At 40.2% G+C, this 144,179-nt stretch overlaps 1 protein-coding gene across 1 annotated transcript; it reads left to right on the top strand.

The window, feature by feature from the left end:
- Positions 1 to 26,035: 26,035 nt before the first annotated feature.
- LOC126471436 (exostosin-2) lies at positions 26,036 to 134,019 on the top strand. Its single transcript, XM_050099597.1, has 10 exons — positions 26,036 to 26,881; positions 26,969 to 27,193; positions 39,627 to 39,798; positions 83,449 to 83,588; positions 88,921 to 89,146; positions 89,236 to 89,419; positions 90,011 to 90,177; positions 109,399 to 109,542; positions 111,796 to 111,924; positions 133,533 to 134,019. Exons 1-10 carry the CDS (start codon positions 26,292 to 26,294, stop codon positions 133,752 to 133,754), a joined length of 2,199 nt encoding a protein of 732 aa, XP_049955554.1. The 5' UTR covers positions 26,036 to 26,291; the 3' UTR covers positions 133,755 to 134,019.
- The last annotated feature ends 10,160 nt before the right edge of the window (positions 134,020 to 144,179 follow it).

The raw sequence follows: 144,179 nt of genomic DNA, 5'->3' as shown, positions 1-144,179 counted from the left end.
ATTTTTGAAAAAAGCTATACAGCTAACTTTTCAAAAGAAATTTTCAACATTTATAACATTACTGAGTCTATTCCAGTCACATATAAATTTAGAGATATTAATCGAGAATAAGTTATTGAAATACATATCTTGTTGAAAAAGTTTTGAAAAAGGAAAATTATAAAGTTATTGTTAAATGGCTGGTTTTGATAATTCTCGTAGTAGTTGGATATTAAAAAGTAGTGTTGTAATATAATTTTTAATATTTTTTCTTTATAAATGAACTAAATTGAAAGCTATTGCTTTTATTGTTTTCCTTTTAATAAAAAAGGTAAATATATTTTAAATAATCCGAATAGAAATGTAGAAACTGACATAAACATTGGAGATGTTGGGTTCATTCTAATCAGTCTCAATTATACATGAATTTTAAAATCGTTCAAACCAGTGGATCAGTTTAGACTAAAAAACAAAAATTGATAATTATGTTCAACAATTATTTGATTTTGTAGATATGAAACAAAGGAAGTTACATTTTATTAAGAATAGTACATCCTTTTATTACTTATTTCATCAGTTTTATTACATTTAACTTTGTCTCTTTCTGCTAAAATTTATACCCAAGGACATATGGTTAATAATGGTAAACTAAAAAGTGAAGAAAATGAAGTACTTCATCCACTAGAAATGTTTGGTGTTTATTTTAATTATAATGAAATATATGGGATTGGAGATTTAACTATTATTTTTACTTCAAGTTCTAGTGCTGGAGATGCTATTCTTATATTGTCTGATAAAAATGATAGCTGGAGTCAAAATATAAGATACACTACCAAAACAAAGAGACATTGTTATTGAAGCTATGGAAATTAGAGTATATACTGTTAAATACAAACCTGATTATGAAACAATCAGAACAATAAATGTTACAAAATATTAAAATCTTTCTTTGATTTACAAACTATGGAAATTGCTGGACTAACTAATAAAAAATATTTTGAGATATATGTAATTAATCATTATAATTCAGTAAAATTTGATATACCTTATTTTATTTTTGTTGTTTTCCAAACAAAAAGAAAAAATAATCAATCAATTGATATCGTGTTGTTAAATTACACAATATCTATTAAAAAATGGAAGCGAAAAATTTTTCCCCAAGAAATGTGGAATTTAGATCCACAAAATAATTTTTTAAAAGCTTATGATTCATTTCACGATTTTAAACGAGTAACACAATTTAAAGGAGATATTGACATACATTTATATAATTTCATCACAAATTATGGTATTTATGTTATAAACATGCTGGAAGAAAAAATACTGTGGCAAATCCTAAGTCAACTATGAAATTGTGTGCTACTTTTAACAATAACTTTCCTAACAATAGTTTCCCTATATAATTTTTTTTGAAAACAGAATTTACCTTATGTTGCTCAACATAGCATATTAATTGAAAATTTTGATTAAGATTTTTGGTAACTTATAAATTTCATAATTCTACACCATATCTCTTGCAGTCATAGATAAAATATTGAGATTCATATTCTTTGGGGACTGAAAGGGTAATTTGTAAGCCTAATATGTAACCAAAAATGTAATCTATTAATATTTTTAGTGAAATATAAAATTTACAATTCCTTCTTGGGTCTGTTACCTCATAATATGCTATATTTCTTGCAGTCATAGATAAGGGAGGGCTTGATTTTTTAATTTCCTTCAAAATTTCTGTATTTCTTTCTTTATAATAATCTAGTTTTTTACAGTCATATAAATGCTGAAATTCGTATTTTTCAGTTTCTTGCCAAACATCTATATCTGTTTTCTTATAATTATGAAGTTCCCATAGGTAATATTCTTGACAATAAACCCCTATAAAACTTTCAGTTCCATCACTATGTTTTCCACTTTTCAAATGAACTGCACCTAAAGGTGGCTTAAAATAATATTTGCAAACATTACGTTTAACTTGTTGCTGTCTTGGTTTTTGTTTCTTTCAACAAAAATATTTTTGTCAAATATAAAATTGTCCCACATGTTAGTCATATTTTATTTGTTATAATTCACTGAATTTTTAAAAATCGAAAAACAAGTTGAATACAAGATATCTTATAATTTACAATGAAAAGTTTTTATTAGATTTTAAAAGATAAGAGAAATAAAAACAAAAAATTATAAAATTTAACAATGAGGAAATAAAAAAATTTGTTATTAGATTTTTAAAAAAGTATTTCATAAAGCTTTAATTTTTTGTGTGTGAGATATTATTAAATTTTTATTCACTTAAAAATTTATAGTAAGTTTGTTTTTATTTAGTTTTGCTCATTAAATTCAGATAAATTTATTTATTTGATTGATGATGGTTGTGGGGTAAAGCTTTTGGCAGTAGTAGATCGAAATAGCGGGATCCGCTCCCTGTTGGGGCGGTGGTCCCAATTTCCATCTACTTCTGGAGTATTTATTTAAAAACTTATAACATTGAACATTGCTTAAAATGAAGCAGCATCTTGTGTATACATTGAGACATATCTAGCAGCTGCAGTTAGGTCAGACCTGTTGTGTAAACATGGACAGGGGTTAGAGGTGCATTATTTAACGTTGAAACCCCTAAGCCACCACTTTACACACTATAAAAACATGGTGCATGCTCACCAACATTGTTCACAGACATGAGCACACTGCATAGATACCAGACATGTAGCCAGCCGCTGCCAACATGGCAGTGCACACTGTTCGTCTTCCTAAAGCCAACTGCAGGTCCACGGTGCGGGACTTGCACCAACAGATTTCCCAGCCATCACATAGCTTTGATTCCTTACCCTCTCCCCCACCACCAATGAGGCATGCACCTGGCTTCTGGAGCCTTGTCGATGGTCACCAGTGCAGATATTCCTGCTTGGAGAGGATGTTGCAGTGAGAGCTCAGTTCAGATGGTGATGCAGACAAATTTCTTTATACGATAAATTCCCTCAGAAACCTAGAAACTGAAGTCTCCAATTCAAATAATTTTCTATACACAGTATACACAGGTGTCAAAAATTAAATCAGCAGATGCTATTTACCCGATCTGCGTCTAATTCATGATATAAACATAAAAACTGTCAACAGATGTCTGTACGATCGCGTTCTGCACTGAGAGTGCATCCTGGTCAACTGACAACCACGCCAGCGATGCCATCAGGAGGCTTACCAAACGAGACAGCATTTGCCAAGTAGTACCTGAACCACATTTGCTGTGTACACAGTCACAGACAGTACAGTATGACAGAGAGAAGACGCCTACCAGACTCTCTGCAGTGAAGGGCCATAGGAAGAATGGAAACAGGACAGTCACAAACTGATGTGGCCTGATGGCTTAATGTGAATCGTTCTGTTGTTTTTAGAATGTGGCAACAGTTTATATTGACCAAACCTGTATCCCAAAGACCAGGGCAGGGTCGACCATTTGTGGCATCAGAAAGAGACGACCGGCTGTAAGGGCACAACGGTATCGCCTTAGTACTGCATGGCAACTGGAATCTGTCCCCGTAGCATCCACTGGACATGTTGTATCGAGGCAAACGGTGTACAGATCGCTTCAGCAGAGTGGTATTCATTCTCAGAGACCTTCCATATGTTTATCTCTGACGCCTCTTCACAGAAGAGAACGTCTAGAGTGGAGTCATTAACATGTCACCTGGACAATCGAACAGTGAGCCAATGTTCTTTTCACAGATGAGTCCTGATATGGTCTGGAGAGTGATTCTAGATCAATTCGCATATGGAAGGAATGTGGAACTCGATTTCGGGACGCAAACACTATGGAAATGGACCAACATCGAGGAGGATCCCTAATGGTGTGGACAGGCATTATGTTAACCACAATGACACCTCTTCAGGAAGTTGTACAGGTGGCTCAGCAATGTTTAACTGCTGTCAAGTATCGTGATAAGATTTTGGGACCTCATGTGTGGTTGTTGCGAGTTGCTATGCACCCAGACTTCGAACGATAACGGTCGACCTCATAGAGCACGGATCGTTGATGTTTTCTTGGAAATGGAAGCTATGGCACCCATGGTATGGCACGCACACTCTCCCTATTTGAATGCGATAGAGCATGTCTAGAATGCATTGGGAGATGGGATACATCACGTCGGCTTCCACCAACCACTCTCCAAGACTTGCGAGCAGCTGTACAGAAAGAACATGCGTTATTGTATCAACATGAGATTGATGGCGTTATTCACAGCATACCCCAGCGTTATTATGCATGTATTGCTTCCAGAGGTGGTCACACCTTATACTGAGTACATTAACCAGTTGTCAGAATGTGTGTGCAAATCTGTTAAGATGGGAAACATGAAGAACATTTTTGTCTATTTGCATGTTGCAGATGTTTATGTTTCTGTATTCTTTAGATTGTTTCTACTTTACTACCATAGCAACTTATGGTTCTTTGAAATATTGGTACACATCTTAACACTATGGTTCTAGGCGCTACAGTCTGGAACCGCGCGACCACTATGGTAGCGTGTTCGAATCCTGCCTCAGAAAAGGATGTGTGTGATGTTCTTAGGTTAGTTAGGTTTAAGTAGTTCTAAGTTCAAGGGGACTGATGACCTGAGAAGTTAAGTGCTATAGTGCTCAGAGCTATTTGAACCATTTTTTTCTTAACACTACATCACATTCTTTTGAATTATCCAGCCCAACTGCTCTTGTCAAAAAATTGCACTTGACTCCCAGAACTGACTTCCCAATTATGGCAGACATGTGTATATGTGTATTTGTGCTTGTAGTCATGTGACTTTGGAGGTAGCTGAGGAACCTGTAGGTGTGGCTGGTAAACATACTTTGAAGATCCAAGTGTAGGTCAATACTGGTTTACATCTTCATCAGTGTGAGCTAGTGCTGTGTGTCTAACAATGTTGATGTAGCCAGTATCTTAACTCCAGTCATCCTTTTTATAAGCAGGCAGCAATATAATGTTCAGGTCAGCATTTCATCTTTTTGCGGTTCTTCATATAAATTTAAATGAAAGACTAGATTGCTGTCCGAGTAGCTTGCAAGTGTACCATATGTGTGAGAGAAATGATATATTTCACACTTGCTTTAGTGAGGCGATAGGCATATCAGTGCACTTTAAAAAATCAGGAAGATGGTTACCGAATCGTAGGTAGTGTTAGCTACTGTCTTACCGGTTTCAACGTAGGTTACAGGTACGTTTTCCATTTTAGCTAATAAATGGTCATTAAGTATAGTTATTCCTTCAGTTTTAAATGCTGTAAACGTTTTTCCACATGCTCAATGCGGAATACTGTATTATAATCCCAGTGGATGCATCTTAGAAGCCAACACAGTAAATGTTATACAGTTTTCACTGGGCTACATCACAGTCACCACTGATCGTTGAAATGCACACCACACTCACATGTTGACTAACACTTAGTCACAGCCTGTTATGACTATTTCCATAGTCAGGAGTGAGGCAACATTCAAATGCACTAGTTCAGGAGTGTACTGAATCCTATCTCACGGCTGTGGGAGCTAGCTGTCGTATGCTACCATTATAGACATGAGAACAGTTCCCACACATATCAGGAAAATGCGATCTTACCGGGTAAACTTTACGTAAGCCTGAAAAACTGTAATGGGGTTGTCAGAAGCACCCAAATGCTATTGGCCTCATGTGTGCAGTGTGTGGAATGAGTTTGAGTAATTCTAAAACCACCCTGTTTCACATATCTTAAGTCTCTGATCAAGGAATATTTAACTAATGGAACAGAATGTATTTTACTGGATGACAAGTGTCCCACGTATCAGTACATACAAGGGCTATCCACAAAGTACATTACGTTTTGGAATTAAAAATAAATAAAGTATTGGAAATTTTTTTTATTATATACAGATGAAAGCCACACTTAAATACTACTTTTCTACATAGTTGCCATTTAAATTAAGGCACATATCATAGCGATGGACGTGCTTGGAAATTCCTTCGTCGTAAAATTCGGCCGCCTGCGCCTTCAACCACGTGGTTACCTCTTCTTGAAGCTGTGTGTCATCATCAAAACGCTGCATAGCCAACTACTTCTTCATTGCTGGGAATAAATGGAAGTCGCTCGGTGCCAGGTCGAGACTGTACGGCGGATGAGGAAACAACTCCCACTTAAAAGATTCGAGAACTTCACGAGTGGCATTTGCCGTGTGGGCCTGGGTGTTGTCGTGAATCAGCAAGATCTTTGAGCCCAACTTTCCCCTGCGCTTGTTTTGTATTGCTCTTCTGAAGTTGTGCAGAGTTTGGCAATACCTTTGAGAGTTTATTGTAGTGCCTCTTTCCAGAAAATCCACAAAAATCACACCTTTTCTGTCCCAAAAGACAGTCGCCATCACCTTCCTTGCCGACATTGTCTGCATGCATTTCTTGAGTTTTTGGGGGGAATTTGTGTGACCCCACTGCATTGACTGCAATTTTGTGTCGCAGTTCACATGCTTAACCCATGTTTCGTCACCAGTAACGATGCGATCGAGTAATGAGTCGCCATCTTTCTCGTAAGCGTCCAAAAACGTTAACACTGCAGCCATTCGCTGATTTTTGTGAATCTCTGTCAAGATTTTTGGTATCCATCTTGCACAAAACTTGTGGTAACCAAGCTTTTCGGTAATGATTTCGTGCACCAAACTTCGTGAAAGTTGTGGAAAACTCATAGAGAGTTCCGTTATTGTGAAATTACGGTTTTCACGGACCACGACATCGACTTTTTCGACAAGTTTGGCAGTCACTATGCTGAGTCTTCCACTTCGCTCTTCGTCGTGAACGTTAGTTCGGCCATTTTTAAATTTTATGACCCATTGACACACTCCACCTTCAGTGATTATGTTGTCCCCATACACTTCACAAAGCTGCCGATAGATTTCTATTGGTGTACAGTTTTTTGCAGTCAGCAACCTTATTACAGCACGCACTTCACACTTCGCGGCATTTTCAATTAACGCTGACATTTGAAACTGTCACAGTAACTCAACGGAGTACAGCACGAACCTCTCACTAGCACGGCAGGATGCCGGCTGAGCGGCGGAATGCCATGACACCAAGATGGCCGCGCTAGCCCCGCCCCTAACGGACACAAACGAAAACGTAATATACTTTGTGGATAGCCCTCGTATAAATAGTTCAGCAGATAGGATCAGCAGAACTACAGGACTGTTCAGTGATGATGCTGTTGTGTAGACAAAAGTACAAGGGTTATTCAGAATGTAAGGTCCGAATTGCTCAAGCTAATCGAATGCCATGGAAACATTGAAATGTGCATGCACACCGACAGCCAGCATACCTTACTCGTCAAACCAAGCCATTTGCATTGGTGTTGTCGCAGTGTGCTGTGTATAGTGTCATTTCAAAATACTTAAAACAATTAGTTAGCTCACCGACTGTGAAATATTATCTGTCTTCGGTTTTTGACCGCAAGGAATGTTGCAGCAGCGGAAATTCAGCGACAGATATTTGTGGTGTATAGCTTGAATGTGATGAGTGACAGCAAAGTGTGTAAATGGGCAAGAGCTTTCAAGGACAGATGGGAAAATGTCCGTAACGAACCATAACCAGGCCAACCATTAGCGACCTCAAAAATTAGGTCAAAGCCATGAATGAAAATATGGGTGACAACCAGAGATTCATAATTTCATCTTAAACATCGGAATTTCCGAGTGTGGGTAGAACAACCTTGCATGAAATTATCTCTGAAAGAAGCCATTAAAGACTGTTTATCCATAGTGGTGGCAGATATCTATGACTTAGGGATACAACAACTTATAGAATGTTATGGCAAATGTTTAACCAAATATGGCAACTCTGTAGGACAATATAGAAACGTGTGAGGAATTAAATGAAAACAGTTTTTTGAAAAATCGGTGATGGTTTACTTTGTATAACAAATCGCACTGTACTTTGCGAATAACTTTCATATAATCATTGGACAATCATAAGAGACTGAATAAAACTGAACACAAAATTTCCTGTGCAAATATTATGAAAGATGCTATTGTGAACTGTATGAAAATGATTAAAATACAGAAGAAGATCGTGACAGTATCTAATTACAATATTAGCGGTGAGCATAATACAAAATGTATAGGTAATACTATTAAATGGAACGATCATGTAAAATATGTACTATCCACTAATGCCACCAATTCTGGAGTATTTTTCAAGTGTTTGGACCCATTATCAAGAAGGTATTACGATGGGCATCGAATTCACGGATGTACTGCTAGAATCTTAACAGCTTGATAATGCTCCTTCCCCTCACACCAATGTGTAGCAGAAATGCTAGGGGAACATAAATTTGATTCTCTGGAAGAGTAACAACACAGCTCTCACAAAACCATGTTGAGTGAAGGGATGTGAACATCAGAAAGAAAGAAAGATGTTGCGACTGTGTGTGACTCCAAGTTCCAAAATGATTGTACACAGTGTAAGGCACAAATATAGGGAAGTTTACCACAAATTTATGTTGTTTTATTTCTTTTTCTCTGTAATTGCTGTAGTATTTTATATCATTAGACAGAGTACTCACAAAACTATGAATATACACTCCTGGAAATTGAAATAAGAACACCATGAATTCATTGTCCCAGGAAGGGGAAACTTTATTGACACATTCCTGGGGTCAGATACATCACATTATCACACTGACAGAACCACAGGCACATAGACACAGGCAACAGAGCATGCACAATGTCGGCAGTAGTACAGTGTATATCCACCTTTCGCAGCAATGCAGGCTGCTATTCTCCCATGGAGACGATCGTAGAGATGCTGGATGTAGTCCTGTGGAACGGCTTGCCATGCCATTTCCACCTGGCGCCTCAGTTGGACCAGCGTTCGTGCTGGACGTGCAGACCGCGTGAGACGACGCTTCATCCAGTCCCAAACATGCTCAATGGGAGACAGATCCGGAGATCTTGCTGGCCAGGGTAGTTGACTTACACCTTCTAGAGCACGTTGGGTGGCACGGGATACTTGCGGACGTGCATTGTCCTGTTGGAACAGCAAGTTCCCTTGCCGGTCTAGGAATGGTAGAACGATGGGTTCGATGACGGTTTGGATGTACCGTGCACTATTCAGTGTCCCCTCGACGATCACCAGTGGTGTACGGCCAGTGTAGGAGATCGCTCCCCACACCATGATGCCGGGTATTGGCCCTGTGTGCCTCGGTCGTATGCAGTCCTGATCGTGGCGCTCACCTGCACGGCACCAAACACGCATACGACCATCATTGGCACCAAGGCAGAAGCGACTCTCATCGCTAAAGACGACACGTCTCCATTCGTCCCTCCATTCACGCCTGTCGCGACACCACTGGAGGCGGGCTGCACGATGTTGGGGCGTGAGCGGAAGACGGCCTAACGGTGTGTGGGACCGTAGCCCAGCTTCATGGAGACGGTTGCGAATGGTCCTCGCCGATACCCCAGGAGCAACAGTGTCCCTAATTTGCTGGGAAGTAGCGGTGCGGTCCCTTACGGCACTGCGTAGGATCCTACGGTCTTGGCGTGCATCCGTGCGTCGCTGCGGTCCGGTCCCAGGTCGACGGGCACGTGCACCTTCCGCCAACCACTGGCGACAACATCGATGTACTGTGGACACCTCACGCCCCACGTGTTGAGCAATTCGGCGGTACGTCCACCCGGCCTCCCGCATGCCCACTATACGCCCTCACTCAAAGTCCGTCAACTGCACATACGGTTCACGTCCACGCTGTCGCGGCATGCTACCAGTGTTAAAGACTGCGATGGAGCTCCGTATGCCACGGCAAACTGGCTGACACTGACGGCGGCGGTGCACAAATGCTGCGCAGCTAGCGCCATTTGACGGCCAACACCGCGGTTCCTGGTGTGTCCGCTGTGCGGTGCGTGTGATCATTGCTTGTACAGCCCTCTCGCAGTGTCCGGAGCAAGTATGGTGGGTCTGACACACCGGTGTCAATGTGTTCTTTTTTCCATTTCCAGGAGTGTATATAGGGTGAATGATAATTAATGGCGTAAAAACAAATAGTTGAAAGTACACAACACTATATGCAAAAAAGTCTCAGTAAATATAGGGTCGAAAATGCGTGCCTTAAGAGCTACGAGCATTTTTTAATCTTCGATACTGTGAAACAAATGTCTTCTACTGCAAGGTCTTTGCTTTCCATATTTTGGGAAGTGGTAGTATGGCCCAAATTAATGTCTAGCAAACATGTGCTCTAAAACGCATACCTCAAAAGTTACGAGCACTTGATTATTATTTTTTGAAGTAGCAAAGATGAACAGGTGCTCATAGCTCTTAAGGAATGCATTTTAGAGCACATTATTACTGGACTTTTTTCTTATTTTGGTCCATACTACCAGTTCCCAAAATATGGAAAGCAAAGAACTTGTAGTAGAAGAGATTCGTTTCACAGTATCGAAGATACTGTAGCTCTTGTAGCTCTTAAGGTATACATTTTCGAGCCTGTGTTTACTGAGACTTTTTTGCTTCTAGTATCATGTACTTTCAACTGTATGCGTTTACTCCATCAATTATGATACACCCTATATACACTGGGTGTAAATTTTAAGCTGGCAAACCAGAATAACTCGAAAAATAAGCTTCACACGAAAAAATATATAGAATCCAAAGTTGATAATTTTCGAGGGAGACATCTGCTGGTGCTAAAATTAGTCCGCCACCCCAGCCCCCTGGGCGTGGGGTGGGAGGCAACTTTAAAATTTCAAATACGAACCCTAATTTTTATTGCAGAATCAGATTCTACATAAAAAGCTATGTACATTTTGCTTAAGCATTTGTTTTGATTCTTGGTAGTTGGCGCTGTAATTCAAGAAAATCCATGTTCTCAATTTTGTGTGGAAAATAGTTATGGACAAAATAAAAAATGCTTATTTACTTCTTAAATGTTGATACGCTAAAACTAAAAACCCTCACTCTCTCCCCATAGGGTGGGGTTTTAGAGAAAGAATTATAGTTTTACAAATGTTGACCCAAATATTAATTTTTTCTGCAGATTCGGATAACCTTTCCTCCAGAGTGTAATTTCTGACTGCCTGTTAGAAAGAAATTTGCTCATGTAGGAGTCAGTGTATATCCTACCAGTATGACAGTGTTAATAATCCGCACTATCGGACCTAACAGACTTTGAATGAAGGCAAATCTACTAGAGGTGTATAGAGATACAGTATTTAGTGTTGTGGCAGCTTATAAGACTGGTGAAACTTCATATGCTAAATGTAATACAGGAAGAATAACTAAATTTAGTTAAAGAAGATCATCAGGTGATGGCTAGACTTAATATATTGCTGTAGAATGGAATTGTGTCAACAAAAACATTGTGACAGGAACTGCATCAAGCATACAACAGCTTTTGGAGCATATTGGTATAACATGGACTAATTTGTTACAATTTCACTGTAACAGGTGCATTTTCTTAGTTTCACTGTTATAGGGACATTCTGTTACAATTTTACTGCAACCAGGCATTTTGCCACAATTTCACTGCAACTTGGGCATTTTATTAGAATTTTTACTGTAACATAGGACAATTTGTTACCATTACACTCTAATAGCAGCATTTGGTTACAATTTTTGCTGTAATATGGGGTATTTTGTTACAATTTTGCTCTAACAAAGGGTAATTTGTCACAATTTTACTGCAACGTGGCAATATATAAGGTAAATTTTTGAAACTTTCCAGTTACATGATGATGCATGAGAAAATTTGTGATAGCATGTATGGGAATTTGATGTCCTGATAATGCAGACATGTAAATGTAAACTGATTGGAATGCCATTAGATACCTTTATTGTACAATTTGAGTGTTGACAGTCACTACCCACCATTTGGAACAAACACTGTGTTCATGAATTGAGTAACTCTTAGTCACACCCTTTGGTTACTCTTTCCATTGCCAGGAATGTGACATTGTAGAAACACACTTTCTCAAGAACAAGATTTATGTTAAGGTTGCAGGACCTGTTAAAAGCTCTCAAGTATAGCTCACATATCCTGCATGTTTCTCAAATTTAATGTGTTCCAAGTTCACAATTTGAGATGACCAAATGTCATATACAAAATGATGGTTCTGAGGATACTGGCCAGCCTGCATGTTTGTCAGACTTGTAATGATGATAGAATCCAAGATGGCAATCAAGATGGCAGATTTGGGGACACATGTGCAGCCTACAATGTTGTCAATCCAAAATAGTTGCTCCAATTTCTGCAGCACTGTTGTCACTTACCCCCACCATTCACAAGCAGTGTTCAGGATCATTAGTCATCAGGTGGACTCAACACTCATGCTGTGCATACCATAGTGAACCCTTCAAAAATTATTACAGGAAATGGTAAATGGTCTGTATTGTTAAGTATGATTACACATGTGTGAAAAGTGAGGCCTAACAAAAAATATGAAACTTATGAATTTTAGGGTTTAAAAGAGTTGCATAACAGCACATAGTTTCTGATCCATAGTAACTACAAGCTTTTTTCATTTATCACCCATTTCTAAAACTTAACTAAACCCCATCCAAACAGGCCTCAGACGGCCCATTGGTACTGACTGACCACTGTGTCATCTTAAGCCTATGGCGTCACTGCCTGTGGATGTGGAGGGTTATGTAGTCAGCACACTGCTCTCCTGGCTGTTGGCAGTTTACGAGACTGGAGCTGCTACTTCTCAGTCAAGTTGCTCCTCAATTTGCCTCACAAAGGATGAGTGCACCCTGCTTGCCAACAGCACTCAGTAGACTAGACACCCATCCAAACAGCTGCTAGCCAAGCCCGACAGGACTTAACTTTGGTGATCTGACAGGAACCAGTGTTACCATTGTGGGGAGGCCATTGGCTTATCACCCTCTTGGACTCTTTAATTAAAACACAAAGGACTGCATAAAACAAAAATTTAACAATAAATGCACTTTGGACATCTGATATACAACTGAAGAAACAAAGGACACAGGTTGCCAATGGAGCTGCTCTCTACATGTTTTCATTGTTGTTAGTGAATGCTGGAAGAGGCTTCCAAGTGTTGTTTGATGAAAAGTGTTTCTGGTAATCTATTCAGTATTAACTATACAGTATGTAGCTTATAATTGTGACTCCAGATGTGCTAGAAGCACAAAAAACACAGTTCGCACTTCCTAAAGCTTTGGAAGAGTACAGTATGTACAATAAATAAGTTCTCACTTTATTACAGAGAAATATTATTATAATATTAATTAAGTAAGCTGGATTAAATGAGCTGGATAGTATGGAAGTAGGATAGTCATGAGCCAGATGGGCAAGAGTCTACTGTACATGCTGAATTTAAGCCACATAAAAACAGTTATTTGGAAAATACTGTAGTTTGATGATTGAGGTTCATGCAGAAATAAAAGAATGACAATGTTTCAATGATGGTGATTTATTTTCAACTATTCAAAAAGTACAAACATGTGTATCAACAATGTATAACAGTTGTACCAAAACCTATAATAATAATAATATTTTTACAAGTTGAAATATATTTCATTCCATCCATATATATTTCCAATGAAACTTGACAGTTCAGTTGTTTCATACCTCCGCAATGTTGAAGAAACCTTACAGTCCATTTGTTGCTATATTGAAGAGACTTAGGATGTTATGTGAGATAAAATATTATAGTTCAAATGTTGCATTGTCACAAAGATTGGAAAACTACACAGTTCATACACTTCACACAAGAGGTAAATATCATTTGGGTGCTTCAGACCACCCCATAAGATTTTTTCAGCCATATGTAAGATTTATCCAATAAGATTAAATTTTACTGACATATATGGCAACAACCTTCCTAGTATATGACAACGAGCTCCCGTAGACGTGACATAAGCTTCATCACATTCTTGAAATAGTGCATTTGAAAGTTGCCTCAATCTTGACAATAGAAATAATCACAGTAGAGTGTAATTAAGTGTTAACCAACCTGTGAATATGTTGTGAATTTCGACTGGTCAGTGTGACTGTCATACACTCCTTGCTATATGCTTCTATGTGGCGAAAATTATAGGGCATTTTCTGTGTTGTGTTTTGCAGTCTTTATACTGAGGTTATAAGAATATGACATTCTGCACTGAGCATATGAAAATTCGCCTGTGGAATTTAAACTGAAGAAAGAACTAGATTTAATGACCATTCGTTTGCTAAAGTGGAAAACCTACCTATAACCTACACTGAAATTGGTAACGCAGTAGGTAACACTAATTACAATTCAGTAACAATTTTCCTAATTTTTTAAAGTGCCCTGATATGTGCATTCTCTGACTAAAGAACATGTGCACTATATCACTTCTCTCTCACATCTTGTGCATTTGCAAGCAACTTGGACGGAAATCTAGTCATTCATTACAATTTATATGAGAAATTGGAAAAGATGCAATGCTGGCCTGAACACAATATTGCTTTCTGCTTATAAGAAGGATGAACGGAGTTTAATCTATTGACTACATCAACGTCTGCACGTCAGGTGTACCTACTACTAGGTTCAAAAAGTATGTAGATGATGTAGTCATAGCCACACAAAGTGCGAACTTTGCCCAAACACAGGATTTTAGTACTGCACATGATGGAAACAGAGATTGTCTTCAACATTCGAAAACATTAGGTAACTTAGTATGAATTATAGGCCAATAGTCATTATTTATTTGTGCTATTCATTTCACAATCTAGGAAATGTAGCAGTGACTGATTCGTTATTTTTACGTCTTGATAGCCCACAAAGAGAGGGAGAGGGAAGTTCAGCAGGCAAACGAGATATCTAACTCTTTCAGTGACACATCACCAAAATAATTATGCAGTGCAGCTGCAGAAAAACTGGCATTTATTCAGTTATTCTAGCATGGATTGCTACGTGAAACTAGTCAAGGAAGTTTTCATTGATTCATGTATTTCAAAAAACGACCTAAGTCTAGTTTATTTTTCTCTGTTTGTACCAGTGCATCTAACACTGAAAACAGGGAAATGTTCCCAGTAGTCTTATGGTATTTTGATCTAGATATTGGAATAAAACATAAACTGGTTGACGTTATAGAACAGAGTGATGAAACGGCTGTAGGCATTCACAACTTGCTGAAAACGTCCCTTGAGTCTCATGGTTTAGATGTAGTCAACTTTAGATCCTTCATTGTTTGCATTTAGACCTTATTTTCACTTCTGTTTTACATTATTATTCCTTATCTTCACTTTAAAGAGATGGCATCCTTGCCCAAGACCTTGAGAACCAGCAGCATCTCTTTAGTCTACTCTGCTGCTGAGAATTTTGCATTTGTTTGGATCAACAGCCACCACACACACCTTAACCCCACTCAGTGGTTACCTGTTCTGAGCAACTTAGTACTGCCCCAGACTAGATATCTGTCTGCTCAAAAGTCTCATCTTCAAAAGTATTCTAATACACCAGCACTGCATATTCACGCTGATTCTATCCAGCTTACCAATGCACATATGAAGGGCTTATTTTAATAATGGTACAAGTACTTTACCTCCACTTTTCTGTCTATAATGCTTCTGACATTAATGGTCCAAAAAAACAGAAAGAAAGGTTCATCTCCAGCAAGAAGCCATATGCTTGAATATTTCTGGTATCTCAACTGCAGATTTGTTAGCACTCATTTAACTTTAGGACTCTATATCTCAAAATGAACAAAAGTGGACTTGTACCACTATTGAATAAGCCCTTCATATGGAACTAAGACTGAAATTTAAAAAAACTGCGAGAAAAGCAACACAACTTCGGAACTTTACTACTGACGAGAACTGGCGATCACAATGGAGACAATAAGTCAGAAACTGTACCCCATGTGAGACCTGTCAATCAAAGTCACCAGTTTCAGCCAGAGTGGAAGGGTATGGCGCCATCTCAACAGAATCCGCACTGGAGAGGGAATATGCAGTTGATCGCTATTCCTTTGGAGAATGGGCAAAAATCCTTCATTTGGAACATGTAAAGTAAAGAACGAACAATCTTCCACATGGCCTTAAAAATCCCAAATACCTGCTTTGAACGGTCGCTGCAAGAGATCAATGACCTTACACTTGCCACACTGGATTTGTGAAAAACTGTAAACCATCTCTGTGACATTTTTGTATCCCTCATTTAAATTTTAAACTCCTCTCTTCATTCACATTTTACCATGGTTGTACAATATCTGTTGGTTTATAAGTCAATACGGAAAAACTATAACCTATGATTATGATACGTTTTTGATAAGTTTTTAAACTTCAAATTTCTCTTTCTGTCAATATTTTACCCTGTTTGTACAGTTACTGTTCGTCTGTATGCTATCTATCTGTTATTCATGAACCAATGTGTGATGTTCATATGAAAAGAGAAAATCTTTAGAGATGCACACACACACACACACACACACACACACACACACCAATATCTGCCATAATTGGGAAGTTGGTTCTGGGTGTCATGAGCAATTGTTTGGCAAGCAGCTGAACTGGATAATTTTCCAGACAATGACGTAATGCTAAGGTGCAGACCAATATTTCACAAAACCATCAGCTACTATGAATTGTCTCCAACAAATAATTGTAGAGGGAAAAGTTAAAGATATGAGAGGAAGAGGTAAGAAAGAGAACTGGACTGATGGATTGCGGTCAAGCATGAGACACATTATATAAATGTCATTTCAGTAGCAATGCTGGAATGGCTATTTGGACTGCTAATGTCATTACATGTAGTTCTAAAACATTCTGAAGTTTGTAAATAATGAAAAAGTCATCATGCAGACTGGAATAATTACATGTTGTTACTTTACAATTACATCTTATGACATAGCAGCAAACAAATTTTCCACATTAGCACTGAATCACCCATGTTTCACTATAAATGCCAGTAATATGATATCATCAAAATGCAATACGAATAAGGAGCTTCAATTTTTAAGTAGCTCAGGTCATTTGTCATATGAAGGAAGTCATTTATATTATAGTCTGAACTGTGCTCTCACTACCATATCGTCTCCAGGTAGCAGTGTTTGCCCTGTTGACTGCTAGCATGGGCACCAGATCCAGGTACATGTCAGTAAATCACCCCTGGTATAACAGGGGTGGGTGGGGAAAGGAGGGTAGAAATGTTGCAACAGCTGGGGTGGGACTAGAGCAATCTGTTGGTGTGATGGCAGTGGATGGTGAAGGGGAGGTGGATGACCATGACCTTGGGAGAAATCTGGTAACAATGCAGCCTGTCCCAGAATGCACCCAACCTTCCTACTAACTGTCACTAATTAGTAGTATAAGACTTAAAACAGTTACATCATTGTACTTTTTTTTATAAACAAATGAATTATCATGTTTGGTCTGATTTTTCACCACAGTCCAAATGTGGGAATTTTTTCTGCTGTGTCCTATAATGTTGTAGCATGATTAAAGTGATACTGATATTTAATAAGAAGTTAATCATTAGGAAGGTACTTAAGTGTTGAATATAAATTCATAACAATTAAACTACAGTCAGTTGCTGTGTTGAAGAGAGGGTCCTTGTGCAAACATAGATATGGAGTGGTTTGATGTCCCACATGATCAGAATTTAGTCAGACCTAGTACTGGACATCAGTGTGAAATTCACGTGCAGGATATGTGATGTCAGTGCAATGGATTGTAAGGGCCATATGTATGGGACACACTATCTGCTAGGTCATGCTGACAATACTGCTGTGGACAAAACTATGTTGATGACTATGGTCTCCATCAATAGTCACAGATTGTAACTATGATCACAAAACAGCACATGTCTCCACTTCAATGCAGGACAGTCTGGACTAGACGATTCATACCACACATGTATTAAGGGAGTCCCTAACTGATAAATGTATTACTGCTCACTGCATATCAATGCATACAGAAATCAGTACTGGTGCATGGACACCACCACTGGATGTTTGAAGCATGGAAAAAGTAACCTGAACTGATTGGCTGTAATACTTATTAGTACATATCTCTGTCAGAATATGGGTACATCGAAGCCACCTGAGGTACTGCATTCCATTTGCCAGCAGGGCAGCACTCAGTCTGATACTTAAAATAATTTCGTCTGCAGTTCATAACATAGAATGAAATAGGGCTCCTGACACATCTACAATCATCTTACATTAGCAAACAATACAGGAATCTTTTGTTCGAGCATGTACAACCGTTTGTTCACCTACCATACCTTGCAGATGACATGTACCTTCGCCAAGACAATGAATGCATCACACCATCACTCCTGAATTGTGTCCAAATGTTTTGAAATACATTCCATAGACTATAAGGTGTCTGTTTAATCATCCCTCCTAGCCGTCCTTCTATCACCTTACCTCAATCCTATGGAGCTAAATGGGATGCTGTTGTGCGAAAAATTTGCGCAGTGGACCCAGCTCAAAACAATGTCTGTAGATTGAGGGAGTGGTGAGTAAGTGGCAATGGATCAGTGATTGCACAGCACTTTCAGTTTCTCATGTTACCCATTCCACAACATGTAATCACCTTCAGTCAGAGAGATTGAGGGAGTGGTGAGTGAGTGGCAATGGATCAGTGATTGCACAGCACTTTCAGTTTCTCATGTTACCCATTCCACAACATGTAATCACCTTCAGTCGGAGGAGGGTATGTCACATGCTACTAGGATCTTTAATGGAATTACTCCGAAGTGCATGTCCTTTGAAACAAAAAGATGCTCTGTGATCCTCACTGAACAGCAAATTTAGTTCTCACAGAGGCTGTTATATCATCTGACTGTATTAATGAGGTGAAAGGAAAGGGAAATGCATTCATAGATACAGGTAGTCAAACAAATACGTTTCAATGCAGACACAGCCTGTAGACTGAAAAAGTGCAGTGTATCTGCTAAGGAAATTTCGTAAAAGACGCTGCTATGAACTATTCAAGAATACTGCTCCGTTTGTAATCCTTCTCCAGTGGACCTTACAACAAGTTTCGTAGAAATTGAGAGATGCACTGCTAGTGTCATAGGCGATTGGTGTAATCCATACACACTATAAGTCAGATGGCTAGGGAATTTAAAACAGGAATGTTTAATAGCAAGACAATGTTGATCTCACAAAATGCATTTGGACACATTTAAAGAACCAGTATTCACAGTAGAGAGAGTAATAATTTTGTTGTCCCCATGGTACATCTTGTTTAAATAGAAGAAAATGCGAGACATTAAAGTGCATACAAAGGCTTTGCAGTATTTTGTTTCCATCATTCCGTTTATAAGTGGGAAATGACAATGTTATTGTACTACTCATGCTGTGCACTGTAGGGTGCCTTGTGGAGTATGCAGGGTGATTTCAAAAGTTGTGCAAAAATTGAAGGAGCTGACAGAGGAGCCGAAATACAGCTTTGGAATGGGAACTTATGGTCTTGGAAGTAATCCTGAACCAGTTGAAGCTTCGGAATATCAGGAACAACAAGGATAATTAATGCACACATGCCATAAATTCACCAAATACAGTATACTGTTTTTGTGTACTTCTTTGTTGGGATATATCAAAACCTCGTGCACATGTACATGACACCAGTTCCTGACGAACAATCATTTTTCGTCAGGATACTTGCAAAGCCTGATGAGGTCCATACTTGATAGAACGTCTGAGAATTTTCTATGAAGACGTTACGCCTGTACTGAATGTGATTGTTAGCAATTTGAACACCTTCTGTAACGTTTAACATTGTTGAGTAAACATTACATTATCTTTCATGAATCTGAGGCACATATGCATATATTGTCTTTGTTGTTCCTGACATTCCAAAGCTGTCGCTGGCTCAGGATTACTTCCAACACCGTAAATTCTTATTTTGACTCTTCTCTCACAAGGGGAAGGCCTCAGACATGGCCAACCGATTCGGCTCAGATTTGGCAAGTCGCTTGTGTACAACTTAAAACTAAGGAATCTAAAATATTTTGGGTCAACACCCCTGCGTTTTTGAGAAAATCGCCCCTAAAGGTTATAAAGAGCAATCGATTCAAAATAGGAGGGATCGATAGATAATTGTAAATAGAGCATTTTTCATCACCAGTAATGGGTCCGCAAACGCATACTTTTCCAGAAATCGAGGTAAGAAACTTTTACAACTGCCGTTCTGTAACCACATGGTTAACACTTCTCATCGACAGCATCGATATCGCCGGCACGGTAGCTCAGCGTGTTCGTTCAGAGGGTTAGCTGCCCTCTGTATTAAAAAAACTGAGTTAATCGATCAACGACGAATTTAAACGGATGTCTTACGACGTCCGCCCCGAGCAGATGCAACGAACGAAAGCGAACAGAATGAGATTTAAAATAAGATATCGCAACGGCCAAGGTAAGTGTCTGGGAATCGGAGAACCCGCGCTCGAATCTCGCAGAAACGTAGCGGATGTTCTTTTCGTTTGTATTTTTCTGTATCTCAATTGATAGGGATAGGAGGGTCAATAAGGTAAGGAAATCAACAAGGAATGATAATAATAAAGTAGGGAAATAAATTTCTCAAACCTCTTGGGATAGTCAACAACTAAAATGTTACTCCAGGTCACTTTACAATGGCTCTTCCAGTCACTATTACGTGTCCTCACTTTTCTTCGATCAACTAGATGCGTGGTACTTGTTATATAAACATACGAAACAAATATACTCACGGCTCCAAGAACATGTAATGAATACAACCTTTCGACAGCTACACTGCCTCCGAAGTGTCGGCGAAAAGCGTTTACCATGTGGGTACAGAAGCGGCAGTTGTAGAAGTTTCTTTCCTCGATTTCTGGAAAAGTTTGGGTTCACGGACCCCATACCAGATGATGAAAAATGCTCTATTTACAATTATCTATCGATCCCTCCAATTTTGAGTCGATTGATCGTCACAACCTTTAGGGGCGATTTTCTCAAAATTGCGGGGGTGTTGACCCAAAATATCTAAGAGTCCTTCGTTTTAGGTTATACACAAGCGACCTGCCAAATTTGAGCCGAATCAGTTGGCCGTGTCTGAGGCCTTCCCCTTGTCAGTTCCTTCAATCTGATGCAGCTTTTTTAATCACCCTCCCTATGCAGATTTTTCCGTAGAACTATTTTCATGGCCATTTCCTGACCATTAACCTTCCCTATCTTACACGAATGTTTTGAATCCAATAGTGATGTGGTAGTCGAATTTCAAGAAGTGATGTCTGCCGAAAAATATGTTGAAGTACATTCAACTTCTGCAGGAGTGGCACTGGTTTCTAAAAATCTACAAGTTAAATATATTAATTAGCAGGCGAGACAAGATAGAATTGTCAGAACTGGACCACAATAAATACTTATGCTTTATTAACACTTTTTTCTCAGAAAAAGAAAAAGTATTATGATGCTCCTTTATGCCAAGTACGTTGTCAATATCTTCAGCATATTCTTTATGCAAAGAATATTGCTTTTCTCCAAGAAGGCAGTCTTTGAAAAGAAGGACAAAGTGAAGGAATGGAATCAGCAATCTTGTTGGAATAATCTTGGCATTCATCTGAAGAAATTTAGGGAAACCATGGGAAATATGCATCAGGATGCCCATATGGGGATCTGATTGGGCTTAAAATATCACTCTTGAAAGTTTATTGCATTTTGTATCTCTTCTCTTTGTCTTACAAGAGGACCACACATACTCATCATGGATTTCGTCCAAATTCATGACATATGAGGGGATTAGCCAGAAATGACATTGACAGAAAGTGGGAGCCCCAGATGGCCAGGCGTTTAGAAAAAAATAGCATTCTTAGTGTGGGTCGGGCAAGGCATGAGCAATTTCTGTCAGTGTATTTTCCAGAAAAGGTTGACACAGTGGAAAGAATAGAGAGCGGGAAGCCGAGGGGAATGGGATCAAGTTCCTATGTCGGAACTCATTTTCTGTTTTCAGGTTTTATATTTCTTACACCGCAGACAACCTAAAATAATGCTCATTATTCTTTATTTGTCTCTACTTTCAAGAAAGGCATGAAAAGAAAAGGCAAAGCAAAATTTGTGATTGCAAATAAATCTCCAAGAAAGGTTTGTACTTATAGCATTGACAAGGACTCTGCAAATAACTTTTCGAGAAAGTATTGTAATTAAAGAATACAGAATATCATATTCCATTAGTTTAGTTTTGACCTTTGAGTAGCCCTTGGCAGCTGCACATGAACAATAGGTTCCTGGTGCAGGTAAAATCAAACCATTGGCCATTGGGGACAACACTAGCATGTTTCAGCCATTAACTGTGCGGTAATAAAAGTATATAATTTTGTATATGAACCTCTCATCTAAGCTTTACGATCCTTACTTGGAATTTTATTTGCAATCCCATATTTTCCTTTTCGTGAATTTTATGAAAATATTAATAAATGCAATGTACTGAGCACTATAGAGGTTTATTTGCAGTGTAAGTAACGTAAAAATTGAAAATAAGGAAAAAGAAAACAGTTTCTACCTATGTACTCGACCTCACAACGCACAGATTACCATTATGTACTCTTTCTGCTGCGCCAACCACTATCTTGAAACTGCACTAACATCAATATTTTATGCCTCACCTGACCTGAGTCAAAATGCCATTTTTTCTAAACGCTTGGCCATTTGCAGCTGTCACTTCTTTCGATTTGATTTCTGGTCAAATCTTACCTATAACATAAATCTGGACAAAATCGGTGATATCGAATAGCTGCTTCCTTTTGTCAGCCTCCTGGCAACCACACGCAAAAAAAGCAGTAGTAGAACATAATAGAATATATCTTATATTTTTCTCTGAAATGCGAGATTTAAGTGTGACAGAATCAGTACTTTTCTGACTATTGAGTGAAATGAGTCAACTGTTTGAGGTTCTGTTCCACAATTTCTACCTAATTGTCAACACTGTTACTCACACACTTATCCTTTCTATTGCACTCAGTTGGAAATACGACATTGCTACAAGAGTGAGAGAACTCAGAACATCTGAATAAGACCATTCACTTTTTATTCTTTCGAAAATTCGATTTGTTATTTTCTGATATGTCTCAAGAATAAAAAGCCCTTGTCAGTGTGCCACTGCAAAGAAGGGGCAGTGCTTTACTTACGAATTTCACAGAACACTGTTTCTCATAACTTTCATCTATGGTATGAGACTGCCCTTTCTTTTATTCATCACTATTCGGATTTATCCACATTTTGACGTCTAGGTAAACTGCCAGAGCAGTGTGTCTGTTGACAAGTAATCTCTTTTAGTTCAATAAAACGGTGCTCAAGAAGGCCAAATCAAAGTTTCGGGCCAGAAATGAGTCAAAAACGGAAAAAAATCAAGAAAAAAACTGGGTTTCTTTGAGAGTTTTTCGCTTATAAGTCGGAAACGACACAATTTCGGCAAATATTATTATTTTTTAAAATAAAGGAGATAAAATTTCACACAATATAGTTCTGTGTGATTTTTTTGTCAGACCAACCGTAAGGCGTGTGCTTCATTGCACATCCATTGCCGAATTCCATTCTTTGGAAAAGTCACATTGTTATTGGAATGGTTGATACTTGATATTTGCCATGATGTAGGGGAAAGAAGTTTCTGAGATGTCAATGATCTTCCCCATACCCTGACAGGGGGAGGGCCAGTCCTTAGTATTGGTCTCCTACACCAGCAATTGTTTATGAGTTCGGCCTCTTATGGTTGCTTCGAATGTATAGTTCAAGTGAGAAATGTGTTCTATATGATGGTCTACTGGATGATGGGAGAGAAGTGTTGTACTAAGACCAAAGTTAACTTGAAGAAAATTCTTGAAGAAAGTAGGAAGAGGAACGTTGGGAAGCTGCCTTTCTAAAGGACAAAACTGTGGTTAAGGTTCGTGTACCATGCAGAAAAAAGTTTACTAACGAGAAATTAATTGTTACGAAGGCTAAGAGAGTTGCGGCCGATGGCAGCTGAAAAGTAACTCGATCTGCTCAATCGGATTTTGATTTCAAAAACAACTATTTTTGGTGTGGGTTGGCATTTGCGCCAATATTTCTGGTTCTGCAAAAGAAGCTCCCAGCTAATCGATGGAGCCTACAGTATTGTGCGCATAACCTGGGTCTGCAAGAAACTGTTGTGAACCTTGCTGAGAGACACAACAATGAATTAGGACGCTCAATTGTATGTCTAATTGGACCAGTTCCTGACTTGGTTACAGCTAATGCCCGGCTCCATATCAAATGCATGAAGGTCCTATATGGCAATCCAAACCATGTGGGAAAAAATGAGGCCCATATGCCACTGAAATTGGTGGAGCTATGCATAAAATTTTCAATAACCTCAGTGAAAATGATGAGGAGTGTCAGTTTTCTCTTCTGCAGTTAACAGACCAAATCCTGGTACCAAGTCTGTAAAAGCTCACCCATTGAAGATGTATGTAAGTGATTTAGTGATCGCCTTATCTGTGAAGAAAAACACTGATACAAAATTCTTTTGGATATTGGCATCAGTCAAAAAGTCATCCCAGAGGGAGACCGTCGACATGTGATTGAAACAACAGAAGATATACTTGTTGAAGATATTCGATTGCAGGCTTACTACACAACGGAATATCCCCTGAAAGACCAGTGTCTCACAGAGAACGACGGCCTCGTCTCTGATACTGTCCAAAATTTCTTTAATGGTGTAGAGATGAAGAAGAAGCGAGGAAACTTGAATAAATGGAAGACTAAACGTATAGCCATAGCACACAACATGGTGGCAGTTGACAGAACCATCTCTTTCTTTACGCTATTTTGTCGAAAACTGACATGTTGAGAATTGTGGTTGTAATACAAGGTGTCCCACGTAAAAACATTATGCCCTACATACCAGTTAATCATCTGTAGTCGAACTGCATGTGAAGTGCCTGGATGCCAATGGCCACCACTTCCAGCGTTTCTTATAATCATGTTTTAACGTTACTATTATGCATTCTTTTTTAGTTAGTTCATTGTTCATCTCGGCAGTGAGGTATACCGGTTTTATATGGGACACCTTGTACTAAAAGGTTTATAACTGGAAAAGCAACCAGCTACAAGTATGGTTTAACAAGGTTTATTTGAATCAAACTATGACCGGTTTTGGAATTTTCACAGATCTATCTTCAGATGGTTGTTCACATTTCGTTTTGTTTCCTTCTGGGTCCTCGTTCTGTATCCGTTATTGGTGTGCTGCACTAGGATAGACGGAAATTTTTTGTTCACTATTTAGTAACGTTTACGATGGATTTATTTCTTATAACTTGTATCAAAACATTTATGAAAAAGTTTTAAATTTATTAAAACGCGAAATGTGATGAAAACTTACGTGCTATCTGCTTTTGGATCACGAAATCACCAAGTGTCTTTGTTGTGAGTTATGAAATTAAGACATTTGTGATCGTGCATTACGCGAGTGCTATTCAATTCCTTGAAAAACACCTTACGCCAAACCATTCTCTGAGCATTTTGCGTAATATACGGCTGGGAAAGATGATCCCTCGATCATCTAGGTAACTGCCAGTGCTATTTTGATTTTACTTTTGATTATAGTTTCCATATTTGTGAAAACTCACATTACAGTGAGATAAACTGTAATAAAACTATTTTTTGCAAAACATATGAGGCGAAACATCGACACAAACAGCGTCCTCCACCTTGTCAAATTTTCGATCAATCAAAATTCCTGGCAAACACGTCAAACACACTCTGCAAAAACATTAAACACGGTCATGTACTTGGCAAACACAGTAAAGTTTGACACATTTTTTGCCGAGGTACAGTGGCCCTTAAGAAAGTGAGAGGTAGTGTAGCCTAGTCTTTCCTTTGTCCATTTGGATCTCATTACCGTTTCTGTTTTACTAATCATAGTGGGTGGCTATCGTTGTTGATTGTTTCCTGAACGACAGTAAATGAAATCACAGAAATTATTTAAAGAACACTAGGTCACATCAGTGTACAATGTTAATATCGAAGTTGAACATTACTTCTTGCATTTTAATAAAGTTGTCCAGAGAAGATTAGAAATTTCATGAAACTATTTTTTTTCCGATGAACCTGTCATCGACAGCCATACCATAGTCACAGATTATAGGCATACGCGTGTTCGTAAATCTATGGATGCAAATGTCAGCTGTGCTGCCTGACAACAGTAAGGGGGAGTGTCATGCATGTTTGTATAACTCCGTTTTTTTTCACAACGTTGTTGAATGTTACCCTTTCCTCCTACGCTTGTTAGAATTATCGCAAATCCGTTAATAATAACTGTGTCACAATGACATGATTTTGTACCTTTTATAAGAAGAGTGTTTGAGGTATGTGAGACGAGCATTTGACAGAGTCAGAAGCGGCGAAGGATATTTTAGTGTGTCGCATGTCGTTGGTGGTGCTATTACGGGAGAGTAGTTGTAGAGAGCGCTTCGTTAGCTCCAAAGTGATGGGAAGCAACAGAGGCTTCTCCAAACAGAAGTCATTCAACAATGGTTTTAGGCAGTTTTTTCTTAGTTTATTTTTGTTTGCTGTCATCTCGGTGGTGTTTCTGCTTACTGTCCATTTTCTACCATCAACACAAGAAGGCACCTCACAGGTTTATGATCGTATCTCCTTAGAAAATTTACATTCCCTTCCAGAAGTATCGCTGTCTTCAAATTCTCGTATTTCGGACGCGAGAAATCCCCGCTGCAGCTATTATGACTGTTTCAATGTGTATCGGTGTGGGCATAAGGGAATTAATCGAATTTTGGTGTACTTGTACCCTGTAAAGAAATACGTGGATTCAAAAGGGATACCGATTGGTAGTCAAATTTCGAGAGAATTTTACTTTATTTTGCAAGCGATTTTAGAAAGCAAATATTATACACCAAATCCAGCAGAAGCATGTATTTTTGTGCCAACCATCGACACACTAAACCAGAATCGCTTTAGAACTGTAGAAACATCACAAGCATTGGCGTCCTTGCCCTAGTAAGTAAAACGAAGTGGCGCACTGATTTATTCTATCTTAACGTCTGTAAAATACTAATTTTGTTTCCATGTGTTTATTTTCTTCAGCTGGTATGATGGAGATTACCCCGGAGAAAATCATCTTATATTTAATATGCTGCCAGGTGCAGTACCTGACTATAGCACAGTTGTAGAACTTGCTCTTGGACATGCCATGGTAGCTGGAGCTGGATTTTCATCATGGACATATCGGCCTGGTTTTGATGTATCACTTCCAGTTTACAGCCCACTTGTTGATAAGCTGCAAGCACCTGATGAGCAGAAACAACCAAGGTTGCACATCTTCTTTGTTTATTTATGTATTTATTATGAGAGAGAGGGAGAGTATATTAGTGCTAGTTATAACTTGTTGAGAGTATATTTTACAGAAGTATCCAATAATAGTTGCTTCTGCCTTTTAATATACAACTTGAGTCATTCCACATTGCTGAAGATGATGAGATTTAAGGAGCACTTTGTGTGACTGAATGAATCAAATGTAAGAGGCTGTGAACTTTGGCTGGTGTTGACTAAGTCATAATAGCTGAATCTTATTGAGATTTACAGAGTGAATTAACATGTATTTCTAGCTGAGAAACATGGGCAAACGTATTGAGAGTAGTATGGTTTAGAATAATTTGTTGTCTTGGTCAGAAATTCCACATGGGTTTTTATTAGACACTGTTAATAAATAGGGGTATACTTCTGAATACCAGTTCACAGGCAGTTACTTTCAGTAGACCTAGTTTCCATTCATACTCTCAGGATCATTTTCTCAACATTGTGATTATGTACCATCAAATGTGACCAAAAGAAAAAAAAATCAATGGAATCATTTCTGCTCGGCAAATCCTAGTCTGTAGAAGAATTTTTAATTAAAAAACTGGAATGTCTGTAGTATAGAGAATAATATTGATCATTCATTTTTGCTAAGTGTATGAATTTGCTGCTTGTGGTATGAGTAGTGCTTGAGACTAATTTGTTTATCTTTTGTGGATTGAAATGTAACCGCGTGCATGAACAAGTCATATATATAATAGCCTGTAAACTAATTTGTTCTACATCATTTTTATAGAAACTGCCCAAACAGTCCATAGATAATGGAATGAACCAGTTGATTCATTCTATCAGAAGTTGTAATAGAACTTAATGTCTCATTCACATATTTACTGAAAGTTTTATGTGGACAAAGAAAATATATTGCCTTCTGGCATAATGCTCTTACTTTTATCATACCAATTATCAGTTAATCACCTGGTTTTCATTCGAGAAGCTGGTTAACTGAAGTGTAAAATTACTGTGGGAATTTTCCCTTTCATGTTATGCCAAATGTGTGCTCTTCATTAGTTAGTTCAGACACTGTTATACTACCTACAACACCAGAACGAAGAAATGATTTTGTATACCAAAGAGGTTTTGCCCAATTTTGTTCATATCATTTCTATTAGATATTTGAAAAACTTTTATCCAATGTACATGATAACTGCATTTAATGTAGTACCAAGTCTGGGGCAGGTAGACAGGTTATATATACTTACCAAGGTTTGATTTATTGGCAGTGATTTCAAGTTTGTGGGGGCCACTGAGATCAGCTTTTACTGGAATTATATAATATGATGGAAAATTTACCAGATCATGAATACTACAGAATGCTACTGCAAAATGGAAGGATTTTTGTTGGATTGCAGGATAAGCAATCTACAGGAAAGAGATGTTCCACTACAAGGAGATGTCATAGTGTTAACTCTTTTCAAAATATTCACCACTGACAACTCCACTCTGCATGGCAGCAGATTTTGCTCTAGTAATCCAAGAAAAGCTCACTCATTCTGCAGAAAATGAGATGATCTAATGGTATATTGACCAAAAGAATAACTTCTGCTGCCACTGATACAGAAAGATTAAAGCATGCGGGAATACGAGGAGTGTGGTACCACATGTTGGATTTGACCCATGACATCATCAAGCAGGCAGGTAACCCTATTTAAAGCTTACACATTACACAGACAAACAGACAAAAACAACATCAAAAATGTTTAATTATAGAAGTAACATGAAACTTATGGGATAAGAATGGGAAGTGGTGGGTTTTGGGCGGAACAAACTAATATGTGACAGTCCTAATAATGAAGACCTAGAAAAACAAATATGCAAGCAAAAATCAACCAAACAAACACCTCAGCAATCAAAAAAACCACAATTAAAAAAAGAAAAGGGGTATCGGAAATATCACATGACCTGTATAACTCTGAGACCCCAAGAGCATGAAACCCAACTCCAAAATTGGTACTGGAACTTTTATTTTGCGTATATAGTTCAAATGATACCACAACCAGCAGAACTATTATCAAAACCTAACCAGATCAAAATAACTAGAACACAGTTGGTGACCCCCTGTGGGCCCGGGGGTTAGAATAGGCTCGAGGTATTCGTGCCTGTTGTAAGAGGCGACTAAAAGGAGTCTCACACCTTTCGGCGTTTATGTGATGGTCCCCTGTAGGGTTTGACCTCCATTTTTCAAAATTTTCCGGAAGAGCGAGTCACCTGGGAAAGGGCGCCTTACATGATGCATTGTGTCCATCGTGCATTGAGATCTTTAGCTTACTTTCTCATCGAGGCATTGCAGTCCCGCTCATCCTCCATCTCTTGGGCAAAGACACCTTACTGGGTGCATTTTCCTCCATCCACTATTCAGTGTCGTTTTCTGCACTGACGATGACCATGGAATTATTTGCACCTCATATCTAGCATGGTAGCCAGTCCACTGTGGTGGGGCTGCCATGTACCCTGTTGGTTGTAGTCCCCTGACTACACAGGGATCGCTCTGCTGATGCCTGTGCTGTCAACTCCACATGTATGCCAAGGAGTAGATGCCCGTCACCCTGGGGGCATCGGAACTCCCGGCAATGGTCATCCTGCCAGGTGGCCTTTGCTGTGGCTTGGTGGGGAGGGCCCCGGGTCGGAATGGGTGGCATCAGGGCGGATGACACGCCATGAAGCGTAGTACGTCATCTCTTGCTGGTGATCCGCTGCCAGCAGTCTAACTTCAGTGCTGAGAAATATGACCCCAAATTGTTCCCCTCCTTAACCACAACATGGGAGGAATGCCAGGTTAAGGATGGCAGTGAAGCTTATTCGCCCCAGTACCTCGTATGTGCAAGAGTTGATGGGGAGTCTTTCATGTCCATGAAGCCTCAGTTTTTTGTGGAGCATGTGGAGGACAAGTTTGGGGAGGTGGAGGGCTTGTCCAAAATGCACTCTGGGTCAGTCTTAATATAAACAGCATCCTCTGCCCAGTCACGGGCATTACTCGCTTGTGACAAGTTGAGGGATGAAACTTCCTGGCAGATTAAAACTGTGTGCAGGACCGAGACTCGAACTCGGGACCTTTGCCTTTCGCGGGCAAGTGCTCTACCAACTGAGCTACCCAAGCACGACTCACACCCCATCCTCACAGCTTTACTTCTGCCAGTACCTCACCTCCTACCTTCCAAACTTTACAGAATCTCTCCTGCGAACCTTGCAGAAGTGAAGCTGTGAGGATGGGGCATGAGTCGTGCTTGGGTAGCTCAGTTGGTAGAGCACTTGCCCGCGAAAGGCAAAGGTCCCGAGTTCGAGTCTCAGTCCGGCACACAGTTTTAAACTGCCAGGAAGTTCCATCAGCGCACACTCTGCTGCGGAGTGAAATTCTCATTCAAGTTGGGGGATGTTTCTGTTACATCACACCCCATAGGAACTTAAATATGGTCCAGGGTATTATATTCCACAGGGACCTTCTCTTGCAGTCTGACAAAGAGCTACGCGCCAATTTAGAGTGGCGAAACATTCATTTCGTCCGGCACGTCCATCGGGGTCCGAGGGATAATCAGGTTGCCACTGGTGCCTTCATCTTGGCCTTCGAGGGTGACACATTGTCCGAGAAGGTCAAGATGATGGTCTACCGCTGTGATGTCAAGCCGTATACCCCTACCCTGATGTGGTGCTTTACGTGCTAGAAGTTCAGCCATATGTCTTCCCGCTGTACTTCCAGTGGCACATGATGAGTTTGCGGAAGTTGATCACAACCCAATACTCTGTGCCCCACCTCCCATCCGTATCAACTGCAGAGAGCATCATTCACCTTGCTTGCCAGACTGCTGGACTTTACAGAAAGAGAGGAAAGTCATGGAATAAAAGACCCAGGACCAACTGACCTACACTGAGGCTAAGAGGAAATATGAGCGCCTATATCCTGTGGCTCTGACCTCCTCTTACGCCGCCGCTACGACAACCATTGTCACCCCATCAGTTCCTTTCATTCCTGTCGCCTCTCAGAACTAGAAGACTACACCTGCCCCCTCGATGGTGGGGGGCGCACTTCCCTCCCTGTTGCTCCCGCACCACCTACTTTGGAAGCAACAACCCCCCAACCATCGGGGATATCAGTCCCCACTTCTGGAAGGGGTCCCTTGGGTCATTCCTTTCACAGGTCTGCTTATGGGAAAGACGACACCCGCCAGTGGCTCAAGAGCCCAAAAGCAGCTGGTGGTAGGGCTTCACACTCATCTTCAGTCCTGGAAACTGAATCAGTGAAGTCCTCCCAGCCAGGGAAACCCAAGGAGCAGCAAGAGAAATCCAAAAAGAAGGTCCCCAAGACGAAGGGAATTGTGGTGACACCCACACCTCTGCTACCTACAAGCTCTGCGTCTGTGGATGAGGTGGAGATTCTGGTGTCTGCTGAGGACCTATATCTCACCAGACCCTCGGACACAATGGATATAGACTGCTCAGCGAAAAGTTGGTGTCAGTATGAGACCCTGAGGCATAAACTGCCTCATTGAATGTTCCAAGCCTTCCCAGTCTCATGATGGCATCATCCTCCAGTGGAATTGCTGTGGTTTTTTCCACCACCTGGCTGAGCTACAGCAGCTGTTAAGCTTTACACCTGCTTTCTGCATTGCCCTCCTGGAAACTTGGTTCCCGGCCATGTGGGCCCCTGCCGTCAGCGGCTATAGGGGATACTACAGGAACTGTAGTGTCTATAATTGAGTGTCAGATGGAGTTTGCATGTATGTCCTAAACTCTTTTAGTAGTGAACCTGTGCCATTTCAAACCCCTCTTGAAGCTGTGGCTGTCAGAATAAGGACAACACAGGAAATAACTGTCTGCAATGTATATCTTCCTCCAGATGGTGCAGTATCCCTGAACGCATTGACTGTACTGATTGATCAACTCCCTAAACCTTTCCTACTTTTGGGAGATTTTAACACCCATAACCCCTTGTGGGGTGGCGCCATGTTTACTGCTGAGGCAGAGATGTCGTAACTTTACTGTCTGAGTTCACCTCTGCCTCTTAAATACTAGGACCACCACACATTTCAGTGTGGCTTATGGCAGTTACTCGGCCATTTATCTATCAATTTTCAGCCCAGGGCTTCTCCCATCTATCCACTAGAGAGCACATGACAACCTGTGTGGTAGTGACCCGTTCCCCATTTTCCTGTCACTGCCGCGGCATCAGTCCCACGAACACCTGCCCAGATGGGCTTTAAACAAGGCAGACTGGGAAACTTTCACCTCTGCTGTCACCGTTGAATCTCCCCCACATGATATCATTGATGTGATGGTTGAGCAGGTGACTACAACAATCGTTTCTGTGGCAGAAAACATGATCCCTCGTTCTGTAGGGTGCCCCCAGCAAAATGCAGTTCCTTGGTGGTCGCCGGAAGCTGCTGAAGCAATTAATGAACGTCAGCGAGCTCTAAAGCGGCATAAGCAACACCCTTCCCTGGAGCACTTCATAGCCTTTAAATGGCTCTGTGCGTTCGTTCACCAACTTACCAAATGACAGAAGCAGGAGTGTTGGGAGAGAGATGTCTCAACCATTGGGTGCCATACATCACCTTCTCAAGTCTGGGCGAAGATCAAACTTGTTTTCGGGTACCAGACCCCAACAGATGTTAACATAAATGGCATGTTATCTACTGACACAAATGCGAATGCTGAGCACTTTGCAGAACACTATGCTCGAGCCTCTGCATCAGAGAATTACCCCCCTACCTTTCACACTCTCAAACGGTGGCTGGAAGGGAAAGTCCTCTTGTTCACTACATGCCACAGTGAATCCTATAACACTCCATTGACAGAGTGGGAGCTCTTCAGTGCCCTTGCACTTGCCCTGACACAGCCCCTGGGCCAGATTGAATTCACAGTCAGATGATTAAACATCTCTCATCTGACTAAAAGTGTTATCTCCTCGTCATCTTCAACCGGATCTGGTGCGATGGCGTCTTTTCATTGCAATGGCGGAAGAGCATCATAATTCCGGTGCTCAAACCCTGTAAAATCCCGCTTGATGTGGATAGCTACTGGCCCATAAGCCTCACCAATGTTGTTTGTAAGCTGCTGTAACGTATGGTGTGTTGGCGGTTGGTTTGGGTTGGGTCCTGGAGTCACATGGCCTACTGGCTCCATGTCAGGGCAGGTTCCACCAGGGTCACTCTACCACTGATAATCTTGTGTCCCTCGAGTCTGCCATCTGAACAGCCTTTTCCAGATGCCAACACCTGGTTGTCGTCTTTTTTGATTTACAAAAAGCATATGACACCACCTGGTGACATCATATCCTTGCCACATTATATGAGTGGGGTCTCTGAGGCCCACTCCCGATTTTAATCCAAAATTTCCTGTTGCTTCATACTTTCCATGTCCAAGTTAGTGCCTCCTATAGTTTCCCCCATATCCAGGAGAATGGGGTCCCGCAGGACTCTGTATTGAGTGTCTCCCTATTTTTAGTTGCCATTAATGGTCTAGCAGCAGCTGTAGGGCCGTTTGTCTCACTTTCTCTGTATTCAGACGATTTCTGCATTTCGTACTTCTCCACCAGTACTGGTGTTGCCGAGCGTCGCCTGCAGGGAGCCATCCACAAGGTGCAGTTGTGGGCTCTAGCACACGGTTTCCAGTTTTCGGCCACAAAGTTGTGTGTTATGCAGTTGTGTTGGCGTCATACCATTAATCCAGAACCAGAACTTTACGTTAATGACAACCCATGCACTGTAGTGGAGACATATCGATTCTTAGGACTGGTTTTCAACACCTGATTGACTTGGCTTCATCAGCTTAAACAGAAGTGCTGGCAGCACTTCAATGCCGTCCACTGCCTGAACAACACCAACTGGTGTGCAGATCACTCTACGCTGCTGCAGCTCTACAGAGCCCTTGTTCAGTCTCACTTTGACTATGGGAGTCTGGTTTATGGTTCGGCTGTGCCCTCTGTTGTGTTTACTCGACCCAGTGCAGCACTGTGGCGTTCGCCTAGTGACAGGTGCTTTTAGGACGAGTCTGGTGACCAGCGTCCTTGTGGAGGCCAGAGTCCCTTCATTGCAGGTGAGGCATGCACAACTGCTGGCCAGTTATGTTGCACACATTCATAGTTCTCCTGCTCATACAAATCACTGTTTCCTTTTCCCACCCACGGCGGTTCATCTCCTGCATCGATGGCCCAGGTCTGGGCTCCCAATTGCAGTTAGTATCCAATCCCTTCTTTCTGAAATGGAGTCCTTGCCTTTACCACCTATACTTGGAGGTCCATTCACATACACTCCCATCATGTACACCTCAGCTACGGCTTCGCCTGGACCCTTCACATGGCCCTAAGGACTCGGTTAACCCCCGGCTCTCCACTGCCACTTCCTCTTGATTCTTGACATTTACTGAGGCCACGAAGTGGTTTTCACCAATGTGTCGATGACTGATGCTCACGTTGGCTTCGTGTATGTGCATGGAGGACATATTGAACAGCATTCCTTGCTCGATGGCTGCAGTGTTTTCACTGCCGAGCTGGTGGCTATATCTTGTGCTCTTGAGCACATCCGTTCATGCCCTGGGGAGTCGTTTCTTCTGTGTACTGACTCCTTGTGCAGCCTACAAGCTATTTACCAGTGCTACCCTCATCATCCTTTGGTAGTGACCATCCAGGGGTCCATCTGTGCCCTGGAAAGGTCCAGGCATTCAGTGGTGTTTGTCTGGACCCCAGGTCATGTTGGAATTCCAGGCAATGAACTTGCTGACAGGCTGGCGAAACAGACTACGTGGAAACTGCTTATGGAGATCAGCTTCTCTGCAACTGACCTGTGTTCAGTCCTATGCCGCAAGGTTTTGCAGCTTTGGGAGATGAAATGGCATAACCTCAGCACACACAACAAACTGCATCCCATTAAGGAGATTACAAATGTGTGGCAGTCCTCCATGCGGGCCTCTCGCAGGGACTCTGTGGTTCTCTGCTGGCTCCGCATTAGCCAGGCTTAGGTGACACACGGCTACCTCCTGCACCGAGATGACCCACCTCAGCATTGGTGCAGCGCTCGGTGAGCTGTCCTTTGGCTGCCCTGCAATGGACTCTTCAGTTACCGGACTCGTTGCCATTAATTTTAGCTGACAACCCCTCATCGGCTAATTTAGTTTTACATTTTATATGTGACGGTGGGTTTTATCATTCTGTATAAGTTTTAGTGCATGTCCTTTGTCCCCTTGTGTTCTCCACAGTAATGCTTTTAATGTGTCGCAGAGTGCCTGGCTTTTTCTTTTTATTCTTGTGGTTGGCCAACCACGGTCATCTGCTCTCTTGTTCTTACTCCTTCTACCTGTTTCTTGTTTCTTTTTGTGGTTTTCTTTTCCTGTTTTGTCCATAGTAGTGTTGGTTGTCCTTCAGTCGTTCTTCTGGTTCTTCCTTGCTCCTGTTATTGTGTTGTACATCTCCTTTTTTTGTCTTTCCCTTGTGTAATTATTTTACCGGGAACAAGGGACCAATGGCCTCATAGTTTGGTCTCTCCCCCACCCCTTTAAACCACCTCTATGAATATTAAATATGAACCTTCACTATCAACTCAAATTACAAAATCATAAAAAACTTCTCTAACATAAATTTTGTTACTCACATCTTAAAGAAAATTACATAAATAAAAAAACACCTTACAGTTCTTAAAATTAAAAAAAAATCTTAATAACATAGTTACCGCCCAAAGTCAGCTGAGCCTCCCCTCCCCCCCCTCCCAAACACACACATACAAACACACACTAAAAAACCAAAGCTAGAATTCTCAAACCAAGAATCTCTCATAATTTTGTTACGATGACACATGTACTTGTCCCAAAGAAGCAGTGGCTATGGTGAATTCCGTAAATTTGCCATACATCAGGAATTTAATTGTAGCAGCCCTATCATTGGCCATAGCAGCAACTAACAAATTACAAGTAAGTTTTGTCGGAAGATCCTTACATAGTACCAAACAGGTGGAAAAAAAAATTTAATCCATTAACAACACAATGAACTAACAATTCAAAAACTGAAAATGTATCAGTAGCCAGTAACTCATGGCATTAGAACAAGTCACTGACAAGCCAATGAAAACAAAAAACAGAGTAACACACAGCATTAAGTTCAATGCCGCAGCACCTTCACTCACAAATAATTTAGAAACAAAAAATATCCCACTCTAGAGCACACCACTGCGTACTCTAACATGGCCTCTGTAAACACAATCAATTTCAAAGATGCTGTGTCACAATGACCTTACACAATAAAACACAGGTACATCACAGGTCATTGCGGACAGGTGGTACTGTAAACTTAGCTTAACTCCTTGTTTACTTGGATTGTTTTTCACCCAATAATGTCATACGGCATCATATTTTGAGACATGTCTGTACATTCAGAAAGAATCTTTTAACTCATAAAAGGGTGATCAAAATTATCTGTGGTGTCAGTTGATAAATACCTTGTAGATAAATATCCATATTTCTCAAGGCTGTCACTCTGCTGTCGCCTAATATATTCTCAATTATGAGATGTGCAGTTAATAAAAATGGATATATGAAGGAACTACTGCATTACTGCAATACTGTGAGAAAAATGGGGATTACACTTAAATAAGGTATTTAATGGTTTCTCAGAAATATGAACATTATTCTGTGTGTTACATTCCCAGTAAGCATCCATCAGAAGAAAAAAAAATTGAGTGAAAACCTTCAGCTTTTAGTTCTACATTTGGAAGCTTCTTTGCGGTACACTGCTTTTAGTTTCTCACAGTAGATTAGAGTCTCTTTCTTTATTGTGATATTGGACCATACCAGAAATCTTGGTTGTAGGGACATGCTGATTTGTAGTGTAACCATAGGTCTAGCTTAGGTTGAAAGGGGCAATTTATTTGAGAGTTGTGAAGCCAACAAATGTTAATACCACATAAAGACTGGTAACATATTGACCTATACAGCAGCCTGATGTTTATGTGCACCCCTCATTGGAAAGCATTGTGCCATATTTAATGCACTTTTCATAATACAAACTAAAACTTGAAGGTAAAATCAGAAAATTTATATGCATGATGCTGAACAAATCTCCAAGTATTTTTGATGTATATTATGTAGATATATCATAAATAAACTACAAAATACGAAAGAGGAGGATCTACTAAGTAAGTTTTCCCCATATGAATATTCTGTTTTTGTATAAATCATCAATACGAGTACCAACTGAATCATTACATGACCATGTATCTTTGGATCAGAAATTCCCTCACATGAGTAAATACACTCAAAGACAAAAAGGGATGCACCATGAAGGAATTACCTGAATTGCATGGAAATCAGTAGATGTTATGTACATTTACAGACAAACAAATCATTGCAATTTTTGAAAAATTGGATGATTTATTCAAGAGAGAGAGCCTTACAAATTGACCAAGCCAGTAATGTGTTGGACCACCTCCGGTTCTTATACGAACAGTTATTCTCCTTAATGTTGATTGATAGTTGTTTCCCTGAGGGGAGCTGTGCCAAGTTCTGTCCAACTGGCATGTTAGATTGTTAAAATCCTGAACTGATCGGAGAGTACTGCCCATAATGCTCCAAATGTTCTCCATTGGGGGGAGATCCAGCGACCTTGCTGGCCATTGTAGGGTTTGGGAAGCATGAAGACAAGCTGTAGAAACTTTTGCCATGTGTGAGCGGGCATTATCGTGCTGAACTGCAAGCCAGGATGACTTGCCATTAAGAGCAACAAAATTGGGCATAGAATATCATTGACGTACTGCTGTGCTGTAAGGGTTTCGCGAATTACATGTAAAAGAGTCCTGTTATGAAATAAAATGATTGCCCAGACCATCGCTCCTTTTTGTCAGATTGTATGGCAGGTGATAGGTTGGTAACCCACCGCTATCAGAGGCATCTCCAGAAACTCCTCCGTCATTCATCGGGGCTCAGTTCAAAGTTGGACTCATCACCCAAGACAGTTCTACTCCAGTCAATGAGATTCCAGGCCAAATGTGTCTGACATCTGTCATCAATCTAGGTCAACCAGTTCCTACTTGACACTGTGTTTCATTCATCCATTCCTGCTAACATGTCGGACAGTGACATGGCTCCTATTCAAACGTTGGGCAATTCACTGATTTCTCCAACTAGCTTCTCTGAGCCCAAATGTCGAACTCTGTGTATATTGCTCATGCATCTGTCTGCAAGGCATACTTACTGTCCAACTGAGTACACAGAATGAAATTCACAAAGACTTTATGCCCTGGTATTGAGATGCCCCTGTTTAGTATCCTTGGCATCTGCAGAGTAAAATTGCACTTCAGCATCACACATTCATCCATTGGCAGCCAAATTTTACAATTTTGCATTTGCTGTTGATACATGTATGAATCTCAATATGTGGCCAATTTGCATAACTCCTTTGTGGTGTGTGTGTGTGTGTGTGTGTGTGTGTGTGTGTTTGGGGGGGGGGGGGGGAGGGATGAAAAAGGGTAAAAGGGTATGCGCAGAAGTACTCTTGTACCCAGATATTTGTCCAGATAATATTGCCAGTCAAGTCTATTATCATTCTGACAAAGTAAAGTTAGATGTACCTATCTTTAAATGAAATGTCTCGTATCATCATAGAGTTTTTGATCTTTGTGCATTCTGTCCAGTACAGTTCCACCCTCAACATATTTACCTACAGGCTGGAGTAGTTAGCACAAACATTCATTTGTTCAAGTAGAGATTTTTGCACGATGAAGATAGGGTGAGAACCCTTGCAACTTGTCAATAAGTGCAGTCTTATTCATTGAAGAACATGTGCTCAAGATACTGCCATGTGGTGTTGTTTTAATATCAGATGATTATATTTCTCTTATTCATGTTTCCTATTGCAGTTGGTTTTTGTTAATTATTTCATCTGTTATAGTTTGTATTGTGAAGTTTGCGACTGATAACCCAAGTGAAAATTTGGAATGTCTGGATCAATTGGAAGCACATTTATCCACTGTGTTCTTTGGTAGTTACACTATCATCATCAGGTGATGCCTGTGAATAATAGGTGGATAAAAATCTAGTGATTCATTCAGAAGTTTGAAGATTTTCATGTTTCCATTGAGACATCTGACAAAAACTAGCAGATAGGTTATCTCTTGCACATTATGTCCTGCATGCAGTATGTATGTGATGTTGAAAGGGGGCTGGGGAGGAGTCACACACTATTTCTAGAGTGGCAGTATGTTAGATTTGTTTAAGATAAGGCAAAATATAGTAATCTGTGCAAGGTTTGAAGAGTTGAGGTTTCATACTGAAACAAAGGTGCATAAGGAGGTATAGAGAACTTGCTTAACTGTGGAGGTACAAAGCACTTGTTTAAATATCAGTATGCAATTTCTTACAGCATGTTCTTTTGACATCAGAAATAAAAAATCGAATTAAGGTTCATTTGCTACAGGTTGTGGTTAGCCATTTCATCTCAAGTCAACTTGCATCCAGAGTATATGAGAGAGTTATGGAACTTATCACAGGACTTACTTCTATTGGAATCTTGTACTGGAGCTCTTCAAGGCAACTACACTGTGAGGTGCCGAGGAGATGAAGTCTACAACTATCCAGATATTTTACAGGTGAGAGTTGAATTGTTTGTATGTACTTTAGAATTATAGACTGTGAATAGTTCTGGAGCCTTCCATGTTGGCTTATATTACTAGGATACTAAAAAAAAGGATGACTGTGTGTGAGTAATAGTCATGTTCATAGAAATGATATGCAGATACGCAAAATTATATTAAAAAAAATTGTTTTTTAAAGGCTGGTCAGAGGTAAGAGAAAAGAAGTCAGAAAATAAGTGTAACAAATTGCAATTTATCATAAGGTATGAGAATTGTTGAAAGTGCAGAGCAATACATGAGGAGGGGATGGGCAAGAGTGTAATAGAAGCCTGCATTTGGTATAGATAACTTTAATTCACTTATATAACTATATTACAACATAATATCCGCCAAACACATAACAATGCATTGATTCTTAAATATGAATAAAAACAATGTAAAACAAACATATTTTCTCTGCAATTCCATCATGTAAAAATGTTAAGACCCTCACAAAATAAATACTGAAGAAAACTGCCATTCTACATGCCATCCAAAAAGCATACATAACTGAATTAATTGCTGCCCCTCCTGACATCCATAACCATCTGTATCTATTTGCCCACTGCTCCCCCCAATGTCCCAAAACCAAATTGGCGCCACACTCACACTCAAAGCAGTACCTCTTTTTCGACCACATCTGCCCTCCAAACTAAAATAAAGCTATGCTGAAAATAAACCACAACAAATAAACAAAAACAACTTGAATACTTAAAATTCCCCCCTCTGTGTGTTGCTGCAGATGGACTGTCAAATATTATCATCTCAGCACTGTCACATAAATCTGTTGCTGGCATGCAAAGGAGCTACTTACACCAATTTTATGGCTTTCCTGCATTTTTGACACTTGCAAAAAATCACTCAAAACACAATTCTTTTGGAGGGAAAATACTCAGCATATCCTGCTTTTCTGCATGTGGGGCCATGGTGAGAAGTAATGAATCTGAATTTATTGTTCAGTTTTCGATATCAGTTGAGGTATTACATGTCACATATTTTGCTTGGTCAACATTCCCAAGTTGCACCCTCTGCTGGTAGAGGGCTCCGAATTGTAGCGTGTAACATGGCGGTGTGTAATGTAACTGTGTCAGCGTGTGAGAAACAGTATGCTGTAAACGAGTTTCTAAGCATAGAAATTATGCCTCCAGTTGAAATCCATAGCAGAATGAAAGCTGTGTATGGTGATGATTGTATCAGCATCAGTAATGAAGGAAGCAGTGTTACTAACTTCAACACATTGACATACCTCAGAGTGGATGACCACATGTGGCAACCGATGAGACTTATCAGAATTGAGTTGATGAAATCATCAGAGAAAATTGTCAGATAACATAGACACAGATGGCATATCACAAGTGTGTGTACAGACCATAATTGCAGAACTCTGGTACAGATAACTGTGTGGATGGTGGGTGTCTCAAATGCTCAGTCCTGATGTGAAACAGAGGAGATTGGACATCTGTCAACAATTGTGTTTGTGTTTTGAGTGTGAACAACAACATTGTGGCAGGTGATGAAAGCTGGGTTCACCATTTTGATCCTGATAATAAGAAAGCATCAATGGATTTCCACCACAGGGGATCACTGACACCAAAAGAGTTCAGGACCGTGCCATCACCAGGCAGAGTCATGCTCACAGTGTTCTGGTATGTTCATGGTATAGTGCATTTGAAATTCATGCCGAAAGGCACCACCATAAACTTTGTAAAGTACCGTTAGATCCTCTGGAAACTGAAAGCAAGAATTTGAAGAGTTCGTCCAAATGTGGTGCACCCTCTCCTTCAGCATGACAACTTAAAAAATAAAAATTCTGTGAGATGGGATGAAATACCTGCCAAAGTCATCAGAACAGCTTCAAATATTATAGTACATCCACTGTCTGAAATAATTAATCAATCACTTGAAGAAGGCTACTTTCCATATGTTCTAATATATGCGGAAGTGAAACTGTCATTTGTAAAAGGCTCTAAAGAAGATATGGGAAATCTACATCTACATGATTACTCTGCAATTCACATTTAAGTGCTTGGCAGAGGGTTCATAGAACCACAATCATACTCTCTCTCTACCATTCCACTTCCGAACAGTGCTCGGGAAAAACGAACACCTAAACCTTTCTGTTCGAGCTCTGATTTCTCTTATTTTATTTTGATGATCATTCCTGCCTATGTAGGTTGGGCTCAACAAAATATTTTCGCATTCGGAAGAGAAAGTTGGTGACTGAAATTTTGTAAATAGATCTCACCTCGACGAAAAACGTCTTTGCTTTAATGACTTCCATCCCAACTCGCGTATCATATCTGCCACACTCTCTCCCCTATTACGTGATAATACAAAACGAGCTGCCCTTTTTTGCACCCTTTCATCATTCAATTTCCCTTCTTCTTGTGTTTTCTAAAATGTTTGAAATGGTTGTTGCAATCGAAATTCAAAATTTGTCACAAATTTAATATAATCTCAAAAAAATCAATTTGGCTTCCAAAAAGGAAAAAGTACAATTTATGCAATTAATGAATTCATAAATGCAGATAAATCACAAGAAGATGCAGGAATCTTCACTGACTTATTCAAAGTGTTAGATTGCATGAATCACTCACTATCAGTATATAAAATGCAAAAATACAGAATTATGGGTAGTGCCTTACAGTATATCGAGACAATGCATCAAAAAAGAATTACACGCAAGAAGCTTGAATGGCTTCCGAACGTCGTATCGATGTCTGTGATGGAAGAAGCAACTGATATCACAAGTGTTCTTCATCAGATAGTTGAGAGAGTAAGTTCAGAAGGTACTTGGATTGCACGACGAGCAAAAAACCAAGACGCTTCAAGAGGTCATAATGGAGGAAGTGGAACAGATTTTAAACCCAGTCTCTCCTCCTTAGTTTCCCTTTAAAACAGTGAAAAGTCAAGACCCAGGCAGAGTTACGTTCCTACAATGCCGCATGAGGGACCTGTTTGGGCACCAAGACAGACCGACGTCTGGAGGACTCAGGATAACCAACCAGTATGTTTCCACTGCAGACGACCAGGACATATGGTGTTCTATTGTCGAGAAAGGCAGTGTATATTTGATGTTACCTGTGCCAGAAGACAGCAGACTGATCTTAGCTTACTCCAACTCTGGGACGGTGAAGATGAACAACAAGATGTGGGTGCATGATGACATAGGTCACCATCGCTGCCAGCTAGCTGCTGGAGAGGATGCTCCCCAACACGCCGATCAAGGTCTCCATCACCATTTAGAAGCTCCAGCTGATCACGTAGCCACCGCAACCTGGAAAACTAAAGGGTGTGACCTTCGTTGGAGGTGAGGCCGCCGAAGAGAAAAATCCTCCGCCGTCGATCACTACAAAAATGATAGGAAACTACGTTGATATCCTCATGGATGGCCAACCAGCTCAAGCTCTTGTGGGCTCTGGAGCATCATGTTCAGTCATTTCAGAGAAGTACCGTCACCAGTTGCAGAAAACTGTATTTGTTGACAACAAAACGTCTCTGCTGAAGGTGGCTAATGGGAAATATGTAAAACCTACAGGAAGATGTACCATTCGTGTGGGTATAAGTGGCCATACACAGCCCTTAGAATTCATCATCTTACAAGAGTGTAGTCATGACATTCTCTGATGGGACTTTCTGAAAGCTTCTCAGGCAAGTATAGATTGTGGTCGCTCGAAGATTATGCTAGACAAGATGAGATACTGTGGACAGGAAGATGCGCATCCGAGTGTGTGGAGACAATGTGTGCAGGATGAACTGATCATTCCTGCAGTCAATGCTAGAAAGGTAACTGTCATGTGTCATGCCATGCATCAACCCATGGATCTTGTAGTGGAATGTAAGAGAAGCATACCACTGGAGAATAAATTGGTCATCCCAGCCTCTGTCGTCGTGTTTAAGGACGGATTCAGTGAATTGCGGATAGTTAACTGTCGCTGAGAATTGCAGATCCTTCCAAGACGCATGTGCATAGCAAATGCTGAGCCGTTAATTGCAGAACAGCTGAGCGTCGTAGAAACCTCCTGTGCCGAGCCTGTTGGTGAAATTAGCGTCACCACTACAAGACAAGATCTTCTAGCTTGACTATTGCCAGATCTCACTCAGGAACAACATAAGAAGCTACTTGCCATTCTTCAAGAGTCCTCTGAATGCTTTAATCCACAGGCGAAGAGAAAATTAGACACATCAGTGGTGAAGCACAGGATTAGCACTAGAGACCATCAACCAATAAGCCAGAGAGCATACCGTGTTTCAGCAATGGAACGTCGAATAATTCGCGACAAGGTAGAGAAAATGATGAAGAATGACATCATTCAGCCTTCGCAGAGCCCATGGTCATCACCAGTGATTCTCGTCAGGAAGAAGGATGTGCTGCGAAAAGCTCTGACGACTGACCCTGTACTTGCTCTGTATGATGAGAGAGCACCTACAGAACTACACACAGATGCCAATGGATATGGGATTGGTGCTGTTCTGATGCAAATTTCGGATGGAAAAGAGAAGGTTATAGCCTATGCTTCTAGGACACTTACAAAAGGCGAGAGAAACTACTTAACTACAGAAAGAGATTGTCTTGCTGTGATCTGGGCCATGTACAAATTGCGACAGTATCTCTATGGAAGGATATTCACAGTTGTTACAGACCATCATTCACTTTGTCGGTTGACAGGTCTTAAGGATCCAACAGGACGACTCGCCAGGTGGGCACTACGTCTTCAAGAGTATGACATTACCATAGTGTACAAAAGTGGAAGAAAACATCAAGATGCTGATTGTCTCTCAAGAAACCCTGTGCAAGACCATCAAGACTTTGATGAAGATAGTGACTGTCTTGCTGCATTCCAGCATCTCTCTGCTGAGCAGGAGGACACCAAGATATCTCAAATTATGCTTGCCTTAAATCGGTCAGAGGATGAGAAAGGACAATTTAAGGTAGTTAATGGATTGCTTTGCAAGAAAATCTTTGATACGTTTGGAAAGAGGTGGCTACCAGTGATTCCTAAACACATGTGCTTAGATGTTCTACAGAAATTCCATCACACACCTGAGGCCAGACATTTAGGATTTATCAAGACATACGATAGAATCCGCAAGAGATTCTTCTGGCCAGGTTTATTTAGGAGTGTCAGTCACTATGTATCGCATTGTTGAGAGTGGCAGAGGAGAAAGGGAGTTCCTCAGAAACCACCTGGCCAACTCATACCAATTCCACCAGCCGAAACGCCTTTCCAGTGTGTTCGGATTGACCATCTCAGACAATTTCCAACGTCTGCTAATGGCAATATATAGATTATTGTTTGCACTGATTATCTGACACTCTATGCCATTACAAAAGCTGTGAAAACAGCCGAAGCATCCAAGGTAGCCAAATTCATAGTGGAAGACATTGTATTAAAACATGGTGCCCCAAGGTCATAAATTATGGATCGAGGGAAAGTTTTTCAGTTGAATCTCGTTACAGAGAGAAACCATTGGTGCTACGTCTCTCATCCCATGACTGCCTACCATCCGCAAACTAATGGGCTTACTGAACACCTTAAGAAGACCTTGGCTGATATGCTGTCAGTTTTCATCACTGTTGAGCAGAGCAACTGGGATGAGGTGGTACCTTTTGTGACGTTTGCCTACAACACCGCCAAACAAGACACCACAGTATTTATGCCACTTTTCTTGGTGCATGGGCATGAGGCAACTATGGCGATGGACACTATGTTTACATTACACACTGATGATGTGGACGATGACTACATCGGCCAGGTGTTAACCAGAGCTGAGGAAGCTCGGCAGTTAGCTCGACTCTGCATGCGGCAGGCTCAAGAAAACGATCGCTGAAGGTAAGACGGGAGCCCAGCCTGGTGACATCATCTGGATCTTCACTCCTGTTTGGAATGTTGGTCTCTCTGAGAAGCTCCTCAGGTGCTACTGTGGACCCTATAAGGTTGTAAAACAGTTGTCAGATGTTACTTATATACAATGGACAAATTATGAAGTTGAAGATTTCGACCCCGTCACAAGACAAAGAAAGATCAGAGATACGGTCCACGTCCTTCTAATGAAGCCCTACAAGGATCCTGCAACCCAGGGTAAATTTGAAGCTCCAGTGACAGGCAACAAGTGGAAAGGTGATGAAGAGCGTAGTGGCAAAAGAAGTTGTAAGAAGATCACCGCCAGGGTGAGCATCAGTCATCGGGAGTCGGAGTATGCAGGACCGACGACTTTTTCCCGGACTAGGAGGACGTAACACTGAGACGCTGTTCTCTTAAGGAGGGAGCAATGTCGCAGAAGAAGCTGAGTAGCACCGTGGTGTAGTGGTTATGATACTAAACTGTTGTATGGAGGGTTGTAGAGTTCAAAACTCACCTGGACTGTACAATTTTAATTTCTATATTTGGTTTGAATACATTCTAGAAGTATCCACAAATGTCAAGAATCATTGTACTGGAATGTTCTGTAGCTGTATATATATTGTGTGTGCGTTTCGGCTGGAGGCAGTTCGCTCCGCGCTCCTGTATGTGCAAGTGCTGAAGAAACCTTTGTTAGGTGACGTTAGTGTTTGGCATTCATCTAATTACACCTTCTTCTATGTCACAATATCAAGTGACCCAACAGGAAAATCCTCTGACATGTCTTGTGATTTTTTGGTTATATATTGTTGAGGTTCCTCTTTGTTACTCACTTCATTGATAAGTACTTCTCTCCTTGTCAATGATGGATTGTTTTGTTGTCATTTGTATTACTTGTTAAGTGATTGAGTGGTGTTCATTAAGTAAAGTGAATTGAGATGTCACTATTAATTTATTATAACTTTTCTCTCAAGATATTATTGAGTTATAACAACAAAATCATTCCAAGAGATTTGAATAAAATTTCAGCTTTCATTTATGTTTCAATCTTGAATGATATTCCCTACTTTCAAATTATTGCTCAATATTCATCTGTCATGACCATAAAATTCAGCACACTGCTTGGATTTCTTTTCAATACTTCCTCTGACTGAGTGTTGACAAACCGCATCTGTAGACTTCACTTTTAATTCTGCCTCACTGGCACATGCTGAAAGACAAGAAATCACAAAACCCTTTGTTGAGCTCAAAGACATTTAACTGCATGTTGTCACACATCAGAGTGGTTATATTTGTTCTTGTAATGATAAACATGCAGTAGTGGTAACTTCACATCCTTGGAACTCTTAAGTTTTTGTCCTTATATTTCTCGCGCAAAAGACAAAAATCCAAGATAAGAAAGCTGCAACAAAACCACAACCAAAAACATCCAAATTGTCCAAGAAATATAAAAAATTGTAATAAAGTTCAGCTAACATTAACATTGTGGTATGTCTATAACTTAATATATTTTGTACCTAACCCAACTAAATCCTCACCTGCGTCTGTCAATTTTATCAGTGTCAGCTAATTTTAGGGTATGGGTGAATGTATCTAGTATTAACAGTAAGTGCCACAGAATGAACCTATCTTTCTAAATGCATTCTACAGTTGTGTGATGCTGAATGTGTTCAGTATTAACGGTGATTCATCACAGAATATCAGCTCAGCCCTACTCACAATCAAATATTGTGTAACAGCTTGGAAAAAAATACAAATAATATCATCAAGCAAAATGATAATTGAACAGTAAACTTATGAAGCTATGTACAATAAAATGAAGGTGAAAAGTGGTGTGAAAACTTTTCATTACATTTTCAGTAGTGCACATAAAATAATGGGCTTATTATCTGTGTTAAAGAAAATTTTAACTGTAAACTTGACAATTTCTCATGAAGAATGAGCTGTTTGAAGCTACTTAAAATAGGTACACCATGATCATAGACACACAAAAGACAGGAAACATTCCCTAATAGACTATCACAAAAGTTAATGTTGTTGTTGTGGTCTTCAGTCCTGAGACTGGTTTGATGCAGCTCTCCATGCTACTCTATCCTGTGCAAGCTTCTTCATCTCTCAGTACCTACTGCAACCTACATCCTTTTGAATCTGCTTAGTGTATTCATCTCTTGGTCTCCCTCTACGATTTTTACCCTCCACAGTGCCCTCCAATACTAAATTGGTGATCCCTTGATGCCTCAGAACATGTCTACCAACCGATCCCTTCTTCTAGTCAAGTTCTGCCACAAACTTCTCTTCTCCCCAATCCTATTCAATACCTCCTCATTAGTTATGTGATCTACCCATCTAATCTTCACATTAATTATATGTGTAAATGTAAATAATTGAATCATAGAAACACACACGTTTTCTTAACCAGATTAAAATGTGTGGTAGGATTTGCAGGCTTTTCTAAACATATTAAAATAGTGTGTCTTTTGGACATTACTAATATACATGTCCTAAAAATATCACACATTCAAAGAACTTGACCACATGAAACACACAGAAATAACATAAACATATAGAATACTTTACAGGTTACATCTGTATCTGGAGCACTCACTTTAAGCACTGTGAAAACGCTAATCACACTGAGCTCTACTTTTAGTGAACCACGACTATTTTTGATATTTGACACCGAGATGTCACACACATACCACGAATGAAGTGTGAGGATTGTTTAGAGTAAAAGGGTCAGATTTGTGGGGGCTGGTGCAGGGCTAGGCCATGCGTACCTGCTTGACATATAGAGAGGTGTGGCTGCGTCCTTGAATTGCACACTGGCAATGGTATGACGTATCTGTATGAACCACTTCAGACAAGGCATAAGTTCAGGTGTGCTCTTGCTGGGTAAGTGATGGGGATGGCCTCTCTGCAACCGGTAGTGATGCAGCAGTCCCAATGCATGTGCAACAGTGACACACAAGTTGCGCTAATTCAGCACAGGTGGTGTTTATGAATCAACAACCACATCATGCCAGCAATCTGACAAAGCCAACCAAAACAGACAAATTTTGACGTTAGATACGTACAAACAAAACACTCGTGCACTGTATGTAGGCAGAGGACACTGTATTCACGTCTCAAGGCAGTTACTAATCGTAACATATGACATGCACACCACACTTAAGAACAGTCTGTGTGATATAACACTTTCCATATTTGAACTCACTGGTAAAATCAGCACCAGTCTTTCCACATTGAAATGAATATAAATACACTACAGCAGTGTGGGAAGTTCTTAAATGTATGATTTTTATGTTTTTTACTCATTGACTCGCTTGTCGTGACGACAATAGGATTTTGCACTCCATATTGTTTGCAAATTCGAATATAATCTGCTCTCGAGAAATTCAGTTGCCCTATCTCTCTAATCCAAAATGGACCAAAGTAATAATGACAACATTTTCAGGTTTCTTTCTTGCCCTTTGACAACTTGGTATGTGACTTAACCAGGATCAAATTTCTGACTGCATATACAGGGTGTTGCAAAAAGGTACTGCCAAACTTTCAGGAAACATTCCTCACACACAAATAAAGAAAATATGTTATGTGGACATGTGTCCGGAAATGCTTAGTTTCCATGTTATAGCTCATTTTAGTTTCGTCAGTATGTACTGCTCAATGGAGCACGTTATCATTATTTCATACGGGATGCTCTACCTGTGCTGCTAGAACATGTGCCTTTACAAGTATGACACAACATGTGGTTCATGCACGATGGAGCTCCTGCACATTTCAGTCGAAGTATTCGTACACTTCTCAACAACAGCTTCGGTGACCGATGGATTGGTAGAGGCGGACCAATTCCATGGCCTCCATGCTCTCCTGACCTCAACCCTCTTGACTTTCATTTATGGGGGCATTTGAAAGCTCTTGTCTACGCAACCCTGGTACCAAATGTAGAGACTCTTCGTGCTCGTATTGTGGACGACTGTGATACAATACGCCATTCTCCAGGGCTGCATCACCGCACCAGGGATTCCATGCGATGGAGGGTGGATGCAAGTATCCTCGCTAATGGAGGACATTTTGAACATTTCCTGTAACAAAGTGATTGAAGTCACGCTGGTACGTTCTGTTGCTGTGTGTTTCCATTCTATGATTAATGTGATTTGAAGAGAAGTAATAAAATGAGCTCTAACATGGAAAGTAAGACACATGTCCACATAACATATTTTCTTTCTTTGTGTGTGAGGAATGTTTCCTGAAAGTTTGGCCATACCTTTTTGTAACACTCTGTATAGTAGGCCACACTAGTATATCCTGGGCATGTTTGTGTTTAGCTGCTTTCTGTTTATAGTATCCAACACTTTTTTCTAAAGTTCTTCTTGTGCAAGTTCTATTGTGTGTGGAAACTGAAGGTGTGTAAAAACTCTGTTTGGTTTTCTTCCAAATAACACAGTGCTTGGTGGCAAACCATTACTAGAATGGTATAGGTTATTGATTACATTTTCAAAATTGGATAATTTTCAGCCTAATTTTTATTTTTTTTTTAAAATTTTTCCACAGTGTGTTGTACAAAGCCATACAAGTACACAAATTGCACACTCAGTTGCATTGGTGCCAGGACAGTAAGCAGAGATTAGAATTTGTTTGACCATATTGCCTTCTAAAGTCATTTTCCATTCATGTGATTGGAACTGTGAGGCATTGTCTATCAAGATACTGTCTGGCGTAATAGTAGGCATGAACTAATCCTCTGTTACTTGTTTTATCATTAGCCAACTGATGGCTTTTCGCAATGGATAGAACTGTACATGCCCCCAGGGGCTCAGCATTCATTTGCTGGGTACGGGCTTGGCGACCCCGGGGTTCCTGAGCTGGGGACTGGTAAGCGCCACCTGTCCCCCGTCACCGTAAGCTCTGAGTACACTTCAGCGACCACCGTGCGGCGCGGCGGTGGAATGTTGTGTGTCTCAGGGAATGGGGATCTTGGCTTGGCCGCCCGGATCGCGAGGATGGAACAAACCTCTATAAAAAACCCCTCAATCTTCCGGTGTGCTCCGCGCCTATGAGATGCATGGCTGTTGAGGTGGAACAGTCGCAAGCGGGCAACCTCTGGGGCACCTGCCACACCCCAGTTGTATAGGGCTTACTCAGGCATGCGGGGCTCTGTCTGAGCGGACCTTTAGTTCCCTAGCTGCTCGTGGGATCGAGATGGAACCCTCGAACTTTTCTTTTCCTCCCAGCGGAAAGGGTGGGCCGCTGGTAGGTTCTAACACCCAATCTAACAAGAGGGCTCGTGTAGCCAGTCCTCCTGATTCAGGTACTAGTAACAGAACGCATTCTGCTTCTCAGAATGTGTTTCTCATAATTAAAAGAAAAGATGGGAGTTTTGAAAAAGTTTCGCCATTTTATATACAGAAGGGCTTAGAGGGTATTGCTGGCACGTTAAAGTCTGTATAGCGCCTGCGCAGTGGCACCTTGCTGGTTGAAACATCTAGCTTCCAGCAAGTCCAGAACCTTCAGAAGGCACACTTTCTTGGGGAGTTTGCGATAGAGACTGACTTTCACAACACCTTGAACTACAGCAAGGGTGTTGTGACTTGCAGAGATCTCGTCGACATTCCCCAAGACGAACTGAAGTCTGAATGGTCCCGGGAAGGAATTGTGGACATGCAACACGTTATGAAACGGGTGGATGGTGCTCTCATAAAAACTGACTCATTTATTCTTACATTTAACAGCACCTAATTGCCAGAGCATGTGAAGGCAGGTTTCCTACGTCTCAGTGTACGGCCTTATTACCCCAACCCCATGCGGTGTTTTAAATACCAACACTTTGGCCACACTACTCTCGGCTGTAAAGGGGAAGCCACTTGTGGGAAATGTGGTAAAGCCGCTCATGAGGGAGTTGATTGCTCCTCTCCTCCCAAGTGTGTGAACTGCTCTGGGGATCACCCTGTGTGGAGTAGGGAATGCAGAGTTTTCCTTGAGGAACGGAAGATCCAGGAACTTAAAACCACTAAACGCATCCCGTATGGTGAGGCAAAGAAAATCTACAAGTCCATGCAGCCGCCCACGTTCGCTGCCTCCTTTTCTTCCGTTCTGAAACAGCCTGTCTTGAAAACCGATGCCGCTACCCAAACGGAGGTTGCTACTGTCAGCACTAGCACCTGCGCTTGTCAATGTACGTGTGCTGCTGCTGTTCCTGTGAAGCCTGCTGCTCCTCCCCGGCCTTCTGACCAGGCTGTGGTAGCTGACATCATGGAACTTCCCGCCCCTTCCCGGGTCCAGTCTTGTGTACTGCCTAGTGCTGGTACACCCCCTACTGCTTCTGAGGTTTTGGCTCCAATGCCACCTCAGGCCAGAAAATCGAAGCCAAAGACAAAGGTGAAGACTCGCCCACTAAAGGAGACTGAAGTTCTACAGTCTGCTGATGTGGATGTCATTCTCTCTGACGTCTCTCTCGACTCCTCTTCTGAGGCGATGGAGGTAGATGTCAGACTGGGGCAATCGTCTCGCCCCAAAACTGAGCCTCCACCTGTTGTGGGCTCTCCTCCCCGACAGAAAGTGCGACTGAAGGTACTCCCGCCCTGATAGATGGCTCCCATTATTCAGTGGAACATGAATGGATTCCGGGCACATGTGGAGGAACTGCACCTCCTAGCACAGCAACGCCCCCTGTGCTTGTGTTTACAGGAAACACATCTCAAACAATCTGATGCTCCTGTACTCAGGGGCTATAGGTTGTATCGCAAAGATGACCTGACTGGAGACAGGGCCAAAGGCGGAGTCGCCGTGTTTGTCGATAATGACCACCACTCCTCTGCTCTCCCCCTGGATACTGACCTGCAAGCAGTTGCAGTTGCAATTTATTCCGGTCGGAGGCTTACCGTTTGCTCCCTTTATTTACCCCCTCTGGATGCAGTGAACTTAGAGGCTCTCACAAACCTTATCGACCAACTCCCCCGCCCATTTCTCCTCCTGGGAGACTTCAATGCCCATCATGTCCTGTGGGGCTCCACTTCTCTTTGTGCTCGAGGTCGAATTTTGGAGGGCCTCCTAACATCTCAAGTGTTGTGCATCCTCAACACAGGTACTCCGACTCATTTCTCTAGTGCTACGGGGTCATTCTCAGCCATTGACCTATCTTTCTGCTCTTCAACCCTCACTGACTCCGTTCACTGGGAGGTCATTGACGACCTACATTCCAGCGATCACTTCCCTATCCGCATTCATCTCCTGGATGGTGTATTGCTGGAGCAGCGGCCACCATCGTGGATGATTGGCAGGGCTCACTGGCCTCTGTTCACTCGGTTGGCTGTCTTTGACCGCCACACCAGCGTACAGGAATGGGTGGATCACATCACGCTTGTGATCCACCATGCTGCTGACCTGTCCATACCACAGTCTTCTGGCACTCTTAAGCGGCGCCTTGTGCCTTGGTGGACAGAAGAGTGCCGTTCAGCCATCCGTGACAGGCGTGCGGCTCTTCGCCGCTTTAAATGCCGCCCAACAACGGTCAATCTTACCGCCTTCCGTATCGCGAGAGCCAGGGCACGCCGTGTCATTAAAGAGAGCAAGAAAAGGTCATGGCAGGAGTTTCTGGACTCCATCAACCGTTCCACTTGTTCCACAAAGGTATGGGAAGCCATCCGGAGGATTTCCGGTAAACGCAGCCGTTTACCAATAGCTGCAGTCCTGAACCAGGGATGCCTCCAAACGACACCCAGCGCCATAGCTCAGTCGCTGGCAGAGCATTTTGCACAAAGTACTGCCACTGCAACCCAGGATCCAGCGTTTCGTCGCTACCGTGCGACTGTCGAAAGAGCGAATTTGAACTTTCGGTCGAACGGTTCTGAGGCCTACAACTCCCCTTTCTCCATGTGGGAACTTGAGTCGGCTCTTACTGAGACTTCTGACACTGCACCAGGTTACGACCGCATCCGGTACTCCATGCTTAGACATCTTCCAGCGGCGTCAAAGGAAATCCTCCTTGAATGTTTTAATCTCATATGGCACACGGGAGTGTTCCCAACCTCGTGGAGGGAGGCAATCCTCATCCCTCTCCTCAAACCAGGAAAGGACCGCACATGTCCCAGTAGTTATCGTAGTATCGCCTTGACAAGCTGTGTCGGAAAGACCCTGGAACGGATGGTTAACCGTCGTCTGGTCTGGCTGCTAGAGACCAGACAGCTCCTTAGCCGCTTTCAGTGTGGATTCCGAAAATTTCGATCCACAGTCGACAACCTGACCCTCCTCGAGGCGGCTATTCAGCAGGCTTTCCTCCGTCAGCATCACTGTATCGGTATCTTCTTTGATATCAGTAAGGCATATGATACTACTTGGAGACACTGTATTCTTGCACAACTGCATCAATGGGGCTTTCGTGGCCGCCTCCCTATTTTCATTCGGTCTTTCCTGTCTCAGCGGTTTTTTCGGACCCGCGTTGGTAACACACTGTCTGATCGCTTTGAGCAAGAGAACGGTGTCCCCCAGGGCAGTGTTTTAAGCGTTACCCTCTTTGCCATAGCAATCAACAGTATAACGTCTACAGTGCGGAGTCCAGTACAGTGCTCCTTGTTTGTGGACGACTTTGCTGTTTTCTGTTCCTCCTCTAGTGTTGCATCCGCGAGCCGTCAATTGCAACTAACGGTGCGGCGGTTAGAGGAGTGGGCTGCAAAGACGGGTTTTAGGTTTTCTGCCGATAAGTGTGTTTGTGTTCATTTTAATCGTTCTCGTCGTCTTTTTACGTTGCCTGCCTTGCATATGGGGGATACTGTCCTACAGTTTGGAGACACAGTGCGGTTTCTAGGCCTAATTTTTGACTACAGGTTGTCATGGTTGCCACACCTACGTGACTTGAAAGCCAGAACGCTGAAGGCACTGAACATCCTCAAGTGCCTCAGCCACAGGTCTTGGGGAGCGGACAGGGCGCGTCTCCTTCAGTTTTATCGAGCTTTCGTGCGCTCACGGCTGGACTATGGCTGCACAGTCTATGGGTCAGCGAGGCCGTCTTATTTGCGGATCCTTGACGCTGTTCACCATGCTGGGATTCGACTGGCTACGGGTGCTTATCGGACCAGTCCCGTACCCAGCCTCTGTGCTGAGGCTGGCGAACCGCCACTTACCATCCGGCGGCAGCTCCTGCTGGTGCGCCAAGCTTGTAAGTTTCTTGCAGCTCCCAGCTCGCCTGCTCACCATCTTGTTGCCCATCCACCTCTGGATCGCCTTTTTTCCCGCCGTCCCCGGGCTACGTTGCCGTTTGGGATCAGAGTGCACCGTGTGCTTGAGTCCCTCGGTGTGGAGTCTGTACAACCCCAAATCCTGGGTTTTAACCGCCTACCACCCTGGTTACTGAAGAGGCCACGTGTGATTTTAGATTTATTGCAGTACAAGAGAGATTGCACTCCTGCCACCGTTTTTAATGCAGCATTTTCTGCTATTTTATCTGAGCACCACGACTATGTAGCTGTTTTTACGGATGGGTCGAAACAAGGGGATTCCGTGGGTTGCTCAGTTGTTTTTCCGGATCGTGTCCTCAAGGTCCGCCTGCCTCAGACTTTTACTGTCTTTGATGCAGAATTGTCTGCGATCTTGCGGGCACTGGAGCCGATGAGACTTTCTTCCTCTCTTAAATTTCTTGTCTGTTCCGATTCACTCAGTGCCCTCCAATCCTTGCACCGTTTGTATCCGGCGGATAAAGTAGTCCAGACCATCCAGGATGCCCTCCTCCGACTACAGCGACTAGGGAAGGTTGTAGCTTTCTGCTGGGTTCCGGGGCATGTCGGCATTGCTGGGAATGAACGGGCAGATCTCGCAGCCAAGGAGGCGTGTCTTGATCCACACGTATCTCAGTGTGCTATCCCGTTGCACGCACTCACCTCGCTGTTGAGCTCCAGAGTCATGTGTCGGTGGGAGGATGAGTGGCTGGAAGTGACTGACAATAAGCTCCGTCTAGTCAAGCCCACAACGCGTGTGTGGTGTACTTCCTTTCAGCCCCATCGACGGGACGAGGTTCTCCTCACTCGGCTTCGAATAGGCCACAGCCCTATGACGCATGGCTTCCTGCTCCGGCGAGAAGACCCTCCATTGTGTGGTGCTTGCGGCGTCCAGGTCACTGTGAGCCACATTTTACTGGATTGTGTTTTATTTTCTGACCAGCGGGCCTCGGCTGATTTGCCAGCGGACCTGCCAACTCTTTTAGGCAACACTCGGACGAATGTGGTTAAAATTTTAAAGTTCTGTGCCTTGTCCAATGTTTTTACAAAGCTTTTAGGGAGCGGATTTTAATTTTCTCACTGTGTGACAAGCTCGCCCATCTTTTCTGTAAGTGGCCAGCCAATGACACATTCCTGTGTCATTCTTGTTGCTCTGTTTTCCCTTCCCTTCGGTTATACTTTCTTATGTAGTAATTTCCCTCTTTTCCTGTTTTCTTTGCATGTGTTTTTCAGTTTTATTAGGTCTCTCCACATTCGTTCCTTTTAATGTGTGTCAGGGCGCTGATGACCTCGATGTTGAGCGCCCATAAACCCCAACACACACACACACAGAACTGTACATATTTTAGAGAACCTCTAAGATTACTAGTACTTGTGTAAAGTTTCCTTTAGCATTTGATAGTGGGCTGAAAAGATGCAATGCTACTAATTGTCCTGATTTATCAGGTCTCTATGATATGTTAATCCCTTGCGTCGCGTAGTTGTGAATTTTGTTTTCTGACAGAATTCATACATTTTCAGCACTGCATGTACCCTATGAGCCATGCTATTAAAGCTCACGTGTTCTTCCCACTTCAGTGTACATTTTTTTGGGTCCAAAGTGTGTGTAAATCATGTTTACATATTTAATCATATCATCCACTGCAGTACTGGGTATATACAACCACCAGTGAATGGAATTCACATGTGCCTTCTAGGACATCGTGATGCTTACAGTAATAGGTTTGGATCGTTACACTTATCTTTGATCATCTCAAAGACCTTGTCTGCTTCCTGTTTGACCATAATGTTGCTCAGTAACTTCTTAATGTCTTTCCCACATGTTACACCCTCCTTTTTTCTCCATCGAGTGTGCTGTATGTTTTTCTCATATTTTTTGGGTAATCGTGACAGCACATCAGGAATAATATTATCTTCCCCTGATATGTATTTAATTTGCAAGTCATATTTTTCAATTGTGATTGCCCACCTTGTGAGACAATTGTTTGTCAGTTTACATTTCATTAAAAATGATAATGCTTTGAGATCTGTGTGCACAGTGACATGTCTTACAAGGAGGCAGAATTGAAACGTATCAATACTGCAAATGATGGTCAGCACTTCTATCTCAGTATTAGTGCATTTTCTTTCCCACTAGGAAATGTTTGCCGGTGAAGGCAGTAATGAGATGCTCACTTAAACCATCAGCCTCATACAGGTAGGTGGGAACGAGTGGCAAACTTGCCACTAGATAAAACTATTGTATTAAATCCGAGTGGTGTAGAATAGGTTCTTATAACAAGTCGAAATTAAGATTTTCAAAAGATTTTGCTGTTGCTCTCCCCAGGTCAATACTGCTTCTTGCAATTAAACGCTGTAGATCACTGGCTCACTGTCTGTTAGTCTAGGGGCAGAATACTACTTCATAATGTTCAGTCACTTAAATCTAATACCTGCTAGGTTGAACATAGGTGCTGCTACAAAATTGTGTATTTAACTACTCACGATTAAGTTTTAATAAAATAATTTATTTTTCCACGAATCTGTCACTAAACTGTTAAGTAATGACCGACACAAGGTGTTATGCTGGATCGATAAAATGCCTCGAGCTCCCAGTAGTGGATAGTAAATAAGTTAATAAATTAACTCGAAAACACCAGACTGTGTTCACAGCTATAACATTACTGAATTATCCTCACCGATAAGTTGACTAATCGACACAATAATACGCCGTCCTAAATACCGATTAGTTAAGAAATTTAATTAAAGTCCCCACAACTCTAACCGAGAAAAAGTCCAACACTGTACAAAAGAATCACAGTCTGAAAAGTGCCGGAATACTTCAAAGACCGAAGGAATGCCAAATATTTCAAAAACCTAATACCTGCCACTGTACCACTGCAAATACCTGTGCAGATGTCCCAAACTGTGTTTGCTGCCTTCCTGTAATAAGTGATCGTGTATCAGTTTTCATTCAAAAGTTATGCTGATTTTAATTAATTTTTCAGTTAAAATGTCTCCCACAGCTTAATTATTAAAATGATTGAACATGTGAGTAGGTCTGTCAATGCTTATTACCTTTGGTTTGATGAATACTTTTAAAAGTTATAAATTACTTAGTGAATTACTGTTATTCAGAGCTATTTGTCTCTTAACTGCTCTCATATAACATTTCCAGATTATACATGTGTACCACTGGATTTGTAATCAAATTCTCTTTCGTCTGACACCGCGTACCCTCCCGTACTCGGCACGGTTCGCACTGCACACACGCAAAAAAGTACAGTGCAATTTGAAAGTCTTAGTGGCTACCAGAGTTTGATGTCACGTGCAGCTCGTGAAAAACCCACAAGGAGCCAGCCCACCTCTGCTGGAAGTGAATCACTTAGCCATGGCACAGCTGCTGGCCAGCCAGTGACATGAACTGTGACTGAACTCTCTGTATGCATGTGACTCAAATACTGCACTCGACCAAACAGGCCATCAGTACACAGATATGACTTGGTGTGTAACAATACCTCTACTTAACTTAGCTCTTCACTCAGTGAATGAGGTAAGTAAAGTAGCACCAATATTGATTATATTCACCAGAGAAGACTTGTGAAATTTCAAAAACTGAAAAAATAAAATTGTAACATTTTGTTTGTTGGCAAGATCAATGTGTGCAGTGCGTGCTTGGTGTCTCGAAACTAACGTATGTAAATTTTGCATGTGTAGCACTTTGTAAACTAACGGAACGACAAGTTCTCGTACCAAAAATAAGATGATAAATAAAAATTGAACCTGAGTGTATCTGTTTGCAAATGGTAATGTAACTTTTGTATGCAAAAATAACACATTTTAATAAATGAACACTGTATTAAATTTAGGACTCGATGCCTGTGCTCCACGTGAGCTGATAAGAAATGTGTTAAATTCATTTTTTTATCACTGTGTGCTCTTTTCAAGTTTTTTTAAAAAATAGTCTTTAGTGTTACTCCTCAACTTGTTTGCAACTGACAATGTATATAATATCAAGAATGAAATTTTCACTCTGCAGCGGAGTGTGCACCGATCTGAAACTTCCGGGCGGATTAAAACTGTGTGCTAGACTGAGACTCGAACACAGGACCTTTGCCTTTTGTGGGCAAGTGCTCTACCATGTATATAATACGATTGGAGCACTTAATACATTTGAAGCATTTGATATCGTGAACAACTCTCTGTGATAAGTGTTCGTGTGATCTTTCTTGCAGTGACGACAGTCTCGGTGCGACCTACGCTGCTGTGATGTTGTCACACTCTGTCAGCCAGACCGTACTCCATCAGACAGACAATTGTTGAAACCCGTTGAGCCGTATTTCCCCTCCCTCCCCTCTCTCCCTACTCCGCGACCTTGCACCTGCTCGCGAGCACGTGCCTGAGCAGACGTGAGTACTCGCGCTCAAAACCAGCCAGTTGTTAAGCCCTGCTGTAGGCTTTTAACATTACACTAGTGTGCTTCCTATCAGTGTTTTGTACTTCATGCCGAGTTCTGTCTCTTTTAGTGTTTGCAAAATAATCTAACCCTGACCCTCGTAGGTGAGGCTATGGAAACCCACTCTAGGCAGTCCGAACTCGTGCAGCAGAAAATTCGTTGCGAGAAAGTAACAGACACTAGTGCAGTTGGATTGCTGAAAACAAGGCACACAATTTTGGTTTTTGTGCTTTCAATGTTGTGATCTGTGTCTTCACTATGAAAGAACACCAACAACAACATTGGTCATGTAAGGAACTTCATTTCACTGTGAATGATGCCCTTGAAATGCAAACAAATGGTTGAAACAGACCATCAGTTGTCCTTTTAGATAAATCAAATAAAACAAATGTAACTAGCACATGATAAAACAGCAAATAAAATTCAAACCCACCTCTGCAAACCAAAATCAATTCAGAAAATTATAAAGAAGTTTACAAACAGTAAATGAACATACAAAAAAATTAAATACAGTCTTCAAAATGTTAATCTCTATCTATACAGAAATAATATAAATGTCCAACAATGGAAAATCCAGGATGGAATGTAACAGTATTATGAGGAGGAAAGTTGCTGCTCACCATATAGCGGAGATGCTGAGTTGCAGACAGGCACAACAAAAAGACTTTTACAAGTAAAGATTTTGGCCATTGGCCTTTGTCAACGATAGACACATACACGCGTGCATGCACTCAGCGCCCCCCCCCCCCCCCCTCCCCCCGCCACACACACATACACACAACTGCCGTCTCAGGCAACTGAAACCACACTGCAAGCAGCAGCACTGGTGCGTGATGAGAGTGGCAACTGGGTGGGGGTAAGGAGTGGACTGGAGTGGGGAGGGGGAGGGATAGTATGGTGGGGGTGGCGGGCAGTGAAGTGCTGCAGGTTAGATGGAGGGCAGGACAGGGGGGGGGGGGGGGAGGCAAAGAAGTGGAAAAGGAGAGAAATAAAGAGACTGGGTGAGGTGGTGGAATGGCGACTGTGGAGTGCTGGAATGGGAACAGAGAAGGGGCTGGATGGGTGAGTGTACAGTGACTAATGAAGGTTGAGTCCAGGAGGGTTATGGGAATGTAGGATGTATTGCAGGGAAAGTTCCCACCTGCGCAATTCAGGAAAGCTGGTGTTGGTGGGAAAGATCCGTATGGCACAGGCTGTGAAGCAGTCATTGAAATGAAGGATATCATGTTTGGCAGCATGTTCAGCAACAGTGTGGTCCACTTGTTTCTTGGCCACAGATTGTCGGTGGCCACTCATGCGGACATACAGCTTGTTGGTTGTCATGCTTACATAGAATGCAGCACAATGGTTGCAGCTTAGCTTGGAGACCACATGACTGGTTTCACAGGTAGCCCTGCCTTTGATGGGATAGGTGATGTTAGTGACTGGACTGGAGTAGGTGGTGGTGGTGGTGGTGGTGGTGGTGGTGGGGGGGGGGGGGGTGTAAGGGACAGGTCTTGCATCTAGGTCTATTGCAGGGGTATGAGCCATGAGGTAAGGGATTGGGAGCAGGGGTTGTGTAAGGATGGCTGAGTATATTGTGTAGGTTCGGTGGACACCAGAATATCACTGTGGGCAGTGTGGGAAGGATAGTGGGTGGGACATTTCTCATTTCAGGGCACGACGAGAGGAAATCAAAACCCTTGTAGAGAATGTAATTCAGTTGTTCCAGTCCTGGGTGGTACCGAGTTATGAGGGGAATGCTCCTCTATGGCTGGACGGTGGGACTTTGGGAGGTGATGGGAGACTGGAAAGATGAGGCCCTGCCCACTATCCTTCCCACCCCTCCCACAGTGGTATTCCACTGTCCACCAAACCTACACACTGTCCTCACCCATCCAGCCTCTTCTCTGTTCCCATTCCAGCACTACACATCTGTCATTCCACCACCACACCCAGTCTTTTTATTTCTCTCCTTTCCCACTTCTTTGCCCCCCTCCCCACCCCTCCCCTGCCCTCCGTCTAACCTGCAGCACTTCACTGTCCACCACCCCCCACCCCTATGCCTCCCCCTCCCAACCCCAGTTGTCTCGTTACCCCCACCCAGTTGCCACTCCCATCATGCACAAGTGCTGCTGCTGCTTGCAGTGTGGTTTCAGTTGCCTGAGACTGCAGTCGTTGTGTGTGTGTGTGTGTGTGTGTGTGTGTGTGTGTGTGTGTGTGTGTTGTAGATGAAGGCCAATGGCCGAAAGCTTTAATTGTGGAAGTCTTTTTGTTGTGCCTATGTGGGACTCAGCATCTCTGCTATATGGTGAGTAGCAACTTTCCTTCTCATAATATTAATATAAATGTCCATCGTGCAAACATATCATAGGCTATTGCTCCTTACTGGATATACAATCTCACTTCTGTTATATTCCTTAGTCAAACCTTTGGTATTGTCCACATTTCCTTAACACTACTAAGCACATCTGTTTCACTCACACTGTTATCTATACATAAACTTGCCGCCATTTTATCTCCAGCAAGTGAGTTTTTAACTTTCACATGCTTTCTGTTTGCTCCAGCATTCAGTTTAATGAAACTTTGGTCAAACCAGGTATTGCACACAATTTGGCTAGGAAACCTGTTCCCACCAAAATATTTGTACACAAGTGAGGCACAATGAGAAATCCATTTACATAAATTATACCATGAATTTTAACTTCGAAGATGACTTTGTATTTGATTGGCCTACTGTAGTTCCCAGTAGCTGTTTTAATTTTCACACTAGACTCAGAATACATTACAGTGTCCTCATCTTTAACATTATTTAAAACAGATTCCGAGGCACAACATATATAGCTCTCAGAATTGACAAGGCAATGTGCAACTTCATCATTAGTAATAACAACATTTTTGAGGGGCTGAACTTCCTCCACACATTGGCTGTTTCAGCCAATGAATCTCTTTCAATCCCCTCAAAACTATCTACAGAGTATTCACCTAAGATACCTTAGGAGGTTCAACATCTTATCATTACAAAATATTTCATCAGAAGCAGCCCAGAATGCAGTCTGACTCTTGCTCAAACTGTGCAGCTTCCTTGCAATGCTAAATTTCTTTATTACTAGTGTTTGTGGTGACAACAAACTAATCATTCTGGCCTGTGTGACATAATCATTTGGTTCAAAATTGCACTCTTCCTTACTGAGCCAATCAAAATATAGATCCCTGACAGCAGTTTGTTGCTCATTGTCAACAGTGACTAACATTCTCACATTGTTCCAGCAATCTGTACTATTTAAATCACCTCCAAGTTGATCAGACCCCAGTATGCCACTCATTGTGCCTGTATCAGAATTTACTACAGGCTCCTGCTTATCAGTAAATGGACTGTTTGTACACACGAGGCTTACTGTGAGCCTGACTTTTAATTAAGCTGCGACAGGTTCAGTTTCTTGCATGCTAGGTGCATAAATTACTTCTGGAATTACCTCAGCTCATTCCTCATAAACATTAATATTGCTTTAGCCATCTTCTGCCAAACACAATACTACACTCTGATCATTCGGCAGTGGTGTTGCCAAACTGATACAGTCTTCCCCACAAGCTTCTTGATGAAACAAATAATTTAAATTAGGATCAATAGAAGCATCATTCGCTCTCCATTTCCTTCTCTGACTTTGTTAATGCTGCCATCAGCCTCCCCACTACTCAATGTTTCTGAGTGCAGCCTCCATGTGAAACACTCCAGCCTCCCTTAAATCACTATTACTTAAACTATAATTTTCATAACCTCCTTCAATCCTGGATTCATCACCAAGTCACATTTCCCTCCATTCATGAACCACAGTAGGGAGAACATTTACTTTTCTGGCTACTGTTGCTGCTGATTCCCTATTATATGGTCTTTGCTGCCTTGTCTATTGTCAGCCGGTCTATCCCAATTAAACTGATTTCCACGATTGTTCAGATTATGCTGTAGGCCAGGGCTTCACAACATACGTGCTCGCGGAGCAAGCTGTGAGCAGCAAGGCGCGAGCACGGAGCAGCGGGAGCACGCTACCCCCACTACCGGACCAGAGCGGGGAGTGGGGAAAGTCATGTGGGGCACACAACAGCTGCCGCCAGTCAATGTAAATCCGCGGCCACCTGCAGGGATATCACTCACGAATTATTACTGCGACAAATGAAACAAGTAAAGGAAGATGTACACATGCCACATAATTTTATTAGCTTAGTGTATGCCTCTACATTCGCATTAATTTGTGAACTGTTACACAATAAAAGGTGTCACTGAAGTGTGGGATTCTCGGTTATCTTGTACTTTTTGCCCTTTACAATTGCATCTATGTTCGGAGTAATTGTTCTTGTGCATTTTAGGCGCAGCGTGCAGTTTAAATTTCGATCAGACATGCGTTTCTCAGGCGCGTCTTGTTACATTTCATTGCAGAGAACAGTTGTTCACAAACATATGTGGAACCCAACATTGGTATTATTGTAGCTGCCAGTTTGTGCAAACGAGGAAATCTATCCTGAGGGAAGTGTCTGTAGAATTCCAAAATGTTTTTCTTGTTCTGAAATTTGTCTCTGTATTCTCTGTCACACTGCAGGTCAATAATTTCTTGCTGCAGCTCAGGACGAATCTTTTAAATATTCGCTGAATATGGAGAGAACAGATCAAAATCACTGTCTAGTGCTGTCAGATCTTGAAAGCACTGATCAACTAAACTATGTGAATAACGTTCACAGTCTTTGTGAACATCTTGCATGGATGATAATTTAGGAAAATGAGCTAGGTTTCCTGTTTCCCTCTGACTCACCCAAAGTGTCAATTTCATTTTAAAAGCTTGTATTCGATCTATGAAATGAGTAATTAGCGGATCTTTACCTTGTAGTAAAATGTTCAAAGCATTCAGATGGCTAGTTAAATCTGCTAAGAACGCAAGATCACGTTCAAACGTGCGCGCGTATTTCCCCTCCCTCCCCTCTCTCCCTACTCCGCGACCTTGCACCTGCTCGCGAGCACGTGCCTGAGCAGACGTGAGTACTCGCGCTCAAAACCAGCCAGTTGTTAAGCCCTGCTGTAGGCTTTTAACATTACACTAGTGTGCTTCCTATCAGTGTTTTGTACTTCATGCCGAGTTCTGTCTCTTTTAGTGTTTGCAAAGCTTCTTTCACTACCCGTGCCCTTATTGCGATAACTCATGGTATCACCTATTCTTCCATGGGGCTGTCAATTACATCCAACTGAAGTGGTCAGACAGCTGTCTCTTAAGAGTAGAGATTTCCACAAGAGTGCCCGGTGGTTTATCTAGATGCACTGACTTTTGCAGCTCTGCTTCACAAAATTCATACAAGCTACCCTGATTACTGTAGCTTGGACTATTGAGGAAAGCATTCTACAGTTGTATCTGCTTCCTAACATCCCAGTACTTGCTGAGCATAAGTGCCCCAAACATGGCAAAATCACTGACTGCACCTGCATTCTGGTTCACTCATGTTTCTGCATTTTCGTCTTGCTGCCATTTAATGAACTTCACTTTCACCTCGTCAGTTATTCCTTCTATGAAGCAATCTTTGCGCGAGGCTAAGAAATCAACCACATGGTACTTATTTTCTCTGTTGAATGTTTAATTTTAGGGCTCACCTTAAGCTGCATAGCCACTGTCTCCCCTCTATTCATAGCTACATTACTCAGTGTGGCCCTGGCAGACTCGGTTTCTTTTGTCCTGACCTCAGCTCCCTTCTTCAGTCCCAGTCTCACCTTATCTACACTATCTTCAGTATGAATTCAGTTCCTTTAACCTGCTCTGTGAACTCTATCTGCACAGCATCCATCCTCTCCTTCAAATCCTTCTCTACCATACTAATCTGGTGTGTCAGATTCTTACCCACCTCACCTACTTTCTCACTAATCCCCAATAAAAGCCTTTGAGTCATGTCATTTTCAGTTTTAATATGATTTCCGATTCCCTCATTTGGGCTCTCTACTTCCTCTAATCCTCCCAACTTCTCCATAATAAACTACATCTGTGCAAGAAAAGGCCCGGCAGCTGCAAATTCACAAATGTTCCCCCCAGATTTACAACTAATCCCCATATTGCTCCCTAACTGTTTAGGCCCACTCTGACTCGGGGACTTCTTTATTCCATCAAGCATTACTAACAAACTGTGATGACAAGGCAAACCCGAATGCTGCTGTCACTTAACTTTTGGTCTGTGGCTGCTGTGGCGCATACTGTTAGTGGCAGCTAATGTGTCATGACAGGTTTGGTGGCATGCTGGAAAACAGAGGATCTTTGTGGTTTAGACTCTGCTTTCTGCTTGCTATTCATGAAAGCTTGTCGTGTGGCTGCTAAGGCATGCTGGTGAAGACCATGGCATGTGGCTGCTGTGGCATGCTGGCGAAGACTGCAGTGTGGCTCTGCTGCTGCACTGACAGACTCGTGTTCATGCGTAACTGAATGAATTTTCAGTGCAACTCTTAACTTGTCCTCGTTACCTCGTCAACCTAGCCTTCAGGTCTAGTTGCATGGCTAACTATATCCTGGACCTGAGACCCCAGTTGTGATGCTGGCTCTCTCTCTGTTAGTCTAGGGGTGAAGTACTACTTCAATAAGTTCATTTGCTTTAAATTTAATAAACAGAAAAGTAGTTACTTATGATTAGTCAGAACTCTGATATCTACTAGTCTGAATGTAGGTGCTGTTACAAAATAATGTACCCAACTGCTGATGATTAAGTTTTAATAAAGTAGTTATTGTTCCATGAACTGTTGAGTAATGATCAACATAAGTTATTATGCTGAATGGACATGTTCTGGGCCAGTTGCTTTTCCTGATATATGATGGCTGTTATAGAGGTATTAGACATTATTTTTTGTTGTTTAAACCGACAGTGGTATCAGGGCTCACTCTCTCTCTCTCTCTCTCTCTCTCTCTCTCTCTCTCTCTCTCTCACACACACACACACACACACACACACACACACACACACAGATATATTACGCATATGTAATGTGGATGCGTGATTTTATTTTTTAATGCCTGCAGAAACAACTAGTTGTAGCTAGCCATTGACAAGTGAACATGTGTAAGTGGGGGTCAGGTCTGCCCCCGACAGCTGAGTGGTCAGCGCGTCAGAATGTCAATCCTAAGGGCCCGGGTTCCATTCCTGGCTGGGTCGGAGATTTTCTCCGCTCAGGGACTGGGTGTTGTGTTGTCCTAATCATCGTCATTTCATCCCCATTGACGCGCAAGTCGCTGAAGTGGTGTCAAATCCCAAGACTTGCACCCGGCGAATGGTCTACCCAACGGGAGGCCCTAGCCACATGACGTTTAGGTTTTAGTGGTGGTCATTGGATTTTGTGTTGTCAGAAAAATGACAGAAAAAGTGAAACAACTTTATTGCATCAAATTTCGTTTTGGTGATTCTCAAGTTGAAACAGTATCCAAGATTCAACAAGTGTTTGGCAATAAAGCAACTGGTACTTCACAGACTGCTCATCAGTGAAGAGTGAAGCACGTTCAAGTGGGCCCTCAGACTCTGCAGATGAGGTTGTTATTGATCACTTAAGGACCCTGGTGATGCAGTATAGACACATCACAATCAAGAACTTGCAGATGAGGTTAAAATTGTTGCTGGATCCATTAATTCCATTTTGACAGAGCATTTGGGTCTGAGGAGGATCTCTCACAAATTTGTGCCAAAGGTGCTAACAAATGAGCAGAAGCAGTCTCATTCAGAGATCACACTGGACATCCTGGATAATGTGAACTGTAATCCCAACTTTCTTGACACAGTGATAACTAGTGATGGGTCCTGAGTTTATAGGTATGACCCAGAAACAAAGTTCCAGTCATTGGAATGGAAGCAGCCATAATCCTTAAGACCCAAAAGAGTGAGGTTGGTCCACAGCAATGTGAAACTCTTGCTGACTATCTTTTTTGACTCCAATGGCATAGTCCATCATGAGTATGCCCCAGATAGTACTGATGTCAGTAAGGAGTACTACGAAGAGCTTCTGCATTGCCTTCGTGAAGCAGTGAGATGTAAATGGCCAGACTGTGGGTAGTGGGCAGTTGGCACAGTCACCATGATAACGCACCTGCTCATTGTTCTCAATTAATTCTGAATTTTTTTGGTCAAATACACTCCTGGAAATGGAAAAAAGAACACATTGACACCGGTGTGTCAGACCCACCATACTTGCTCCGGACACTGCGAGAGGGCTGTACAAGCAATGATCACAAGCACGGCACAGCGGACACACCAGGAACCGCGGTGTTGGCCGTCGAATGGCGCTAGCTGCGCAGCATTTGTGCACCGCCGTCGTCAGTGTCAGCCAGTTTGCCGTGGCATACGGAGCTCCATCGCAGTCTTTAACACTGGTAACATGCCGCGACAGCGTGGACGTGAACCGTATGTGCAGTTGACGGACTTTGAGCGAGGGCGTATAGTGGGCATGCGGGAGGCCGGGTGGACGTACCGCCGAATTGCTCAACACGTGGGGCGTGAGGTCTCCACAGTACATCGATGTTGTCGCCAGTGGTCGGCGGAAGGTGCACGTGCCCGTCGACCTGGGACCGGACCGCAGCGACGCACGGATGCACGCCAAGACCGTAGGATCCTACGCAGTGCCGTAGGGGACCGCACCGCCACTTCCCAGCAAATTAGGGACACTGTTGCTCCTGGGGTATCGGCGAGGACCATTCGCAACCGTCTCCATGAAGCTGGGCTACGGTCCCGCACACCTTTAGGCCGTCTTCCGCTCACGCCCCAACATCGTGCAGCCCGCCTCCAGTGGTGTCGCGACAGGCGTGAATGGAGGGACGAATGGAGACGTGTCGTCTTCAGCGATGAGAGTCGCTTCTGCCTTGGTGCCAATGATGGTCGTATGCGTGTTTGGCGCCGTGCAGGTGAGCGCCACAATCAGGACTGCATACGACCGAGGCACACAGGGCCAACACCCGGCATCATGGTGTGGGGAGCGATCTCCTACACTGGCCGTACACCACTGGTGATCGTCGAGGGGACACTGAATAGTGCACGGTACATCCAAACCGTCATCGAACCCATCGTTCTACCATTCCTAGACCGGCAAGGGAACTTGCTGTTCCAACAGGACAATGCACGTCCGCATGTATCCCGTGCCACCCAACGTGCTCTAGAAGGTGTACGTCAACTACCCTGGCCAGCAAGATCTCCGGATCTGTCCCCCACTGAGCATGTTTGGGACTGGATGAAGCGTCGTCTCACGCGGTCTGCACGTCCAGCACGAACGCTGGTCCAACTGAGGCGCCAGGTGGAAATGGCATGGCAAGCCGTTCCACAGGACTACATCCAGCATCTCTACGATCGTCTCCATGGGAGAATAGCAGCCTGCATTGCTGCGAAAGGTGGATATACACTGTACTAGTGCCGACATTGTGCATGCTCTGTTGCCTGTGTCTATGTGCCTGTGGTTCTGTCAGTGTGATCATGTGATGTATCTGACCCCAGGAATGTGTCAATAAAGTTTCCCCTTCCTGGGACAATGAATTCACGGTGTTCTTATTTCAATTTCCAGGAGTGTACAATGTGGCTGTAGTTTGTTAGCCTCCCTATTCCTCTGGCCTACCACTAAGTGACTTCTGGCTTTTCCCCTTAAATGAAAAAGATTCTGAAAGGGACCAGATTTCAGAACAGGGAAACATTATGCAGAATTCAACAGAGCAGCTGTGCACCATACCAAAAGAAGGTTTCCAGTGATGCTTCCAGCAGTGGCAGCAGAACTGGGAGAGGTATGTAGAAGCTGAACGGAACTACTGTGAAGGTGACTAGTGTCAGACAATTGTATCTCAACAACTTTATTTTATAAATTAAAGTATGATATTTTTGAACAGTGCTCATGTATTAGTGATCTACCATTAAACATGACAATTGTTAAAAAAAATCTTATTTTCAGATGACATAGGTGTTATTTTGAAAAACATGGAATGGAATGAAAGTGCTATAACTAATAAGATAGCTGCTATCGTCTGCATATGACTTTCAGAGAATGGATTAAGACTCAACTGAAAAAAAAATTAAATAAATAAATAAATGCATACATCCAATTTGTACTATGGAACTTTTGTAAAACCAAAGTTTTGTTGTACCAAGATGGCCCAAAAGTCAGTGAAGCCAACTGTGTTAAGTTCTTAGGACTGATGGCAGATGAAAAGCTTTGTTGGAAATATAAGTTTCTGGCAGATGCTAGACAATGAGATTAGTGAGATCCCCGATTACCACATCAAACTACTGGTAGGTGACTTCAGTGTTCAACTGGGGAAAGAACGACAATACCAAGACATACTGGAGCCTTACACAACACATAGACAAACAAATGCTGATGGCAAAGGCTTAATTGAACTGTGTAGGTTGTATCAGTTGAAGATCATGTCCACAGTATTCCCTAGAAAGGCAAGATACCAGACCTCTTGGCATTCACCAAACACTGCTGTTGGATCGTTTCAGATTGATAATGTTGCAATCAGTGTAAAGAGTAGAAAAGAGATCATGAATGTCAGAGTATGCAAATGGAATGATGACACTGGCCATTTCTTCACACAAATAAAGATCAGACTACTACCTAATCAAAAGGTACCTCCTACCAGCATTCCACCAAGGATTGATTCCCAGTCCTTTACAGAGAATAAAGAATGCTTTAAAACTGACATCATGCAAAAAGAAATGAAAGACTGGAACCAACTGCGGTCCAGTGTAAGCGAGGCTACCAATAACTTTGGGCAACCTCGAAGGAGAACTCGACTAAATGACAATAAGACTGGGAGAATTTCACCATGGTGCAGAAACTGACAAGCAAGACCATCAGGCATGTGAAGAGATCCTACCATTGATCAAGACTGGTAAAGTTGGATGAAGAATTTAAAATGTACAACACCAGAAACTTTTATCAGGCTTTCAAAAAGGAACTCTCAGGGTATAAACCACAATGTCTTCACTTTAAGAATATGGCCAGGGGCTGATCACTAACAACCACGAAACGTGGGACTTTTGGTAAACCATTTTGAACAATTGCTTAATTGTGAAGAGCTCATGGAAAGACAGCCTGTTGAAGATCCTCAGGATACACCTACCATCTAATCCACCAACTGTACAGCAAGTTGCTAATGCCATCAACCATCTTAGGAACTGCAAGGCACCCGAGGAAGGTGACATCATTGCATAAGATGTGAAAGCAGGTGGAAATATGATCACGGAGGCCCTGGTCGACTGTTGGGAGACTGGCAGGATCCCTGATCACTGGAAATCAGCTGCTATACACCCTTTACATAAGAAAGGTGATCGCCGTGATGCCAACAACTACTGGGGAATTTCCTGCTTCCAATAGGATACAAGGTGCTCTCCAAGATTGTACTGGACAATGTAGAAAGTCAATGTGATCAATCAGTTGGTGAATATCAAGGAGGATTTCAATGTGGAAGTTCCTGTACTGAGCAGATGTTCAATCTGAAAACTATTCACCAATTGAAACAAAAGAAGAGTATGAACATCATTGTGGTTTTCGTCGACTTTACAAAAGCTTATGATTCCATCGATCACCGAACATTCTTCGTAGTACTCCAACAACAAGGTGGGGATTACAACACGCACACGCACACACACGCGCACACACACACACACACCCTCATCTGTTCCTCATCAAATAGACTCTCACAGATACAACCTCTAAGGTGAAGTTCAAAGGAGAAGTATCTCAGAGTTTCAACATTAAAATGGGAGTACGACAGTGTGATGGTCTATCACCCATTCTGTTTAGGTGCTTGATAAAGTCATCAAAACCTGGGAATGTATGTTGAGGAATCTAGGAATCAAACCAGTTACCATTGGAGCCAGAACCTGAAGAATCAAGATAAGGTGCCTTGCTTTCGCAGATGACATTGCAATCCTAACCAACAACTCTAAGGATGCTGCCATTGCTGCCCAAACCCTGCAGGAGAGAGCTGTGAAGTCAGTGTTACAAATATCGTATGACAATTACCTTGAGAACTGGCACTCCAGTAACACCCCTTTGACAACTATACATGGAACCATTGGGAGGGTCAATCGGCTTTTATCTTGGTGAATGGGTCCACCTCAATGGTAGAGACAGAACCTCCACCTTAAGAAGGCATAACAAACTCAGCGCAAAGCATACCATCTGTGGTGTCACCGCCAGACACCACACTTGCTAGGTGGTAGCCTTTAAATCGGCCGCGGTCCGTTAGTATACGTCGGACCCACGTGTCGCCACTATCAGTGATTGCAGACCGAGCGCCACCACACGGCAGGTCTAGAGAGACTTCCTAGCACTCGCCTCAGTTGTACGACCGGCTTTGCTAGCGATGATTCACTGACAAAATACGCTCTCATTTGCTGAGACGATAGTTAGCATAACCTTCAGCTACGTCATTTGCTACGACCTAGCAAGGCGCCATTACCAGTTGATACTGTAAAACATGTACCGTCAAGAGCGACGCTCATCATTTATGGATTAAAGTTAAGTATTCCACCAGCTACGTCTGTTTTTCTAAAGTCTAATTTCCTTGTCCTGTTCCAGACCTCACGCCAGCCTGCGTGAGCTAAAACGCGTGCCTTTCGGCTTCCTCTAATAATACGGTGTTGGCTCTCCTGCCAACCCACAACACCATCTGTTCCACAATCTGTACAACATGAAGTGCATTTTGAAGAATGCTAAGGTCTGCCATTACAGAACTGCTGTCAGACCACAGTTTCTGTATGCCACAGAGACCCTCTTGATGAATAGAAAAGGCATGATGGATGATCTGGAGAATGCCGAAAGACATATTCTCAGAAAAATTCATGGCTCGAGATTGCTCCCAGATGAAACCTACCAATTGAAGTCTAATTCTGAACTGTGCCAATGCTTAGAATCAGCCCACACCAGCATGCGACGTAGGAGGCTCAAGTTCTATGGGCACCTACAATGAATGAACGACAATAGGCTTACCAAGATCTTCTCATTGGTTAAAAGCTACAAGACTGGAAGCCTGTGGCTTAATGAAGTACTGAATGACTTGAATTCGGCTGGGATCTCTGAGGTAGGAGATTGTTCCAAATTTTGTGCTATGGTAGAGTCTTGGACCCCGCCACCTAGAGTCCCTAAACGTTGGAAGTCCCTTTCACAGGCGAGGAATGAGAAATTATCAGCAGGGCTCAAGAGATATTGGGAACAGAAGAGAGCATTGAAGAAGAACTAGTCATAAGCTCTCCTTAGTAGGCTTACATCATTGAAAAAATGTTCAAGGTGTTGTGAAGAAGCTGAATGCTGCTATCTTCACCATAAGAATAATCTTCACTGTCTCCGACACAGCAAAATGAAGCAAACTGTTAGCCACCAATCTTCTGTGGCAGATGGACTGTAATTGGTAGAAAGGACACAGTAGTTCATTACAGGAATTATTACGACATAACTGTTTATACAAACTTACCACTTGAGCCAAAACTTCATTGTCATGCATGAGTTAAGCAGATAAATGACTTCACTGTTTCCCAGACCTGTATCTCATTGAAAACATGTTGCCTCTTCCTTATCAATGGTTGGGTCTTGTCCCATGGGTAATTGGGATAGGGTATTGGCATTTTTGTGGTTCCCTCTTGGCGTGTAGTGTTGGATGCTCAATAAAAAGCCCGTTTCCTTCAGCTTTAGAACTGTTTTTCAAAAACGTTTCCTGTTGGCCAAATAGCGCTAGGTGTAGCTTGTGATCTTTTATGATGTGGACCTTTGTGCCTTATAGATTACAATGAAATTTTTGTGGTGTGTGCTATAACTGTCACTACTTTTTTGATCTGATAATAATTCCTGCCACTGCTGTCTTTGAAGCAAAAGAATTTCCTTGTGCAGAAAAATCTTGATTTTTATGGACTGGGGCAGCAAATAAACAATACTGAGACATATCAGCTGTTACAAAATTGTTAAGTCTTTTGTGGCCACTTTTTGATGAATTACCTATTGGCTTTTGTCTTTGGTTTTTCATCAAACAAACATCAACAGAAGAACCCGAGAGAGAAGCCAGCAGGCAATATCAGCAGTTACTATCAGCATATACCAGGAGTGTATATACACCCAGAAAAGGTGCTAATGACAAATTCATAGTGTTATCGCCTGTGCATAACAGTGTGTGGTGTTTATTACACTGAAAGTACACTCTACGATTAATGCTGAATGCGAAGTCTGAAAACCAGCCAGGCTGTCATAGTTTAACAATTTCTGTAGTCAGTAGATCCCATACCCACTCGTGAAGTTTATCAACAGCACCAAGAATCCATTACATAATCCTGTCATTATTTGTCATATGCAGTAATCTGAGGTCCAAAGTAGTTTTACATTAAAACTGTGATCAGACAGGTGCTGGCTGCATTGTGTGCTGTACCTCCTGGATCTCCTTTTACATTTGCTAATCAACAGGTCTGCCAACATTGCATATTCAGCCACTCTATAAATTGGTGGCCACACAAACTTGTTGCTCAAGTGTTTTAGTACCTATGTTAGAGCTGCTGTTACAGGGTGTTTCAAAAATGTCCGGTATATTTGAAATGGCAATAAAAACTAAACGAGCAGCGATAGAAATACACCGTTTGTTGCAATATGCTTGGGACAACAGTACATTTTCAGGCAGACAAACTTTCGAAATTACAGTAGTTACAATTTTCAACAACAGATGGCGCTGCAGTCTGGGAAACTCTATAGTACGATATTTTCCACATATCCACCATGCGTAGCAATAATATGGCGTAGTCTCTGAATGAAATTACCCAAAACCTTTGACAACGTGTCTGGTGGAATGGCTTCACATGCAGATGAGATGTACTGCTTCAGCTGTTCAATTGTTTCTGGATTCTGGCGGTACACCTGGTCTTTCAAGTGTCCCCACAGAAAGAAGTCACAGGGGTTCATGTCTGGCGAATAGGAAGGCCAATCCACGCCGCCTCCTGTATGTTTCGGATAGCTCAAAGCAATCACACGATCATCGAAATATTCATTCAGGAAATTAAAGACGTCGGCTGTGCGATGTGGCCGGGCACCATCTTGCATAAACCACGAGGTGTTCACAGTGTCGTCTAAGGCAGTTTGTACCGCCACAAATTCACGAAGAATGTCCAGATAGCGTGATGCAGAAATCGTTTTGGATCTGAAAAATCGGCCAATGATTCCTTTGGAAGAATTGGCGGCCCAGACCAGTACTTTTTGAGGATGCAGGGACGATGGGACTGCAACATGGGGCTTTTCGGTTCCCCATATGCGCCAGTTCTGTTTATTGACGAAGCCGTCCAGGTAAAAATAAGCTTCGTCAGTAAACCAAATGCTGCCCACATGCATATCGCCGTCATCAATCCTGTGCACTATATCGTTAGCGAATGTCTCTCGTGCAGCAATGGTAGCGGCGCTGAGGGGTTGCCGCGTTTGAATTTTGTATGGATAGAGGTGTAAACTCTGGCGCATGAGACGATACGTGGACGTTCGCGTCATTTGGACTGCAGCTGCAACACGGCGAACGGAAACCCGAGGCCGCTGTTGGATCACCTGCTGCACTAGCTGCGCGTTGCCCTCTGTGGTTGCCGTATGCGGTCACCCTACCTTTTCAGCACATTCATCCGTCACGTTCCCAGTCCGTTGAAATTTTTCAAACAGATCCTTTATTGTATCGCTTTTCGGTCCTTTGGTTACATTAAACCTCCGTTGAAAACTTCGTCTTGTTGCAACAACACTGTGTTCTAGGCGGTGGAATTCCAACACCAGAAAAATCCTCTGTTCTAAGGAATAAACCATGTTGTCTACAGCACACTTGCACGTTGTGAACAGCACACGCTTACAGCAGAAAGACGACGTACAGAATGGCGCACCCACAGACTGCGTTGTCTTCTATATCTTTCACATCACTTGCAACGCCATCTGTTGTTGAAAATTGTAAATACTGTAATTTCGAAAGTTTGTCCGCCTGAAAATGTACTGTTGTCCCAAGCATATTGCAACAAACGGTGTATTTATATTGCTGCTCGTTTAGTTTTTATTGCCGTTTCAAATATACCGTTCATTTTTGAAACACCCTGTATGTTTGTGAGAGGCAGGACATCATATGCCGGTGATCTTGCAACCTGTTAGCCCTGACTTACCTTTATTAGAACTGTGCTGCCTTTGCATGATATAAGAACAATCAAAACTTTGCTTCAGTTTATGGAACACTTGCTTATATGCATCTGAGCACAGTTATCTCTGGTACTACTGTAATATCCCCAAGTCAACCAGGTGGGTTAAAAAATTTAAAAAAGGAAATGGATAGGTTGAAGTTGGATACAGTGAAATTCAGTTGCAGGAGGAACAGGTCCTATGGTCAGATGAGTGCAGGGTTATACATACAAAATCAAATAGGGGTAAAGCAGGAGTAGGTCTAATAATGAATAAGAAAGTAGGAATGCAGGTAAGTTGCTTCAAACGGCATAGTGAGTGCATTATTGTATCTCAGACAGACATGAAGCCAAAACCCACCACTGTAGTACAAGTTCATATGCCAACGAGCTCCACAGGTGCTGAAGTGATTGAAAACATGTATGATGAGATAAAGGAAATTATTGAATTATGATGGTGGACTGGAATTTGGTAGTAGGGAAAGGAAGAGAATGAAAAATAATAGGTGAATATAGCCTGGAGGAAAGGAATGAAAGGGGAAGTGCCAGGAAGAATTTTGCTCAGAGCATAACTTAATCACTAACGCTTTGTTTAAGAATCATGAAAGAAGGCAGTGTGTGTGGAAGAGACCTGGAGACTCCGGAAGGTTTCAGATTGATTATATAATGGTAAGACAGAGATTTCAGAACTAGTTGTTAACCTGTAAGATATTTCCAGGGGTAGCTGTGGACTCTGACCACAATTTATTGGATTTAAGTATAGATTAAAAATGAAAAAAATTGCAAAAGGGTAGAAAATTAAGGAAATGGGACATGAATGAGTTGAAAGAGGCATAGATTGTTAAGAATTTCAGAGGAAGCATCAGACAAAGATTGACTGTAAAAGGGGAAAAGAATGCAGCAGATGATGAATGGGTTGTTTTGTGAGAGAAAATAGTGAAAACAGAGGATCAAATAGGTAAAAAGATGAGGCCTAATAGAAATCCTTGGATATCACAGGAGATGGTGAGTTTAATTGATGAAGGGAGAAAATACAAAAATGCAGCAAATGAAGCAAGTGATAGGGAATGCAAACATGAGAGTGTCAGAAAATGCAAAATGGCTAAGCAGAAATTGCTAGAGACAAATGTAAGGACATAGAAGGATATATTTCTAGGGGAAAGATAGATACTACCTCTAGGAAAGTAAGAGAGATGTTTGGAGAAAAGAAAAGCACCTGTATGAATATCAAGAGGTCAGATGGAAATTCAGTACCAAGCAAAGAAGAGAAAGGTGAAAGGAATATATAGGGGGGTTGCACAACAGAAATGATCTTGAAGGCAACAATATAGAAAGGGAAGAAGACATAGATAAAGATGAGATGGGAGACACGATACTGCGAGAACAACTTGACAGCACTGAAAGATCTAAGTCAAAACAAGGCCCCAGGAGTAGACGACATTCGGTTTAAGCTACTGATAGCCTTGGCAGACATGAAAAAACTCTTCCATCTGGTGAGCAAAATGTACGAGACAGGCGAAATACCCTCAGACTTCAAGAAGAATATAATACTTCAAATTCCAAAGAAAGCAGGTGCTGGCAGGTGTGAAAATTACCAAACTATCAGTTTAATAAGTCATGGTTGCAAAATAGTAACATGAAATATCTATAGAAGAATGGAAAAAGTGGTTGAAGCTGACCTCAGGGAATATCAGTTTTGATGCTGAAGAACCATAGGAACATGTGAAGCAGTACTGACCATGCGACTTCTCTTAGGAGACAGGTTAATGAAGGGCAAACCTAAATTTATAGCTTTTGTACATCTGGAGAAAACTTTTAACAGTGTCAATAGGAATACACTATTTGATATTCTGAAAGTAACAGGGATAAAATACAGGAAATGAAAGATTATATACAACTTATACAGAAACCAGACAGCAGTTATGAGAGTTGATGGACATGAAGGGAAGCAGTGATTGAGAAGGGAGTGAGGCAGGGTAGTAACCTATCCCCTATGTTGTCAAATCTATACATTGAGCAAGCAGTAAAGGAAACCAAAGAAAAATGTGGAGTAGAAATTAAAGTTCAGGGAGAAGAAATGAAAACTTTGAGGTTTGCCAATGACATTTTAATTCTGTCAGAGACAGAAAAAGACATGGAAGAATAGCTGAATGGAATGGACAGTGTCTTGGAAGGGTAATGGAATATAGTAGAATGAAACCAGGTGGTGCTGAAGGAATTAGATTAGGAAATGAGACACTGAGAGTAGTGGATGAGTTTTGCTATTTGGGCAGTAAAACAACTGATGATGGCTGAAGCAGAGGGGATATAAAATGTAGACTAGCAATGGCAAGAAAAGCATTTCTGAAGAAGAGAATTTTGTTAGCACTGAATATAGATTTAAATGTTAGGAAGTCTTTTCTGAAGGTATTTGTCTGGGTGTAGCCTTATGTGGAAGTAAGATGTGGATCATAAACAGTTCAGATAAGAAATGAATAGAGGCTTTCAAGAAGGGGTGCTACTCAAGAATGCTGAAGATCAGATGGGTTGATCACCCAACCCATGAGGAAGTGCTGAACAGAATTGGGGAGAAAAGAAATTTGTGACATAACTTGACTAAAAGAGGGGATAGATTGATAGGGCACATACTGAGACAGCAAGGGATCACAATTTTTATATTGGAGACTAGTGTTGGGGGTAAAAATTGCAGGAGGAGACAAAGAGAGAAATACAATAAGCAAGTTCGAAAGGATGTGGGTGTCAGCAGTTCTTCTAATGAGTAAATTTGAGCTTCTGACTATTGGTGCCCTTTGGTTATCTGCAGTGTTATCATAGGATGCCATAAGGAAATGGACAAGGTGATCATTTGACAGGAGATGGAATTGCCACTGAGAGTTGTAATACACTTCATTTCATACAGAGAAGAAGGAAAATTGAAGTTTATACAGATTCATATATTCTTCTTGCAAATGTATGTGTGTTATCTCAGGATATTATTACATTTTTAATCAGGAAATAAATATTTTTTATGTATGTTAAAACTGAGCTCAGGTAGGCAATCAAGAAGAAGCTAAAGGTAACTTGTGTGTGGCAGTCATGTGCCATTGGTGGAAGAATTCAGAAATATATTTTTCGGGATTTGGGAAGAAATTACATGGTAAAAATGTATTGAAAATTAGGTTTCCCTGATGTTTTTGTGGTGTAATGAATGTGCACTTCCCAAATTGTATCCTTTTCTCACAATCAAGGTGCTTCACATAGAAAGGAGATATGAGAATAATTTTGTATTGCCATTCTGGAGATGTGAGTGAAGTACAAGGGAATCGTTGCTACATATATCATTGTACTGAGACATATTAGGGCAATTTGACTTGTGCTTCTTATAAAACATAAAGTGTCATAGCATTATTAATTTGTAAATGGTTTTTGGCTCTATAATGATTTTTAGTAATGTAGAAGTAGGTGCCAGTGTGTTAATTTATGGTGGCTTCACAAAGAATGGCAGAACTCATATATAAGTACTACCCCGGTACCGAAAAACCACATAGTTCCATATGGAAACAAAGAAGAAATTGGTGCATGCATCTTATTGGTTAATATGATTATAATAACATACTGTTCTGTGTTTAATATTTTATGAGACTACCGTGACTATTCGTTAAACTTAAAATAGATCACCAGTATCTTTAGTATATCAAAAAGTATCTAAAGTGAAATAGATTCCTCATCCTATGTCGCTTTTGAGGAAGTGACACAACTCCAAGACTATGGAGGCCAGTTTGCAATTCCCTCATTCCCTATTCAGCTGGAGCAACTCAGAAGGCCCATTTGACATGACATGAATGTTCTGCTTCTTGAAAAGCTTTTCTGTGGCCGGCACTAACACTGTGAGTTGCTCCAAGTATCTTTCAAAAATTGGTGATATGCATTCAATGCCAATTGGTGGTGCAGGTACTTTTATAAGTGAAAAGGTATGTTCATAACCAACTGGGTTTTGTGACACACTGTCTAGCAGCAACTTTAAATGTGTATCAGTGCAGGATATCTTTGAAAAATGTTTTCCTGCTGGTAATTTCGACAGTTCTTCTAGTGTAGGAATTAGATATTAATTTACTATGAACTGAGCACCTTGTTTAGGCTTCAGGTCTGCACATAATGAAGAGATCCATTCATCTTCTTGATAACAGCTAATGGTGTAACCCAATCACTTGCAGTTCTGGGGTAGATGACACCCAGAATCAAGACAGTCTAGCTCTTCTCTAATAGATTGCTTAACTGTGACTGGTATCAGACATACCCTTCAGAACTTACGTGCTGGTGTAGGCTTCAAGGTGGGTGATACATACCATGAAATAGTCAGCACACGCCATACCAGGTGTAAATGACAATTCAAAGTTTTTTGCAATTCGTAAAGTGTGTTTAAAAGAGTATCTTGTTCAATCAGATAGTCTGAAGCTTCAAAATTAAACTGAACATTGTAAAAGCATCAAGATATTTGTCACTTCAGTTTATGCCACCATTTATATGGAGATTTAATTAAATACTGCTTGTCTCTTGCTTTGACTTTTAACATGCCCATAATCCATGCTTTGCTTGCTATGAGATAGTACATGATTGTTTGTGGGTGGGTGAACAACTGATTCTGCAATTGGTTTCCATGTAAATCAAGAAACTGCAGCACTCGTATTGTCAACTTAAAAGGACCTCGGGTGTGTATTTATTGTGATCTTTACTGAAATTTTGTAATATTTGTTTGAGCCTGGATAGCACTGTTTTTGTAACATGTTAAGGTTAATTTTGAGAGCTCAGTCTTAGTAACATACCTTTTGTTGTGCTATAGTGGTGTGCACATAAGAAGGTGGGTGGTGGGGTGATTCGCACCTGGGTGCAGGTAACAAACGTGCTCCAGCCAATAGCGTCATTCTACTACATCTGTCTGCAGCATACACTTCAGGTGCACATAGAACTTTTATTGTGTATTTTCATGATGGTTTAGGTATGATGAGGCTCACAGAGTGATAAGACACTGTTAGTGAAAGATCCATTGATCTGATGGGGTTTTCAAGCTTAGAGTTAGCCTTAGCAATATTTTAGAGAAGTAGGCTCCAGTCTCATTGGGGGGGAGGGGGAGGGGAGGGGGAGGGGGAGGGGGAGGGGGGGATGAGATGGGATGGGGGGGGGGGAGGGAGAGAAAATACTGAGAGAGTATAGCATTACAAAAGAAATGCTAGACTGATTTTTATGAAGAGTTCTAAAGCCTGACTGTGACTAAGACAGAACAAAACATAAAAAAAATCATTTTGTGGAGTACTCTAAATATTCAGATGAAATGAAAGCAGTGTTAAGGTCAGTTCTGAATTAGTTGTGGAGAATTATCATAAAAAGATAGGTTTGTGATACACTAACGCCACAGATATAGAAGCATGTCTGGTGTTGTTTGAGGGGTCCTGCATCTATTCTGGTTATTCTTATGGTAGGTATTCTATATTGTCATCTGAATTGGTTGTTCGGTTGAAAAGTCTTTTAACTTATTTCTTTGCAGCCCTTAAAATGGCTAGCATAGTATTCTGACTGTCTTATAAGAAGACAAGGTGTTACATTTTTGGTTTGGGAAAGAGATGGCATTTAAAGCAAAGAAATTTTGTTTTTATATTGCTACACAGTGCACAATAGTATGACTTGTGAATTTGATCTGATTTAATATTATTATTTATAAAGCTCTTTAAAGAGTCTCTCTCTCTCTCTCTCTCTCTCTCTCTCTCTCCCTCTGTGTGTGTGTGTGTGTGTGTGTGTGTGTGTGTGTGTGTGTGTGTGTGTAAGGTTACACTGACAAACTTCGAGGGGATGTAGAAATGAGGATAAGAACCCGTGTCCAGAAATGTCATTGAACAATGCTATGGAACATTGAAGTTATAGGCGTTGGTGCGTGTAATCTATATGTATGTGTACACAGGGTGGCTCCATGAAACTTTCAGGAATAATGGAGAAGGATTAATGTGTCACTTTGACGTAAGAGACCCCGGTCTTGAAAGGAACTAGTTGAAAATTATAAGTGATACCTCTGACAGTAGAATACATGTACCAGTACTGTTGTTGCTAATATTGTAGGGTGGGCAACGTTCAGACTAAAACAAGGAAAAAATGTCCAGTAGCCTCTAAAATGCATACCTTAAGTCCTGTGAGTACTTGTTCATCTTCGTTGCTGTGAAATATATCTCCTTTATTAAACAATTGCTCTTAGCTGTTAAGGTATGCATTTTAAAACCCTTGTATACTAGACTATTTCCCTTCTTTTGGTGCATACTACCACTTCCGAACGTTGGGTACCCTACAAAGCAAAAACAGTACCTGTACATGTATTCCACTGCCAGAGGTATCAGAACAATTTCTGTTATAACTTTTGACTTGTTCTTTCCTTGACCAGGGTCTCTTATCTCAAAGTGATGCATTTATCCTTCTCCATCATCCCTGAAAGTTCATATCATCATCACAGAATCACTCATTATATACATACATATACAGTCACCGTCTCTATAGCTTTGACACTCCGAAGCGTCATTGGATAACATTTCTGGACACAGGTTCTTATCCTCATTTTGTTTGTCTAGATACCATCTGCATCCCCTTGAAGTTTGTGGTGTAATTTTGAAACACCCTGTATATATGTAATGTGTGTGTGCATTTTCTAAATGGATACACTTTAATACCATACTGTCATATTTTTATTCTGTTTTGGTCAGTTTACTGGCAATATAAACTCATTAGGAGTTACAGGTGATTTGTAATGAATGTGCTCTTCAATTTTCAAAAGTTATGAAATAGATTGCTGAATTTGATGTACTTGTCCTGATCTGGAGTGTGATGCATGTAAAGGACATCCCAGAACTCCAGTCACAGATGAAAATGTAGAGTGCAAGTCCTGTTAGAATTAAATAATTGACGATTAAAGGATATAAAATAACCTGCACCATAGGTATATCAGAAGAAAGACTGTGGTATATTTTTCATGGATAATTAATTGTAAAATAGGTTATCGCAAGGAAGAATGCTAAATATGTTGAATATTGACCAAAGTCAGAAATTAAAACTTATTTATCAGCACTGTCTGGACAGTTTAGAAAGGGGTCAGACTGGGTTTGGAGTCAATTTGTTAATGTAGAGGAGGCATTATGACTCGCCCATTCACACTAGAAATGAAGTAACAATTAAAGAAATGGATGAGAACTGGTGCACAAAAAAAGCAAAGCCCCTTTTGTCTGTCAGAATGACTGTGACCAGCATTTCTGGGATCTGAATGCAATTTCGTCTTACTGACTATGTTGCAAAGGATAAAATAGTAACTGTCAAATTTTACATAATATTCCGTGCAAACTAGATGAACAAATAGGTAAGAAGAGGCTGAGACTGCAAAAAGAGAAAATAAAATCTTTGTTTATTAGGACAGTGCACTGACCTATGGTAGGAAAATTGAGGAGTATTTGAAGTATGACTTCTTGGAACATCCACACTGTTCATCAGATTTTGATATATCTGATATCCACTTATTTCCACATTAAAAACAATGAGACTGGAAAATATTTTGAGTCCAGTGAAGAACTCATGGCAGCTGTAGGTGGATATTTTGCAGACCTTTCAGAATCACACTTCAGAGCTGGCATGTACTTAATGGTGCATTGACCTAATAGGATACTACATGGTAAAAAAGTACATTTATGACCTAAAGAGTACAGTTCTTTTACTACCAAACAGAGAAGTTTTCATCCTATCCCTTTAAGACTCTTTTGCTCAACCCCAAGTGATAGATTATTTCTAATCTAATTTACAGAATCACAGTGTCCATTTTAGTTTAAGTGACTGTCTGCTGTCATCCTCAAGACATCAAAACAATGCCATATAAGTGCAGAAAGACTTTTGCACCCTATTTTCATGATTGTTTCATCTTTTGACCATGCTATAAATAAATGCTGATTTGACTTTTAGTTACTAGGTACGAATTTGTTGTATCTATACAAATATACTGTTACAGCAATCTAAATTCTGTTTGGTGATACGTGGTGCAAGACTAGGACAACCAACCCTCCTGGAGGCAATGGCAGCGGGTTGTGTTCCGGTGATTTGTGCAGATTCACTTGTCATGCCCTTCAGTGATGTTCTGGACTGGAAGAGGTAAACTCAGAAACTTTTTTGTGTGTGTTCTTTGTTTGTGTTCTTTGTTATTTTGAAAATCTCTCAGTATCACTTTCTTTGGTGGTAGTTCACAGTACTGAATATAAATTGGCAAAAAATATTTTGATTAAACAAAAGTGTAATCAACAAAGTTGGCACCACATCTATGATAAACAAATTAATCATAGAACAGCTATAAGCCACTAGTCAAAACACTTCTGCTGAATTACAGGGCCCCATATATTGGGGACGGATCACAGGAATCCATCACATGTGGTATTACCAGCAATCGGTGGCTCACTTTAGCATGCCAGACATGAGCAGTTTGTCAAGCAGTTTAAATCAGTATTATGAACACTACTGATATGAAAAATGAACTGCAGTGTTTACCAGCAGTTACACTTAATTTCTGTACCCTCACAAATACATGCAAAAAGCAATTTAAAATAAATGAGAATTATGATTTATTAGACTTGTTTTGAAATTTCTTTCTTGTGAACTGTAGGTTACTTTATAGAATACATTAAATTTTTCAGTGATGCCAAGTAGATTGTGCAATCTTTTTCAGTGTCCAAGTACAATTTTTTTTCCATTTATTAGACTTAAATTCCTGTTTTACAGTGGTCTTACAGTTTAATTGCATGTATTTACACAATTTGGTTGAAGTCTCGATATGCCTATATAGATGTTGTTTATAACAACACTACTAATTACCAGAACTCTTGTTATAAAGTTATGATGGAGAGTTGGATCGTATGAAAAAACAAGAGACTTGAGTATAGCTGTGAAGTAGACTTGTCCTGAACATTTAAACTAAAATGTCCTCTTAACATTACAGTACATATGTCATTCTATTTAGAAGTTAAAAACATTAATAATGAATGTAATTATTTCATAACTAACTCAAAATCATCAGATGGAGCCTATTGTATTGTGACTATTACTGTAAATGTCCCATCAATTCTACTTCTATTGCACAAACTTCAAAATGGTAATCACTACATAACTGGAGGTTGTATTTTGGATTACTTCGTAATATAAATGGCAACTCTAGCCTCCAGTTCACTTCTCAGAGTCATTCAGGGTCCCTGAATAACTATAAATTCTAATTTAAAGTTCTTACTCAATGTGGGAAAAATGAAACAAAACTACAGACATGAGTCACAGCCATATTACCACACATAGCTGCCAACAAGCCAGGCAGCCATATTGCAAGCACAAATCACATGTGATCCTCCAGACTGCTTGGGATTTCAAAATGACCTGTGACCAATTGCTGTGATTTGCACACACATGTGCGATCAGTCACACACGTGACAGATTGCTGTGAACTGTCACTCATGTGTAGGGATCTTAAGTGCATTTGAGAGATTTCAGAAGTTTTATGTAATGGAGTTCAGAATGCTATATAGTTTTCTCCTGTGAAGATAACCTCAGTGATTGAGTTTTACTGACCCGATTATCTGATTTTCACATATAATAGCATTGGATTATGGGAGGGAACTGAATATTGTTGTATGAAATTGCTGTCTAACTGCTATTTAGATTTAAGCTTTACCCAAATGACTGTTCATTTTCTGAAGAAAATAAACCAAACACAACAATTTCATAGTGATAGGTAGTAAGAAACATTTCGCTGTCAAGAATTGAATGGAGAAAATTCAATGGTGTTCCATACACATACAGGATGTAATGCAGCCTAAAGGTAAAAAAATAATGACTTCTAGCATAATATTTTTGTCTCGGTATCTACCAGTGTCAAACCTTATGACAAATTAAAACTGGGTGTGCAATGTCAACTCAAACCTGGACCTTTGCCCTTCTCTGAGGATGAGCCTGTCACCCAGAAACTGCAGTCCAGCAAGGTATTCAGGAAAACTTCTGATGGCTTAGAAAAACAGGAGAGGGGTGCTGACAGATGGAAGCTGTGAGGCAGCTAACAAGTGGTGCTTGGATGGCTCAGACAAGAATGTTGCTTCTTAAGACCTCGTATTTGAATAAACATTCCAAAATCCACCAAGCTGTTAAACAGATGAAAGGCGACCAGTCCTGGTGTGATACATTCATAGACTTCCACAAGGAGGGGGGAGGGGGGGGGGGTGTTTTTGACATTGATTTCTATCCCTAATTTTCATCCAGTTTTGCTTACATATGCTGCTGTATTCGCTATGTCCCGTGTCCTACTATAGGCTGAAGTGTGACTCTGGAGTACAAACTTCTTGTTTAATGCAGAATTCATGCATTTCTAGAAATGAGTGAATGTAATTATTCTGAACTGCATGTATAATCTATTCTGGTGTTAAGGTGCCAGACATGGTTGGAAATACTGTGGCTTTCAAAATTGCTACGTGACTGAGCTTTTATTGACAACCTCATGATAAATTGGCATTGAAGGTCCAACTGTACTGACTGACTGCTGTGCCATCTTCAGCCCGTAGACATCAGTGGATGTGGATAGATGGGGCCAAAGGCTATAAAGGATACAGTGGGTGCATCAACAGACTGATTTGGATCAAACTGTAGCCACGTGTTCTAGTATGCTCTGACTTTAAAATTCTGCTTGCAGGGTCGCAATACTACTGAGGTGACATGGTGCAAGCCACCAGTCCAACACAGTGGGGTACTGGGTTAACTTGTGCTGTGTTGCCTGGACCTGTCTTCATGATTAGAAGTGGTGCCTTTTCATAATGAACCCAATAACATGTATAGTTTTGATATCACAGTAATCTACCTGCCAGTTCAATACTAAGTGGTAATTGACAATCCTTTAGGATGAATAAGTTAGGGAACTTATTTAATAATCATATATGAGACCTTTTTGGAGAAAAAAAATTTATGTAGTAGTCAACATGGCTTCGCTAAAAGCCGTCTTGTGAAACTTGGCTCACCCGGCTCATCCACAAGATCCAGTAGGCAGTAGGTGTTTCTCGACTTCCAGAAGCTGTTAATTATAGTTTGGTGCTGCCTCTTGTTGAGTCCGTGGAATGTTGGATACAGCTTTGAGATTGGAATGATGACACCCAAGCCAATTGAACGCTGCACATCATTTTGAATGGAGAGAAATCATAAGATGTCATAATAGTTTTGGGACATACCCCAAGGGAGTATTATAACAGCCCTAATGTTAAAAATATGTATACGTGGGTTGGAACTTTAATAGTGGCAACTATTTATTTACAGCTCGTACAAAATAGATACGTGTTTCAAAGTTTTACTGACCTTCAAAGTAGTCATCAGCATTGTGTATAACCCATTGCCAGTGATGTGGAAGTCATAGGATACTCTTAGCAGTGCCAGTTGTGTTGACAGGTCGAGTGGCGCGGTCTGTTGCCTGACAAATTTGTAGCAGTTCTGAAGCGAATGCCGTGAAGTGTTTCCTTCAGTTTAGAAATCGAGTTGAACTCAGGAGGGCTTAAGTCAGGGGAGTGCAGTAGGTGGTATAGCACTTAGCAACCCCGTCAGTCAAACAAATTAGCAACAACGGGCACTGTATGTACTTGAGCGTTGTCCTGCAAAATGATGGTCAGGTCCTGCAGAAAGTGTCATCACTTCTGTTTCTAAGCTGGTTTTAGGTTGTGTTCCAAAAATGAACAGCTTAGAGACAGAAGTCTCCTACATTTCAGTCACTGTGGCTAGTGATTATACGAGGTGTTAAAAATTTTTTCCACGTTTTTCACCAAAACAAGCCAAAAATAACCAGTACGCATGAGCTCTAAAATGCCTACCTTAAGAGTTATGGGCACTTGTTCATCTTCACTACTGTGAAACACATCTCTTCTACCACAAGCTCTCTGGAATCATGAATGAGCTACAGAATGCAATAAACTAATGAGGACACATTCCTCTATTATTGTCCATAGATACAGCATGTAATAAACATCTTTTATTGTTGTTACTGTGAACCATATTCATAGTTCTGGATTAAGTGCAGTGCATACATTAATTCTAATGGAACCAGTTTCTGTTTTGATAAAATTGTGAGGTGCTTGTATATTGTAGTTTTGCCTTTGCACTTACCAGTATAATGGGAGGCTATTAGTCCCCATGGGAACTTGCAGTCATGGGGTCAGTGGTTGTTTCTATTTGCCACACTGTAACAGAAGATTGAGTCTGCCATTTTCTGTGTGGAGTAATAGGCTCCCACTATGCTGGTAAGCGCAAAGACAAAACTATAATGTAAAAGCATCTCACCAACTTGTCTTTTTTTTTTTTAAAAAAAAAGAAAAATTGTTCTGTTACAACTAATGTATATGCTACACTTAACCCAGAACCATGAATTCAATTTATGGGAACAACACTAAAAGGTGTTTACTGTATGATTTATTCATCAACAATAACAGAGGAATGTGTCCTCATTTGTTTACTGCAGTCTGTAGGTCATTCACAGTAGCAAAGAGCTTGCAGTAGAAGAGAGGTGTGTTTCACAGCAGTGAAGATGTAAAAATGCTCATAGCTCTTAAGGTATGGGATTCAGAACCCATGTTTACTGGACATTTTTTCTTGCTTTGATCTATACAACCACCTCTCAAAACATGGAATACTTTTAACATGCTGTATGTTTTGCAAATGTAACTTCAAAAATTGCAGGCAGTGCAGAGTATCTGTGCAGTCAAAGTAGGTTGTTGTCAAAGTTTATTCATTCATTCATTCATTATCTTAATTGATTGCCCAGTATGAAAAATAAGGAAAGATTTCGCCTTAGTTAAGCTGTACATCTTCCTAGCATGTCTCCAGTTTGCTGTTAGTGATGTGATGTCTTCTGTGTACTGAAGTTTTATTTAAAGCAAGTCAGCTTTTTCTCATGAGAAATTCCAGGGTAGTCCCAGGTTGAGGTTTTAGTAGGGGTAGTTATGTTTTTAAGTATTGCAAAACTTGACATCTTCATGGGTTGTGGACTTTCTGACATAATTTTATTTCGAAGTTAGTCATCTGTGATGCATTATAACACTTAAACTGATAATTTTGAAATTTAACTGCAGCACTTGATGAGTAACTTCGTGTTTATCCTGAACAATGTGGGTCCATCAAATAGTCTTTTGGTAAAATATTGTACAGTGCTGCTTTTCATTGTGAGCTGCAAGAAGTTGCCAAGTATCTAAGAAATTACTTTAAATTCTTGTTGACACTGTCTATTTAGGCACAGCCAGACAGGCATCTGACAGTCAGGAATCTGAAAATGAAATAAAAACATGCTGTTTCTTGTTATTTTACACTGCAATGACTGTTGTTTGATTTCAGTTATTTCTTGGACTACCTGATTTTGTGACATGATTTGACTGAAATCTCTGGATCCCTTACCTCTGTTTTCTAATCCAGAATTTGTGTGTTCCAGAGCTGCTGTAATTATTACTGAAGCTGATCTTGGCAGGCTTACTGAAATACTGTCCAGTGTGTCAGATGAACGGTTGGAAGACCTGCGCGCTCAAGGCCATTGGCTTTACCATCGTTACTTTTCAACATTGAAAGCTATTACATTAACAGCACTGGACATAATAAATGATCGGGTATTCCCTCAGTATGCCCGAACGTATGATGATTGGAATATGGCACCAAATCCTGTAAGATTTAAATAACTGGATGTTCAGGTTGTTGTAATTTCCACAGATAAATGCTATACACATCTACAAGAACATTCTTTTTCTTACAGCTTTCAACAAAATCTCCTTTGTTCCTGCAGTTGACTGCACCTCGCTCACAAGGTTTCACAGCAGTAGTACTAACATATGACAGGGTAGAGTCTCTCTTTACATTGATACAGAAACTTGTGAAGGCACCAAGCTTAAATAAAGTTCTAGTTGTATGGAACAATCAACGTAAATATCCACCACATCGTAAGTTACTGTGTAGCCTTGATACTACAATCTTGTACCTGCAACATATTTGTAAAAGTAATGATTTTGTGATATTGTTATTATTATTATTTCTTTCTTGTCTCAGACATTATGTCTGGTTAAAAATGGAAGGTGATGCGGACCTTGATCAAGCGTGACTTCCTTTTAACTGTACGGTATATGTTACATTGCATTTAGGAACTTTCGGGTAATTGAACAAGTGTCAATAATTACAGATTTCTGTAGTTGTATATATAAGTTTGGATGAAGCTGTATTGCATTGATGTACTGGTGGATATTGTGTGGTATGACTCCTGTAGTTAATAGTATAATTGGTATAATGTCAACTTTATCCTGATGCCACATGTCCTTGACTTCCTCACCAGTTGGATGTATTTTTCAATTTTTTCTCCTGTTTTATTTTGTATATTTGTTGTATTGGGTATGGATATTTCAATTAGTTGTGTTAATTTCTTCTTTTTATTGGTGAGTATGATGTCAGGTTTGTTATGTGGTGGTGTTTTATCTGTTATAATGGTTCTGTTCCAGTATTATTATTATTATTATTATTATTATTATTATTGCTTTCAGCATCAATGTGGCCCAAAATAAATAAGCCTTTGAAGGTTATTCAGACTAAAGAAAACAAACTATCCAATCGGTTCTACCCATATGAAGAAATAGAAACTGAAGCCATACTGACAATAGATGATGATATTGTAATGCTTACTGCAGATGAACTGGAGTTTGGATATGAGGTATGCTATCAACATTCCAAAGGAACACAAACTTTTGTGTTTTAATGTATAAAATGTTATAGGATTTCACAATTTCAAAAACTGAAGTAGTTGATGAGAGACATGACTTCAATGCTTATTTTGTTTATAAAATACTTAGATGTACTGACAGTTATTCTTCCTACATACTGTTTGGAAATGGAACAGGAGGGAGGGAAATGTTAGTGATACACAGTTTACTGCATATGTCATAAAATGACTTACAAAGAATCCTACATGCAAAACATGAAAATGCCATAAGAGTAGCAGTTAGTCAAAATATATATGTTACCTGCAGCTATAAAACAGCTAATTAGACACAAACATCCAAAAGATGAGACTATTAATTTTCTTATCATGACAAAACTTGACCACTTTCACCTCAAAATGAACAATGTGTGCACAAACACAGGCAAACTAAAGACCCTACTTGATCCCATCTTCCAGAGGAGACAGAAGGCACTTGATATTGATCTTCTTCTTCTCCTCCTCCTCCTCCTCCTCCTCCTCCTCCTCCTCCTCATGCCTTTACAACCCTACATGAGTCTTACCCTCTTCAACAAGGTTCCTCTATTGTGCCCTCTCCTGTGCAGTTCTCTGCCATCCTTTAACTATGAGAGATTCATAGCCTCTTCTGTACCATATGTCCACTTCTTTTGTGACCTCCCTCTCTGTCTTCTTTTATCCGACCTCCATTCAAAAACAGTTTTAGGTGTTTGTCCATTATCCATCCTACGGCCATGTACAAGCTGAGCTATTCTCCTACTTTTTATTGTTCTTACGATGTCAGATGATCCAGCTCAGCATTCATTCTAAATCTCCAGAAATCATTGTTATCCTAACTATCCCATAGATCTTGTGCAGAACTGTGTGTTCATATACCCTGAGATGCTGGTCATCGGTACTTGTTGGTTTCCATGTTTCACATCATGACCTTATAAACTTGAAGCTTCAGTTGCCTGTTTAATAACATAGAGGCTAAGAATTTCTTAAAAGTGTGGAAGCATCTATTACCACTTAGGATGTGCTATTTTGTTTCAGGTGACATGGATTTTGTCCTATTAATATTAGATCACTGATGGTCAAAGTTCTTGCTCAAAATCAAAACCAGCTGCTAATAGTTTATCCGAGTTATGATTTTCCTTCCTGATGAGATTTGTGTACTTAGTCTTCATTTCATTAATAGCAAGGCCTCTAGGTAGTGTGGCTTCTTTCAGCTCACATATTGTTGTCTCTAATGAAACTCCTCTTCTTCTACTAATAATTGCTACATCATCAGTGTATGCACACATCTGCGTTGATGTAACCAGATATTTGAAGCTTCTAAATGGCTGCCTCAAGAGTCAGATTAAGAAGTATTGTTGAGAGGGTGTCCCCTTGTGCGACTCCTTTACTAATGCTAAACCATTTACTGAGTTCTCTATTCACTTGCGCTGCAGCCTTGGGACCAGCCCATGTTGCTCGGATAAGTGAGACGTACTTAGACGGTATACCAAGCTGCAGCAAATCATTTGGCATTTCTGCCCTATCAACACTATCAAGTCTACATATAGGTTCTAAAGCTCAATATTATATGCCTCTTCATCTATTTGCCTCAGCACAAGTATACGATTTGTTGTTGACCTATTAGGCTGAAATCGACCCTGACATTCTCCCAGAATCTCATCTGCATATGGAACTAGCCTGTAGATAATACTACAGAGAATATTATAGGTTATATTCAGCAGGATACTTACTCGGTAATTTGAACGACGAGTCTTGTCTCCTTTCTTATGAATTGGTTGAATTACCCCTACAGTCCACTCTTTTGGGATTATTTCCTGATTCCATATCAACTTGATAAGATTGTGGATTTGTTTATGGAGACTAATTCCCCCATTTTCAACACTTCTGCAATTGTTCAATCAGTTCCTGGTGCTTTGTAAGTTTTCAAGACAGTGCACTATCTTCTGTACCTCTTCTAATCTGGGTTCTTCTATCTCTGGATCTGCAGTGTATTAGAGTGGCTGTATATTCCTGGTAGGACTGCCCTCCAGAATCCCCTTGACGTATTCTTTCCATCTATCCAGAACATCTTGTTTATCTGTCAGCGTACTTGGGTTTCTTCTGCAATTTTCTTAGAAAGCTTTCTGCTCTCGTTCTTTGATAGTGCTCTTTTGTCTCCTCTATCTTTCTCCTTATGCCTTCCCTTTTTTCCTCCTATGTACCCTTGCTGCCTCTATTCTCTTCTCATAATATAGTGCCGTCTTGCTTTATTTTTCTGTTCCACAGCCTGTCTACATTCATCATCATACCAGTTTTCATTTCTAAGTCTTCTTGGCCCCCAATACTTCATGTGCTGTTGTAAGGCTGGTATTTTTAATAGAGTGCCATTCTTTGACCATATAGTCCTCACCATCTTTTGTTTGTAACTCTTATCTACATTTATTCTGATACTTTTGAACAGTAAATGTATCATTCAGCTGTTTTATATTCCATTTCTCTACTCTGGCACTATTTTCTTTGGTAGCCATAACAAGTTTCTGCCTCATTTTGGCTCTTACTACATAATGGTCAGAATCAGAATTAGCTTCTCAGAAAGTGCGCACACTTTCCATATCAGGTGCCACCTCTTTGATACCGGTATATGGTCTGTTTGATTTTCTTCATTTGTTTCTGGTATTTTCCAGATCCATTTGTAGATATTTTTCTTGGGAAACAGGTAATTACTGCCCTTAACTTGTTTGCAAATGCTAACTGGGCAACCCTTGTACTGTTATTACTAGTTCCATCACGTAAACTTTCCCTACGAGACACACTTCTGAAAGCATCTTCTTTGCTGTTTGCCATAATAGTCACCGAGCACTCTTTTGGAGTCTATTCTATCACAAACATCAGGCAGCTGATGATAGAAATCATCTACCACACCTTCATCTGAGTCTTCTGTTGGTGCATGTGCATTCATGAAGGTCACATTGTGGAATTTACATTTGATATGCAGAGTACATACTCTTTCATTATATGGAATGAAAGCAATAACAGATCTGTATGTATCTTTGGAGACTATAAACCAAACTGCATGCTCTCCTTGTCTTTTGTCTTTTTGTGATTAATATAGGAAGAATTTATGCATATGAATCTCACCCCTTCTCTGCCACTTGATTTCCTGAAGTGCAACAACTTCCACTCCATACCTTAGTCTCTCTTCTCCAATGCTATTCGTAGCCCCTATCTACACCAGTGTATGCACATTCCATGTTCCAAATTTAAGCACTGGTATATCCATATCTACATCTACATCAATACTCTGCAAGCAACCATACGGTCCAAGGTGGAGGGTACCATGTACCAGTACTTGTCATTTCCCTTCCTGTTCCACTCTATTTGAGAGTGAGAGAACAACAACTGTCTATATGCCTCTGTGTGAGTCCTAATTTCTTGTATCTTATCTCCGTTGTCCTTATACGCAATGTATGTTGGTTGCAGAACAATCGTTTGGCAGTCAGCTTCAAATGCTGGTGTTCTAAATTTTCTCAATAGTGTTTCTTGAAAAGAATGTTGCCTTCCCTCCAGGGACTCCCATGTGAGTTCCTGTAGTACTTCTGTAGCACGTGTATGTTGTTCGAACCTACCGATAACAAGTCTAGCTACCTGCCTCTTCCTTCAATGTGACCTGGTGTGGATCCCAAACACTTGCCCAGTACTCAAGACTAGGTCGCACCACCGTCCTATATGTGGTCTCTTTTACAGATGAACCACTCTTTCCTAAAATTCTCCCAATAAACCGAAGTCAACCATTCGCCTTCTGTACCACAGTTCTCACATGCTCGTTCACCTCATATCATTTTGCAACTTTATGCCCAGGTATTTAAACGACTTGACTGTGTCAAGCAGGAAACTAGTAATACTGTATCTGAACATTAAAGGTTTGATCTTCCTGCTCATCTGCATTAACTTAAATTTTTGTAGTCACACCAACTGGAAATTTTGTCTAAGTCATCTTGTATCTTCTTACAGTCACTCAACTTTGACACCTTACCATAAACCATGGCATCATCAGCAAACAGCAGCAGATTGCTACCCACCCTATCTGCCAAATCATTTGTGTGTGTGTAGAAAACAGCTGCAATCCTGTCACCCTTCCCTGGGGCATTCCTGGTGATACCCTTGTCTCTGATTAATACTCACCGTCAAGGACAGCATACTGGGTTCTATTATTTAAGAAGTCTTCGCGCCACTCACATACCTTTGAACTTACTCCATATGCTCGTATCTTCATTGACAGTCTGCAAAGGGGCACTGTGTCAAATGCTTTCCGGAAATCTAGGGATATGGAGTCTACCTGTTGCCCTTCATCCGTAGTTCTCTGTATATCATGTAAGAAAAGGTAAAGCTGAGTTTTGCAGGAGTGATGCTTTCTAAAACCATGTTGATTTGTGGACATAAGCTTCTCAGTGTAAGAAAGCTTGTTATATTCAAACTGAGAATATGTTCAAGAATTCTGCAACAAAGAGAAGCCAGGAATATTGGTCTGCAATTTTGCGGATCCGTTCTTTTACCCTTTTTATATACTGGAGTCACCTGCACTTTTTTCCAGACTCTTTGGACTCTGTGCTGGGGGAGAGATTCATGATAAATGCAAGCTAAGTAAGGGGCCAATGCCATAGAGTACTCTTTGTAAAGTCAAACTGGTATTCCATCCGGACGTGATGATTTATTTGCTTTCAAATATTTCAGTTGTTTCTCTACACCAGGTATGCTTATTACTCCCATACAGGAGTCTGTATGGTATGTTTGTACGATTCTCCAGTGTGAATGATTTCTTGAATAAGAAATTTAAAACTTTGGCTTTCATTTTGCTGTCTTCAGCTGCCACACCAGACTGGTCAACAAGGGACTGAATAGAAGCCTTAGACCCACTTAGCTATTTTACATACAACCAGAATTTTCGTGGATTCTCTGTCAGATCTTTTGCTAAGATGTGACAGTGATAGTTATTATTCTTCTTCTTCTTGCATACATATTTTCACAGACACATGAATCTCTACTAACCTTTGCTTGTCGTCGAGAACGCATTCCCTTTTGAACCGAGAGTGGTACAGCCTCTGCTTCCTCACCATTCACCGAATTTTGTTAGCAAACCATGGTGGGTCTTTTCCATCCTTTATCCACTTACTAAGGACATAGCTCTCCAGACCACGATTTACAATCTGCTTAAACTTTGCCCATAATTCCCCTACATCCATCTTACTGCAACTAAGTGATGCCAATTCACTGTCTAAGTGAGATGTTAATAACTGCTTATCTGCTCTGTCTTGCTGTAACACACTCCTACCCTTCTTCACTGACTTATTAACTTTCATAATCATATTTGCTGTAACGACATCATGATCGCTGATCCCCGATTCTATACTGACATTGTCGAAAAGGTCCGGCCTCTTTGTAGCTACAAGGTCTAAGATGTTTCCATTGCATGTGGGCTGCTGAGCTAGCTGCTCAAAACAATTTTCAGAAAAGTGTTCAAAACTATTGCACATGACTGACTGTCTGTACCCATCGCATTGAATCTACCGACATCCCAGTCTATATGCAACAGGTTAAAGTCACCTCCAACTAGTATTGCATGATCTGGGTATTTATGCACTGTTGACTATAGACTTTCCTTGAATGACTCTAGAACTGTCACAGCAGACTCGGGTGGCCGTTAGAAACATCCAACAATTCACTTGGTTTCACGAACACCTGTTCTATGTGACCAGATGACTTCAGTGTCACACTCAACATTTGACCTCAATAGAGACAATATTTTTGTCACTGCAATGAACACTCCCCCTCCTATGGCTTCTAATCTGTCTGTCCAATATATATTCCACAGCGTGCTAAATATCTCGGAGCTTTCCTCTTCTGGTTTCAGCCAGCCCTGGGGCCCAAGAATAATTTGAGTGTGGGAACTTTCCTGGAGGGCAGTAAATTCGGGAACTTTATTATGAATACTTTGACAGTTTACTGATAAAATTTTGGTAGTTGAAGTGTCTTTATTCTGAATGCTGTTTGACTTCCCTTTCTGCATATCAACTGGCGAATGTCCACTAGAGAACCTCAGACTACTGCCTATCTTAAAACACCCTCACGTGCAATCCACTAGCTCTCTGCTACCTGAGTAGCTGCTTCCTTTGTATAGTGCACCCATGACATATCAAGGGGAATCCTGCAAATCCCCACATGATGATACAAGTCTAGAAATCTGCAGCCAAGACCATCACAGAGTCGACAGAGCCTTTGATTGAGACCCTCCTCTCTGCTCCAAACCAAAGGACCCCAACAAGCTCTGGGAATATGCTGCAAATTGCAAGGTCTGCTTGCACCCTGTGCGAGATTAGCAGTCTTCACCATCTCTGCCAGTCGCCTGTACAAACTTAGGACCACCTCAGAACACACACGAAAGACGTTGTTGGTGCCTATGTGAGCCACAACGCTGCATGCTCAACAGCCACAGGCAAGACCGTTTCCACATCTCAGATGAAGCCGCATGACAGACATACTGAGTGCATATTGGCTTATTTTCCAGCCCTGAATGCTATCTGCCCAAGGGGCTCCATAACGTACGTAACATGGGAACTCCCAATAACTAGTAAACCCCTCCTCCCACGTGCTACTCGGACACAGCTGAAAGAGCGGCCACCTGTCCACTCACAGGGTGAATGGGCAAGACCAGGCAGCTGGTCTCCACATTGGCCCTCTGCCTCGAGTAATGCAAATGCACCACTCCCCCTCCCCCCCTCCCTCCCCCCCAGTCACCCTGCTGTAAAGGCAGATCCATGGCATCGGGTGCATTAGGAGGTGCCTGGGAAGCAGAGCCCACGGGTAAAACAAGCAACACCTGAGGTGCTCCATGCAGTGTGTCAGATTCTCCACCACCGCTACACCACAAGGCAGCAGCCTGAAGGTGACTGACTGCAGCCAAAAGCACATTCGGCTGTTCGCAAACTGAGGCTACTGCACACGACACGCACACATCCTATCCATCCTAGCAAGATTAACTGAAGAAGTGAACTATAAAAGCAGACAATGCTAGATATGTAACTTCCTATGCTCCTGATTTGTCACCAATGGACTCTGACACATTAATGAGCTATGCAGCTGGCTTTTCAGTGAGCAACTATTGTGCTACAGACTGAATGAATTTACACATACAAAAATGCAAGATTAAACCTCTTAAACAGAAAAAAAACACGCACAAAATTTAATAAGTATACCATGTGGAAACACAGGTGAAGATAAACATTTAACTTGCTGCTCTGTAGATGTATATCAGCCAAGAGCTGGAGCCTGTTCCTTGACACAATTTGCCTTCAGAATCCAACACTCCTTGTTACATTATTCATGAAGACAGGTTTTTTACAAATCAGAGGTATCAACCCTGTGCTCATCCCCCAACCATCAGGACCAGGCTTTCATTTTGGGGTTAGCTCCCATAGATGGGTTTGATGACCTAACATATTTGAGCCCCCTCGCCCTATGGGGAGGGACACACTTCTTCTAGCTCCTCTGGTGGGGCCAATTTGGTTTGGGAGATACTACCAGCAGCCACACTACCATCGGCCAAGCCCCCACTTCGTCAAAGCTCACAAGCCTCCCTGCCCAGCATATAAGGTGCCTTTGACAAGGTGGTATCCCCTGGGGAGGACTACATGCCTGACGCTCATTGGAAAGTAGTGGTGGAGCAGTGAGACGACATCAAGTTTTGTATTAAATTAGGCAAATTCGCCTGTGAAACATTTGATATAATGAAAAGTGTTTATGGTAATGATTGTTTAAGCAGTCCAAATGTTTTTAGGTGGTTTGCTCTATTTTGTGATGGCAGGGAGGACATTAAGAACACACCACAAGCATTAAAGCCACGGGCAAGTCACAGCAATGAAAATGTGCAAAAACCTGCTGAAATAATTGCACCAGATAGATGTGTTTCTGTATCACCCATTAAGGGGCTGTCAGGAGTATCGAAAACTATTGTGCACAGAATTTTGTCTGAGGATTTGGGCAAAAAGAGAGATCACGTGTGGTTTGCACTGCATGCACTTTCGGGCAATTAAAACTGAGACATGGTGCTTCTAATATGAGCCTCTTGCAAAGTGGCAGAGTGCAGCATGGTTGAGCCCACAGAATCCGAAACCAAAGAAAGTGTGCTTGTGGGAGAGTCATGTGAAGACAATGGTAACAGTTTTCTACAATTCCAAAGGAATTATTCGTAGAGAATTTGTACCAGAAGGGCAAACAGTTAAATGTGAGTTTTATTTCGTCATCCTCCATCATTTGTGGACGAGAATTTGTGGAATTTGACCTGAATACTGAGAGGTGGGTTCCCGGTTGCTGCTCTACGACAGTGCCCCAGCCCACAAAGTGAAGATCGTACACTAGTATTTGTCCAGCAGATGGATTGTAGTCCTGCATCACTCACTGTATTTACTGGGTTTGGCCCCAGCTGACTTCTGGTTGTCCCCCAAATTGAATTTGGCAGAGAAACGACTTTGTTACAACGCAGTTAAGGAAATCTAAGAAAATTGTACTGCAGTACTAGATGCAATTCCATACAAGGACTGGAGTGATTCTTTCAAAATACTTTTTAAACAATTTCAGCTTTGTATTGATTTAGGAGGAGACTATTTTGGATAAGTACAGTGATTTTGTGAATTCTGTTGTATATCATAGTGTCATTTGTCAGCTTCATGATGAACTGTCTATCATTTCATTAATGCTCATAGTTACTGTGATATTTTGACATTAAGTAAGGTACTGCACGAAATTCAAACAGTTTCCTATAAAGAATAGGTGTCACTATGAGTTTGCTTTTGGCGGATGTTAGATCATACATTTCTGTGTATGAAATGTGGCTAACATATTGTATTTTTCTATAAATGTGAGATGAGATCTTTATCTATCTCCAGTCGTGAAAAAATGAGTTGTATGTAGTGCACTAACTTCCCATTCACATTTGCAAGTGAAAGTGAAATATTCGTAACATTCCTCATATGTCGTTAGTGGTTACATATATTGAGTCAAATTTGTAACAAAGAATAGCACACAAAGTAGAGAGTATTTTACCTTGTAATTAACATGCGAATTTTTTTGATCTGGTGGGATATATGAGAAACTACAGATTTTTTCAGTGAAATGTAATTGTTTAAAGAGCCATTGATAGCTAGTGAAATGAGAATTAGTATGGGGTTTGCAAGAAAATGAGTGAAGAGATGACATGTTTAATGTTACACTGAAGATGAGCTTCTCAAAATCTATTGATCAAATTTTTCCTCGGTTGTTCATTTGATAATAGATTGCATCAGGATTCTGTCTCACTTGCGAGTGTTAGTGAGGCGAAATTGTGTAAATCTGCTGTGTTTTGGCAAAAGACTCTTAACTTTAACATGGTAACAAGAGAGAAAAAGGATTTACAAGTCAGACTAAAGTAGATTGCTCCTGTTGCAATTTTAACATAATCCTGTAACTCATTGTTTTTTTCAATAATAAATGATAGACTTATCAGATTAGTGGTTGTATTGGCATGACCTGTAGCTTTGAAGTTCAGCAAGATAGGAATTTGTGTGAAGGATTCAGCTGTAAAACTACACCTCTCATATTATGCTGCCCCGTTCTCAACAGAACCCCCACCACTACCATTGTCCCCTCTCTTACCATGCTGTGTGCACAGCTAGGGGCCAGGTAATTTTGCATGCACTCTACAAGCAATTACTGATGACACTTGGTCGAATTGTTTATGATCACATGCTGTAGTGGCCCAACAGCCGTTGTTACTCAGAGCATTCTCACTCAATATTGAAACACTAATGGTAATTGAACATAGAAAAAAGATTAAAAATTGAACAAATAAATGTAATACATTGTGCCATTGTGTTACAATAACTAAAGAAAGTGTATAAAGGCGTCATTATCCAGAAATGAGACATTTGCCTCACATGCCAGGCACAGCACAGGTCATAATGTCAGGGTATTGTCCAACAGCCATCATAGTGGCGATGGATAACAGCACAACAGTGTCAAAGACACGCCATGAATGCAAAAACACACACACACACACACACACACACACACACACACACACACACACTGTTTGGTAATAGGGATGCTACTGCAAAATCTGCATTGTGCAGCCAGTGAACGAGTAACTGCCAAAGAGGACTGTGGCTTCAGAATGCAGCTTTATGTCATGAATGGTTCTTTAATAAATGCACACACTTTTCATAATAATACAACTGTAACATCAAATCAGGATATTTATGAAATGAAAATTTTGTAATGCCTAGACTAATTTTTTTTTTTAAAACAGTTAAAGGATGATAACTGGTTTTGGTTCCTTTTTACAATCATCTTCAGATCATCCAAACCATAAAAAAGTGGTGAATATGCAGCAAAAATTACCATCATGATTACAGCTAATAGTGATAGTTTCTACTGCATATTCAACACTTTTATCGTTTGGGTAATCTGAAGATGGTTGTAAAAAGCAACTGAAACTACTTATCATGGTTTAATCGTTTAAGGAAAAAATATGTGGTCTAGGCTTTAAAAAAGTTTTAGATTAAAAATTTTTTACTTCATAAATTACATTAAGGCTGCTGTCTCCTCCCTGACAGTGTAAGGCTTTATTACTGTTAACATAGATGTTATGCCTGCAAACTAGGAAGATAGTAACCACATTACACACTGAAGAGGACCTGTGTCTGAATTAAAACATGTCACTAAAATTTCATATACTTTAAGTATAACAAATATGAACATCCTACCAAAGCAAATATATAATCTGCAAAAAAAAAACCTGATATCTTTTAAATGCAAAATTTGATGTGCAGCCATTGGAAGGTAATAGATCTGATGTTGACATCAAAGCAAACAAATTAATACAAACACTGGAGACAGTACAAGATGAGCTGATCCTAAAATTCCGAAGGGACGACGACTCCATCGAGCTCCACCGTGTCATCTGACATGGAACAAGATAGGTGAGAAGATAATACCAGAGGTCAATAGGGGAAATATAATGAGAAAGAAGACTGAATTTGTGCCGGAGAATCAAACAACAATATTAATAAACGTTACTCCAATGAAGAGTACAATAGTGGGAGGCATGCACCAAAGGGCAAATAACCAGCTGTCTGAAGCTCGCCATGCAAACGTGCAACAAAAAGCTATCACCTTTCACTGTATTGTCTGTCTTGAGTAGATGTCAGTGCAGTATTCATTAGTTATTCTGCCACAGCACCACAAGAGCACAAGGTATTTGTGTGTAACACAGAGTTTTGGAATATTGAGAGAAAGCCACTACTGAACCGGCTTCATGATAAGATAAGTATCACATGTTGCACTGCCTATGCAAGTGGTTTATTAATAATAGTAGCTGCCAACACAAGGGCAAAATTAGAAGGAATCAGTTAGCAAGTTGTCAAGATAATAGGTGATTTTGGTGCTAACCAGCAAAGAGAACCCAAGCATGTAAATACCTGGGTATAAACATTGGTGAGAAACAGAACTTCTGTGATTATTGTCTGATAGTGCTGTAGGCAACATATGACAGACCATGATGGGACTTCTTTGATAATGCAATTGGCTACAGTGTATCAAGTTACAGTGTAACACAAGACGAGCATGCTAATAGGCACACTCTCAAACCAGCCTATTTAACTGACAAAAAATGTGAAAGAAGTCACACATAACAATAATTAGATGGATCAAGGCAAAATGTCCAACCATTACATCCCTCTAGCAGCAGTGAAGACATGACTTACTGGGAGGATAGACATACCCCTCCAAGTTTTTACAACCTTATGAAGGAAAAGAAGAGTAAAGGTGCTGTGACAGAACAATCTTTGTGATTCTTGAACTATTTGTCATTTTTTGTAGTGCCAAGAGCTAATGATCCTGAACTGTCAAACTTGTTTACAAGGTGGATTTTGCACGTAGGTGAGAGATCCTGGTTTTAACTTGACAAGCAGCTGTACACAAGAGAGACTGCTATTGTATGCAAGGATTGGTCAATGAAAACCATATCTGACAGTCAGTAATGTGCCTTGTTTCTCACTATGGTTTTCTGTTTTGTTTATAAGCAGTATACTATATATTAATGAAATTCTGAATTCATTCCAAAATTTGAGTAGAACAGTGTTCCATCATCCATTTTTTCTAATGTACTGTGATCATTTCTGCAGTCAAATTTTTGAGGTAGGAAGATGAGCTGGTGCTGGAAGTTTCATTTAGCACTCAGGCCCATGACTTGTGTAATTTCAATCCTCCTCCTTTTCTGTTAAAGTTGTTTTTGTGCTTTTAAATTTCTGTGGCATCTCTGTATATCCTTGCATACTAAAGAATGGACCTTGACAAACTTTTACTATCAGAGAAACAAATTTGGTGGTTCTGTGGTCTTGGTCCCAGTGCACAATCTGTTGCTTCTGATTATCGGATGTAGTGTTACTATGCTGAAACCTGTTTGGGGTTTTTAACTAACTAGAGGCCCGCACCTACTTGTCATCACTGATTTCATCGCAATATGTGATATATACAGGGCTTGGCCAGAAATGAAAGTGACAGATGTGGTAGCTCCAGATGGCCAAGTGTTTTTTAAAAAAAATAGCATTTTTGGCATAGGTTGGGTGTGGCATCAGCCTTATACGTTAGTGTGGTTTTCATGCAGTGGCTGGTGTAGCAGGAAGAGTATAGATTGCTAATCTGAGGGTTGTGGTGTCAAATCCCTATGTGGAAGCTCTCTCTTTTATTTTATTTCCCATTTTGACTTTTTACATTACTTGCACTGGGAAGAACCCTTCTGGAAAACTATTACCAATAGTCTAAATATGGTTACAAGAGCATACTGGTTCTTTTGGATCAAGTAGTCAAAAGATGGTGGAGTAGTATGTGTAAAAATCTGGGGAACTTACGACGACCTTATTCAAAAATTATTTGACTGATATGACGAAGCCATACATGCAGGAGAATAGATTTCTTCTATTAATTGACTTGTGGGGAAGACAAGCAAATTCACAATTATACAATGAGATTTTTCTAGATTAAGAAAGAGTGCCATCATGCAGTATTAAAGTGGCTCCCCCAAATGCACAGTGCTAGTGCAAACCTGCAATGTCTATTTTTATCACCAGGCAAAGAATTTGATGAAACAGCTTCAGAATTACTAGTATCTCATCGAGAGAGAAAATAAACTACATTCTGAGAAAACTGTATCAAAATACATTCCACTGTACATCACCAGCTATCCTCAACAATAGTTTGCAAAATGATGTATTATGTGTGGTTTGCTGCCAAACTGTGTGATGAGAGTCAACCTTTTATGAATGTAAACGAAGTTTGTTTTTGTGTAGAAACATTGAAACAATCCTGTAATTGTAAAAATACATCATTTATTATTTTTGCAAGATGCTGAGAAAATTGCTGGTTTTCCTGTTTTTACAATGAATATCACCCCAGCAAACGTAAATCATCAACTGTAAAATAACGAAGTATGTAATTTTATATACCAAGTTCTCATGTATACCTGTCTGGAAATTTGTTTCCAATCCCAAATTTTTCTTTGCCATTTCTTTTGATGCCTTTTATAAAAATATTAAACACTATTTTGGTTTACTTGCAATGTAAATAATGTAAAAACTGAAAGTAAAAAAAGTTTCTGGACTGGAATCCAACCCAGTAACCCTCACATTACCATTCTATACTCTTTCTGCTGTGCCAGTCGCTGCCTGGGGAACTGTGCAAACATAAATCGCTGATGCCTCACCAGTGCCATGCCATCTAAGCATTTGGCCATCAGGAGCTCTTACTTCTCTGCCACTTTCATTTCTGTTCAAGCTCTTCATATACTTTAAATTTGGATGGAATCAGTGATGACGAGTAGGTGCGGTCGCAAAGTTGAAAAATAAGACACACCACCACTGATTTGAGATTGACTTGTTAGCACATTTATTGTTGTCCACACATACACACACACATCTTGGCAGTGATCAGCTTCTCCTATCAATACATTTCATTATTTACAAATGAGAGGTTAGAACATCGTCACTTCACAATCATTGTCACTGGCGACTTATGTAGTAAACTGTTCCATAACTAATTCAGCACTAATGTTTGTATACACATTAGCCTTCGACAGACCATAGATCGTAAGTGTAAGAAATAACCAAAAGACTCTATAAAGTTGTTTACTAAGATTTATTCTGATGCTCACTTTGATAAAGAAATGTTGATCTAGTGATTACCAGGCACGACTTCTACATTGAGGTGTTAATCAAGTGAATTGTATAATGAGTTTTGTTACCAAATACACATTCCATCATAGAGATGTTACTCAAATAATAGCTAAGTGCAGACTTCAGTATGTAGCTGTTATTGTGGTGAAAGCTAGCCACAGATTCGATAGCTAATACCAGACTGATTGTGGCATTGTCAGCTGGTCCTACAGTCAGTCATATGGATAATTAAATAAATTGGTTATTACTTTTTACTTTATTATAGTGCAAGGTTCAAATTTGTTAATGTTATCACTCTATTGAATCCATACTTATTTTGTGTCACTATATGCTAGATATGTATGAAAGTATTAAAGTTCAAAGTACTATCTGAGTAACACACTGTATATTTATGCAGTGGTTTACCGAATTTCATGTAAAATTCTCAGGTTCTTAATTTTCCTGATTTATTTAAATCCTTAATTAGTGGCTTATTTGAATAACGGAATGCACTGTCTGATTTAGAAAAATTAGGGCAACAAAAGTATAACTTGAAATTTGGGAACTACACACACTTAAAAGTTCAAATAATGAAAGTAATTTTACATGGGTCAAAACTTTTAGTGCAAATAATTTATTAGTTAACAAGTTTCTAGGAAAAATAAACTGGTTGCAGGAAAGAGTTAAATTAAGGCTATCCAATGAGCTAAACCTTTTTTTAATAAACATTTATTAGTTCACCACATTAATTGGTGTGGGAACAACTTTAATTACAAATTTATCTTAAAGGAAAACGTTTTATGGAAAATTAACTTTGTCATTGGGATTATCAGCACACAAATAATCTAGTAAACTACAAATTCAGAATGTCAAAATTCCTATCTAAGCTGTAATTTTAATAAAATACAGCTTAGATAGGAATTTTGACATTTTAAATAAACTAGGTACATCTACTATCAGTCTAGTAATCAAAAGAAAAAAACTAGTTATCTAAAAGAGTAGAACAGTATTACATAGAGTAACTCCATCTTGCTACATTTCATAGTCTTGCGCAGATAACAGTTGCGTTTGCATTTTTTGAACTGGGTGTTAATGCTTCCTTTTGTAGTTCCTGTGTACACCTGATCACATATGCAAGGGGTTTTGTATACTCCTGCTGTGGAAAATGGTGAGAGTAGGTACTTTCCAGTGTTCAAATATTCACAAACTTTTTTAAAGTTTAAACACTGTGCTAATGCAATCTATGTGTTTTTATGAATGCGAGGAGACCTTTCCCTGTAGCTTGTTCTGTTTTGCTAGAAGATCCTGATATTTTAATATGTAGTGCCCTATTAATCTCCCCTTTCTCAGGGTAGCTATTTCTTCTAAATATAATTGTTAAATGATCTAGCCCTTCTTCCATGTACTGTGACTCACCGATTCTTTTACCCTTGTTCACCTACACTTTAATCACCTTCAGCCAAGGCAATTTGCTGTATGTGTTTATGGAAAAGAGTGGTGGATTCAAAATACCTGTGAGACTTCCGATGAGTGGAAGGATGTTTTAATAAGCTTTATGCACCCACATAGCCCAGCAAACTCATTTTATTGTCCATCAATGGGTGAAGAGTCCTGGATTCTGTGACAACACATTATTACAGTTATAATTCAAGTAGCATGAAGGAAACTTAAGCTTATGACCCCTAAAAGATACATCTTATAGCTTAGTTCTCTGACACTAAGAGAAATGTATCATTAGGCTTGGGATCTTGTGTAAAGAAACACTTATCAGGCTTGGAACTTGTGGTAAAGAAACCCACCAGTGACTGCTGTTACACAGCTATCAAATGTGGCACCTATGGTGATGGGGACGCTGGTTTCCTTACTTTAAGAGAGACCAGCAGTGGTTAAGCCACCTTGAACCATAGCAACACATTTACAGAGTTTTTCATTAGTTCATATAAACCTCAAATGATGCAAACACAAAATGTCCTGTACTTTAAACTGGAATTAAACTAGCATGTCAATAGCATTGCATAATAAGAAGACATACTCCAAATTTTTTATAACGTGAATCCTTTCCAAAAAAAAAAAAAAAAAAAAAGAGTCAGGTAGGTCGCTATGAATTTCCCCAGAACTTATGTAGTGTGACATTGATGTAACACTTAAGGCAGTTTGAACGACGTGTGTTGTGGCTGTTATGCAGAAATTTTGCTATCATAATGTGTAGTGCCTTGGTAATGCACAGTTAAATTTTGAAATTTATAACCAGTTTTGTTCTGTAGTTACCATAGCAGTAAGACAGGCTGAAATATGTCATGATGAGTCGTGACGAAAGACATCCCTTCTTTTGAAGTTGTTTTGAGTTTGTTCTGACTCAATCTCATTTCCTAGTCATCAGGACTTTGGTATTACCTTCCCTAGAGAGTGTTAAACAAATATAAGATGTAATAAAAGATGTCAGATGTAAGTACCTGCAGAGTATGGGTGTATTTTAAATGAGCCTCCACCTCTTCATTTTTAGGACCTTATATGCATGCATTGCAAAACCAAATTTATTTTTTTAGATGGCTTAGAATGGTCTTTCCGATAAAATGGTTTAAATGAGTTTGCAGAAGATTCTTTTATGTAAAAGTTGGCTAAAAATAGCCATTTTTGGCGTTTTTACAAAAATTGTCAACATTGCCCTCTTTTTGTAATCTATTGGAAACCAGTAGGAGAATTAAATTCTATATTCTGAAGCATTGTACTGGTAAATTGTTATGTGCATAATTTCGGGTTTATCCTGCTATCATTTCTGGAGATATAAGCAAGTAAACTTCACATTCTTTCAAGCACACATTTTTCAGCCAACTTTGTTTCAAATTATCCATATGAAAATTACTCAAGAAATCTTTTTTTATTATTTCACTTAAGAGAGTGTAAAACGTTACGCAAGATGATTAGTTATGTTTCTTTCAAGAAAATGTTTCCATAGATAGTGTTAACAAATTACTATGCAGCTGGAAGTATGATATTGGTCAAAGTAAAATTTTGTTTATATTCATTTGGGACATGTGCGAATGTCCACACAGAATTTCAGAAAAAATCTGTGATAGTCATGTGGGAACCTCTAGACCACTTGGCTTGCAATGACCCTGGTTTAAAATAGTTAAAAAGCCACTTAACTGAATAGGTTGTGATATATCTGGAGCACAATTAATATGATTCCTGCTGCACTGATTTACTGATATTTAGTTGTATTATAAAGGTACCACATACTGATTTCAGTGTAAACTTACATGTCATTGAATGTCATTGAATACATTAAAGACACACAAATGCTTTTTTTTATCTAGTACACTAGACACTCATTGCCTTTTTAAGTGCTTTATTACCTTCTGAAATTCTCCTTAATGGCTGTAAATTTATTTGCTAAAACTTTTTGCAAGTCCCTTGTCTATATATGAGTGTCCCAGAATTTGAACCATGTGTTTACAGAAATCATGCAGAGATGTCTTGAGTTTATTGGATGAAATTGCTGGTGTTTAGAATTCCAACATGTCAAAACTAGGAATAGGAATTTAATTTGTGAAAACTGTTTTTAGATTGGTTACATGTTTAATTTGGCAAGGATGAGAGGTGTATTGCTTGTGACCTTGCTGAAGGAACCACCATGTCATTTTAAGAGAAATATGATTAGGGTGTTAGAAGCTGCTTCCATTTGAGAGTAAATTCAGTGATTTTTCACTGATCTACTTCATTCATCAGAAAAATATGTAAAATGTGACTTTATGGTGCAGTCCCAAGGCAATAATCACAAAGGTCAGTGTTTGTTTGCTGAATTTTTCTGTTGATTAATATTATTTCCACTTTTACCTGTATTTCAGGTACATTAAAATCCCAATGCACTCTGTTACCATTTCACATAAAATAGTAGGTCACTCCATCACTGGGGCAGAGTGTTGATTCACAGATCAGAGGAAGACGAGAGTGCTCGTTACAATAGCTCCATCGCTCATAAAGCTCTCTGGTGACGAAGTTAACCTTTGATTTTATGACTTGATTTGTTGAATTCTCAAAGCCCTATACCAACAATTCCACATGAAAATTGGTAATGGTTGGGTAAGACAGTATCTGTCTCTGTTGTGTCACTTATTGGAAAAGTTTCTTGATGTCTTCTGGGGAAATGCACTGCCTCTGTTGGGTAAATGTGGCACCATGTTTGTTGATGACAGCTGGTAATCATGTGAATAAACCTAAGTGAAATAATGTTAGACAAACTGATAGTTTGGAATGTGTGCATGGTAAGCAAAACAGAGTCTGATATTCACATTTTCTCACAAATAAGTGCTGCAACAAGGAGCTGACAATAATTTTACTTTTGTGTCTGGGCAGTACTGAAAAAAGGTTGTTACTTATCGAGCATCACAATCCTAAGTTAATGCTTCTAAATGTACCTAGCTGTGAACTATATTAACATGTATGTAATCACTGATTTGACAAACAGAAGGGAGCCTTGTGTAAAAGAATGAATTACTATTGGTTGATGTGCTTGCCTTCCTTTTCACTTTCACTAGCTGACTGTGATACACTTTTAGATCGTGCTCTGTGTTAATGTTTGTGGTGTTGAGTCATCTAATGCAACAGCATACACATCTTGCCGTGACTGATCATTCTATACACACAAAACCCTGCCAGCAGGTGAATTTGATCTCATTGATCTTCAAAGTTTTGCTCAATTCAGACCTCTCGTCATCACTTGTTGTGAAGTGTCTGCAAACTATAATGTCACATAATCACAACTGTTTCCTGTTGCATGGCGCCTGGAATTTATATGGTCTCTAGTTCAATTCTTGCCATTTCTGCAAATGTTTCTATGCATTTTTTTATAGTCTTAGACACAAATGTCAGATTTATGTAGGCTTTTGTATGTCTTTGCTGTAACAGTGATGTACATCAAATCTTTACATATACTGTGTAATTTTGTGGAAAAAAATGGGATTGATTTTACTCATCACAGGTGTGGCGAGAATTTCCAGACCGTATTGTTGGGTTTCCTTCACGAACCCATGTTTGGGACAATGTGACACAACACTGGAAATATGAATCAGAGTGGACCAATCATATATCTATGGTTCTGACTGGTGCTGCATTCCACCACAAGGTGAGAAAAAACATTTAAAAAGAACCAATATAGTGGCTATGCCAACCCTGTTTCTTATTTTTCTTTTGTGAAAAGAATTAATTATTGTTGGGAACTGTTTATACAAAAAAGATATAATCTAATTATTATTTCCTGTGATAATTAAAATTGTTGCAAAATATATTGTAAGTAAAAGTTATATTGGGGTAAATTAGTTATTGCTGAAATCTAGGTATTTTGTAGACAACATAGAAATTTTAGATTCTTTTTTAAATATATACATTCTCTTCTATGAAGGTGAGGTAAAAGCAAAGTAACATATTTAAGGAATAGAAACTGGAGGAATGGAAATTCAGATATCTGTCAAGTAAATTTTTTGATTTTGCAAGTTGTTCTGTAATTCTTGAAAAGAATAACTACACTAATATTAGTTTTAATTTCTACTCAACATTTTTTTTCTTTTTCAAGGTTTTGCTGTTTCCTTGTGATCAATAATTACGTAATATTGCAAATCTTCATGATTCCAATTTACTTCATATTTTTTGTGAGTTTGGGAGAAGGTAGTCTTATTTATCAGGCGAATGAACATTCACTATTTGTTAAGCTTCATGGTAGTAACCTACATATACATAGCAAGCTATTGTTCAGTGCATAGATGAAGGCTGGCCAATGACTTCTCTATGATTATAGCTCTGGACATTCTATTGAAATGCTGTGTGTTACAGGGAGTGGGAATCTTGCCTTGGCCACTTTGCTTGCAAGCATGGCAAAACCCTGCTGCACTCAAATTCTAGTATGCTTGCCCAGATGATGCAAGACTCTCTCTTAATCTATATTTCCCTAGCTTCTTGTGGGAACAATTTGGGTGTCAGTAACACATCCCCTCTCCTCCTTCCCCCTCAAAAAAATTCCTGTTAATTTGGGTGAGCTATTGGATAGCAAAAATGCCCCTCAACAAAGAGAACATGCCAAATCAACAAAGAGAACCTAAGAGGATGGTCCTCTTCATTAGGCATCATCAACATTAAAAATTACTTCCCATAATATAATGCACCCAAATGATTCAAGTGCACCATTAAACAAGGATAAGTTGTATTTGAAAGTTATTACATACAGAAAGGGTTTAAAGGTTAAGTTGGGTTCTTAAAATCTATTAAGTAACTATATAACAGAAATTTTTTAGTAGAAATAACATGATAACCGCACACTGCCAGCCTCCTGAAATCAGAACAACTAATGAAAATGCTGGAAGAAATCTTTGATATATTGAGTGTTATTTCACAAATTAGATGGCTAGAAATCTGAGATTCCTTAGCAAATGAGTGTTGATATGAGAAAAGTATGGGTGTTGGTATGAGAAGAGTATTATGTGCATAACTATTGGATAGTATCACAGTTTTTTTATTGTTGCAACTAGTGCCAGCTTCAAAGTTAATTGGTTGTTATGAGTGATATGTCATTAGGAAAAGAAAATAAAACAAGACATGGCAAATTATAAAAGTAATTTGACTGTATCTATGAACCATAGCATGAGTTAGAGATTGTCACAATGTAACTTCACGGCTATCATTTGTTCTGTAGTTTTTGGTGTATTTTTGTATAATAATATAAAGGGTGCACAAATGAAAATGAGACAGATGGAAAAAAAGGACATAAACTGTTTATTATTTTAAAAGTAACCTCCTTAACTGTTAATACACTTATCCCACAGTAAGACAAGACAGTCGATGATTTCATTGAAAAATGAAAAATGTTTGTAGTTGCCTAGGGAATCATCATTGTACCCAGGCATGCACCTCTTCGTCCAAAGCAAACTGATAGCCACAAATGTCGTTCTTCAGGGCACCAAAAATATGGAAATCACATGGGGAGAGATTGCGAGTGTATGAAGGATTTGTAAGGACCTCCCAGTGAGACTTCTGCATCATAGTCAAAATGGCATTATTCTGTTGCAGGGTAATGCTTGCCTACATGTTGCCAAGGTTGTTTTGAGTATGCTGCAGAAGTTTCACTGGGAAGCCCTTACACATCCTCCACACAGTCCTGATCTCTCTCCATGTGATTTCAAATTTTTTTGAGTCCTGAAGAAAGACATTCATGCCCATTGATTTGCTTCAGATGAAGAGGTGCACATCTGGATGCAATCCTGGTTCTGTAGGCAACTGCAAGCATTTTTCCATGAAGGCACTAACAGTTATGGAAATTATGCCCCTTATACATAATATAAATGCGACATTGGTCCATGACACTAACACTGACTGTTCTTTCCAACAGTACTGGAGTTACCTGTATACCACTGCAATGCCAGGTCATATTAAGGAATGGGTGGACGAACACATGAACTGTGAAGATATAGCGATGAACTTCCTTGTTGCAAATATCACCAGCAAGGCTCCAATAAAGGTACAGTTAGCTGCTTTCTTCTTTTAAGATACACAGAACAATCACAGCAAAAGAATCAGCATGACTTGTGTTGTTATTTTAAAATTCAAACTTGTTCATGATTACTTGCAGTATATTCCCTTTGTACTACATCTACATTTACATGCCTACTCTGAAAATCACATTTAAGTGCCTGGCAGAGGATTCCTCAACCCACCTTCACAATAATTCTCTTTTATTCCACTCTCCAACAGCATGTGAAAAAAAAATGAACACCTATATGTTTCTCCATAAGATCTAATTTCCCTTATTTTATTGTGATGATCATACCTCCCTGTGTAAGCTGGCATCAACAAAATATTTTTGCATTTGCATTTGGAGGAGGAAGTTGGTGATTGAAATTTCGTAAGAAGATCCAGCTGCAAAAAGAAATGGCATTGTTTTTATGATGTCCACCTCAAATCCTGTATCATGTCCATGACACTCTCTCCCTTATTTCTTGATAGCAAAAAAGTCTGCCCTTGTTTTAACTTTCTCAGTGTAATCCTATCTTGCAGCTGTACTCCAAAAGAGGACACACAAGGATAGTGTAAGCAGTCCCATAATATTTTTTATGTTTTCTTTCCAATTTAAGTTGTTCGTAATTGTTATTTGTAGCTATTTATTTGAATTTATGGCTTTTAGATTTGGCTGATTTAGGGTGTAATCGTAGCTTGAAGGGATTCCTTTGAGCACTTACGTGCATGACCTTGCACTTCTCATTATTTAGGGTCAATTGCCAATTTTTGCACCATGCAGATACCTTATCTAAATCGTTTTGCAATTGGTTTTGATCTTCTGATGACTTTACTAGATGATAAACGATAGCATCATCTGCAAAAGACCTAAGACAGCTGCTTGGATTGTCTCCTAAATCATTTGTATAGATAAGGAGCAGCAGAGGCCCTATAACACTACCTTGGGGAGTGCCAGAAATCACTTCCATTTTACTCAGAGACTTTCCGTCAATTACTACAAACTGTGACCTCTCTGACAGGAAATCAAGAATCCAGACACATAACTGAGTTGATTACAAGCTACTTATGAGCTGCAGTGTCAAAAGACTCCTGGAAATCTAGAAATACAGAATCAATTTGAAATTCCTTGTCAATAGCCTTCAACACTTTGTGTAAGTAAAGAGTTTGTTGTTTTTCTCAAGAATGATGTTTTCTAAATACGTGTTGACTGTATGTCAATAGACCATTCTCATCGAGATAATTCATAATGTTTGAAGACAATATATGTTCCACAATCCTGCTGCATATCAATGTTAATAATATGGGCTTGTAATTTAGTGGATTACTCCTATTGCCTTTCATGAATGTTGGTGTGACCTGTGCAACTCTCCAGTCTTTGGGTACAGGTCTTTCGTCGATCGAGCTGTTGTATATGATTGTTAATTACAGAGCTACTGCATCAGTATACTCCGAAAGGAACCTAATTTGTATACAGTCCGGACCAGGAGACTTGCTTTTATTAAGTGGTTTAAGTTGCTTAACTACTCTGAGGATATCTACTTCTAAGTTACCCACGTTGGCAGCTGTTCTTGATTTGAATTGTGAAATATGTACTTCATCTTCTTTGGTAAAGTAATTTCGGATGGCTGTGTTTAGTAACTTTGCTTTAGCAGCATCGTCATTGCATTCCATTGCTTGTGTCTTGCTGCTAGCATACTTTACATATGACCTGAATCTCTTTGGATTTTTTGCCAAGTTTTGAGACGAAGTTTTTCTGTAGAAACTACTATGAGCATGTCGCATTGAAATCCACACTAAATTTTGAGCTTCTGTTAAAGATAGCCAATCCTGGGAATTTTTCATTCTTTTAAATTTGGCACGCTTTTTTCATTTTTTCTGCAGCACTGTTCTGACTTGTTTTGTTTACCACGGGGGATCAGATCAATTGTTTGTTAATTTATTTGGTACAAATCTTTCAGTTGCTGTCCATACTATTTTTTTGAATTCAAGCCTCATCTGGTCTACACTTACATTGTTAATTTGGAAGATTGTCTTTCAGGAATGCATCAACTGAATTTTTATCTGTGTTTTTGAATAGATATATTTTTTGTGGATTTGGGAGTCATGGTACTCAGTCTTGCTATGACAACCCTGTGTTCACTAATCCGTGTATCTGGTTTGAAACTCATTACTAGCTCAGGATTATTTGTTGTTAAGAGGGCTAGTGTGTTGTCACAACCGTTTACTATTCAAATGGGCTCATGAACTAATTGCTCAAAATAATTTCCAGAGAATGTGTTTAGTACAATTACTGATGATCTTTTATGCATACCTCCTGGTTTAAACATGTATTTCTGCCAACATATTGAGGGTAAAATTGAAGTCACCGCCAACTACAATTGTATGTTGTCAAGAATAACCTCTAACCATACTAAGTCACAGGAACTATCTACTTCAGTTTTTCTGCAAGATAAATTACTACTAACAGCAACAAACACGCCAACACTAAACTCATTGATGCTTCATTGTAGGATGCTTGCTGAGTACCAATAATGGAATCTTGGAAAAACTGATACTTGTGTTTAGGATTAATGTTATGCCTTGAAACAAGGTATCACAGAACTTTCATGAAGGAGGAGGATAATATTTTGGTGAGGTGTCTTTCCGTTTGTACTCCTCAACAGTGTCCTGTGTGGGGTCTGGCTTTGGCAGCACATGTAGTGATTCGTGTCATGTTTCTGCTTTTGTTCTACAGACATGGCATATCTCCAAGATTCCCAATGTAGCTGATACTAGTAAAGCAATGTCAAGGCAGATGCTAAGTACAGGACACTTCGAGTCATTTCCAGCTATCAGAGTATGATAGATATGGTAATGCAAAGCCATTTGTTAGAGAAAAAGAATTATGACTGTGGACTTCCACAAGTGTGGATGCGGTGCACGTTAGTGGGAGTGTATGCTTCAACAAATGACACTGATAGCAAAACCAAAGATGGATTTGCTGATGAATTGACAATTGTCCTGGAAAAGATAATGCCTCAAAAGGGAATAATCAGTATGGGAGATTTTAATGCAAGAATAGGTACAGAGGTAGATGATGAGATAGTAGGAACATGTGGAGAAAATGTCATAAATGAAAATGGCAAAAGATTGGCAAACACATGCGCTGCATTGAATTTGAAAATTTTAAATGGTTTCTTTCATATAAGTGGATACATAAATACACATGACAGTCATTCAAGAGATTTGAGAACAGTTGTTGTTTGTATAACACAAAACAAAAATTCTACACTTAGTGTGAATGATGTAAGGGTACACAGAGGCCTAGAATATGGCTCCGACCATTTCCTGCTTAGAGCAAAGATTGTCATGCCACCATGAAGGAAAAGGGTTCCTCAGGAAGGTAGTGCTCATATTAAAATCCTGGATGCTGTCAAATATAATATAATATAAATAGTCTCAGAGTTGAGACTAAAATTTCTTAATAAACTGAGACTAGCTAGTAAGCTGCTTAGTTTTTATGAATGCATAAATTCTGTAGAGAAATACCAACAAATCAAAAGATGGATTCACAAGGTAGCGTATGAAGTGCTGGGTCAACAAAGCAGACTAACAAAACAAAGCCCAGAGTGGTGTGTGGAGAACATATGTGAAAAGACGAAAATGGAGAAGAAAATGTATAACAATTGGCTGAGGATGATGGACCTGGAGGCTAGAATAAAGAATGTGGATATAAGACAATGAAGATGAAAAGAAATTATTGATGGGATAAATTAGGTGTGAGAAGAAAGACATGTGAAGATAGACAGATGTATGGGGGGTACACAGGTGGCAGAAGCCTGGAAAACAGTGAGGAACTGAAGAAGAGATGTGAAAGAAGGGACAGATATAACAAAATCAGAATTTTATTGTCTTGTGTTGTACATATGTGAATCATTGATTTAAACTACAGGAGACTCATCAGAATAAATATTGTGACAGAGATACGTACAATGTGTCAAAAAAATCAATCTTAATTTTAAAAAATAATTTGAAATTTATTACCGTGCAAGGAAATCTTCATCATCTAAAAGTTTCATTAGTGAATAACAACATTTTTGCACTAGGCTGGTGCGTAATTTTATCTTCATAAATCTAGTTCCATACTGTGAAAGTTTTTCATTTTTAATTTATTATAAATATTCATTGCCATTTACTGAGGAGTCTGGGAGTATAGTTTTAGTCTACGAGACAGCAACATGAAATTATCTCGTTTCATGTGTCATACATGTGTTGAAAATGGTTTTCAATAAATAATTTTGGAATGGTACAGATAAAGACAAACAGTTCATAAATGTAAATATGCGGAATAGTGAAAATTTTTAGTTCTGTGAATAAAAGTTGGCATAACTGTCTAGGTTTAATATTACACATATTTCTAATAATAATCAGGAGAAACAAAACTGTCATTCTATGGATCAGTGTGTGGAGTGTCAGATCCTCTAATCGGGCAGGTAGCTTAGAAAATTTAAAAAGGGCAATAGATAGGTTAAAGTTATAGTGGTAATTAGTAAAGTTCAGTGGCAGGAGGAGCAGGACTTCTGGTCAGGTGGGTACAGGGTTATAAATACAAAATAAAATAGTTTTTTTTTTTATCATATGGCTAGGGCCCCCCATCGGGCAGGCTGTTTGCTGGGTGCCGGTCTTTCAATTTGACGCCACTTTGGCGACCTGCAGTTGATGAGGATGATAGGATGATGATGATGATGATGATGATGACAGCACAACACCGAGTCCCTGGGTGGAGAAAATTCCCCTCCCAGCCGGGAATCGAACCTGGGCCCAGAGGATTGACAATCCGTCACGCTGACAATTCTGCTACTGGAGGCGGACAAAATAGGGGTAATGCATGAATATGTTTAATAATGAATAAGAAAATAGGAATGCTGATAAGCTACTGTGAACAGCATAGTGAACACATTATCGTAGCCAAGATCGACACAAAGCCCACACCCTCCACAGTAATACAAGTTTCTGTGCCAGCTAGCTCTGTAGATGATGAAAAGATTGAAGAAATGTATGGTGGGATAAATGAAATTATTCAAATAGTTAAGGGAGATGAAAATGTGACAGTCATGGGCGATTTGAATTCGGTAGTAGGAAAAGGAAGAGAAGGAAAAATAGTAGCTGAATATGGTTTGTGGGAAAGGAATAAAAGAGGAAACCATTTGGTAGAACTTTGCACAGAGCATGTTGTAATCGTAGCTAACACTTGGTTCAAGAATGTTGTAAGAAGGTTGTATATGTGGAAGACCTGGAGACACCAGAAGGTTTCAGATTGATAATATAACGGTAAGAAAGAGATTTCGGATCCAGATATAAACCTGTAAGAAATTTCCAGGGGCGGATGTGGACTCTGAGCGCAATTTATTATTTGCGAACTGTAGATTAAAATTGAAGAAATGGCAAAAATGTAGGAAATTAAGGAGATAGGACCTGGATAAACTGAAGTAACCAGTTTAAGAGGGAATATTGGGTAACGATTGACAAGAACATGGGAAATGACTACTGTAGAAGGGAAATGGGTAGCTTTGAGAGATGATATAGTGAAGGCAGAGGAACAAATAGGTAAAAAGATGAGAGCTAGTGGAAATCCTCTGGTAAACAAGAGATATTGAATTTAACTGATGAAAGGAGAAAGTATAAAAATGCAGTAAATGAAGTAGGTGAAAGGGAATACAAATGTCTAAAAAATGGGATTGACAGGTCATGAAAATTGGCTAAGCAGGAATGGTTAGAGGACAAATATAAGGCTTTAGAAGCATATATCACTAAAGGAAAGATAGATACTGCCTACAGGAAAAGTAAAGAGAACTTAGGAGAAAAGAGAACGACCTGTATGAACGTCAAGAAGTCAGATGGAAAACCAGTCCTAAGGAAAAAGGGGAAAGCTGAAAAGTGGAAGTAGTGTATAGGGGGTCTGTACAAGGAAGATGTACTTGAGGACAATATTATAGAAATGGAAGAGGATGTAGATGAAGATGAAATGGGAGATGTGATTCTGCGTTAAGAATTTGACAGAGAACTGAAAGACCTAAGCCGAAACAAGGCCCTGAAAGTAGACGACATTCCGTTAGAACTACTGATAGCCTTGGGAGAACAAGTCATGACAAAACTATTCCATGTAGTGAGCAAAATGTATGAGACAAGCAAAATTTCATCATATTTCAAGAATAATATTATAATTCCAATTCCAAAGAAAGCAGGTGTTGACAGATGTGAATATTACTGAACTATCAGTTCAATAAGTCATGGTTGCAAAATACTAACATGAATTCTTTGTAGAAGGATGGAAAAACTGGTACAAGCCAACCTTAGGAAGAGCAGTTTTAATTCCCAAGAAAAGTAGGAACATGCGAGGCAATACTGACCCTACGACTTCTCATTAAAGATAGGTTAAGAAAAGGCAAACCTACATTTATAGTGTTTGAAGACTTGGAGAAAGCTTTTGAAATTGTTGACTGGGATACGTTCATTGAAATTCTGGGGTAGGAGAGGTAAAATACTAGGACCAAAAGGCTATTTACAACTTGTACAGAAACCAGGTGGCAGTTATAGGAATCAAGGAGGCATGAAAGGGAAGCAGTGGTTGGGAAGGGAGTGAGACAGGGCTGTAGCCTGTTGCAATGTTATTCAATCTGTACATTGAGCAAGTAGTAAAGGAAACCAAAGAAAAATTTGTAGTAGTGTTTAAAGTCCAGTGAGAAGAAATCAAAACTTTGAGATTTGCCAATGACATTTTAATTTTGTCAGAGACAGCAAAGGACTTGGAAGAATAGTTGAATGGAATGGACAGTGTCTTGAAAGGAGGATATGAAATGAACAGCCAGCTGGTGTGGCCGAGCGGTTCTGGAACCACAGGACCACTGCGGTCGCAGGTTCGAATCCTGCCTCGGCATGGATGTGTGTGATGTCCTTAGGTTAGTTAGGTTTAAGTGGTTCTACGTTCTAGGGGACTGATGACCTCAGATGTTAAGTCCCATAGTGCTCAGAGCCATTTGAACCATTTTTTGAAATGAACATCAACAAAAGCAAAATAAGGGTAATGGAATGTAGAGAATTAAATCAGGTGGTGCTGAAGGAATTAGATAAGGAAATGAGACATTGAGAGTAGTGGAAGTAAAATTACTGATGATGGCTGAAGTAGAGAGGATATAAAATGTACTGACAATGACAAGAAAAGTGTTTGTGAAGAAGAGAAATTTGTTGACATAGAGTATAGATTTAAGTGTCAGAAAGTCTTTTCTGAAAGTATAGAGTGTAGCCATGTTTGGATGTGAAATGTGGATGATAAACGATTTAGACAAGAAGAGAACAGAAGCTTTTGAAATGTGGTGCTACAGAAGAATGCTGAAGATTAAATGGGTAGAGCATGTAACTAAGGGGGAGGTATTGAATACAGTTTGGAAGCAAAGAAATATGTGGCGCAACCTGATTAGAAGAAGGAATTGGTTGGTATGGCACATTCTGAGACCTCGGGGGATCACCAGTTTAATACTGGAAGGAAGTGTGGGAGGTAAAAATAGTAGAGGGAAACCAGGAGTGAATGCAGTAAGCAGATTCAGGCGGATGTAGGTTACAAGTAGTTGCATGAAACCAGTCTTTGGACTGAAGACCCCAGCAACAAAAAGAATAACAACAACGCTTTTAAAATAATAATATTCTGTTTACACTACTTGCATTCCCCGAAAAGATTTATTCTGTATCTTACAATAGATTCATAATAGCTATGGCAAAAAACTTTCCTAGTGTCCATGTCACTTGCATAAGATAATATTCTCATTGTGAATGCAAGACTGATTAGCTTGTTTGGCCAAGTAGCTTACACGAGAAGACCAGGAATTTTTTTCTAGAAATATCCCCAGGAGTTTGACAGTTTCTGCTCCCCGAAGTTCCTAATTTTTATGGGTAGTTGGGAAGTCACTTGATTTTGTTTAGTTTTAAACTGTATAAAAGTTTTTTATATTTAATTTTAATAAATTTACATCAAACCAATGCTCTAAACGATTTAGGGTGTCAGTGACTCTTTAAGGAATGTGTTCTATGGTCGCAATTTCACTAAGTGTGGATGTGTTGTCTGCAAATAAAACTGCATGGCATGTTATATTTTGAGGTAAATAATTTACATAAAATAAAAACTGCATTGATTCTGAGATGGAACATTATGGGACTCCCTGTACAGTGATTTTTCCATTATTGGCATTAGAGAATCGTTTCAAGATACTGCTTATGGAAGAGAGAACCAGATGTAAGGCCATACATATGGATTTCAAGAACGAATTGTCTGTGTGAAATGTAGACCCAATAACTGCAGCGGAAGTAGGAAGATTTGTTAAAGTAATGGAAAATCTCCTGGATCAGGTAGCATACCAATAGAATTACTGTAGCATGGGCTGAAGGTTTTTGAGAATGTTTGAGTAAATTGTTTAATGCATGCATGTTAGAGGGAGAAAAAGGGCCCAAAGAAAGAAATTTGCAATATCTAAGTCCAATTTAAAAGAAAGGTAGTAAGAAGGTGTTTGGAAATTATCACCTTCTCTGTTGGTAGTTTGTATGGTCAAGTTCTAAAGGGTGGGATAGAGAGGATGTTGAGGGACATTGAGGAGGAAATGAATTCTAGAAGGGAAGATCTTGTAATGACAACATTTTTATTTTGAGACAACTAATGCCAAACAGACTGGAAAGGAAACTGAGTAGCCATTGAGTGTTCATAGATCTTAAGGCATGTGACACAGTGCCACTGAAAAAACTGTTTTAGGTCTTAAGGGGGAGTGGGCCTAAAAGACAAATGTTAGAAGTATACAGGGTGTTACAAAAAGGTACGGCTAAACTTTCAGGAAACATTCCTCACACACAAATAAAGAAAAGATGTTACGTGGACATGTGTCCGGAAGCGCTTAATTTCCATGTTAGAGCTCATTTTAGTTTCGTCAGTATGTACTGTATGTCCTCGATTCACCGCCAGTTGGCCCAATTGAAGGAAGGTAATGTTGACTTCGGTGCTTGTGTTGACATGCGACTCATTGCTCTACAGTACTAGCATCAACAGGTTAGTGTTCATCATGAACGTGGTTTTGCAGTCAGTGCAATGTTTACAAATGCGGAGTTGGCAGATGCCCATTTGATGTATGGATTAGCACGGGGCAATAGCCATGGCGCGATATGTTTGTATCGAGACAGATTTCCAGAACGAAGGTGTCCCGACAGGAAGACGTTCGAAGCAATTGATCGGCATCTTAGGGAGCACGGAACATTCCAGCCTATGACTCGCAACTGGGGAAGACCTAGAACGACGAGGACACCTGCAATGGACGAGGCAATTCTTCGTGCAGTTGACGATAACCCTAATGTCAGCGTCAGAGAAGTTGCTGCTGTACAAGGTAACGTTGACCACGTCACTGTATGGAGAGTGCTACGGGAGAACCAGTTGTTTCTGTACCATGTACAGAGTGCAGGCACTATCAGCAGCTGATTGGTCTCCACAGGTACACTTCTGCGAATGGTTCATCCAACAATGTGTCAATCCTCATTTCAGTGCAAATGTTCTCTTTACGGATGAGGCTTCATTCCAACGTGATAAAATTGTAAATTTTCACAATCAACATCTGTGGGCTGACGAGAATCCGCACGCAATTGTGCAATCACGTCATCAACACAGATTTTCCGTGAATGTTTAGGCAGGCATTGTTGGTGATGTCTTGATTGGGCCCCATGTTCTTCCACCTACACTCAATGGAGCACGTTATCATGATTTCATACGGGATACTCTACCTGTGCTGCTGGAACATGTGCCTTTACAAGTACGACACAACATGTGGTTCATGCACGATGGAGCTCCTGCAAATTTCAGTCGAAGTGTCCGTACGCTTCTCAAACCGATGGATTGGTAGAGGCGGACCAATTTCGTGGCCTCCACACTCTCCTGACGTCAACCCCCTTGACTTTCATTTATGGGGGCATTTGAAAGCTCTTGTCTCCGCAACCCCGGTACCAAATATAGAGGCTCTTCGTGTTCGTATTGTGGACGGCTGTGATACAATAAGCCATTCTCCAGGGCTGCATCAGTGCATCAGGGATTCCATGTGATGGAGGGTGGATGCACGTATCCTCGCTAATGGAGGACATTTTGAACATTTCCTGTAACAAAGTGTTTGAAGTCACACTGGTACGTTCTGTTGCTGTGTGTTTCCATTCCATGATTAATGTGTTTTGAAGAGAAGTAATAAAATGAGCTCTAACATGGAAAGTAAGCATTTCCGGACACATGTCCACATAACATATTTTCTTTCTTTGTGTGTGAGGAATGTTTCCTGAAAGTTTGGCTGTACCTTTTTGTAACACCCTGTATACAAGCTATATAAGTTTGCAGAGCATTTGAGCAAATTGGGGAGTAAAATTTTGTCACAGCATTTCAAAATTACAAAAGAAGTAATGGAGGGATGCTGCTTGCCTCCAACATTGTTTAAAATATACATCCAGAAGGCCTCAGACTTCTAGAGTAGGAAATGTGCAGTTTTTGGCATTCAGATAACAAGGGATCTATGTATGTACACTTTTGTTCTTCATAGATCATCAGGTAGTGGTGGCTAGTGAGGAGGCTGATTTATGCTGAGAAAATTATTAGAAGAATATGATAAGTGGGGACTGAAAATAAATTTTGAAAATACTGAACAACTGTGCAGTGGAGAAAGTGTACAAAACATAATAGTAGATGGTCAGTACTTCAAGACACATGAAAATTTTAAATTTTATGAGTAGCCCATGAAAAAACAGCAATCCAGGAGCTAAACCCTTTGTTATGGTCTTCTCAGATAAGTTGGAAAGTGAAGAGGACGATGTATAAAAGTATCGCAGAGTCAATAAAAAAGAAATTAAGAATTGTAGAAATATCACATAGAATATCTCCACGAGACCACGTAATGAATACGAGAGCAGGTAAAAGGCGCAGACTTGAGACAGCTCACAGATAAAATATGAGAATGGCAGATCACCTGTTACGCTCTTACAATGTGATTGATCGGTGCCCAAAAATGATCTCCCCCTAGAGAAGAAGGAGAAGAGGAAGACTGAAGGTTGCCTTCTTACAAGAGGTAAGGGAGGTCATGAGAAAAAGAGAAAGAGAAGAAGACTAGGAAGCACGGGAAGATTGAAACCGATGGCAACAGATATGTGGGTTGCACGACAGCTCTAGAAATCTCACAGGAGAGAGAGGGGAGCAGGCAAGGGCAGAAAGAAGTGTGGTGTTGCAGGTACGGTTGGGGAAGGATGGCTGATGGCACCAAAGGAGGCAGCAAGTGTACGAATATAAATGTGGAGAGGAAGAGGTGGCAGCTATATGGGATAGGAATGTGGCACGCGGTATGGGCACGGGTACTGGCACCGGTGAGTTCGTGCAGCAGTGACGCGGAGAAGTGGATTGGGAGGGGGTGACGGAACAGAGGAATGGGAAACTGTAGGGAAGAGGGTGTGGGGATGAGTGAAGTTAAGGTCCTGGGGCTGTGTGGAGGTGGGTGTATGGCAAGGGGCTAGCAAAAATTGTGACTTTTCGCAATTAATACCAGATAAAGTGTGGAAGCCCATTTGAGAAATTAAGACAGGGACAGAACCCAGCCATGATGGTGTTTCAGTAGTAATTGTTAAAACTGAGTCAAATAGAAATGGAACGTAAAAAACATTTGTAGGATGTGCACAGCTAAAGGAAATTGCCTGAAACTGAAACTATGAAGGAGACAAACAACACACACAGAACTACAGACCTATCTGCTTCCTCTCCATAATGTTAAAATTATTCACAAAAATCATCAAGAGATGCATTAAAAAATTGGATTTTGATCCTTTGAACATGCTACAAATTGTAAATAAAATTAAAGAACTGAGCAATGAATATGAATTACCTCATTGAATTGGATTAATAGATTTTGAGAATGTTTTGACTCGATTTTGAGAAAACTAGGTAGTAACAGACCTTGAGGTATGAGACATTCATTTGACCTATGTTATTAAACCGAATGATATTTACACCAATGTTACATCTTCCATTAGACATCATGTGGCGACTGAAAAATTCAGAACTGAAAGAATAGTCAAGCAAAGGTGGATCATATCATCAAGGTGATTCTCTGCACCCCTAGAGGAAGTCTTCAAATTCGTAGACTGGGAAATTGGAGGAAAAATGAGTGTTAATGGAACATACTGAACCTCTTTCATTTTGCTTTGACATTATACTGTTTGCCTCTAATACAGATAATCTTCAACAGGTAAAGGACGAACTTAATAAGGTATGAAACTTTCCTGGCAGATTCCTGTGTGCCGGACCTAGACTCTAACTCGGGACCTTTCCCTTTTGCGGACAGGTGCTCTACCGACTGAGCTATCCGAGTACAACTCACGCCCTGTCCTCACAGCTTTACTTCTGCAAGTACCTCATCTCCTACCTCCCAAACTATACAGAAGCTCTCCTGTGGAGAGTTTTAATCTGCCAGGAAAGTTTCATTTCGGCGCACACTCTGCTTCAGAGTGAAAATCTCATTCTTAATAGGGTATGTTTGAAAGTAGGCCCGAAAATGTCATAGTAAGACTAAATTAATCATTAATCAACTCATTGAAAAGAAAATTCTACGCAATACCAGTGAGATTGTAGAGAAAGTAGATGGATTTTTGTATGTAGGGGAGTTGAAGGGAACTGGATGTTCACAAAAAAAGTAAAAAGTAGGGTAAAAGTTACCAGGAGTGCTTTTAAAACTAAACTTCCAGTGTGTCTGACATGTAAAGTTGTCAGTTGTGTGCGTTCCCAAGTTTGATCTATCACAATGAAGTTGGGACTTCGAATATTAAAAAACTATTAAAAATTGAAGATTGCTGAGTATGATTTATTGCATGCTGGAAGTAATTAGAAAAGACATGAAAACAAACAAATGGATCATTAAACAGGCTGAAGTGGAAGATTGAATAATGACTGAAATTCATCAGGTTACCTTCCATTAGGAACTTGGGTGCACTCAACAACTGTGATATGACTTTCAGATGATAGAGCACAGCAGTCAATTGCCCATTTCTTGCAGGTTTTATTTGGCAAATCTAGATATCACCTAGTGCCTAGCTTGAACATACTGTGACAGAAGCCCGAACAACAGGGGACTTGACACACTATAACATGCATTGATAATTGCTAGGCACTAGCTGAAATCTTGATTTGCCAAGTCAAACCTGCAAGAAAAGGATGACTGATTGCTGTGCTCTATCATCTACCTCTACATCTACATCATTCTTCGCAAGCCACCTAATGGTGTGTGGCGGAGGGTACTTTCGTTACCACTATCTGATCCCTCCAACCCTGTTCCATTCGCGAATAGTGTGAGGGAAGAAAGAGTGTTGGTAAGCCTCTGTATTGGCTCTAATTTCTCAAATTTTGTACTCGTGGTCAATACGCGAGATGTGTGTGAGGGGAAGTAATATGTTGTCCGACTTATCCTGAAAAGTGCTGTCCCAAAATTTCAATAGTAAATCTCCCCATGATGCACAACACGTCTCTTGTAATGTCTGCCAATGAAGTTTGTTTACCATCTCTGTAACACTCTCTCACCAGCTAAACGATCCTGTGATGAAATGCTCCACTCTTTGTTGGATCTTCTCTATCTCCTGTATCAGTCCTACCTGATAGGGATCCCAGACAGATGAAAAATATTCAAGAATTGAGCTAAGAAGCACCTGATAAGCCACTTATTTTGTGGACGAGTTACATTTCCTTAAGATTCTTCCAATGAATCTGAGTCTGGTATCTGCTTTTCCCACTATCTGTTTTACGTGGTCATTCCACTTGAGGTCACTGTGGATAGTTATGCCTTGATACTTTACGGCAGATGCTGTCTCCAGCTGTTTTTAATCAATAGTGTAGCTGTACAGTACTGGATTTCTTTCCCTATGTATGTGCAATATGTTACATTTATTTACCTTCAGGGTCAACTGCCAGAGCCTGCACCATTCATCAATTCTCTGCAGGTCGTTCTGCAAACTGCGTCATCTGTGAATAGCCTTAAAGAGCATCCAACGCAAATTGAAAATCTGCTCTGATACTCCATAAGCTTGTAATTTTTTCATTAAACAGCAATGTGGGACAGTGTCAAATGCCTTACTGAAATCGAGGAACATGGCATCAACCTGAGTGCCGTTGTCCACTGCGCTGTGGATCTCATCGAGGAACAGAGCGAGCTGAGTTTCGCAGGATCTCTGTTTGTGAAATCCATGGTGATTTTCATAGAGGAGATGTTCATTTTCCAAGCACATCATAATTCTTGAGCATAAAACATGTTCCATAATTCTACAACAGATTGACATAAACGATATGGGTCTGTAATTGTTTGGATCTGCCTTACAGCCTTACTTAAAAATGGGAGTGAACTGTGCTTTTTTCCAATCGTTAGGTACCTGTCATTGCTCAAGTGATCTACAATAAATTACTGCTAGAAGGGGAGCAAGTTTTCCTCATAATCTTTATAGAATCTTATAGGTATCTCATATGGTCTGATGCTTTACCTCTACTAAGCAATTGTAGCTGCCTTTCAGCTCCACGATCGGTTATCTCAATATCTGCCATTTCAATGTTCATATGAAGATTGAAAGGAGGGACTGTGTTATGATCTTCCACAGTGAAACAACTTCGGAAGACCGAATTCAGTATTTCAGCCTTCTCTCCGTTAGCTTCCATTTCGTTGTTGGTGTGGTCGCTGAAAGATTGAATAGATGATTTTCACCCACTTACTGGTTTTACATACAACCAAAATCTCTTAGGGCTTTTACTCAATTCGGTTGACAACATCTTGCTTTCAAAATCATTGAACACTTCTCTCATTCCTCTCCTTACGTTCATTTTCACTTCGTTCAGCTTTTGTTTGTCAGCTAGGTTTTTACTTCTCTTGAATCTGAGATGAAGTGCTCTTTGTTTATGTGGCACTTCTATAACATGGCTATTAAACCATGGTGGATCTTTCCCATTCCTTAAAACCTTACTCAGAACTACTTATCGAGGGCATATTGGATGATGACTTTGAATTTTTTCCATTTGTTCTCCACATCTTCATCCTCATCACTGAATATTTGATGCTGACTGCTGAGATATTCTGAAATTTATATCCTGTCACCCTTGCTGAGCAAATATATCTTCCTACCTTTCTTAACTTTCCTTTTAGCACCCATTGTTATAGATGCTGTCACAGTCTTATGATCACTGATACCTTACTCTACAGTAACTAATTTGATAAGTTCAGGTCTGTTTGTTGCCAGGAGGTCTCAGGCGTTACCCTCATGAGTTGGTTCTGTAACTATCTGCTCAAAGTCATTTTTGGACAAGACATCTAGAACAATGCCACATGAATCCCTGTCTCTGGTGCCAATTTTGGTGGCATAACACTCATAATCTATACCTAGCAAGTTGAAGTCACCTCCTATTACAACAGCATGATCAGGAAAATTACTAATGCTATTCTGCAAGTTCTCTCTGAAGCGCTCTATAGCTACAGGTTCTGACCCAGGTGGTGTATAAAAGCATCCGATCACCAATTTTGAGCGTTCTTTGATGCTCAATTTCACCCAAATTAATTCACATTCAGAATCCGTGATAACCTTGCTAGATTTTATTGAGTTTTTACTGCAATAAACACGCTGCCACCTTTGGTGACTAACCTATCCTTACGACAAACATTCCAATCAAAACTTAGGATTTGGTTGTCATTGACGTCTGGTTTCAACCAGCTTTCTTTTCCCAATACTATCTGTGCATTATAACCTTCAGTAAGTGATACTAATTCTGGGACCTTTCCTTGGATGCTCCTGCAGTTAACTAAATTCATATTAATCTTTTCTATCTCTGATTTGCGAGTAACCAAGACTCTCTGAGGTCACTGTGGCTGATTTAACAGGCAAATTGTCTTTGATCCCAAGGAAGGGATTCTCTAACCTAAAAAAGCCCCACTCACACTCCACTACCATATTAGGTGCTTCATGTGAGTAGTGCTCACCCGACTTATTACGGGGAACCTGAAATTTGGCACCCAATAGCAGAGGTCAAGAAATTCGCATCCGATACCACTGCTGAGTTATCTGAGCCTCTGGTTTAGACCTTCCACTCTGCTCCAAACCAGAGGACTGCGGTATGATGCTACAAATTGACAGCTTAGCATACACCTCGCATCTGTTGCTAGTTGCATTCACCAAATGAACCAGCTGCCGAAAGGAGCCGAGGATGGCCTCAGAACACAAGCAGCAGATGTCATTCACGCAGACATGTGCCACTACATGCAGCCGAGTGCACCCATTGTGCTCAATTGCTGCTGGCAGGGCCGCCTCCACATGACAAATGAGACCGCCTTGCCTGCTATCTCCCTGAGGGGCTCCATCACCCACCTAACATTGGAGCACGCAATGACAAGCATACCCACCCTATATACTTGTCCGGACTGGGCAGGAAAATCAACCACTGGCCTAACAGGAGAGGCATCCCATGCTGGCTTGGAGTTATCAGCAGCACTGGGTAGCACCTCGTATCTGTTGCTAAGACATAGGGAGCCAGCTGAATGACCTGCTCCCTCTTTCACCTTCCCTCTAGTGATACGCGAACCCACCACTGTCTGCCACCCACTCTGGAGCGAAGACGGACCAGTCAGATGTTGGGTATCAGAAGCTGCTGCAACATCCGGGTCACGAGGGGATTCCAGTGGCACCAAAGTTGTTGCAGGTCTCGTCACTGGCGCCTCGATGTTACTGCAACTTTGAGCATTTGCTAGAAGCTTGTCAATGATAGCCAACACAGCTTCCAGCTGTTTACGGACATCAGTCAACTCTCCTTGTGTCTGCTCACAACAAGCACAGTCCCTAGCCATATCGTACTGTGTATAAAATAGATATAATGTATCAAATGGCACTACTGAGTTTGAAATGTATACAAAATATACCAAAGGAGAGTAAAGTAACAGTAAAAATTGCTGTGCAGATTTGTCACTGTACTCTGAGACTCCAAGCTATTAAACGGAAATAAATTGCTCTACTGGAGTTGATGTATTTACAGATACCTGTTATTAGAAACCCTGTTTATCAAGAAGTTACTGCACTAGGTAAATATTCAAACCAGAATGCACTGATCTGTACTGTATGCTGTCTATTAGCACAAAATTAAAACCTAGTTGCATGAAGGAGTTTCTGGCAATGGGAAAATTTACACTAGGGAGCCACCCTACACAAGGATATTCACAAAACTTACAAAAAACAAAAGCTTTGATTAATTTTCTAACCACTAGTCTACACAGTAAAATACACACATATAGTTCACTTCTTTCCAGAAGAAAGTGAAAGAAAACAAAGACTAAATTGAATTAATGTTTATCAGACAACTGCTGCTGCTACTGCTGCTGCTGGTGGCACTGCTGTGCATCCTCTTAGCTCAGCAGCTGCTGCTACACTGAGTATGGAGCCTGTAGTCAATGGTCACTTACTCAACTGAGTCACAGGACGGGTGACGTAGTGGTCTGGCGGTGGGTAAATGTACACCAGGAAGGTGCCCTACACAAGGATATTCACAAGACTTACGCAAAAACAAAAACTATGATTAGTTTTCTAACCACTAGTCTACAAAGTAAAATATGCACGTATAGTTCACTTTTTTGCAGAAGAAAGTGATAAAAACAAAGACTAAATTAATTTGCTATTTATCAGACAACTGCTGCTGCTGGTGGCGCTGCAGTGCATCCTCTCGTCTCGGTGGTTTCCGCTATATTGAAATCATTTGAAAGATTGAAATTCAGATGGGAGCAGCATGTAGGCAAATGGATGATACCTGATGGAAGTTCTTTGTTGTATTTTGAGAGAGAAATAAAGACTGAAATGACATCCTAATGAATGGAGATATATAACATTAGAAAACATGCAGTAATAACATGCGAATACTTATTGCTAAAGACTGTAAAAATATGCTTAAGTCTAGAGGTGGTATTATCTAGGAGTGGATTTGAAGCTGCTGTTGGTAAATACTAATAAGCAATATGAGATGGGATGAACATTTTAGGTCAGTGATACGAAAGGTAAATGGAAGACTTCAGTTTGTTAGGGCGGCTCTGGAAAATTGCAGCGTATCACAAGAGGATGCCACAATTGCCAATTCTGGAGTACCCCTTCAATCTTTGGAGTCATTATTAAATAACAGGAGATGTCAAAGGAAATCAGACAAACACTGGTTGTTACTAACTTATAAGATGATCATTTGTGTGCCCTAATCGACCCACAGGATCACGTTGGAGTACATGCCCTTTCGGAACTGTAACATTTCGTGCCACACTCTCATGATAGGCAATAAACTTCAGAGACCTAAGGCTTTGTAGTTTTGTATAATGTAAAGCACTGTAAAAACTCTTGCTAGCATTTTCTACATCTCACAAATTCATCACACAGACCCTTGTCTTTCCCACAAATACTGTCCATGACAGCTCACGTATAACTGTGTCAAAGTAGAATACAGATTTTCCATAACTAATAAGAAATGATTCGTGTCATTTTCAAAACAGAATTCCTTTTAGGAACAAATCCATGCTTCAGAATGAAGGAATGGCCACCAAAGCCAAAAAGTACATTGACTAAACTTCATTACTCAATTGAGCTCTCTCTCTCTCTCTCTCTCTCTCTCTCTCTCTCTCTCTGTCTCTCTTTCTGTGTGTGTGTGTGTGTGTGTGTGTGTGTGTGTGTGTGGGCGCGCGCGCGCAAGACTAAAGAAAGAAATAAAACTTAGTCATAACTGTCTTGTCTTGATGTCCATTACTAACAATACAACACTGACATGTTAAAATTTCAGAAACAATGTGCTGCTTCCGTTTTTATTAAGGATTATACAAAGAAAGACATTGATGATGGACATGTTAAGCAGCAGTGCAGCTTTGCACATGAAGTTGTAGTACTTAGAAGTAGTTGTTAGTAGTCGTAGAACTGAATCTAATGAGTATTTCATTATAGGTACTGCAAAAACTTTCAGCATCAAAATATTTCTCATTTGATTTTAGAAACTTGAAGAGATGGCACTAGAATAATAAAAGACACACAACAGGTTGTTCACCTGCAAAGTTTAAGAAGAAATGCAGTTGTTACATCCAAATATATGTTTCTTAACATTAACGCACTGGTTAACAGTACATCCTAATGTATTTCTGTGAGAGGAAAGTAACATGTTTAAAGCCAATAATTTTCAAATCAATATGGTGCATTTTAAAGCTCTTGGAGTGATAATTTATGACCATGGTGATATTTAAAGTGTGTTTCATTCTGGTTTCAAATCTAATTTTGATTTTTCTGTGTCCTGTAATTTTTTTGTACAAATCATGTCTGAAGTTCTAGCTGGAATCCCATTTTTTCTAATGGGATTTTTTAAAATTACATTATAAATAAATTGTATTGTGTACCTTATGTAGAATCATTGTACACTGAATTAGAGTACACAGTGGTACATGTTCACTTAAAATGCTAATAATTATTATGAAAACACAACATATGTATGAGAATTTAATTGCCCTTCACTGATTTCAGTGCAAAAAGTTCTTTCTGACATGGAGGAAATTTCTGTTTCTTGATTGTCTTCCTGCACCAATGTCATATCTCTTTAGCATAAAACAATAGTTAACCATCATGTTTGCATTCCATCTTCCCTGGTATCACTTCTCCATCACCTTGATGTCCTAGTGGAACCATTCTCCTTGTTTTTGACCAACATCGCCAAGGTTCGCAGGGAAAAAATCAATATGGGGCTATAGAAAATGCACCTTAATTTCATCAAACTCTGCAACATTATGTTAACCATGGTATTATAATTTGGATGTTTGTTGTTGCTCAGAAAGTTGGCCTCTACTTCTGTAAATGAAACCCTAGCCCTTTGTCCACTGGATCTGTTGTATTTTCAAACAAATTGTCTTTCATTAAATTTCTGATCTGTGACCCCACAAAGATCCCTTCTGTAAGTTTCTCATAAGACACAGTTGGAAATCTTGTTACCAAGTCAACACCTTTTGGAAGTGCTTTTGTGAACTGTGTCATTAGTCCAAGCTTAATGTGAAGAGGAGGTAATAGTTTCTTGCTTGGTTGAACAGTTGGTTCATTTATTATATTCTGTGAACCGGGTTGTAGGGTTTATCTTTCAGGCCAGCTAGTTGCCTTCCAATGCTTGCCTTTGGCTGGTTGTTCCACTCATAAATGAAACATGGCATATTTGTGTAGCTGGATTGTTGACAGGGCAACATATCAACTACTTTCAAATCCCCACATATTGTCCAAGGATGTTTTTCATAGTTCACTTATCCCAACTCAGCATTGAGATTTACAAATGTCCTCTTATGGTATACTGAGCCCAACATATTTCTGTTATGTAAAAGTCCACATTTCAGGCTGTTCTGATGAGTCTATAAATGACCTCCACTGACTTGGATCATAAGTAAATTCAATAAACTGAGAATATTACACAAAAAACCATATGATCTTCTTTAAAGAATTTTATTTATTTCTTTTCTGTGTTTCTGTACCGAGAGAACAGTAATCAAGAAGGTGGTTTTGCTTTCAGTCTTAACCCAAGCAGTTCAGTGGCATCTTTTGTCAGATTCAAGTCACGAGTTAAATCATTCAGTTTGTTTTGACTAAATAATTCTGGTGCAGAATCTTCTTTCAGCTTTTAATCATCACTATCATTGCATTCATTGTCGCACCTCCATTGCAAATCTTGAAGAATGGAAGATAGAATTGAATAGGGAGAGATTCATTATACATAACTGATTGTAAGGAGAAAAGTTAAGATATTTTATATGATTCTTACTTTTTATGGTATGACCTTCAGTGTTAACCATAAAAAAATTTAAAAAAATTCACAGGATTTTGCAGCTACCTCCAAACCATGGGAATTGCAAAAGGCATTGATTTCTGCATAGTCTGTATCCCTCAACATATGTCCGCATACCTTGTGTGGTGCCGAACTTTTGTCTTGATCACCAAGCTTTATACCAAGTAGTAATAGACATTTATCACAAAACTGTTAATGTCCTATCTTTGCTTAGCAATTACATAGCTACTACAAATATGAGATAATACTTTTGGGTTATTCAAACATTTGAGGGAACTCATTTTTAAGAAACAGTAAAACTACATACAGCAGCACAAATATAACCTCACAACACTATAGCTCATTGTTGACATGCTAAAGATTACCACCTAACAGCCAGATGGGTTTGAGAAGTGTTGTCAACTACTCCATCTTACTAAAATAAATTTCGCGTACTTGCAATCAAATTTCTGTCTATGGAACTTAGGTTTAAACAAAAGTGAGTTTACTTGATTTGTGAAAAATGTGATGGAAAAAAACTAGTAGCAGATTTGAAATGAGTACAAAAAAGTATTTCAGGAACAGTGAAAATTACACAAACATAAAAAAAACATGTTGCATAGTGTAATTGTAGCTTTTTGTTTTTGTTAAGCGTTGATACTGCAACTGGTATAGTCAAGCTCATGATCTAATGCTTCTTAAAACTCTCATTTGTTCATAATTTCAAAGTATATGATAATTGGGAACCTTTGTTCTTTCAGGTTACGCCAAGAAAGAAGTTTAAATGTCCAGAATGCACGAATACAGAAATGCTGTCAGCTGATCTCAATCATATGATGGAAAGATCACAGTGCATTGATAGATTTGCTGCAGTGTATGGAACAATGCCTCTTCAGACAGTTGAATTTAGAGCTGATCCTGTTTTATACAAGGACAATTTCCCTGAGAAACTAAAAAGATTCAATGACATTGGTAGTTTATAAGTGATTTTGTACATGTAGCGACACCATTAATTTTGAGGACTAGTGTAGTGCCTGTAGAACCAGTGATGAGATTATGTAAAATCCGCAGACACTAATAATGTACTGTTGTGTTTGGAAGGAACGTGGTACATTTCAGAAATATTTTTGTATAAAGAAAAAGGTCAAAAGTGTGCGAGTGAGTGAGCAACATTTTATACTCTTTTGTTTAAATTTTATTCATGTGTTGTGCCATAGAATTTTATTTATTAAAAGTTTCATTATAACAGTTTTATTATTATTGATAATTTCTCTATTGTTTTTGTGATTTTTATGTGTTTTCTTGCTCTACATTTTTTGTGCTTTAGATAAAAAGAAACAGGGAAAGCAGTATGATGTATTGGTTAGTCCAATAAATTACCATCCAGACGAAAACTGTACATTTGGATTCTGTCTATTGCAACAACAGTAATAGATTGTAAGTACAATGTGTGTCTGAAAATGCGGTGAATCATATCAAAACAAAAACAGAAGATACGAACTAAATCTTTATTCAGTTTCAGACTTATCCTTATTGATTGCATACCTTTGACACTGTGTCTACACTAACAGAAAACTGCAGGTGCAAATTCTTTTGGAATCAATACAAAAGTTGTGGTCTAACATCTTCATGTGCACATAAAAATAAGAAACAAAATATCTGGATAATGTGGCAGTGATTGTTATATATGGTACTGTGGATGGGAAATTGATAGCATCATGTTTCATCCCTGGAGATGGTTTGGCAAAAAAATATATCTTGATCACATGGATCAGCAGCAGTTGCTCTCTGCTTGTCTGTGATTTTGTTCTACATATATAAAGAACAGACATTTGCTTACCCAAATCCTTGTGAGTAATGACCTTGACACTGTCATTAATTATTCTCAATCCTTCCTATATCAATATTGGAGACAGTTGCTGGCTTTGCACCTACATGTGTCACACTTACACAATGTTGTTTCAGTTTGTTTTTTGTCAGTCGATTTGAATGCGACATGCATAAAAGTTCTTCCTTTCCTTGTTTAAGATAAATAAACTGCTGATAAACATTTTTACTTGCAGCTTCTGTTCCATACACTTGTGGTGACAAGTGCCAATTTTTGCAATTTGAAACAAAACTTTATTCACCATTGTTCCACTTAATTACTTAACAAGTTTTCACACTCACTTATTGTTACTGGCTGGAGCAGAAAATACCACTTTGTTTATATTCGAGGCTACACAGGGACATGAAATCACTTGGAGCCAGGTCTGGACTGCATGGCGGGTGTTCCAGGAATTAGCCGGCCGGTATGGCCAAGCGGTTCTAGGCGCTTCAGTCTGGAACTGCGCGACCGCTACGGTCGCAGGTTCGAATCCTGCCTCGGGCATAGATGTGTGTGATGTCCTTAGGTTAGTTAGGTTTAAGTAGTTCTAAGTTCTAGGGGACTTATGACCTCAGATGTTGAGTCCCATAGTGCTCAGAGCCATTTTGTTCCAGGAATTTGAATCCCAACTCATTTATTGTTTTGACCATCCAATTGGGAGAATGTGACTGAGTGTTATCTTGCTGTAGGATGCCACCTTTTCAGTTTTCTGTGACTTTTGGGTCTGATTGCAGGTTTAAGTTTAGTTCACAACACATCACAGTAGTTCTCACTGTTCACAGTTTCACCTCTTGGGGTGAATGAACAGCTACAACACCTTCCATGTCCCAGAATAGTATTAGCATCATCTTACTAGCTGATGGTTGATGTTTAAATTTCTTAACTTCTGGTGATGATGGGTGTTTCCAAGCCATGCTTGCACTTTCCAGTTTGTGATGATGCACCTACATTTTGTTTACAGTAATGATTTGCTATAAAAATTCATCTGTCTCATGATGATAATGGGCTAAGTGTTTGCAAGAGATGTCATCCTTTCCACCTTATGCTGTGCTGACAATTCTTTTCATACCCACCTTGTGCACAGTTTCTGAAAATTTAGCCTGTTATTTAAGATGGAATATGCTGGACCATAACTGATATGTAAAGTATTGGTGATTTTGTCCAATGTGATTTATCTGTTTTCCATCACCGTACCCTCAACAACTTCCAAATTGTCCTCAGTTGTTGATGTAGACTGCCTGCCCAATCTTTCCTCATCACACAGAGAAGTTCTTTCCTGATTGAAGTGCTCTATCCATTTGTAAGATCTTGTTTTGTGATAAACAGCTGTCACCATACTGTGCTTGCATTTGATAAAAAATTTCCGCAGGTGTAACATCATCTGCAAACAAAAAGTAAGTCACTGCCCTTATTTCCTCCCTTGTGCAGATCAACAGTGGAGATGCCACATTTCACGGGCTGCTCCAATACTATGATTAATGTGGAATAAGGTTGACGCATTGTATAGAACTGTTGCAGACTATACTTCAGCCCTGGATATTGGCAGTGTTACCGAGCCCTATGGCAAGAAATTGCTAAAGTCCCTTTGTTTTTGATTTCCCCCATAGATGGCCTTTTCATTAGAGATGAAAGAAGGTTCACAGTAATAGCAAAGAACTAAAATAATTACTACTTGTCACAGCAAAAAGTTATATGTCATTGCTTGCTTGATGCCCAAGTGTTGCTCGTGCAGTCTTGCAACAGCAGACAGAGCTGTAGAATTTGTAGTTTTCCATCCATTCCAGTTTCTTTCACCCTTCACCTGTCCTCTGCAGCATAATTATTGGCCAGTAAGGGCATAGTTAGTAAAATATACTAATGCTGGATTAACTGGAGCGTTCGATACAGCATCACCAACTAACTGAGGTGTTACCTTTCAGCCTAATCTAAACCTCGAGCTACATGACTGATCAGTATGTCACCGCAATCTACATTCCAAAATCTAATGAACACACACAAGAAATATTGTTATTGTTTTGTTCTCTTTCTGTATGTGCACGTATGATGTCCATAATGCATAAAGGTGTGGAATTTGCACTGCTGATAGAAATGATACTGTGCCCACAGTGTTGATCACCCATGACTAGTCAGTCATGGCAGGTGGAAGCCTTCATTCGGTCTGTGTGGTATGCTTAAATTTGCATGGCTTGCAGAAGACAGGGATCTGGAGGTTTTAGTCCCAGACTGGCATAAATGTTCAACAGGTTTTTTTTTTTCTTCCCAGAAATAGCAGTTCCATAAATACACTTTATTTGTATTTTTTTTAATCATATTTCATTCTGTGTGGCTGGTTTTGTCATTGCAGTGCCTTCCTCAAGCACACCTGTGTAAAAGTAATACATAAAGATTCAGTCTCAGCATAAAGATACAAATCTGGGGGAATTACATTGTAACAACAGCATTATACTGCCATTAATTTATGTAGTACACAATAGGACGTTAATCACTAAGAGGTAACATAATATGCAAGCAAACAGAAGGAAGAGAACACATCAACTTTGTGTACATGTAATTGATATCCAGGTGCACTTTCACTGACGCAAATAAATGAGGCACAGCTGCTCTGCCTAAATAAAGTAAATGATCATTTCTAATGATAGTGCTTGTGATAGTAAGTAACCAATATATAAGGTGCATCTGAAAAGTTTGGTGAATGGTCTCAGAAAATAATGAAAACAAGAGTTACAAAGAAATTGCCCTTCTGGCCTTCAAAGTGATCACCATTAGGTACAACACACCTCTGACATCAGTTGTAAAGCTGTTGGAAGGTATCAGTAAACACTTCTTGTGGAATTGCTTAATACACCAATGCAACACATTCTTGGATGTTGTTGTTGTGGTCTTCAGTCCTGAGACTGGTTTGATGCAGCTCTCCATCCTACTCTATCCTGTGAATGCTTCTTCATCTCCCAGTACCTACTGCAACCTACATCCTTCTGAATCTGCTTAGTGTATTCATCTCTTGGTCTTCCTCTACGATTTTTACCCTCCACGCTGCCCTTCAATGCTAAATTTGTGATCCCTTGATGCCTCAAAACATGTCCTACCAACCGATCCCTTCTTCTAGTCAAGTTGTGACACAAACTTCTCTTCTCCCCAATCCTATTCAATACCTCCTCATTAGTTACGTGATCTACCCACCTTATCTTCAGCATTCTTCTGTAGCACCACATTTCGAAAGCTTCTATTCTCTTCTTGTCCAAACTAGTTATCGTCCATGTTTCACTTCCATACATGGCTACACTCCATACAAATACTTTCAGAAACGACTTCCTGACACTTAAATCTATACTCAATGTTAACAAATTTCTCTTCTTCAGAAATGATTTCCTTGCCATTTTATATTCTCTCTACTTCGACCATCATCAGTTATTTTACTCCCTAAATAGCAAAACTCCTTTACTACTTTAAGTGTCTCATTTCCTAATCTAATTCCCTCAGCATCACCCGATTTAATTTGACTACATTCCATTATCCTTGTTTTGCTTTTGTTGATGTTCATCTTATATCCTCCTTTCAAGACACTGTTCATTCCGTTCAACTGCTCTTCCAAGTCCTTTGCTGTCTCTGACAGAATTACAATGTCATCGGCAAACCTCAAAATTTTTACTTCTTCTCCATGAATTTTAATACCTACTCCGAATTTTTCTTTTGTTTCCTTTACTGCTTGCTCAATATACAGATTGAATAACATCGGGGACAGGCTACAACCCTGTCTCACTCCTTTCCCAACCACTGCTTCCCTTTCATGCCCCTCGACTCTTATAACTGCCATCTGGTTTCTGTACAAATTGTAAATAGCCTTTCGCTCCCTGTATTTTACCCCTACCACCTTCAGAATTTGAAAGAGAGTATTCCAGTTAACATTGTCAAAAGCTTTCTCTAAGTCTACAAATGCTAGAAACGTAGGTTTGCATTTTCTTAATCTTTCTTCTAAGGTAAGTCGTAAGGTTAGTATTGCCTCACGTGTTCCAACATTTCTACGGAATCCAAACTGATTTTCCCCGAGGTCCGCTTCTACCAGTTTTTCCATTCGTCTGTAAAGAATTTGCGTTAGTATTTTGCAGCTGTGACTTATTAAACTGATAGTTCGGTAATTTTCACATCTGTCAACACCTGCTTTCTTTGGGATTGGAATTATTATATTCTTCTTGAAGTCTGATGGTATTTCGCCTGTCTCATACATCTTGCTCACCAGATGGTAGAGTTTTGTCATGGCTGGCTCTCCCAAGACCATCAGTAGTTCTAATGGAATGTTGTCTATTCCCAGGGCCTTGTTTCCACTCGGGTCTTTCAGTGCTCTGTCAAACTCTTCACGCAGTATCTTATCTCCCATTTCGTCTTCATCTACATCCTCTTCCATTTCCATAATATTGTCCTCAAATACATTGCCCTTGTATAAACCCTCTATATACTCCTTCCACCTTTCTGCCTTCCCTTTTTTGCTTAGAACTGGGTTGCCATCTGAGCTCTTGATATTCATACATGTGGTTCTCTTCTCTCCAAAGGTCTCTTTAATTTTCCTGTAGGCAGTATCTATCTTACCCCTGGTGAGACAAGCCTCTACATCCTTACATTTGCCCTCTAGCCATTCCTGCTTAGCCATTTTGCACTTCCTGTCGATCTCATTTTTGAGACGTTTGTATTCCTTTTTGCCTGCTTCATTTACTGCATTTTTATATTTTCTCCTTTCATCAATTAAATTCAATATTTCTTCTGTTACCCAAGGATTTCTATTAGCCCTCGTCTTTTTACCTACTTGATCGTCTGCTGCCTTCACTACTTCATCCCTCAGAGCTACCCATTCTTCTTCTACTGTATTTCTTTCCCCCATTCCTGTCAATTGTTCCCTTATGCTCTCCCTCAAACTCTCTACCACCTCTGGTTCTTTCAGTTTATCCAGGTCCCATCTCCTTAAATTCCCACCTTTTTGCAGTTTCTTCAGTTTCAATGTGCAGTTCCTAACCAATAGATTGTGGTCAGAATCCACATCTGCCCCTGGAAATGTCTTACAATTTAAAACCTGGTTCCTAAATCTCTGTCTTACCATTATATAATCTATCCGATACCTTTTAGTATCTCCAGGATTCTTCCAGGTATACAACCTTCTTTTATGATTCTTGAACCAAGTGTTAGCTATGATTAAGTTACGCTCTGTGCAAAATTCTGCAAGGCAGCTTCCTCTTTCATTTCTTCCCCCCAATCCATATTCACCTACTATGTTTCCTTCTCTCCCTTTTCCTACTGACGAATTCCAGTCACCAATGACTATTAAATTTTCGTCTCCATTCACTACCTCAATAATTTCTTTTATCTCGTCATACATTTCATCAATTTCTTCATCATCTGCAGAGCTAGTTGGCATATAAACTTGTACTACTTTAGTAGGCATGGGCTTTGTGTCTATCTTGGCCACAATAATGCGTTCACTATGCTGTTTGTAGTAGCTTACCCACACTCCTATTTTTTTATTCATTATTAAACCTACTCCTGCATTATCCCTATTTGATTTTGTATTTATAACCCTGTAATCACCTGACCAAAAGTCTTGTTCCTCCTGCCACCGAACTTCACTAATTCCCACTATATCTAACTTTAACCTACCCATTTCCCTTTTTAAATTTTCTAACCCACCTGCCCGATTAAGGGATCTGACATTCCACGCTCCGATCCATAGAATGCCAGTTTTCTTTCTCCTGATAACGACGTCCTCTTGAGTAGTCCCCGCCCGGAGATCCGAATGGGGGACTATTTTACCTCCGGAATATTTTACCCAAGAGGACGCCATCATCATTTAATCATACAGTAAAGCTGCATGTCCTCGGGAAAAATTACAGCTGTAGTTTCCCCTTGCTTTCAGCCGTTCGCAGTACCAGCACAGCAAGGCCGTTTTGGTTAATGTTACAAGGCCAGATCTTGGATATCGAAATCATTAAAGGAGATGAGACCTGGTGCTACCAATATGATACAGAGTCTGCACTACAGTCAGTAGCAAGGTATTTGTCATCTTCCCCGCTTCTCATAAAAAGTCAGCTGACAAAATCCAAGATTAAGATAATGTCGATCATATTTTCCAACATGGGGCATGATCCGGCATTAGTTTCTACCCAAGGGAGGTGGGGAAGACGTTGAACACCACGCCATCGAATATTGCTTGGTCTCTGGATAGTATTGGTAACAACATGTCTTATCTCCTGTAATCATGTGAACATCCAACAAAACGTGACAACTGTGCTTTGAGTGATTCCACAAGAAACATTTGCTGGCAGTTTGTAACAGCTTTACAACTGATGTTGGAAATGTGTTGTAGCTAAGGGTTATTACTTTAAAGGCCAGTAAAGGGATTTGGTTTGTAACTCTTGTTTCCTTTATTTTCTGAGACCATTCACCAAACTTTTCAAACACACCTTGTCTCTAGTGTGGATACTGAGTAACTGCAGTAAAAGATCTAAAATTGACAGAAAATTAGAGTTCTTGTAAAAAAGAGTGAGGGACACCCTTTAGTTTGAAGGGTTGCAGACAGATATGTAACTTAAGGAGCAAATGGGATTCTAGCTTGATTATGTCAGAGTAGTTATATAGGTGCAAGGCAAACAAGACAGTTAGCAAATACTTTAGCAGACTAGGGTAAGTAATAGTAAAACACATCAATGAAGCTATCTGGAAAAATTACATGGAACAGAAAATCAGTTATAGGTATGGTGAAATCTACCAAACTATCAACATGCTACTTGACATTGTTATTGAATAAAATTTAGACAAAGTTTGCGTAGATAATACCATATAGAGAAAAAACAGCAAGCTGTCTCATGCTGAAACACTGTTACAGATGAAGCTAGTTTTAACATCCTACATGCTCAGATTCTCAAGCATAAAACATAAAATGATATGTAATAATATCATAACAGTATGGTACTGCAAACATATGAGAGCATTCGTGATAAAATTAAGTATAAGTAAAACCAAACATAGACAAGTCATAGTAACACATAGTAAGAGTTCTGATATGATGTAGGCATATGCCAAACATACGCCACACAAACTGTCTCTCTTTGTGTGTGTGAGGCATTGGGACAATGTCTGGGTTAAGCCATAGTTCCATCAATACTGAGGCGTACATTCCGATGAGATGTTATGCACTGTATTGTGAGAGACAATATTATCTGTTAAAACAGATATATAAGTGATGATAATCGAACTAAAACAATATGACTATTGTATTGTGTTGAGCTGGAGACCTAGAAATGACGGAGAGGTTTCGTCTCTGCTGTAGCCCTTAGTGGTACACAACCCCACAACAGGCTACAGCAATCCACTCACCCCATCACTGCCCAACACTGAACCAAGGGTTATTGTGTGGTTCAGCCCCCCCCCCCCCCCCCCCCCCCCCACCCCACCTCCTGGGTACATCTCGCACCAGACGAGTGTAACCCCAAATGTTTGTGTGGTAGAGTAATTATGGTGAATGCGTACATGGAGACAGTGTTTGTGCAGCAATCACTGACATAGTGTAACTGAGGTGGAATGAGGGGAACCAGCCTGCATTTGCTGAGGCAGATCGAAAACCGCCTTTAAAACTATCCACAGACTGGCCAGCACACCAGACCTCGACACTAATTTGCTTGGGGGGATTTGTGCCGGGCACCAGCATATCTTCCCATCCGGAAAGCACCCCTTTTGACTGCATGGCTAACCGGGCAGGCGTTATAACTATTAGTAAATGATGAAATAGTTTATTTTGAAACATGGAGATAATGGTCCAGTAAAGTCACAGCAACTCATATTATCAGGATTGACAAGTGGAAATAATACATCAAAGTTTGTTAAACATAGTATAATTTTCTAGTAATAGGACAGAAAAAAGAAATGTATTGACATTGGAGAGGAGGGGGGGGGGGGGGGGGGGGGTTGAGGTGGATAATTACATAAAACAGGTGGTGATAGCTGTTCTAATATTGTAATCTGCAGTTGTCTGGTAGAGATTGAAGGATTTTCACTATACCTATAAGGCAGAAACAGACTGAATTATTTAGTCTGGTCTCTATAATTTTTGAAAGAAGTGACAACTCTGGGGCCAAAATTGTACTGATGGTAGAGGATACGAAATTGAATATTTCAAGTATTGGTCAAAATTAATATAGGTGGTTTGAAGTATTGAGTGAGTAATGCATGTGAGGTGTGTATTTTTAAATTGCTTATGTTTTATAACAAACAACTGCTTCTACGTCTATGATGATTGAGTAAATTTAGATAAAACAGTGATCTATGTTGAATCCCTGTTGATGCTAACAACTGATAACAGTTTGTGACCAGTTAATGAAGTGTTACTCATTACAGAAAATTGCATACATGTGCATTTAATTATGGTGCAACAGGCTGTAATGCCCAGAAATCTGAGAGAAACATACAGAGAAAATTTCAGAACAGGTGTCATTGTAATTGAAACAAACTTATGGTCTCGAATAGATTTAATAGAAACTGGATAATTCAAATCACAGACATCTGGCCGATGTCCTCAGCAAAGGATTATCCACACAGTTTGATTTGAGGAACTGTTATTAGATTATACAGGAGAAGTTTGATTAATCAGAATACAATATAAAGTGATCTAATGGAGTAGTAATTACATTGCTATGATAAAACATGTTTACAGACAGTGGGATCAAACAACACTGAATCCACACTTCAATTCTATCAATGCATTTTCCAGCATACTGTTGCTGTGCTGAACTTCCTAACTGTAATGTTCACAGATGAGGCCTATTTCAACAGTTATGATATTTATAACTGCTGTGATAGCAATGTCTAGAGCGATGAAAATCTGTACGCCACAGTCATGGCAAATCAACTTGTTTCAGATGAATTAATAGGGTTTTATTTATTGACACCATATTTGAATGGTGCAGGTAGTGACCTTCTGTTTGTTCTATGGATGCTGTCACAGATTTGGAGAGACTATCTGTTATTGTCCACTAGCCTGCCTCTATAGCTGTGTCGTCAGCACAACAGAACGCCATGCGAAGGGTCTGGGTTTGATTCCTGATTGTGTTGGAAATTTTCTCTGCTTGGGGACAGGGTGTTGTGTCACAATATCTTCCTAATGGACATGGGGGATGCCAAAGTGGCGTCAGCTAAGGCGACTGGTCTACCCGATGGGAGGCTGTAGCTACACAACGTTTCATTGTCCACTTGGATGTGGTTTCAGCAAGACAGTGAACCATCACCTTTCAGTATTAATGTCTGTAAGAATCCGAACAACACATTTCCTCACTGTTCGGTCAGAAAGGAAGTTCCTGTCCCACGGCCAGCACGTTCATGTTATACTGTCTGTACAGATCTTTTCCTATGGTGCTACATGAAGTCAGTGTGAAAAATCCCAGTAGAATTGAAAGAGAAGCCGGTTGTTAGGATCCTAGCTGCCTGTCTCATTGTGAAGCAAACAACAGGCATGTTTGAGTGTGTGCATAAAAATTTTATGAGCCATTTATTGGGGCTGCTATGA

Source organism: Schistocerca serialis, chromosome 3 (genome assembly GCF_023864345.2).
Source record: "Schistocerca serialis cubense isolate TAMUIC-IGC-003099 chromosome 3, iqSchSeri2.2, whole genome shotgun sequence".
NCBI lineage: Eukaryota > Metazoa > Arthropoda > Insecta > Orthoptera > Acrididae > Schistocerca > Schistocerca serialis.
Note: the sequence above shows the minus strand (reverse complement) of the source record. Positions and strands in the feature narration are given on the sequence as shown.

Bases quoted from the DNA above. Each gene is read 5' to 3' on its own strand.
- LOC126471436 (XM_050099597.1), top strand. From the start codon at position 26,292: ATGTCGTTGGTGGTGCTATTACGGGAGAGTAGTTGTAGAGAGCGCTTC. The intron at 89,147-89,235 runs GTAAGATTTAAA...TTTTTCTTACAG, and splicing joins GGAATATGGCACCAAATCCT to CTTTCAACAAAATCTCCTTT. The intron at 111,925-133,532 runs GTACAGTTAGCT...TTGTTCTTTCAG, and splicing joins CCAGCAAGGCTCCAATAAAG to GTTACGCCAAGAAAGAAGTT.